General features: G+C 43.8%; 5 protein-coding genes, 2 long non-coding RNA genes and 2 other non-coding genes across 12 annotated transcripts in view; 6 read left to right on the top strand and 3 right to left on the bottom strand.

Moving 5' to 3' along the window:
* The first annotated feature begins 61,271 nt into the window (after nucleotides 1–61,271).
* Nucleotides 61,272–96,088, top strand: TPM4 (tropomyosin 4). 4 transcript variants are annotated; one of them, XM_087729404.1, is made up of 9 exons: nucleotides 61,272–61,591; nucleotides 69,133–69,258; nucleotides 81,515–81,648; nucleotides 86,601–86,718; nucleotides 87,554–87,624; nucleotides 89,605–89,680; nucleotides 92,360–92,422; nucleotides 92,525–92,594; nucleotides 94,878–96,088. In XM_087729404.1, the coding sequence occupies exons 1-9, from the start codon at nucleotides 61,478–61,480 to the stop codon at nucleotides 94,958–94,960; spliced, it is 855 nt and encodes a 284-aa protein (XP_087585530.1). In that variant the 5' UTR covers nucleotides 61,272–61,477; the 3' UTR covers nucleotides 94,961–96,088. The 4 variants fall into 4 exon arrangements, with proteins under 4 accessions (XP_087585530.1, XP_087585521.1, XP_087585514.1 ...); XM_087729395.1 differs by lacking the exon at nucleotides 94,878–96,088 and adding an exon at nucleotides 93,512–93,730; XM_087729388.1 differs by lacking the exons at nucleotides 61,272–61,591; nucleotides 69,133–69,258 and adding an exon at nucleotides 79,842–80,098.
* A 2,973-nt stretch (nucleotides 96,089–99,061) lies between these two features.
* Nucleotides 99,062–103,119, bottom strand: FAM32A (family with sequence similarity 32 member A). The gene is made up of 4 exons (XM_014073384.2): nucleotides 102,951–103,119; nucleotides 102,093–102,237; nucleotides 101,930–101,983; nucleotides 99,062–99,776 (listed from the first exon to the last, which is right to left on the bottom strand). Exons 1-4 carry the CDS (start codon nucleotides 103,025–103,027, stop codon nucleotides 99,708–99,710), a joined length of 345 nt encoding a protein of 114 aa, XP_013928859.1. The 5' UTR covers nucleotides 103,028–103,119; the 3' UTR covers nucleotides 99,062–99,707.
* A 3,513-nt stretch (nucleotides 103,120–106,632) lies between these two features.
* RAB8A (RAB8A, member RAS oncogene family) lies at nucleotides 106,633–116,897 on the bottom strand. Its single transcript, XM_087729351.1, has 8 exons — nucleotides 116,729–116,897; nucleotides 115,641–115,701; nucleotides 113,519–113,579; nucleotides 112,739–112,816; nucleotides 111,277–111,366; nucleotides 110,158–110,223; nucleotides 108,937–108,987; nucleotides 106,633–107,247 (listed from the first exon to the last, which is right to left on the bottom strand). The coding sequence occupies exons 1-8, from the start codon at nucleotides 116,850–116,852 to the stop codon at nucleotides 107,155–107,157; spliced, it is 624 nt and encodes a 207-aa protein (XP_087585477.1). The 5' UTR covers nucleotides 116,853–116,897; the 3' UTR covers nucleotides 106,633–107,154.
* Nucleotides 116,898–117,151: 254 nt separating this feature from the next.
* On the top strand, nucleotides 117,152–128,568 carry AP1M1 (adaptor related protein complex 1 subunit mu 1). Its single transcript, XM_014073386.2, has 12 exons — nucleotides 117,152–117,401; nucleotides 118,147–118,303; nucleotides 119,407–119,474; nucleotides 119,654–119,784; nucleotides 119,959–120,106; nucleotides 121,333–121,459; nucleotides 123,121–123,263; nucleotides 124,041–124,112; nucleotides 124,665–124,823; nucleotides 125,111–125,236; nucleotides 125,402–125,477; nucleotides 126,495–128,568. Exons 1-12 carry the CDS (start codon nucleotides 117,360–117,362, stop codon nucleotides 126,515–126,517), a joined length of 1,272 nt encoding a protein of 423 aa, XP_013928861.1. The 5' UTR covers nucleotides 117,152–117,359; the 3' UTR covers nucleotides 126,518–128,568.
* Nucleotides 128,569–132,674: 4,106 nt separating this feature from the next.
* Nucleotides 132,675–132,794, top strand: LOC148049800 (small nucleolar RNA SNORA26). Its single transcript, XR_015695286.1, has one exon. It is a non-coding gene; the product is annotated as a small nucleolar RNA SNORA26 (small nucleolar RNA).
* A 211-nt stretch (nucleotides 132,795–133,005) lies between these two features.
* LOC148049798 (uncharacterized) lies at nucleotides 133,006–137,221 on the top strand. Its single transcript, XR_015698480.1, has 2 exons — nucleotides 133,006–133,707; nucleotides 135,673–137,221. It is a non-coding gene; the product is annotated as an uncharacterized LOC148049798 (long non-coding RNA).
* On the top strand, nucleotides 134,163–134,281 carry LOC148049799 (small nucleolar RNA SNORA26). Its single transcript, XR_015695285.1, has one exon. It is a non-coding gene; the product is annotated as a small nucleolar RNA SNORA26 (small nucleolar RNA).
* A 1,191-nt stretch (nucleotides 137,222–138,412) lies between the features above and the next one.
* DNAL4 (dynein axonemal light chain 4) overlaps nucleotides 138,413–142,164 on the bottom strand; it is a 3,775-nt gene continuing 23 nt past the window's right edge. Inside the window, exons 1-3 of the mRNA XM_014073389.2 lie at nucleotides 142,048–142,164; nucleotides 140,947–141,030; nucleotides 138,413–139,336 (exon numbers count right to left, since the gene is read on the bottom strand). The exon at nucleotides 142,048–142,164 is cut by the window's right edge and continues 23 nt beyond it. Of these exons, the coding sequence (XP_013928864.1) occupies nucleotides 139,172–139,336; nucleotides 140,947–141,030; nucleotides 142,048–142,119 (321 nt within the window). The 5' untranslated portion in view covers nucleotides 142,120–142,164 and the 3' untranslated portion in view covers nucleotides 138,413–139,171. The remainder of the gene's footprint in view (nucleotides 139,337–140,946; nucleotides 141,031–142,047) is intronic.
* Nucleotides 142,107–142,164, top strand: part of LOC148049797 (uncharacterized) — a 1,817-nt gene continuing 1,759 nt past the window's right edge. The window contains exon 1 of the long non-coding RNA XR_015698482.1: nucleotides 142,107–142,164. This exon is cut by the window's right edge and continues 36 nt beyond it. This is a non-coding gene — a long non-coding RNA (uncharacterized LOC148049797).

Raw genomic sequence — 142,164 nt, 5'->3', positions numbered from 1 at the left:
CCCACCGCCCCTTGTCCGCGGAGGTATTCTCAGCTCTGGGCCAGAAGAACAACGGAATGTTAATTATGGGGCTGGGTTTTTTTTTTCCTCGACTGGATCTGCAAACGCTTGCCCCAAAAAATAAATAAAAAAGAAAGTTTTGTTTTGAGTTTTTTTTCCCCCCTCCCAGGCTCCAAAACAGTTGGAGAGAACGAAAATTAGCGGGCGGCATATAAACAAAACAACGGTGAGGTCGAGATTGTGATTCGGTGGCGACGTCACGGTCGTATCAGGAAGGATGCGAAGGGAGGCGAATTTTGGAGGGGGTGGGCAGTGAAAGTCCCCCTCTTCGCTTCCAGCTCCTCGAACGTGCGGCGGCGGTTGAGCTCCTCGGAGGCTCCCTACGCGGGACGATGCCTCCCACCACCAACTACTAATTCTCCCCCCCCCTCAAGATCCAGTCTACAAATCCAGAAACGATTTATCGGCGCGCCAAGGGGTGCGGGGGGGGGGAGTCGGAAGAGAGGAAAGAAGTGATTGGAGCGGGAAACGCTATCTGTAAAAACTAAAATCTCTGCAGATCTCAATCCAGACCCGAATTCTGTGCCTGGGGAGCTGAAACGGGGATATCCCGTTATCTCCTCTCTCTTTCTTCCCCCCCCCCCCCAGTTCAAGCTTGAGGACTTTTGGAAACGGGGAGACGGCGAGGCTTTTAGTTTTTGTCCTGGAGCAGGTGGTTACATTTTCAAACCAGATATAGTCGGGGGTAGGGTGGGGAAGCGAGCCCTGGGACTTCTCCGATTTGAACCACAGCCGCACGGGGATCAGAGGCTGTCCGAAAGGGCATCTAGTCGAACCCCTCTTGCCGAGGCGGGAGGGAGGGAATTCTGCCACCGATTTTCAAGGCTCTGTCGGCTCTCCGTCTCCCACAGTCCGTGTGGCTTCAGTAACAGAGCTGGAAGGTACCTTGGAGGTCATCTAGTCTAACCCCCCTGCTCACGCAGGAGACCTATACAAGGGATTCGAACCGCCGAACTGCAGGCCTTTCTGATCGACAAACTCAGTGTCTCAGCCACTGAGCCACCTAGGCACCTAGCTTCGTTCAACCGCGCAGAAGGGGGAGGGAGGCTCCTGCGCGTTCCCATTTCGATCACAGCATTGGACACGTGTTTCCCTCCGTCCCCCCCGCCCACATCCATCTCTTTCTACATTAGTGGGGTGAACCTGTATTGGCCCTAACAGAATTGCTCCTCTTGGTTGCTTCTAAGCCCCTCTCCCCGTGTCAAAGACTCTGTGTCGCATTTCCACGATGCTCCTTCTGCAACTTCTCCTCTCGGCCATCCAGGAAAGGGATGGGGGGCTCACTTTTCTCCCCTTCCCTAAACGTACGGGGTGTCCCACCCTCCCTCCGTCCTGGGACGATCTCTCTCTCTCTCTCTCTCTCTCTCTCTCTCTCTCTCTCTCTCTCTCTCTCTCTCTCTCTCTCTCTCTCTCTCTCTCTCTCTCTCTCTCTCTCTCATCTATCTATCTCTCTCTCTCTCTCTTTTTTTCTTTTTACTTTCTCTCTCTGTCGCTCTCTTTCTCTCTGTCTGTCTCTGTCTCACACACACTCTCTTTCTCCCTCTCTCTCTCTCTGTCTTTCTCACTGTCTCACTTTCTCTCTCTCTCTCCCTCTCTCTCCCTCCCTGTCTCTGTCACTCTCTCTGTCTCTCTCTTTCTCTCTGTGTGTGCCTCTCTTTCACTCTGTCTCTCTCTCATTCTGTGTATATGTGTTTGCGTGCGTGCAGCGCCTAGCGCGGATGCGGGGTTTTCTTAGAAGCTTCCGCGAGATTCCTCCAACGTTGCCCTCCGTGGCCACTTTCCCGAACTCCACGTTGCAATCCCCGAGGCTCCTGACTCCGCGGAAAACATTGTCTCCATGGCAACGACCAAAACTCCTCCGCCCGCGCGCGAGTGAACTTGCACCAGGGTGATGTCAGGCTGGCGTGGAAGAAGAGTTCACTGGCGAGCACTGATTGCCTTCGGGCGGAGACGCCCGGTTACCTCGTACACAAAGCGCGGTGAGTCATGCCTTTATAATTTCACACTTGTGTAATTTCTTGCGATGGCTCTCTCGCCTCTCTCAAGCAAACACGGTTTGGGGGCTGTGGGGGGGGGAGAAAGAGTGGGTTGAAGGTTCGTTCTCAGAGCTTGTTGGGTTGGTTTGCGAACGTTTCGTTTACCTGGCCAGGTAACATCTTCAGCGGAGCTTTAGGGCAGGGGTCTCCAACCTTGGCAACTTTAAGACCTGTGGACTTCAACTCCCAGAATTCCTGGGAGTTGAAGTCCACAGGTCTTAAAGTTGCCAAGGTTGAAGACCCCTGTTTTTGGAGATCCACTGAAGATGTTGCCTAGCCTGATAAAGAAAAATTCGCAAACCAACCCAACAAGTTCGGAGAACGAACCTTCACCCCCATCTTACCCCCGAGCTACAGATGTTCACCACAATTGCAAAACACGGTTTTTTAGCTCCTCTGCAAAAGCTGCAAAAACTACAGCTACTAATTGTCAGAAGCAAAGTCTTTCCAATGCAAAAAAATAACTGAAAATAACAACATTTATTTTCATGTTTCCTTCCCCCCCCCCCCCCGCTCTCTCTCGTTGGATGCACAAAGCAGGTAGTGGCATGGTATCCAGGGGCGCACGTCTCCTTATTGTCCTTGTCAACAGGAACCCTGTGAGGTAGGTCGGGCTGCGATTGACTGACCTGGGACCATCTAGAGATGTTCCTGAAGAGATGACTTCAAACTGGATTCCTGCCGATGGAAAAGCCCCTACTAAAGGAATAAATGACACATTTTACAATGACAGGCATCTTGACATCCTTATATTTCAAGGCCATCAGCAAAATCCTTTTATTTTATTTTTTGCAATCCCTAGGAGTTGAGTTGAGTTGAGTTTATTGATCTTGTATGCCGCCCACTCCCGAAGGACTCTGGGCGGCTTACAATAAACAAGGGACGGGGATAAATAAACAAGACAACACCTTAAAATACGCAACATCCACAGTTACCGTGGGGCTGGATATTTCACAAACCCCCCCCCCCCCGGCCTGCTGGAGCAGCCAGGACTTGGTGGCTTTGCGGAAGGCCGGGAGGGTAGTAAGGGTCCGGATCTCCACGGGGAGGTCGTTCCAGAGGGCTGGAGCTGCAACAGAGAAGGCTCTCCCCCGGGGAGTCGCCAGCCGACATTGGCTGGCAGATGGAATCCGGAGGAGACCTAACCTGTGAGATCTAATAGGATTCTCCCTAATTTCCATGTCCTGCCTTTTTAAAACTGTAAACACAGGACTGCTAAAAGATACATCTGAAATAGTTTTATAATCAACTTGCCTTCCAGTCAGTCTTGACTCTTGGCAACTATCAAGACAAGTCCTGCAGTTCTGTTGGCAACATTTTCAAGATCTTAGGGCTGAGAAAGAATGGCCAGCCCAAAGAGAAACAATTGCATTCCATGCCTTGGGCAGGACTAGAACTCAGGTTTCCCCGGCTCCTAGTTCACAACGATTAGACCAATGTCCTCAATCATTGGAGTTGAAGTCTACACATCTCCAAGTTTGGAAAAAACACACCAAATAGGCTCCCTAAAGTGGGGGAAGGGGAAAGAAAGGGGAAAGAAAGGGGAAAGGAGAGCGAAGGGGAGAAGGAGAAGGGGGGAGAGAGGAGAGGAGAAGAAAAGGGAAAGGGAAAGGAAAGGCTTCAAATCAGGGATGAAATGCTACCAGTTCGGACTGTTTCATCAGAATAGGTAGTAAAAAATGCTACCAGTTCGGGGGAACCGGTATTTCCAACAATCAGCTGTGACGCGCAATTTATATTAGCTAGAAAGCAGAATTTCCTGCTTTCTAGCTAATCTAAATCGCATGGCACAGCGGATTCCTCCCCCCCACCCTGCTGTTCTCTTACTTTTGCAAGCGTGCTTGGTAGCAGGCTCCGCCCACCCACCCGGACATCATCACATCCATTTTTGACACTCTGGGAGTTCCTGTGCATGCGTGGAGGTGGCACATTCTCTCACATTCGCGAACTGGTAGCGAAGGTAAGTAGATTTCACCCCTGCTTCAATTACACCATTGTAGCCCTATCTCTTTTGCCTGATCACTCCCCACCATGGCGGCCTCCCCTTTTCCAAACCCATTCCATCCCTGCATTACGCTAACTGGAGCTTGAAAAGGCCAGCAAAGAAACACCAAAGCTACCTTACAGAGTTTCCCCGCAGGATACATTTGGAGGGAAGCAGGAAGATCATGGAAGGAGCTTCACATTTTTTCTCAATTGTTTATTTATGAAAGTTATATATACCAGCTCTTCATTCCAAAGATGGCACAACGAGAAAGACAAAAAGCAAAGCAAAACCTAACAATCTAAATGGAAAGCATGTGGATATTCCTCAACTTACCATCATAATTAATGCCAGTTCATTATGGTCATAAATCATGACAGCCATAAAGCAGGTCAACCTGTGACTGACCCAATTTTATGGTCCTTTTTGTGGCGATCATTAAGCAAATCCATTGCTAATGAAGGAGAATATTTTTGTAGGTTGACATGAGGGGCCCTTGGTGCTCTCTGGGTTTGCTTGTTTTCTGGCAGACGTTTCATCACCCATCTAGGTAACATTATCAGGGCTAGTGCTAGTGCTCAAATATGTTTCAACACTGGAAGTTTTTAAGAAGACATTGGACAATCATTTGTCTGAAATGGTATATAAAGCCATGATGGCGAACCTATGACACGTGTGCTACAGGTGGCACACGGGGTCATATTTGCTGGCACATGAGCTGTCACCTCCGTGTGCATGCGTGAGCAAGGCAGCTGATTTTTGGCTTCCGGAGAGCCGTGGGAAGCCGTTTTCGCCCTCCCCAAGTTTCAGGAAAGCCTCCGGAGCCTGGGGGAGGGCAAAAAATAGGCTCAACGGGTCAACCGTAAGTTTGGAAACGAACTTCTGGTTGTCCTGTTGAGCCTGTTTTTCACCCTCCCCCAGGCTCCGGAGGCTTTCCTGAAACCTGGGGAGGGCAAATATGGCCTCCCTGTCCCGCCCCCCCCCCCCCTCCCGAGGCTCTCCGGAAGCTGGAAATGGATCATTTCCAAACTTCAGGAAAGTTCCAGGTTTCAGGAAAGCCTCCGGAGCCCAGAGCCTGGGGAGGTTGAAAAGTCCCCCCAATTATAATTGAATTGTGGGTGTGGGTGTGGCCACGTACACACATGCAATTGCGCATGCACAATTTTGGCATGCCTTTACAAAAAGGTTAGCCCTCACTGGTATAGAGTTTCCTGCCTGACCAGGTGGGTGGACCAGAGGACTTCCAAGATCCCAACTCTGTTATTCTGAGATAATTCTTTGGGTATTTGCTTCATTGGCTGGCCCCTAAGCCACAACAGCCCTTCACATGGCTCTTATATGTCTATATAGCTATGTCAGCTGCTGTTGGTGTCCTCATGTTGGCAGCCCTGGGAAGATTCCTGATAATCCCTATGCCCCTTGCTTTAAAAGTTTGAAGCCTACTCCCACATTCGTCAAAACCCGTAATTAAGAGCAGATCCCGTGGCTTTAGCATTACTCATTTTTTTCCTTCTCTCTCCTTGTTTTTTTTTCTGCCTTTGTTTACCATCTTTTCCAACGAAGAATGCTGGAGAATTCAGCTGTTTGCACTCTGTCTGTATTTTGAGTTGGCTCAATAGAAGTGTTATGGGTCTTTGCTTTTTCTAACGTTTTCTGTAAACGTTTCCGCCGTCCTGTTTTAAACAACACAGTGGTAGTCAGCAGCCAGATGCCTGAAGAAGCTCTCAAGCCAAGTAATAAAGACTCTTGTCTTTTCTCCCTTCTGTGTCTTCAGCATTTGAAATTCGGAGCCATGTTGTCTATGTATATTTTATTTAGTTATTTCTATATTCTTCCTATATTATTTTTATAAACAATTCAAGGTGGAGAACACACAGAATTCTCCTTGAGCTTCCAATTTTCCCCACAACAAGAACCCTGTGAGGTGGGTTGGGCTAAGAGAAAGTGATTGGTCCAAAGTCACCCAGCTGGCTTTCATATCCGAAGCAAAACTAAAACTCACTGTCGCCTGGTGATTGGTCCAAAGTCACCCAAACAACTTTCATATCTAAGGCAAGACTACAACTCACTGTCACCTGATAATTGGTCCAAAGTCACCCAACCAGTTTTCATATCTAAGCAGGACTATAACTCACTGTCTCCTGGTGATTTGTCCAATGTCACCCAGCCAGCTTTCATATCTAAGGCAGGACTACAACTCACTGTCGCCTGGTGATTGGCCCATAGTCATCCATCCAGCATTCATATCTGAAGCAGAACTAAAACTTACCATTGCCTGGTGATTGGCCCATAGTCATCCATCCGGCGTTCATATCTGAAACAGAACTAAAATTTACCATCGCCTGGTGTTTGGCCCAAAGTTATCCATCCGGCGTTCATACCTAAAGCAGAACTAAAACTTACCGTCGCCTGGTGATTGGTCCAAAGTCACCCCGCCGGCTTTCATGCCTAATGTGGAATTAGAACTCACACTCCTGGGTTTTTGTCTGGTGTCTTAAACACTTGGTCAACTGACAGAACAAACAGTGGAGAGACAGTATGATGTCCCGTACGGCATTAGGATAGTCAATCGTGGCTTGATTCATGCAAAGTACTGGATAGGATAAAACAGAGTTGGGTAGCATTTCCCAGTTCTTGAAGGCAGGGTGAGGTATGGGGTGGTGGGATGGAATTATAATATCTGGGACTTTATATCTGGAATCCGGGCTCTGTGTAGGAATTACAGCCAATTAGTTAAGTTGCCTTATTGTGGCCTCATTGGAATTCTTCTCGTGAGCAATAAAAAAAGGTTGATGCCATGAAAGTGAAAGCACACACTGCACATTGAACACGTGAATCCTGGTTCCTCTGCTGGGTATTTATCTGTGATGTCACTGGTATCCTGTGGTTGAGTTTTGCTCGGTTCTACTCTGTGATGAAAACTTGGTGATTTTCAGCTTTCTCTTCAACAGAAGACCAATGCATTCCACTGGTGCCCGGAGTTAGCGTGAACTTCTGCTGATGTTTTAAGGGACAGAGATGAGATAAGCAAATGGCATAAGTGAATTCTCCCCTTTGAACTGGCTACAATTAGTGTTTCTCAATCACAGCAACTTTAAGATATGTGGATTTCAATTCCCAGAATTCTCCACTCAGCATAACCAGCAATTCTGGTGAGGCCACAATAAGGCATTTGAACTAATTGGCTATAATTTCTATGCTTAGGACCTGGATTCCAGATCTAGCTGGCTGGGGGATTCTGGGAGTTAAAGTCCACACACTGGAAAGGTTGAGAAACTCTTGTCTACATTTTATCTTGAATCTGCACCATATTTAGCCATTTGGAAGCACATTCTGGCAGCGTATTTATTTACTGCATTATATTTCATGTTCTCTCTAGAGGAGACCTGCCATGCTGGTGGAGGATAAATGGCCAGGTTAATGAATTAAAAACCAATACAGGCCACAAAGAAATACCTGGAGTGCCGAACAGCTGTTAGTTAGGCAGCTAGTAGAGCAGTGACATTACAAGTAGTCCTTGACTTACATCCATTTATTTAATGACCGTTCAAAGTTACTACAAAGGCACTGAAAAATGGGATTTATGACCAGTCCTAGTACTTACAATCAGTGGTGGGATTCAAATAATTTAACAACAGGTTCTCTGCCCTAATGACCAGCTGGGTAGGTGTGACTGGGTGGGCGTGGCCAACTCGACACCACCCACTTCACCTGGCCTGGTTTCTCATAACCGTGGGAATGCTGCAACGGTCATACGTATGAAAAGCAATCATTAGTCACTTTTTTCAGTGCCATTGTAACTTTGAATCAGTGGTGGGATTCAGCCAGTTGGCACCTAATCGGGAGAACCGGTTGTTAATTTTCTAAGCACTTCGGAGAACCGGTTGTTGGAAGAAATCTCCTTTTGTTTTTTTCCACTTTACAGGGCTAATCCTGTAAGGAAGGCAGGAAGGAAACATTCTGGTGTTGTTTCTAGCCTAACCTTTATTGCCCTGCTTACAGAAACTGCCTCTCTGGTTAACCCTTATTACAGCTAAGGCGAAGCGCCCATTGACCTGAGTGATAGCAATAGCAATAGCAGTAGACTTATATACCGCTTCATAGGGCTTTCAGCCCTCTCTAAGCGGTTTACAGAGAGTCAGCATATTGCCCCCAACAATCTGGGTCCTCATTTTACCCACCTCGGAAGGATGGAAGGCTGAGTCAACCCTGAGCCGGTGAGATTTGAACCGCTGAACTGCTGATCTAGCAGTAGCCTGCAGTGCTGCATTTAACCACTGCGCCACCTCGGCTCTTATGTTGAGTTGGCCACGCCTACCCAGTCACATGACCACCAAGCCCCACCTACCCAACTCGTCATTAGGGCAGAGAACCAGTTGTTAAATTATTTGAATCCCACCACTGCTTTGAATGGTAACTAAATGAACTGTTGTAAGGCAATCGTGTACAAAAATACAAATAGCTTCTTTGCTTGCAAAAAACCTGCCCTAAATATGAATCATTAGATTAGAAATGAGGGAATACACACGGAAGGTCAATGATAGCCACAGCCATCATGGAAACCTAAATCTTTCTGTCTGAATACCTTCCTGTAAAGTGGGAAAAAAACAAAGACTGTTGGAAGGAAATTTCTTCCAACAACCGGTTCTCTGAACTTCTCAGAAAGTTAATAAACGGTTCTCCCAAATAGGTGCGAACTGGCTGAATCCCAACACTGCTTACAATCATCGCAATAGCTCCACAATCACATGATGGAAACTTGTGTGCTTGGCCACTGGCATGTATGTGTGAATTTGCCCATGTATATATCCATGTATTCCGATTCATGGGATCACCATCCAGGACTTTCCCAACCGGCTTCTGATAATAAGCAAAGTCAATGGGGGAAGCTGGATTCACTTAACAACTGTCATTCGCTTAACAACTATGTGATTCACTTAAAGGCAATGTTTTGCTTAACAAACGTTCCAGAAAACTCCAAAAATTGGATGTGATTCACTGAACAATTGGTTTGCCTAACAATAGATATTCTGGTCTCAGTTGTGATTGTAAGTTGAGAACTAACTATACTGGAACTGGTGGCAGCAACAGGGTTTGGTGGAGTTCAGTAGTAGTGGAGGTCAATTTATTACTTTTTAAAAAACTCCAGCACGCCATAAAAGGTTGCTTGGTGGATCACACACGGTCCATAAGTCATATGTTTTGCAGGCCTGCTCTGGATGCTGAAGATGATATAGCAATAGCAATAGCAGTTAGACTTATATACCGCTTCATAGGCCTTTCAGCCCTCTCTAAGCGGTTTACAGAGTCAGCATATCGCCCCCACAGTCTGGGTCCTCATTTCACCCACCTCGGAAGGATGGAAGGCTGAGTCAACCTTGAGCTGGTGAGATTAGAACCGCTGAACTGCAGATAACAGACAGCTAAAGTGGCCTGCAGTACTGCACCCTAACCACTGCGCCACCTCAGCTCATTATTGAGATTGAGAGAGATGCTTTATTTGTATGCCGCCCTTTTCCCTGGGGGGACTCAGGGCGGCTCACAACTCAAGGGGAGGGAGGACAAACAAGTCAATTATGAAAAGTCTCCTCTAATTTCAACTCTATTAAAACTGTTCTGTGAGATAGGTTGGACTGAGAAAGAATGACACACACACACACCAGTCACTGGCCCATGAGTTCCACCTGCCTTCCCATCACTTGGGACAGAAGAGGAAAATTGGCCAGAACTCTTCTCAGTGTCTCCTGGTTTAAAAAAAAAAAGGAGGAAAGTTCACCATCTCACCTTTCCATTAGTCAACTTGTAAAAAGAAAAACCCAACCTTTAACTCTTCCCAAAAGGGGATTCCAGTAGTTAGTCAGTGGATCTTTAATGAGGATGAAGAAACCCTCAGCATTTCCTGAGCCACGGTGGCACAGTGGTTAGAGTACAGTACTGCAGGCTACTTCTGCTGACTGCCGGCTGCCAGCAGTTTGACAGTTCAAATCTCACCAGGCTCAAGGTTGACTCAGCCTTCCGAGGTGCGTAAAATGAGGAGCCAGATTGTTGGGGGCAATAGGCTGACTCTGTAAACCACTTAGAGAGGGCTGTAAAGCACTGTGAAGCGGTATATAAGTCTATTGCTATTTCAGCAGAATAACAGAATAAAAAAGTTGGAAGGAACCTTGGATGCCTTCTAGTCCAACCCCCTGACTCTATAAGCCATTCCAGACAAATGGCTGTCCAGCCTCTTCTTAAAAGCCTCCAGTGATGGCGTAACCACAATGTCTAAAAGCAAGCCATTCCACTGACTAATTGTTCTGTCAGTCCAAGGAATGCCCAAATCCAGGAAAATTTGAGCATGGACGGCAGTGGCCTGTAACTGGAAGTACAGTTGCCAATTTGAGTGGAAGGTTTGCCTGTAGTGAAATGAAGGACAGCAGGCAAAACAGAGGACATCCAACCCTTGAGTTGAGTTATTGGAAAACATACTTCGGATTTGTAGCAAGAAAAGACGGGGAAGATTGCCTTCGTAGGGCCTGGGGGAGGATGGTGTCTTTCATTCTTTCAAAAACAATTATGACTCCTTCTTGCTCTGTGGCAACCCAGCTGTGTTGACCATCCAGCCTCTTTTCTTCAATACTCTAAACCAGTGGTTCCCAAAATTGGCAACTTTAAGACTTGTGGACTTCAACTCCCAGAATTCTCCAGCCAGCTCTGCTGGGAGAGAATTCTGAGAGTTGAAGTCCACAAGTCTTAAAGTTGCCAAGTTTGGGAACCATTGCTCTAGACCAGGGATGGCTAACCTTTTTGCCATTGTGTGCCAAAAGCGAGGGCAGTGCGGGGTGTGTGTGTACGCGTGCCCACACCCATAATTCTATGTGCCCTCCCCCGTGCATGCACCCATGACACTTCCCCCCCCCCCGTGCTGCCACTTTTGGCACGAAATGGCCCCATGGTCCCGTTTTTCTCCCTCCCCAAGACTCTTCCTAGGAACCTGGGGGCAAAAAAGGCCTCCCCCACCCGCCCGGAGGTCCTCCAGAGGCCGGAAACGGACCATTTTCTGACTTCCTGTGGGCCCGGTAGGTCTGTTTTTTGCTCTGCCCAGGCCCCAGAGGCTTTCTAGGAGCCTGAGGAGGGCGAAAACGCCCTCCCCGCCTCCCGCAGGCCCTCCAGAGGCCAGAAATGGCCCTTTTTCTGATTTTTCTGGTCTGCCCGTAGGGCTGTTTTTCTCCCTCTGGAGCCTTCAGGGAAGTCGCCTGAAGCCTCTGGAGGGAGAAAAACGGCCCAATGAGCAAGCCGGAAGTCCATTTCCAAACTTCCAGTTTGTGTGTTGGGTTGTTTTTCATCGTCCAGAGGTTTCAGGGAAGTCTCCAGAGGGTGAAAATCAGCCGAAAATAAAGGTCAAAATCAGCTGGCGCACACTGGAGCTGACAGGGCAACGCCTCGCGTGCCCTAAGAAATGGCTCCACATGCCACCTGTGGCATGAGTGCCATAGGTTTGCCATCATGGCTCTAGACCAGTGGTGGGCAATTAATTTTCCCAAGGGTCCACATGAAAAACTGGGCCCGTTGTGCCAGACCAAACCAGCAGAAATGAGAAGGTGAGTAGGCATGCACGCACAGACATATGTAAATTTCATATTTATGTAAATTATGTAAAAAGCAATCCATGTGGGGTCTACGACAACTCACCACAACCAACTTGCCACAGCCAACTCACCACGATCAATTCACCATGGCCAACTTGCTGCAGGACAACTCAGCTTGGGACAACAGTTACACTAATATCAAAGAAAGTAATGAAAGAAAGGATGCCAAAGGTGAACAAAATAAAATATGAATGACAAAAATTAAAATAATTTAAAATATTTAAGTTGACTTGTTGAGTTGTCCCACAGCAGGTTGTGCCATGGTGAGTTGGCCATGGTGCGTTGTCCCATAGCAAGTTGACTGTGGCGAATTGGCTGTGATGGATTGATTGTGGAGAGTTGTCCCATTCTGATCCCTGTGGGTCAGACAGAGATAGCCAGAAGGCTGGATGTGGCCTTGGGGAGGGAAGGCCATAAAAGGCCCAAATGTATTTTGGAACAGGGGTCACCAACCTTGGCAACTTTAAACCTGGCAGACTTCAACCCCCACAATTCCCCAGCGAGCAAAGCAAAGGCTTAAAGTTGCCAAGGTTGGAGACTCCTGTTTCTAGAAGGATGGTCAGAGAAAGAATTGGCTGGAGACTCAAGGCTTCTACTTGCTCTGATGGTCAAATACTGCAATGTGCTCTACATGGGGCTGCCCTTGAAGAGCATCCGGCGACTTCAGCTAGTCCAGAACGCGGCCGCGCGAGTGATTGTGGGTGCACCTCGGTTCGCCCACATAACACCTATCCTCCGCGAGCTGCGCTGGCTACCTGTTGATCTCCGGGTGCGCTTCAAGGTGCTACTTGTCACTCATAAAGCCCTCCATGGTAGTGGATCTGCGTACTTGAGAGACCGCCTCCTGCCAATTACGTCCCTGCGACCAATTAGATCGCACAGATTAGGCCTCCTCCGAGTACCATCTGCCAGTCAGTGTCGACTGGCAACCACATGGAGGAGAGCCTTTTCAGTAGTAGCTCCGACCCTTTGGAACGATCTCCCCGTGGAGATTCGTACCCTCACCACCCTCCAGACCTTCCGCACAGCCCTTAAGACCTGGCTAGCCCGTCAGGCCTGGGGATAAAGATAATCTGTCCCCACCCGAATGATGAATGAATGTTGTTTACTATTTTTACTTTTATGTACTGTTTTGTGTCTATTGTCTGTACCCTCCCTTCCCTATTTTATGTAAGCCGCCCTGAGTCCCCTCAGGGAAAAGGGCGGCCTATAAATACTAATAAAATACTAAATACTAAATAAAATACAAATGCTCCAAAGAGGGAAGGTTTGAAGTCTCGGCCCTCCCCGAGATAATCTCTAGTCATGCAGGTCCTGTGTCACACTCAAAGCTGAGTCAGAAAAGAGCAGCTTTTGAATTGCAGCACCTGCTGGGGCTGCCACATTCCTAGGCTGAATTCATGGAAGTGTGAATCAGAGGCCGCTTTGCCTGGAGAAGGAAGATGCCAACGGGTCGCACGAAAAGAGCTCACTCTCCCTTTGGAAACCACGTCTGCCTGATAGTGGATTAATTACATCATATGCAAATGTAAAGGCTATTGTCTTGACCTCCTTCAGAAAAGGATGACAGGTTATCTCGGAAGCCTACTTCATAAATGTTCAAAGGCAGACTTGTATTTCTTAGTTCATTGCAGCAGCAATTAAAAACTAATTCCCGGAAAGCAAGTCTGGTTTGAAAGAGAGATTCCCACATGGAAGACTTCAGGCTTACGTCTTGCCAACACGTTAACGCTCCTGTGTTTTAATTGTGGGGATGGATGAGAGGTGGGTTCCTACCAGCTCGCACTTATTCGGTAGAACCGGTTCGTCAAATCTACCGAACGGTTAGCAGAGGTTCCACCAGTGGACCCGGAAAGCAGGCCACACCTACAGAAGAGGTTCCAAAAATTTTTGAAACCCATCACTTGACAGTAACTTGACAGCTTTAAGACTTGCATGCTTCAATGCCAGAGTTTCTGAATAGCTACTTGGACCGACCTAAGTACTAATTCATAATTTCATATCCAGTCACATGGGCGGCAAGCCACTCCCAGCTGGTCACATGGGTGGCAAGCCACTCCCACAAATGAGGCCACACCCACAGAGTAGGCTCCAACAACTTTTGAAACCCACCACTGGGATAGATGGTCGAATGGTGTAGGTAGCATTTCAATGTGGTGTGTGTGTGTGTGTCACATCCAAGACAAGACAAAATGGAGGCCATACCAAAACTAACATGAAATTCATTTCCCATCCATTTATTTAATTTGTATGTTGCTCGATTCCCCACTGTTAGATCGGGTGAACGGATGAGAGAGGACTCAGGCTTCAGTGACAAACAACAGCTCTTATTAGAAAACTATATACACATCCAGCACTGGCCTGCGTCTGACAGCTAGCCCTTTTATAGGGAGCTGTCAGACGGCTCAGCCAATCGGCTTTGAGTATTTTCCCACCGGAATGAAGGACCCTGGTGGAGCCTATTGCTCCAGACTCAATATACAACACCCACTCTTCTGAGCAGTTCACAAGTTAAAACATCAAAGCGAGAAAGAAATTACAAGGATAAAAGATCAAGGGTGACAAAAATGGAATAGGAATGAAGGCTTGAAATTTTGGGCTTAGACAACTTAGAACTACGCTGCCTACAGTCTGACCTAAGCTTAGTACACAAAATTGTCTGCTACAACATCCTACCTGTCGACTACTTCAGCTTTAACCGCAAAAATACACGGGTAAACAATAGATACAAACTTAAACTGCTCCAAACTCAATTGCAGAAAATACAACTTCAACAACAAAGTGGTCAATGCCTGGAATGCATTACCCGACTCTGTTGTTACATCCTCAAACCCCCAAAACTTTAACCTTAAACTGTCTACCGTGGACCTCCGCCCCATTCCTAAGAGGTCTGTAAGGGGTGTGCATAAGCGCACCAGCACCCCGAGAGCCGAGGTGGTGCAGTGGTTAAATGCAGCACTGCAGGCTACTTCAGCTGACTGCAGTTCTGCAGTTCAGCTGTTCAAATCTCACCGGCTCAGGGTTGACTCAGCCTTCCATCCTTCCGAGGTGGGTAAAATGAGGACCCGGATTGTTGTTGTGGGCAATATGCTGACTCTGTAAACCGCTTAGAGAGGCCTGAAAGCCCTATGAAGCGGTATATAAGTCTAACTGCTATTGCTATTGCTATGCCTATTGTCTCTGTCTTATTGTCCCCATTTATTTGTACTCATTCCCTATGTATATACGTATACCTGCTTATATGTTTACATGTTATATTCATACTTATACTTGTTTTCTCATACATGCTTGACAAACCAAACCAAAATAAAATAATAATAAAATAAAATAAAATAATAATATAATATAGTATAGTATAGTATAGTATAGTATAGTATAGTATAGTATAGTATAGCATAGCATAGCACAGCACAGCACAGCACAGCACAGCACAGCACAGCACAGCACAGCACAGCACAGCACAGCACAGCACAGCACAGCACAACACAACACAACACAACACAACACAACACAACACAACATAACATAATATAATATAATAAATAGCCAGGCCTTTGAAGGGTCTTCAAAATACAGATCTCAAATGGAACCTCGTTCTAGAGGACAAGCATTTCTACAGAAAAAAGTGCACTTCTGGGGTTCCCATAGATGGCATTATCCTGCATTGATAATGTAACTTAGCCCCATTATGGGGCACTGATGTTGTTGCCTAGATCGGTAATGAAACGTCTGAAAGAAAACAACCCACCTCAGAGAGTACCAAGGACCCCACTGTTCAACCTTGAACTACAAATATTATCTTCTGTCAGATGACGTTATTTAATTGAAGGAACCCAGAATATGCCAATCCTACCAGATTGGATTGGCTGGGCAGATGCTATGGGAGTCACTCTTAAGTAACTAGATACCATGTAGGGCTTGATGGGTCATAATTATCCCTTTGAATTTTTCCAGGTGCATTACAGTAATCAAGCTGTGGGTGGCTGTCTGAAGGGTCTCCTTACCTCCCTATGGCCTTCCAACATCACAGCATGTGACTCATCTTCTTGGCTGCTTTTAGAACCTAGGAGGGATCTGGATCCAGTAAACAGGCGGAGAATCTCAGTGCAGAGAGGACTCTGGATCACTTCCATACATTTCAATTCATTCCAGGTCTCACCCTCAGACAATGCGCTGGGCACCTCAGTTTGCCTACCCAGTCTGAATCAGAGCAGATGTGGATGACTTTATCCACCAGGTAGTCTGAATAATCCTCAGAGTAGCCTAGCAGATATTCCAAGGAACCCTCCTTGCCCAATGGGGATTAGGCTGCCTTGTATTGGACAACTGTAAGTGAAGGCAATAGCAGCAGAGAAATATTGGTGTTTCTCCCACGCAAGTTTCCCGCATTGCCACACACAGGAAGGCCAGCTGATCGTCGCACGCGCATGCATGCCAGGAACCCGGAAGACGAATGGGTGATGCCGCATGTGCCAGTTGATATGGCTCCGTGTGCCACTTCAGGCACGCGTTCCATAGATTTGCCATCCTGGAACTAGGGCCTTGGTCAATTCATCCACCAGATCCCAGGAAAAATCCCATGCTCTATATGCAATGCAAGTGGGTCCATCAATCACCTGAGTGGGATGATCAAATGGGCCCTGCAGTCACTCCTCAGTGAAGCAGTTGACGTGATGTGCCAGTGCCTGGAGGATGTGAGGGTCTGGATGGGGGTGAAAAGACTGGCTCTCAATCCTGACAAGACCGAGTGGGTTGTGTTTTTTCCTCCCACAAATTGGCTTAGTATTCCATCTCTCAGGCTGGGGGGTGAAATTATACGCCCCTCAGACAGGGTGCGCAATTTGGGAGTCCTCCTGGACCCACAGCTACTTTAGATCATCAGTTGTTGGCTGTGACCAGGGGGGCATTTGCCCAGGTTCGCCTGGTGCACCAATTGCATCCCTACCTGAACCGGGAGGATCTTACAACAGTCACTCATGCCCTCGGGACCTCAAGACTGGACTACTGCAATGCGCTCTACATGGGGCAGCCCTTGAAGAGTGTTCGGAGACTCCAGCTGGTCCAGAATGCAGCCGCACGAGCGATTGTGGGTGCACCCCAGTACACCCATGTTACACCTATCCTCCGCGAGCTGCACTGGCTACCTATTGATCTCCGGATACGCTTCAGGGTGCTAGTTATTACTTACAAAGCCCTACATGGTATTGGACCTGGGTACTTGAGAGACCGCCTTCTGCCGATTACCTCCCACAGACCCATTCAATCCCACAGATTAGGCCTCCTCCGTATTCCATCTGCCGGCCAATGTCGGCTGGCGACTACTCGGAGGAGGGCCTTCTCTGTGGCTGCCCCGGCCCTTTGAAACGAGCTCCCCGTGGAGATTCGGACCCTCTCCACCCTTCGGGCCTTCCGGACGGCCGTAAAGACCTGGCTGTCCCAGCAAGCCTGGGGTTGAGTTCCCCCCCTACTCGAATTTGCTGTGTCTGTTGTGCTTTTAAATTGTTCGTATTGTCTGATTGTTTTTGTCTTACTTTTTGTAATTTCCCCTCCCTTGGCTTTGTTCAGCCGCCCTGAGTCCCTTCAGGGAATAGGGCGGCCTACAAATTGAATAAACTCCAACTCCAACTCCTTGCAAGGAGGGATGACACCAGAGAGTCAAAAGCCAATCAGAGAGTGAACTGTCTGCAGCAATGGACTGATGTCAACATGTTCCACTGCCAGATGGTATCTCAACAGCCTTGAGACAAAAAACACAACCAACAGTTCTCATTATGTGTTGGGCCATCAGTGACTTGGGACAAATCCATGGATTCCTGAGCCACCCTGGACTCAGGATCACCAGCAAACCGATATCTCAAAGCACCAACCAGCTGGAGACTCCAAGCACCAACCCATCAATGGAATCCAGTACTTCAGGTGGAGATGTTGCCAGGCAGGAGGGAGGGAAGGATCCTAGAAGCAACCTCAACTGTTCCCGTAAGCCCAAATTCACACAGAGCATCCATCTCATATCCATTCTCTCTGGAGCAGAGATATTTGAATAAAATGAAATGAAATGCACCGAAACAAGTGACTTACGACCTGTCCTTGCCCTTATGTCCGTCACGGCCTCCCCAGAATCACATGATCAAAATTCGCACGGTTGGCCACCAGTAAGTTTTTACAACCGTTTGTCCATCCCAGGATCATGTGATTGCCAGTTGCAACTTTCCCAGCCAGATTCCGACAGACAAAAGTCAATGGATTCGTTTATTAACCACGTAATTCACTTAACAAAAAGTCAGTGCCACTCTCCGAACAATCACCTTTTTTAGCAATAGAAATTCTAGTTCCAATTGTGGTCGTACCTCGTGGGCTACCTGTATTCAGCCCACAGCGTGACCCTGGTGGAGAATTTTAAAGTTCATTTTATTATTTATTAAATAGACATGTCACTCACCACACAGAGGTGGTATTCAGCCGATTCTTACCAGTTTGGGCAAAACGGTAGTGGCGGCGGCTATAGGCTTTGTCCACCCACCCCGACGTAATGCACGACCTTCTGTGCATGCGAGCACACTCACATTTGCGAACTGGTAGCGAAGGTAAGTGAATCCACCACTGTCATCACACTACTGGGCAGCTTACAAAATGATATGTGTGTTTGTGTGTGTCCATTTATGACAAGATAATCTGGGGGCGGGTGTTGAGGGAGGAAAAAAAGTGATGTTCCAGAGGGAGCGGAGCTGGGAAAAATGACCCTTTTGACAATTCCCGCCTTGTGGAAGTTTCTGCTAAAGGCAGAATAATTTAGGAGAGGGAAGCGGGGTGGGGTGTCCCTTACTGTCTGGGGTGTGTTAAAGTAGTGGGGGTGTAAGGCAACTGCACCCCTGGCTGGCCTTTTGCTCCTCCGGGCATCCCCAGCCAATTGGCTTGGAGGCACCTGTATCTTGGCGGTTCCTGCCCGGAGCCCGCGCTGCGCATGTAAGTCAAAGGCAGCCACAGCAGCGAATGTGAGGGGAACCTCTGCAACCTTTATATACCCAAGTTATTTTTAACCACAGCCTCCCCTGCTGATGGCAGCGTTTCCTCTCCCAGGCGTTCAGGAAGCCCGCTTGGCTCTGCTTCCTGCTAACACGCGGTCCTGGCGCACAAAATCTGGAGTACTACAACAACACAGCACGGTGGGGGGAGAAAAAAAAAAACCTTGGCAAGTGCTCAAGACTTGACAGAAATCCTTTGAAAGCCTCAGAGGGCAGGCAGCCAGCACGCCGGGTGCCGAGGAGGCCGTGGCTTCTCCAGTGAGGACCCCCCTCTCCAGCAACACCAGAAGCCAAGGCTCCTGCTTCAATAGGCCCTTTGCTGTCCAACCTGGGCCTTGCATTTATGAAGGCTGCCTTTGTGATGGCGGCAAAGGGGGCTTGCTTCCCCCCCACCCACCCTTCACGTTTTTGAAAGGCGGCTTTTGAGGAAATGACAGTGTTTCTCATCCCTTCAGCTTCCGTATTTTGACTCCATTTAAATATATAATATTCAGAGTTCCCCAAATAAGTGACAAGCGTTCTATTCAGTTATTCGTCCCTCTCTTCTTCCATGAGGTCAAGACATGATATGTAATTTCTCTTTCCCCTTTGGAATTTTTCTTTCCTTTAACAAGCCTGGGGGGGAGGTAAATAAGGGTAGGAAATAGTGATCAGCCCAAAGACACCCAGTTAGCTTTGCAACTCGGTGGGAATTTGACCATGAGTCTCTCTTTGTTGAATGTTTGGACCCATAAAGCAGCTTCCTAATGCTTACAATCACTGTACAGAAGAAGCTATTAACATCGCCCCTTCAGTAGAATTCAAACAGCAGTCTCTATTTTGGGGTCGCCATCCCAGTCCTTTGCAATCTTTCAATGTTTATTTTTGTGTACTGAAACTAGTTTCACACTTTGTGCTAAGCTTTTAGTTGCTGAACTGTGGTCTATAAATCATAATTGGATAAATATTAATCCTAAACCAAACAACTGCAAAATAGCACTATACCTGACATCAGTGGTGGGTTTCAAAATTTTTTGGAACCAGTTCTGTAGGTGTGGCCTGCTTTCCAGGTCCACTGGTGGAACCTCTTCTAATCTGTTCGGTAGATTTGACGAACCGGTTCTACCGAATAGGTGCGAACTGGTAGGAACCCACCTCTGCCTGACATGAACAAAATCTGTAAGACCTGTTGTAAGAAACAAAGCATCCACTGTTGATAGAATTAAATCTGGAAACTAGGGAACAGAACACCAAGAATGCTTCATGCAATACACATTTGGCTATTTTGTAAGGCATAATCTATTTTAGACCAAGGGTTACTGACAACGAGTATTTATGTTTTAGAATCATAAAACCAGAGGGAAAACTCTGTAACTAAATCATGGGAATAGAACTGTTTGAAATGTACAGCAGGGAGAGAAGCAAGGCTTGGCAAAGGATTCTGACATGCTACAAACAGGTTCCTTTTTAAATATGTGCAGCGATAAACAGGGCTTAATCAGGGAATTGTCCCAATCAGGGAAGAGAGGACCGTAAAATAATATCTTCTGTGTTCTTGACTGATTAAAATCTTGGATGGTGAAGGTTTCAATTCATTGTTTAGGATCAGCTTTCCTCACCTAACACTTGCACCACCTCGCACTAGAGTTGTTCGGAGACCAACTCTAAAAACAGCAGTTTGATTGATTGATTGATTGATTTGTGATATTAAGTCACCCTTGACTTCTAGCAATAACATAGATAGATTTTCTCTATGATGATCTACTCCCGGCCTGTTCTTTCGCTCATCACCACTGTAATTGACTCTGTCCATCCTTCAACTGGTCATCCTCCTCTTCTCTTTCATAGAATTATAGAGCCAGAAGGGACTTTGGAGGCTTTCTAGTCCAACCCCCTGCTCCAGCATCAGACTTTATACCTTTCCCACAAGTGGGTATCCAATTTCTACTTGAAAACCTCCACAACTTCAGGAGGCAAGCAGTTCCATTGATTAGTTGTTCTCACTGTCAGGAAAGTTCTCCTTAGTTCCAGGTTGGAATTCTCTTTAACGAGCTTGCACCCATTATTTCTTGTCCTGCCTTCAGGTGCTTTAGATAAGCCCCTCTTCTGTGTGACAGCCACTCAAGTACTGGAAGATAGCTATCAAGTTATCCCTAGTCCTTTTTTTGTTAGACTAGCCATACCTAGTTCAGTGGTGAAATTCAATTTTTTTACTACTGGTTCTGTGAGCGTGGTTTGGTGGGCGTGGTAGGGGAAGGATACTGCAAAATCTCCATTCCCACCCCACTCCAGGACAAGGATACTGCAAAATCTCCATTCCCACCCCACTCCAGGACAAGGATACTGCAAAATCTCCATTCCCACCCCACTCCAGGGCAAGGATACTGCAAAATCTCCATTCCCACCCCACTCCAGGGCAAGGATACTACAAAATCTCCATTCCCATCCCACTCCAGGGCAAGGATACTGCAAAATCTCCATTCCCACCCCACTCCAGGGCACGGATACTGCAAAATCCCCGTTCCCTCCCACTCCAGGGCAAGGATACTGCAAAATCTCCATTCCCACCCCAATCCAGGGCATGGATACTGCAAAATCTCCATTCCCACCCCACTCCAGGGCAAGGATACTGCAAAATCTCCATTCCCGTTCCACTCCAGGGCAAGGATACTGCAAAATCCCTGTTCCCTCCCACTCCAGGGCAAGGATACTGCAAAATCCCCATTCCCACCCCACTCAGGGCAAGGATACTGCAAAATCCCCATTCCCTCCCTACTCTGGGGCAGCCAGAGGTGATATTTGCCAGTTCTCCGAACTACCCAAAATCTCCGCTATCGGTTCTCCTGTCAGAACCTGCTGAATTTCACCCCTGACCTAGTTCCCTTAACTGTTCATCAGACAGTTTAGCCTCAAGACGTCTTATCCTTCCTTTCTTCCACCTTTCCCAGCATTACAGCCTTTCCCAGAGAGTTAGGTCTTCACATAGTAGTATCTGAAGGATGATAAGTTGAGCCTATTCATCTGTGGCTCAAGTGAGAACTCGTGAGTTTTATTTGATGACCCAGCTTGTCTGTCCATAGTATTCTCAGGAGCTTTCTCCAATACAAAAGTTCAGAGACATTGATATTCTTCCTATCCTACTTCTTTAAAGTCCAACTTTTGCTTCCATTGAATGCTGCCGAGAATATAAGTAGTCCTTAGTTTACAACAGTTCATTTAGCAATCAGTCAAACTTACAACGGCACTGAAAAAAATGACTTTCAATCAATTTTCACACTTATGACCATTTCAGCATCCCCATGGTCACGTGTTCCAAATTCAGATGCCTGACAACTGACTCGTATTTATGACAGTTGCAGCGTCCGGGGTCATGGGATCATCTTTTCCAACCTTCTGACATGCAAAATCAATGGGGAAGCCAGATCCACGGGTTCCACCACAAAACCGCGAAGCCCTTATCTGCGCTGACATAAGTGCGGAGGGCAAATCCGAGCCATTCGAAGCGCTAAGGAAAAACGCGACCCTACCGTGATGACATAATCGCGGAGGGCAAATCCGCGCCTTCCGAAGCACCCTAAACCTAACCCTAAACCTAACCCTAAACCTAACCCTAAACCTAACCCTAAACCTAACCCTAAAGCAAACCCCTAAACCTAATCCTAACCCTTACCTTAATGTAAATCGGCTTTCTGCCGCCGTGCTGTTTTAAAGCGCCCTTCTGCCGCCGCGCTGTTGTCGCGGCGGTGATGACGTCGCGGCTTTAGCGACATGCTTTTATCACCACTATTTTGACGATCGTGGTTTTGTCGTGCCACGGATCCACGTAACAACCCTGTTACTACCTTAACAACTGCAGTGATTCACTTAACAACTGCGCCAAGAAAGACCATAAAATGAGGCAAAATTCACTTAGCAACAGAAATGTTGGGCTCAATTCTGGTCATAAATCAAGGACTACTTGACAATGGCAAGGTTGCATGGGTTAAAAGGGATTTGAAATCCCATTGAACAAGGTTAGGCTACATAATTTCTTTCTCTCTGCCTCTCTAATATAATCGGATTGGTGATGCTGTCATTTTCTGACTTTTTACAAAGCAGGGATTGTAAATCTGTGACTCTCTCCCAAACAACATGCTAATCCACAGGAAAGAGACCCACTGTCATAGCCCTGTTTTTAACCTGATTCTCTAAAACTGAATTGAATACATTCTTTGATAAGATGAGCTTTTGAGCTCCCCTCCCACCTTTAACACTACAAAATGTTGTTCAAACAAGAGGATTGGGAAGACCGGCATGATGTCGAGTCAAAAACATTCCTCTGGCAAAATTCCTGCAGGAAAGGAGGCCCCCTTGCAAAATGCAAAATGGAAAGTTATATACAGATTAGCTGGTTTTTTTTTTCTTTCAAAGAGCTGCCTTGGAAAAAGCTGGCTAGGTACCAATCCATGTCATGGACAAATACTGGCTGTGTTTTGATGAAAGAAGTGGTTTCCATCCTGCATTTTCCAAATACATCAAAGCACATACCTACAATTTCACAGTCATGCCAGAGAACAGGCCAATTCAAATCGATTTATTTAAGCATCCTACAGACGAGCAGACCTTCAGATTTTTCAACCAACCAACCCATGATTTCCCCCTATGCTGGATGCAGGCGAAGAACAGGGTTCACCAATCCTCTTGCCCCCCAGAAGGAACAGCCCCAAGGGCAGTTCTGAAATTCCAATATTTTTACTAGCGGCTTGGTGGGCATGGCAGGGGAAGGATACTGCAAAATCTCCATTCCCACTCCACTCCTGGGAGAAGAATTCTGCAAAATCCACATTCCCTGCCCACTCCTAGGGGAAGGATACTGCAAAATCTCCATTCCTACCCCACTCTGGGGCCAGCCAGACGTGGTATTTGCCAGTTCTCCGAACTACTCCAAATTTCCGCTACTGGTTCTCCAGAACCTGCTAAATTTCACCCCTGCCCAAGGGCCTTTCTGCAATCAGTGTGGCTTAGTTTCAGGCTCATACAGTAACCAGTTCAGTAAGCCCCTCTACAACTGTAGAACGTTGTACTGGTTTGAGAATGGGGATGGAAGAAGCCAATTTTAGCGTTTCAGAAATTTGCCTCGCTACAACTCAGGAAGCCTCAGAAAACCACCAGAAATAGGTTGCCCTTTTATTTGGAAAGAGAATTACAGAGGGTTCTATTGGAGACAGAGGCACAGGAGCAGGCGGCAGTATTTTTATACACAATGGCGACCGCAAGCACAATTTTGGCATGTATGCGCTGCGCTGAACGGTGCCAGCTGGATAAATACTTGGCCTGGACTTGAAACACAAGGGCTCCTCTTTCATGGATGCTTTGAAGAGCCTGCATTTTCTGCTTTCGGTGCATAGTATTTGAAGCCTCCATGTGGCAATCCTACGAGAAGACTGGAATGGCAAACCTTGAGATGCAAAATGATTCTTTTCTCAACGCTGGGAGAGAGAGGGGGGGAGGAGGGAGGGACATGGCAGGGCATACTTTATCCAGAGTTAATGGACATAATATTTGCTTTTCTGCTTGATGATTATTTTAACATTGCGGAGTGAATTCTGTCTTGCTTTCCTTGGCTTTAGCTTTTACAACTGGAATCTGGCAGGCCTGCCTGTTGTTATGATTCTAATGCTAGTAGTTAACGCCTACAAAGCTGCTTTATATCGTTGGGCTACTGAGCCCTGAGATCTCAACCTAGCTGAAATTTGTCAAGCTTCAGGGGAAGCCAAAGGCTTCACTGTGGGGTCATTGATGCTCACTGAGCTTGATGATTTTCTCGCAGACGTTTCATGGCCAGACTAGATAAGATCACGAAAGGGAGCACCAGGGACCCCACAGTTCAATCCCGAGCTACAAATATTCTCTTCTATCAGATCCTTCCCTGCTCCGTGGAAATTCTTTCAACCGGAGGCTGAACGAAGAGCTTTTGCCGTACTAAGTTCAGGCTTAGGCAATAAACATCTGTCCCCAGCTTGGCCTTATATTTGAGTGACCAGGTCAGAAGACGGGCTGAGAATATACCTTCCCCCCGCCCCCGCTAAATAAAGAGGCGAGGTGGCGCAGTGGTTAGGGTGGAGTACTGCAGGCCACTTCAGCTGACTGCTATCTGCAGTTCAGCGGTTCAAATCTCACCGGCTCAAGGTTGACTCAGCCTTCCATCCTTCCGAGGTGGGTGAAATGAGGACCCAGACTGTGGGGGCGATATGCTGACTCTGTAAACCGCTTAGAGAGGACTGAAAGCCCTATGAAGCAGTATATAAGTCTAACTGCTATTGCTATAATAAGACCTCCCTGCATAATAAGCCCAATCGGCCTTTTGAGCGGATGTGCTAAAATAAGCTCTCCCCCAAAAATAAGCCCTCCCTGAAAATATTTAAATGTATGCGCAGCCAGTCCCCGCCATTTCCTGGGGGAGGACATTCCACACGGGCCCTGTATGAACCTGCCATCCACACGGAACAGTGTTGCAGAGGCTGCTCCCGCAAACCCTAGCTACTCGCCCCTTCTCTTAGTGCCGGCTGTACAAAGAATGGCAGGCCCAGTGACCCTAGGGCTGGCAAGAGTGTGCCAGAAACGGAGACAGAACTTCAAGCCCTCTCTGGATCAGCTGATCCGTGGGCCGAGGGTAAGGGGTCTCCTGCACCTCAAAAATAATGAGACATCCCCGAAAATAAGGCCAAGTGCTTATTTCGGGGGTCAAAAGAAAATAAGACTTTGTCTTATTTTTGGGGAAACACGGTATCTGCAGATCCCTCACACGTTGAACATAAACTATTTCAACTCTTCCCCTCAGGATGGCGCTACCGGGCATTGCAGACCGAAATAAGTAGACACAGGGACAGTTTTTCCCCTCGTGCCGTCACTCTGCTGAACACCTAATTCTCACAGTGAGGTCTAACATCTCTGTGTATTTACCCACGTAGTACGGTTGTAGTCTTATTCTTTATCCTTCTTATTATCTTTCTTATTAGTAGTATAGTCCAGGGGTGGGTTTCAACCGGTTCGCGGTGGTCCCTGTGAACCGGTTGGTCAGCGAACCCGGAAGTAAGTAACTTCCGGGAACGGCAAAGGGTCCACCCGCCCGCCCGCGCTCCTTACCCGGTTTTGACGAGTTCTGCGCTTCCACGCATGCGCAGGACGCATACAGCGCCTGCGCGATCCTCCAGGAGCAGCTGGAGCCTCGCACAGACGCTAGTACGCATGCGTGCACCGTGCGCGTGCATGAGGACGCCGCCGGCCCCGTTCCAACCGAACCGGTTGGAACGGGGCGAGAAACCCACCCCTGGTATAGTTGTAGTATAGCCTTTATTGTCATTGTACATCATGTACCCAACTAAATTGGTTTTAGCCTCACTGGTGCAACCCATTACAACAAATACAAACAACATAAATAGTATAAAGAATAATCCCTATGCAAGTAATTAAGGGGGGGGGAGAAAAACTAGTCATACATTTCCACGTGTGCTTGGAGTGATTGTGGTTGTGTTTAAAAGTCTGACAAGGATAGAAACTATTTTTAAAACCTGTTTGTTCGGCTGGCTATGCTTTGATGTCTTCTGCCCACTGGTTGAGGTATGAAGAGACACTGAACAGTGTGTGAATCATCTCTGAGTAACTTCCTTACTCTGCTAAAGCAGTGAGACCTAGCAATGTCATCCAGTGGTGTTAGAGGGCAACCAATGGTTTCTTGCGCCAAATCGATTACTCTCTGTAGTGCCTTCCTGTCCACAACAGTTAAATGAGCGTACCATTCTGTAATGCAGTATGTCAGGACAATTTCTATCGTGGACCAATCGAAAGAGGTCGTCAGCCGTTGTTCCACCTGATTTGTTCGCAGGACTCTAAGGAAATGAAGTCTCTGTTCATTACTCCCCACTCTTAGTAGTATTACTGTTATGATTATCATTATTCTGTTGCTTTGCATGCGTGACCCGACAAATGCGCGCCCGACAACAGTGCGCCGTCAAAACCGCGGCGATAAAACTGTGATGTCGACAGCACGCCCACAAAGGCACGCTGACAAAAGAGTGTGGACAGAAGTGCAATTAGGGTTAAGGTAAGGGTTAGGGTAAGGGTAAGGGTCAGGTTTAGGGTCAGGTTTAGGGTCAGGTTTAGGGTCAGGTTTAGGGTCAGGTTTAGGGTCAGGTTTAGGGTCAGGTTTAGGGTCAGGTTTAGGGTCAGGTTTAGGGTCAGGTTTAGGGTCAGGTTTAGGGTCAGGGTTAGGGTCAGGGTTAGGGTTAGGTTTAGGGTTAGGTTTAGGGTTAGGTTTAGGGTTAGGTTTAGGGTTAGGTTTAGGGTTAGGTTTAGGGTTAGGTTTAGGGTTAGGTTTAGGGTTAGGTTTAGGGTTAGGTTTAGGGTTAGGTTTAGGGTTAGGTTTAGGGTTAGGTTTAGGGTTAGGTTTAGGGTTAGGTTTAGGGTTAGGTTTAGGGTTAGGCTTAGAGCGTGCTTCTGTCGGCGCACTGTTGTCAGCGCGCTTCTGTGCTCCTTCGTCGGCACCATTTCGAACTCGCGGTTTAATCGCCGCGGTTTCGTCGGCGCGCATTTGTCGAGCGCGCATTTGTCGGTGAACCCTTTGCATGTATACTGAGAGCTTCGGCACCAGAGACAAATTCCTTGTGTGTCTAATCACACTTGGCCAAATAAAGTATTCAATTCAATTTTTTAAAAAAAGAACCTATGTCATGTGCTTGGTTGGAGTTCACCTGATAATGCCAGGAATGTAGCTGGCAGAAGAAAACATGCCATCCAGATCAAAAGGTACACAGTGTATTTTCCTCTTCTGTGAAAAAAAACAACAACACCCCAACCACAACATGTTCAAGGGGATTTGTGATAAGAGCAGAAGGTTGCTCACTCAGCCAAGTTCATAAGATGTCTGGAGACTAATAGCCTACTCTTCTCTGTTCAGCCTGGCTTAGCAAGTGGGAGCCTACTCGCATATTTTGGAAACTGAGCAGTGAGTTGGAATAGATTAGGGATATTTCTGTTGGTTTGTACAAGGGGAGGAACCTGCTGTATAATTTGCAAGAATTTTGGCAGAGTAGAAAAGCAGCTCTAGAAAACGAATGGAAAAGAAAAGGTTGCCAACTGTGGTCTCTGCCAGAAAGCCTCCTCCTGGCCTAGACTTTGCTCCTTAACATTTGTTAAAAACAAATCGTTTTAATGTAAAGAAAAGTGTCTGGAAAATATTTTCTGCTGATCTTTTGAACAGTCAAAATTGTGGCTTGGAAAGCAAAGCCAGGCAGCCAACTCAAATCGAGAACTTATACCATAGTAGGGCAACCTCAATAGGCAATTATTTGCTTATTTAGTGTTGTCCATTTCTTTTTTAGCTTAGAAAACTCCATACAGGGCAATAAAAAATAATATACTTACTGCTATTGCCTGTTACTTTTAGAAGAGCGTCACCTATAACTTACCGGAAGCAGTTGTCTCACTTTTAAGGTCAAATCCTAACCATCCACGGCAGTTCAGAACTGAAGAAGCTGCTTGGATGAGAAGCGAAACGTCTTCAAGGAAAAACAAAGGAAGTCCAGTTGCCTTTTGAAAAAGCACCTTTGGGAAATAAAAGTAGCCAGTTTGAATTCTGTATGTGTGTTCTGATATTTATTCAGCAGATAGTGATTCTGGAGGACTCAGAAAGAGCCTCCCAGGCCTTCTATCTGGTTTTATGAGAAATAATTCAGAATGGGTATTGCAACATATCAGAAGTGATTGATTGTATAATTGGGACATCAAGGTGGCGCAGTGGTTAAATGCAGCACTGCAGGCTACTGCTAGATCAGCAGTTCAGTGGTTCAAATCTCACCGGCTCAGGGTTGACTCAGCCTTCCATCCTACCGAGGTGGGTAAAATGAGGACCCAGATTGTTGGGGGCAATATGCTGACTCTCTGTAAACCGCTTAGAGAGGGCTGAAAGCCCTATGAAGCGGTATATAAGTCTACTGCTATTGCTATTGCTATTTACGAATTAAGGTCTTATATTAATTTGGAGATCATATCCCAATTTATTGGGAATAATGAGAACTTATAAATTGGTACTCTCAAAAAGTATCTAATTATCAAATGACTTCATTCATGCTCAAAATGTTCTCACCTGTGGGAGAAGAGACTTCTTGTGCAAGCTGGGAAGGAAAAAGAGGCCATTTGATTCAGAATTTTCCTTAAAAATCTAAAAGTTATTATTTTAAATAGTCTCTTCAGGGATGAGAGCCTAGAACAGTGATGGTGACCCTTTTTGGCACCAAGAGCCAAAAAGGGAGCACGCATGCGCGCTCGTTGGGTACACACCAGGGGTGGGTTGCTAATCCCATTCCAACCGGTTCAGTTGGAACGGGGCCGGCGGCGTCCTCGTGCACGTGCGCAGTTCACGCATGCGTCTTAGCATCTGCGCGATGCTCCAGCTGCTCACGGAGACTCGCACAGGCGCTGTATGTGCCATCCAGCTGCTCGCAGAGAATCACACAGGCGCTGTATGTGTCATGTGCCTGCATGGAAGCGCAGAAGCCTTCAAAGACCGGTGAGGAGCACGGGCGGGCGGGTGGGCCCTTCACCGTTCCCGGAAGTTACTTACTTCCGGGTTCGCCGATCAACCGGGGACCGCCACGAACTGGTTGAAACCCACCCCTGGTACACACCCCAGAAGAGAAGCTGCCAAGTGGGCATGCACATGCTGGTAAGTGAACTTCTGGTTCCTGGCACGCACATGCACACTGGCTAGCTTCTCTTCTGATTAGTGGCGCATATGTGCCCATGACGATCAACTGGCCAGCACGCATGAACACAACAGAAACCGGAAGAGTTGGTCTTTCGGTTTCTGCACAAAAACCAGCTGATCATTGCGCACCAGATACCTGGAAGAGGAATGGGCCAGCCAACATGGCTCCGTGTGGCACTTCAGGCAGCATGAGCCCAGAAAGATAGCACATATGGCATATTTTTGAGGCATACGCATCAATATTGCTGGATATTACCTGGTGCTTCTCCCCTGCCTTTTTAAAATCTGGAAGTTTACTCTTGTTTTAACTCTTTTTATTTTAATATTTATATGTAGTTTTATGTTTTTATGTGTATACTGAATTGCTTCATGGGGAGATGGGCAGTCTCTAAATACCATGTTTTCCCCAAAATAAGACCTCCCTGCATAATAAGCCCAATCGGGCTTTTGAGTGCATGTGCTAAAATAAGCCTTCCCCCCAAAATAAGCCCTCCCCGGAAATATTGCAACACAGCAGCAGCCTTGAGGTGACCACGCTCACCGCCTCCTGCACCTCAAAAATAATAAGGGCTCCCTGAAAATAAGCCCAAATGCTTATTTCGGGGGGTCAAAAGAAAATAAGACCCTGTCTTATTTTCGGGAAAACACAGCATGATAAATAATATTTTCACTTAGACTGGATATAATACAGTTTAGAGCAGCAAAAGTTAAACTTGAGAAAGAAATTAAGGTTGCAATTACTGTATGCATGTATGAGTTTTCCTGGGAGTCTCACTTAACATATTAATGAATCATCTTGCCCAGAACTTTGCTCTAATTAATAACTATGTCACAGGGTTAATCAGGTCCCTGCCCTGTATTCAGCCCTTCCTGAATGAGGGGAGGATTCTGCAGAAGATGAATTGATTCAACAGATTTGGGGCAAAGGCAAATAAAATAAGAAGAGTTTGTCCTTAGAGCAGGGGAAGGTAACTATGGCAGCCTGAGAACTCCAACTCCCAGAAGCCAGCACCCAGGAATTCTGGGAGTTGAAGTCCACAGATTGTAAAGTTGCCATAGTTACCTGCTCCTGCCTTAGAGAGATTCAAGTGGAGATTTGGTGGGAACAGGAGTTTTATTTTATTTTATTTATTTAGTTTGTCAAACATGTATGAGATAACAGCTATAAGTATAAACATGGACATGAACAAAGGGAATGGATATGAATAAATGGGAATGGTAGGACAGGGACGGAAGGCACGCTGGTGCTTATGCACGCCTCCTTCACAGACCTCTTAGGAATGGGGTGATGTCACCAGCAGACAGTTGAAGGTTGGAGGTGTGGGGGTTAGAGCAGTGTTTCTCAACCTTGGCAACTTGAAGATGTCTGGACTTCAACTCCCAGAATTCCCCAGCCAGCGAATGCTGGCTGGGGAATTCTGGGAGTTGAAGTCCGGACATCTTCAAGTTGCCAAGGTTGAGAAACACTGGGTTAGAGGATGTAACAACAGAGTCAGGTAGAGCATAGCAGGCATTGACCACTCTGTTGCTTTGAAAGCACTTGGATTTCAGCTTAGACATATAACTATAAGAAACTGATGGCTCTTGCTGGCAGAATATAGGAAGTCCTCAATTTATACTTAGCAAATGTTCAAAATTATGAGGGAACCCCACCAACACCCACTCCCAAAAAAAAGCTACTTAAAACTTTCTGGAACATTCTGAGTTCTGACGTCACCCTGCCTGGTCACATGGCCTGTGATGGCATCCTTGGATGTGGGCTTGGACAAGGAGGAAGAGCCGGCTTCGGGGCCATCCGAGAGGGGCAATGTCAAAGACTCAGAACCTGGGATGGCTTTGGTGAGAAACTCAAGGAAGCCAAAGTTGGGAATGGTAGAGTTCAGTGGTGACATTCAAATGTGTTTACTAGCGGTTCTGTGGGCATGGCTTGGTGGGTGTGGCTTGGTGGGCATGGCAGGGGAAGGATTCTGCAAAATCCCCATTCCCACCCCACTCTGGGGCCAGCCAGAGGTGGCATTTGCCAGTTCTCTGAACTACTCAAAATTTCTCCAGAACCTGTTGGATTTCACCCCCAGTAGAGTTCAAGGCGAAGCAGCTCAGGCGGCACTGAAGACAACTGGGTTAGACGAATAGCTGGCTGTGCAGACTGAGGAGGAGACGTAGCTGCAACCAATGTCGACAAGGAGGAATTGCTGCCTCTGCCCGGCACGGGGCCAAGCCGAGAGAGCCGCAGTGGAGATCAGCGAGGCTGCTCGTGAGGAGGCAGCCTTGCCCTTCTCAATGAGGCACACCCAGCGGCACCTATTGAAGCAGGCATTAGAACCTAGTCGGTATAGGAGACAACCATCTGGAATCCAACTTGCTGCGTGTGCCTTGAAGTCTTCGTCCTGCTTTGTCGTGTCTTGACTCCTGTGATGTGGCTGTTGTCTTCGTCATGCCTTTGTCTGGCCATTGTTTTGCCTTTGTCTTGCCCGGCTGTGATGCTGCATTCTACGCTTGCTGTCTTGGCTCCCCTCCCCCTTGCCTTGCAACCCTCGGAGCAGAAGGAACAGCACCTGGCCTTGCTTGGGGGGGTTGAACTTTGCTACGCGTGGCCTGAGAACTTTGAAGGAACTTTGCCTGGCTGCCTTGAAACAGGTCTTGCTCTGAGGATGTTTTACAAGCATGGTGGAGCAGTGGTGAGATTCATTTTTTTTAATACAGGTTCTGTGGGCGTGGCTTGGTGGGTGTGGCTTGGTGGACGTGGCAGGGGAAGGATACTGTAAAATCTTCATTCCCTCCCCACTCCAGGGGAAGGTTACTGCAAAATTCCCTCCTGATCAGCTGGGACTCGGGAGGCAGAGAATAGATGGGGGGGGGGGGGGAAGGACCAGTCTGAGGTGGTATTTACTGGTTCTCCAAACTACTCAAAATTTCCGCTACCAGTTCTCCAGAAGTGGTCAGAACCCGCTGAATACCACCTCTGCGGTGGGGCCAGGGAATGATTGGAATTAGTTGTACTAATAAACACATCTAACTCTGTCTGGCCTGGTATGCTTGTGGACAGGACAGGACCAAATTTTGGGGTGTCGGCAACTGGTTTGCATTTATATTTGAATTTGAATTTGAATTTATTGACATTTGTATGCCGCCCACTCCCTTGGGACTCTGGGCGGCTTACAGGCAAGACAAAAACATGTATAAAAATTAAAATTAAGAATACAAAGGTTAAAATTTCACACCATGCATACTGAGTGGGGCTGGATACAATTAACAGCCCCAGGCCTGCCGGAACAGCCAGGTCTTAGCAGCTTTACGCAAGGCCGGTAGAGTAGTAAGGGTCCGGATCTCTACGGGAAGATCGTTCCATAGGGCCGGAGCAGCTACAGAGAAGGCCCTCTCCCGGGGAGCCGCCAACCGACATTGACCGGCCGACGGTCCTTTGCAGCGCCCCATGGTCACATGACTGTGATTTCCCACAGTTTTGCTAGAAACTGGAATTTCCTGCAAAAAAAACCCCAACCCATAGCAAAAATAGGTTCACTTAATGACTTTAGCATTCAATTAACGACCGCCACAAAAAAGTTTGTTCAAAAAGGTCCAGTCACATGGTGACTTGCTTTACTGAAGGTCTGCTGTGGCGCAATGGTTAGAGTGCAGTACTGCAGGCTACTTCTGCTGACTGCTGATTGCCAGCAGTTTGGCAGTTCAAGTCCCACCGGCTCAAGGTTGACTCAGCCTCCCATCCTTCCAAGGTGGGTAAAATGAGAACCCAGATTGTTGGGGGCAATAGGCTGACTATGTAAACCGTTTAGAGAGGGATGTAAAAGCACTGTGAAGCAGTATATAAGCCTATTTGCTATTTACGACCATCACGACTTATGACCATCATTGCCAGACTGTTACAGTCATAAAACAAGGACTTCCTTTAACAAAGACGCAGGCCTTGATCTTTTGTATCAGTGACTTTTCACGTGTCTTTTGTTTCTCTCTGTATACTAGCATGATTTATCACAGAAACATCTGTTCATCCCCCATGGGATCAGCAGTGCCTATGGGCCATAGAAATGCATCACAGGGCAGTGGAGGAAATTGTTCTGTTGGTACGAGCTAGGGTTTCAGTCATTCTTTAACAAGTACAAGAAAAAGGAGGGGTGCTAAACTAACAGAGCTTCGGGATACAACATGTGCTACACAGGGTGAGTATGGTGTCCTTCCTGTGCTCCCAGCCTTGGCCTTTTTCTCAGGGTTCAGAAACCCGTTGTTGCCTATGGTTTACGATTCAGTTGGGCCACACGCTGGCGGGGCTGGTGCATCACTTTCAGTGGTTTGTCTTTTTAAAAAAAACTTGTTATTAACATAACAGTTGTATCAGTAAACCTCAGATAGTTGGTGGAGAGCCGCAGTTTTCTAGCGAGGCTGTTGAGTGGTTTTGGAACTGAAGCCACGTGCCCAAAGCAAAAATGACTTGGCTTCAGCTTGGGGTTGGGTTTTTTTTTTTTTAATAGTTTTTATTTCCTTTGCTTTCCGAGATCTGGCTCACTGTACAGCAACGGTGCATTGCAGATGACAGATACTGCAGTTTTGCTACACAGAGAGGCAGGAGCACAGATTCCCAAAGCTATGGGCTTGAATCAGGGGTGAAAGTCAGCAGGTTCTGGAGAACCGAGAGTAGAAATTTTGAGTAGTTTGGAGAATCGGCAAAGACCACCCCTGGCTGGCCCCAGAGTGGGGAGGGAATGGGGATTTTGCAGTATTCTTCGCCTGGAGTGGGGTGGGAATGGAGATTTTTGCAATATCCTTCCCCTGCCATGCCCACCAAGCCATACCCACAAACCGGTAGTAAAACATTTTGAATTTCCCCACTGGCTTGAATGTGTGTTTGTTCATATATTTCCCTCTAGATGGGTTTCTTTAAAAAAAAAAACAATGCATCTTATAAACTGAATAAAGCAGTTTTTTCCATCTCAGGGCTCTTCAGATGGGTTGACACTCCAGCTCCCAAAATTCCAAGCCAAGTTAGAATCTGGATTGTGGAAAGTAGAAGAAGGCTCCTTCCCAGTTATTTTCCGCCCCTTGAATGCCTGGGTTGATATACCGTATACTGCATCTATTTTTTAATTGGTGGAATGCAAGCAACATTTGCAAAGTAGTTTCTAGATTAGAGATCTATAGATTATATATTATCCTAGCAAATATTATATAAATGTCTTTATTGACCAAATAAAGCAGCAATCGGCAATAATATCTGCAGGCCCATCTGGTGATGACAAGATGGCATATAGGAGATTCTGACTTGGAATTTAACAACTGTTAATAGCTTAACAACTGGGGCAAGAAAGATCATAAAACGGGGCAACACTCACTTAACAAATGTCTCGCTCAGCGACGTAAATTTTGGGCTCAATTGCGGTTGTAACTGGAAGACTACAGGTATCCCTTCTGCCCATTACAAGTTGAAGGATACATGAAAGAATATGGTACAGGCTTATTTATGAATGAAAAGACCACAGTTACGACAAAAGTACAAATCTGTGTCATCTCAATTGTTGTAGGTGTATGTGAAAGTAGGAAGCCATGGGTTGCTGATAGTTCGTATTAGGTTCCAGTGAATTGTAATAACAGAAGAACCAAGAATGAGTTTTGGGGGAAATCGTGCAACATGCTGAATGACTGTGGTCCGGGGTCGGGGTGTTGAGTCATTGTTTTAAGCTGTAAAAAGATGCTGGGTGCGTTGATGAAGTGTATTAAAAAGAAGTCTGTGCCTGCCAACTCTATTTGCTAGTGAGCGATGGATCAGAAGAAATAAAACTAAACAAGAAGCTAAAACAATAAGAGGTGGAGCCCAGAAGGAAGCATGCTGATTAAATAAAAATATGAATGTACACTGTAGTGATTTGGTTGTCAAAGACAAGAGGAATGAGAATGAAAGGGCAAAAAGAATATGTGAAGGAAGAGGGGATGGATTATGAGGAAGAGAAAAGTGAAAAGTATAAAGAACCATAAATATAATGTAACAACACATGGCGTTGAATGCTTAATTCTTCTGTTGAACACTAATTCTCACATTGCTGTCTAATATCTATGTATTTTATCCCGTGGCACGACATAACCGCGGTAGACTAAAGCGCGCCGACAACACCGCGGCGCTAAAACCGCAATGTCAAAAGCGCACCAACAACAGCATGCCGACAACAGCGTGCCGACAGAAGCGCGATTTAACTTAAGGTAAGGTTTAGGGTTAGGTTTTGGGTTAGGTTTAGGGTTAGGTTTAGGGTAGGTTTAGGGTAGGTTTAGCTTTAGGTTTAGGGTTAGGGTTAGGGTTATTTTTAGGGTTATGTTACAGCGCGTTTCTGTCAGCACGCTGTTGTCGGCGCGCTGTTGTCGCGCGGTTTTGACGGTGTGGTTTTGTCACCGCACTTTAGTCACACGCGCTTTAGTCTACCGTGGTTTTGTGGTGGAACCATTTTATCCATGTAATATGACTGTAGTATCATCACTTATCCTTCCTATTATCTTTTTTTTTTTACTCCCCATCTCTTATTGCTATTATTGCTACGATGGTGATTATTCTGTTGCTTTGGCTGTATTGTACACTGAAAGCCACTGCACCGGAGACAAATTCCTTGCGTGTCTAATGACCCTTGGTCAATAAATAATTTTCTTCTATAAGACAGGACTGCGGGGAAAGGAGGCTGGCCTACAGACGGTTAATATAATACAACATAACAATGTTTCTCAACTATAATGACTTTAACAAGTGTGGACTACAACTTCCAAAATACCCCAGACAGCATGCTGGTTGGGGAATTCTGGGACCTGTAGTCCACAAACCTTAAACTTTTCCCATAACCACACCGACAAAATATCCTAAGACATCTGCAGCATATTAAATATTTTTGTACTGCATGCCTATTTTTAGGATGCATGAAATTAAAACGAAAATCAAGAATGGGTGGAAATCCCACCTCATTTTCCTAGGTGGCATTGCCCTGTCAGTTTAGTTTGGTTGATGGACAATTTAAAACCGAAAGGAGCCAAACCAAAGAAAGGAGATCAGCAACTTCAGAACAGAATTTCTAGAATTCCTGCTGAAGATGAGCAGTATGGTTTAATTCAAAGATGAAACTGAAAAACGGCAAGCTGTGTTTCTCACTGGCTATGTTTTTCCGAAAGCAGCACTACTTTCCACTTAAAAGCTGCTGAATCACACAAACACTCCTGGTGTCTAACCACTTTTCTATTAGCCTCCCATGTAAAAAATGGCTTTAAATAAAACCACCTTAAGAAATCATAACTCTTTCTTCCACGTTGCTCACCGTGATGCTCTTTCCGGATATGGTTAACACAGCTCCAAATGGTGGATTTCCCATTTCTTTCCTTTCCCAGCCATGCCAGGAAAGCAAGAACCAACTGTGTTCCTTCCAGGAGCAGCACTTTGGGGAAATGGTAAAAAAATAAATAACTACAAGTATTCCTGGACTTACAACCAGCAGTGAAATGCTACCAGTTCGGACCAGTTTGCCTGAACCAGTAGTAAAAAAAAAACTATTGGTTCACCTGAACAGGTAGTAAAAAAATGCTACCGGTTTGGGCGAACCGGTATTTTCGACGATCAGATGAGATGCGCAATTTGTATTAGCTAGAAAGCAGGAAATCCTAATCTAAATTGCTAATCTAAATCGCATGGCACAACAGATTCCCCCCCCCACTTCGCTGTTCTACTTACCTTTGCAGGCGGGCTCGGTAGCAGACTCCGCCCACCCGCCTGGACATCATCACGTCCATTTTTGACGCTCCGTTCATGCGCAGAAGGCCCTGCACATATGTGGAAGTGGCACAAGCAAGTGGAGCACATGCACACGTGCTCACATTTGCAAACTGGTAGTGAATGTAAGTAGATTTCACCCCTGCGTACAACCTTTGATTTAGTGACCATTCAAAGTTACAACGGCACTGAAAAAATTGGCTTAGGACTGTTTTTCACACTAATGACTGTTGCAGCATCCCCACAGTCAGGTTATGTCACAGCTCCTTCACTTAATAACCAAGAAAGAAACCACTCAACTCCACGTTTCAGAATTAAGTGTACTTTTATTGATTATAAACGATGAGAAGCAAAGCAAAGCAGGATCTGAGCAAAAGAGCGCAAAAGCAATAGATATCAATACATGTTCATTCCCCTCCCCTTGGTACCCCAGTCCACAGTCCAATCATATATCACCACAACTGTCAGGGGGAAACATCTTCAAACATCATCATCAGGGTGGAATGCTGGACAGTTGGCCTTGGCGGGAAACTCCCCTCCTTCCACATGCGCAAACGGATGTTGAGAACAACTCCCAATTAACAGTCCTCCCGTACAGATTATTTCCCCCACCCAAACACCATGCCCTCCCTTCCCGTTTCAATGGCAGCCGCAAAGCAAGCAGCAAAACAGAGGCTGACAGGTTATCAAAATTCAGACATTGAGCAACTGATTCATATTTACGACGGTTGCAGTGTCCCGGGGTCATGTGATCCTTTTTTGTGACTTTCTGACAAGCAAAGTCAATGGGGAAGCCATTGATTCCAGATTCATTTAATAAACATGTTACTAACTTAACAATTGCAGTGATTCAGCTACCAATTGTGACAAGAAAGGTCCTAAAATGGGGCAAAGCTCTCTCTTAACAACTGTTTCACTTAAGCAACAGACGTTTGGGGCTCAATTGTGGTTGTTAGTCAAAGATTACCTGTACTATTACTTCTTGTCTCTTAGCCTAGAATGAAAAATTGACAAAAGTACCGTATTTTTCAGAGTATAAGACGCACCCTTTTCCCTCAAAAAAGAGGGTGAAAATCTGGGTGCATCTTATAAACTGAATAAAGCATTTTTGGCCTCCTGAAACCCCGCCCCCTTTGCAAAAATGGCCTTGCATAGCCTTTGGCAGGCTTCCAGGATGCTCCTGGGGGCTGGGGAGGGCAAAAATGAGTGAAAAATGGGCTGTTTTTTGCTCGTTTTTGCCCTCCAGCCCCCAGGAGCACTCTGGAAACCTCCCAAAGGCTATGCATGCTCCTTTTTTTTTTTTTTTACAAAAAACAAGCCAGTTTCCGGGGAAAACGGGCTGTTTTGGGGAGTTCTGCAGAGTGCAAAACGTGTTTTTTTTAAATTTGCCTCTTCAAAATCTTGGTGCGTCTTATACTCTGAAAAATACGGTATTTTCCAGCTAAAATTCACCAAGGTTTTTTTTTTTAATGCTGCATTTATTTTTTAAAAACAAAGAAACCAACAGCAATATTGCAACATTTTAGTACAGGTAGTCCTCAACTTACAACAGTTCATTTAGTGATTGTTGATAGTTACAATGGGACTGAATAAAGTGACTTATGACGGTTTTTCACAGTTGGGACCTTTGCAGCATCCCCGTGGTCATGTGATCAAATTTCAGATGCGTGGGTCCAAGTTTTTACAGTAGGCAACCCAACAAAAAAGGGCTGGTAAAGGCACAGAGCAGGGCCTAGCAGTGAGACTGAGCCTGCTACAACACACGCCAGCCAGCTGAATCACTGCACTTTATAGAAGATGGCATGACGCACGGCACAGGCAAAGCGGGCGACCCTGCTTGCAACCATTTCTTCTGATGTAGAGCAAGGAAATCTGGATGGAGGGCACTTTCCCGGCAGCCATGGGGGAGGGGAAGGGCGGTTGGGGACATTATCCTTTCTTCCCCTCCTAAAACGGTTAGGGGCCCCATTCTCAAACGAACGCAAGCAGGAAGTGAAGGTTAGCCCTGGGGTTTCAGAAGCTGATTGATAATAGATGAAAACAATTTTTTTTTTACAAGTGCTACCTAACCAGCTTCATCAAACTCATCCTTGATGTTTAAACCTAATTTGAAAGCAAGAACAAATGTGTTATTTTAAAAATATGGGTGGGGGGGTTGCCTTGATGGTGAATAGCTGTCAGGCTCTTGAATTCTTCTGTAAGCATTGATTGCAGAATTAATGCTTAATTTGAGAAAATATATAAATTTTCTGTTTTCCGAACTAGGTCTATCCATTTGAAGACACCTAACCGTAAAGGTAAAAGTTCTCTTCCCACATATGCGCTAGTTGTTCCCGACTCTAGGGGGCGGTGCTCATCTCCGTTTCAAAGCTGAAGGGCCAGCGCTGTCTGAAGACGTCTCCGTGGTCATGTGGCCGGCATGACTAAATGCCGAAGGTGCACAGAACGCTGTTACCTTCCCATCAAAAGTGGTTCCTATTTTCCTACTTGCAAGAGCTGAGGTGGCGCAGTGGTTAAATGCAGCACTGCAGGCTACTTCAGCTGACTGCAGTTCTGCAGTTCGGCTGTTCAAATCTCACCGGCTCAGGGTTGACTCAGCCTTCCATCCTTCCGAGGTGGGTAAAATGAGGACCCGGATTGTTGTTGGGGGCAATATGCTGACTCCGTAAACCGCTTAGAGAGGGCTGAAAGCCCTATGAAGCGGTATATAAGTCTAATTGTTATTGCTGTTGCTATAATTTTTACATGCTTTTGAACTTTTAGGTTGGCAGAAGCTGGGGCAAGTAATGGGAGCTCACTCTGTTACGCAGCACTAGGGATTCGAACCGCCAAACTGCCGACCTTTCTGATCGACAAGCTCAGCGTCTTAGCCACTGAGCCACCTCATGCCCTCTTGAAGACACATATATTCAACTTAAACCACCATTTAAGTAAAAGGACTGTATTTGTTTTTTTAAATAATAGCTGAAGCTGAAAAATAAACCCCTGGAGGCAGAACCCTAGTATATATAGGAAGTCCTGGGGCAGCACAGCACCATTTACTGTAACTCAACTGACTAAAGCCGTAACATGAAGGATTGTTATCACTCCCATCTTGATAACGGGAGAAGATAAGGGAGACTTTTTAAAAAAAAGAAAAGAAAGAAAATTGAAAAAAACATTTAACCAAAAAAATAAAAAGAGGTGTTTGCATCAATAGGCGTATGAGAGTATTCTCTTCTCAGAATCTAAGGAGCTGCTTCTGAGTTTAACCACATGTGCTAGAGTTCCCACCACTGATATCTAAGATAGCAGCACAAATGGGTACAGTCTCTTCAGACTAAGGCTGTGGCGCAACCCTGCTTGAATGATGTGTGCCAAGGTCAAAAGAAACATGGGCTTGCCTGGTATTCATTTTGTTTTCACCAAAAACTCAAAATCACCCAGAAAATCAAGGCAGGCTCCATAGCAGTATATAGGGGCCTGTTCCAAGCAGAACCACAAATCCAGAAGCAGACATTTTTTTTAAAAAAAAAGGATTACTTATTACATGCCATTAAATGGAAATGGAAATCATTCCTCCAACATACCAGAGGGGCATTAGTAGTTTTGCAATGCACCTATGGTACTTTACATAGACCAACCTAAGAATAGAATAACAGAGTTGGAAGGGACCTTGGAGGTCTTCTAGTCCAACTAGTTTCCTGCTTAGGCAGGAAACCCTAAACCACTTCAGATAAATGGATATCCAACATCTTAAAAACTTCCAGTATTGGAGCATTCACAACTTCTGGAGGCAAGTTATTCCACTGGTTCATTGTTCTAACTGTCAGGAAATTTCTCCTCAGTTCTAAGTTGCTTCTCTCCTTGATTAGTTTCCATCCAGTGCTTCTTGTTCTACCCACAGGTACTTTGGAGAATAGTTTAACTCCCTCTTCTTTGTGGCAGCCTGTGAGATATCAGAACACTGCTATCATGTCTCCCTAGTCCTTCTTTTCATTAAACTAGACATACCTAGTTCCTGCAAGGGTTCTTCATATGTTTTAGCCCCCAGTCCCCTAATCATCTTCTTTTTGCTCTTCTCTGCACTCTTTCTAGAGTCTCCACATCTTTTCTACATCAAAGTGACCAAAACTGGATGCAGTATTCCAAGTGTGGCCTTACCAAGACATTATAAAGTGGTATTAACACTTCACGTGATCTTGATTCTATCCCTCTGTTTATGCAGCCTAGAACTGTGTTGACTTTTTTTTGGCAGCTGCTGCACACTGCTGGCTCATAATTAAACTTCTGAAAGTCCAATTCCTGAGAATTCAGTTTTGAACAGCTAACTTTTTAGAACACTCAAATAGAAAAGGGATTTTTTTTCACAGTGTGAAAAACAACAGCCTTACCATGAGGGAACAGTTCAAACTGTTTTTGAAAGCTTGTCATTTTTCAGATACGGAAACCTGTTGCGCATGATACGCATAATTTATCCCACAGAATTCTGGTTTTTAGTAATGTTCTAAAAACACATGCAAACAAACTGCCAGTGGCTCGTGTGTCTTTTCTTGAGCGTTAGTAGGAAAGTATCTTGATTCAGCAAACCGTGGGTGACATATTGTTGCTGAAAATGAGATATATTTACTCACTGCTGTGGAATACCCTGACTATACCTAACTTGCTTTTCCAAGGCCTGTGGGTGATGGAGAAACTGTGCAACGTTTCATGGCAGTGCTATTTCCCTAAGCATTAGCACAACCCACCAGTCCTCTCTCTTCGTTCTCCATGGGTCTTTTTCCCCTTTATATACAGCTCCTAAAATATCTCTGCCCTGATAGGACGAGTGAATCCCGTCATGTTTTCATTCCTGGCCAATGACAAAAAGCTACTTCCTGCCCTGCTAAAGATGTTTCCTGTTGATAGCGCAAAGGACAGCAGTGAGGGATACTTCAGTTGCCAGCACAAGCATAAGTGAGGTCACTTTCTGTGACCTCTTGGAGCTTGGACAATTGCAATCACACAGTCTATAGGACTCATTGCCACAGGGGGAGGGAAGCGGTTCTCTTGAGCGGAATGCATCAGCTCACAACAATGGAATTCTTGCTCTAAAGCAATATTGCGGCAAACGGGCCCAACATATTTTATGGCTTGAACCAAAGAGTGGTCTCTTCCCCTTCCCAGTTCCTGGACTTTTCTCTTTCTCTTTCTCTCTCCCTCTCTGCAAAGTAGCAAATAGTAGTAATGACATCATATGACTGACAACTTGCTTCCTTTTAATCTTGCTCAACCTTAAGCGGCCTAAGGCAACCATCTTACCAGCTCTATAAGAACAATGCTCAGACTTTAAGAGATGGCATTGGCTTCACTCTACAACAATGTTGTTCAAATTTTTATGTGATTTTTTTTTAATTTTTGAATTCTCCAGAGAGTTTTCTCAACCATAGAATTTGGGGACACCTTATAATTGACTCACTAAAAAACAACAGCTGTTTAGTGAGGACTACTTCTCATCAAATCATTCTTAGCCCTTAAAATCAGGTTAAAACAAAATAATGCTTAGAAGTCAGTCTCCCTTGGAGTTTCCATGTGACCGGATGTAAGATTGCCTGCTATTTTCTTTATCTTTTCTGGAGTTTGTCTTCGAATCCCGTTATGGTTCCAGGTTTGCAAGTGAGAAATCAAGGCCACAAGGGACATAACCAAGATTAGCCAACAGATCTTTTGTTTACAATATACAATAGCAGAATTGGGAGGGACCTTGGAGGTCTTCTAGTCCAACCCCCTGCCTAGGCAGGAAACCCTGTACTGTTTCAGACAAATGGCTATCCAACATCTTCTTAAAGACTTCCAGTATTGGAGCATTCACAACTTCACTGATGGTTGGGGGCAATAGGCTGACTCTGTAAACCGCTTAGAGAGGGCTGCAAAGCACTGTGAAGCGGTGTATAAGTCTAAGTGCTTTTGCTATTTACAGCTTCTGGAGGCAAGTTGTTCCACCGATTAATTGTTCTAACTGACAGGAAATTTCTCCTGAGTTCTAAGTTGCTTCTTTCCTTGATTAGTTTCCAATCATTGCTTCTTGTTCTACCCTCATGTGCCTTGGAGAATAGTTTGACTCCCTCTTCTTTGTGGCAACCCCTGAGATATTGGAACACTGCTATCATGTCTCCCCTAGTCCTTCTTTTCATTAAACTAGACATATTCAGTTCCTGCAATGGTTCTTCATATGTTTTAGCCTCCAGTTCCCTAATCATCTTTGTTGCTCTTCTCTGCACTCTTTCTAGAGTCTCCACATCTTTTCTGCATTGTGGTGACCAAAACTGAATGCAGTATTCCAAGTGTGACTTTACCAAGGCATTATAAAGTGGCATTAACATTTCACGTGATCAGTATGGTCCTTGGACATCAGCTGCTCTTTTGAAATCCTTCCTGGAATATAGGGCAATAAAGCTACAGCAGCCCTTATGTGAATGTAATAATGAATACAGGTGAGAATATTTTGTTTTGTGGTAGCTGAATGCTATGATGGGCAGATTGAGCTTAGGGGTCATAAGTATTTAGTAGCAAACCGTCATGTAGTTGGTAAATAAAAACCAATTTATTGTTGCATAAGTTTTTCTACATTATAATTTACTCCAGCAGATGGGCAACCCATAATCTAATATACACAGAAAAGTGTTTTTGACAGCAGAGGAGAAAGGGGATTGGAGAATAATGCACTATGGTGAGATCCTTGGTGATTGCCGAGCTTGGCTGTTTTCTTGCAGACATTTCATTATTGTTATTAGTTACGAAGTCACGTCCGACCCATTGTGATCCCATGGACAACGTTCCTCCAGGCCTTCCTGTTCTCTACCATCCTCTGGAGTCCATTTAAGCTCACACCTACTGCTTCAGTGACTCCATCCAACCACCTCATTCTCTGTCGTCCCGTTCTTCTTTTGCCCTCAATCTTTCCCAGCATGAGGCTCTTCTCCAGTGAGTCCTTCCTTCTCATTAGGTGGCCAAAGTATTTGAGTTTCATCTTCAGGATCTGGCCTTCTAAAGAGCAGTCAGGGTTGATCTCCTCTAGGACTGACTGGTTTGATTGCCTTGCAGTCCAAGGACTCGCAGGAGTCTTCTCCAGCACCATAGTTCAAATGCCCCAATTCTTTGGTGCTCAGCCTTTCTTATGGTCCAACTTTCACAGCCATACAATGAAACTGAGAAAACCATAGCCTTGACTATACACACTTTTGTTGGCAAGGTGATGTATCTGCTTTTTCGTATGCTGTCTAGATTTGCCATAGCTTTCTTCCCTAGGAGCAAGCATATTTTAACTTCTTGACTGCAGTCTCCATCTGCGGTGATCTTCGAGCCCAGTAAAATAAAATCTGTCACTACCTCCATTTCTTCCACATCTATTTGCCAGGAATTGAGAGGGCAGGATGCCATGATCTTAGTTTTCTTAATGTTGAGTTTCAAGCCAACTTTTGCACTCTCTTTCTTCACCCGCATCAAGAAGCTCTTTAGTTCCTCTTCGCTTTCTGCCATTAGAGTGGTATCATCTGCATATCTGAGGTTGTTGATATTTCTCCCAGCAATCTTAATTCCAATGATTTCATTGTTAGACTAGTAATATCATCAGTGCACTGATGATGTTACCTAGTTGGGTAATGAAATGCCTGCCAGAAACCAACCAGGGAGCACCCAGGATTCCACAGTTCAGGACCCCACAGTTCAACTCTTGAGCTCCAAATATTCTCCTCCATAAATATCCTATGGGCTTCTTTTTACAGAATGTGTTCGTATAACACCTAAATAGAACTCAGCAATGTTTTAACTTGGATTCCTGTACTGAGAACATTGGACAGGGAACACAATGACTCTTTATAAACATCTCTCTCGCATGTAAACATGAAATAAACATATCCCAGCAACACCCCTCTATGATAGTAGGCCCATGAGTGAGATCACTGAATTGTCTTTAACTGTACTGATGCTAAAAGAGTTTTTCCCCACTTATTACAACATCATTCAGCACAACCTCAAGGTATGTAAAATACATCCAGCCAATTGTAGTGGTGGTGGGGGGATAGAGGCAATGGAGACAGGATAGGGATTGGCTGTGGGAATTGCACAGTTTACACCTGCCCATCTTTATGCTGAGTCAAGGATGGAGGGGGAACACTAATTTCAGAAGTGGGGAAAAGCGCTTTGATTCTATATTTGGCATCTGATAGGTTGTGGTTCACTCAGTTGTTGGAACCGTTCCATGAGTCTATGATTAAATTTGCTTTTAATTTTAGCTGCAAAGAATAATACCGCTACTCTTTAAAATAAAAAGGGCTGTGTTGTTGTAGTCATTATTTACTTGACTTTATTAGTTAGAGTTTTGAAGTAGGTTATTTATCATTTTTTTTTACTATAACCTCTTCTCCTCCTCCTCCTCTTGCCTCCTAACCATCATCCCCTGCTTACCTGCCATGGTGCATTGCTGGTCTCACAAAAGATGGTCAGTCATAATGTGGTTTGTGATTTAGCGTTTTGTGTTAACCCAAACATATTTCAGATTTTGTGTGAATCGACTGATTAAACAATAATATTAGCCTACGGTAGGAGTTAGCACAAGTATTGCAATTTGTAAACCATGAATTACATACACTTCAGTGTAATATGTAAAACTTAGTTTTACTAAATTCTATAGGAAGTGTCATATGTGGATACTTAGACCATGTTTAATGTGTATTTAACAGAATACCAGATTTGGAAGACACCTTGGAGCTATTCTAGTCCAAACCACTGCTAAGCTGGGAAACCCTATACCATTTCAGACAAATAGCTGTCCAATCTCTTCTTAAAAGCCTCCAGTGATGGGGCACCCAAAACTTCTGAAGGCAAGTCATTCCTCTGGTTAATTGTTCTCACTCCTAGGAAATTTCGCTTACATTTAGGTAAGAAAAACAAAATGCACAGGTAGAGTATATGAGGTCCCTCGCTCAATAGTAGTTGTGAGAGGGATCTTGGAATCCTAGTGGACAATCATTTAAATATGAGGCAGCAGTATGCTGCAATTGCCAAAAAAGCCAACATAGTTGTAAGCTGCATAAACAGAGGGATGGAATCAAAATCACATGAAGTGTTAATACCACTTTATAATCCCTTGGTAAGGCCACACTTGGAATCCTGCATTCAGTTTTGGTCACCACAATGTAGAAAAGATGTGGAGACTCTAGAAAGAGTGCAGAGAAGAGGAACAAAGATGATTAGGGCAGTGTTTTTCAACCACTGTGCCGCGGCACACTAGTGTGTCGTGACATAGTGTAAGGTGTGCCGTGGGAAAAACACTTTATATATAGTCAATATAGGCACAGAGTTAATTTTTTTTAACATTTTCTAATGGTGGTGTGCCTCGTGACTTTTTTCATGAAAAAAGTGTGCCTTTGCACAAAAAAGGTTGAAAAACACTGGATTAGAGGACTGGAGGCTAAAACATATGAAGAACAGTTGCAGGAACTGGGTATGTCCAGCTTAATGAAAAGAAGGACTAGGGGGAGACATGATAGCAGTGTTCCAATATCTCAGGGGCTGCCACAAAGAAGAGGGAGTCAAGCTATTCTCCAAAGCACCTGAGGGCAGAACAAGAAGCAATAGGTGGAAACTAATCAAGGAGAGAAGCAACTTAGAACTCAGGAGAAATTTCCTGTCAGTTAGAACAATTAATCGGTGGAACAACTTGCCTCCAGAAGCTGTAAATAGCAAAAGCACTTAGACTTATACACCACTTCACAGTGCTTTGCAGCCCTCTCTAAGCGGTTTACAGAGTCAGCCTGTTGCCCCCAACCATCAGTGACCTCATTTTACCGACCTCGGAAGGATGGAAGGCTGAGTCAACCTTGAGCCTGGTGAGATTTGATCTGCCAAACTGCTGGCAGCTGGCAAGCAACAGAAGTAGCCTGCAGTACTGCACTCTTAACCTCTAACCACTGCACCACCGCAGCTCACTAAATGCTCCAATATTGGACGTTTTTAAGAAGAGCTTGGACAACAATTTGTCTGAAATAGTATAGGGTTTCCTGCCTAAGCAGGGGGTTGGACTAGAAGACCTCCAAGGTCCCTTCCAACTCTGTTATTCTATTCTGTTCCTTAGTTCTAGGTTGCTTCTTCCCTTGCTTAGTTTCCATCAACTGTTTCTTGTAGGTATGAAATACATGCAGATTCAATTTCCTGCTCTGCGGTATTGTCAACAACATTCCTTGCAGGGGCAAAGTATTATGAGCAATTTAAAGAATAACATTAGTCTGTGTTTCCTCAACCCACCTCAAACACTTTACTCATCCTCTGAAGATGTGCTTTAGATTTTCCCACTCTTTGAAGAATTACTAAGAAAAAGTAGCTTCTTGGGTGCGGTTCAGTCTTTTGAAAGGAACTTCGAACAATTGCACCAAAACAAGAAAAAGAACTTTTTTTTAGCAAAAGCTTTCTGCTTCACTAATTGCTTATCTCCTGCTTGTACATTTGTATTTGGTTGATGTTCATCCTGTATTTTGCTGCTATAGACTTGGGTTGAATTGTTGCAAATTTAGTTTAATTTGTATTGGAAAATGTCCTGATTTCTTTGTGAAGGAGGACAAAGGGAGAAACAGTTTGGGATGGACCCTGAAGGTGAAATCAAAATTGCTTTTCACTGTCCCCCAAAGTGCCAGACACGCGCTAACTCTCTTTACGTGCAACGCCAAAGTGCAGCTTGATAACAGGGTCCATGCTGGAAAGGATATAGATAACATTTGTAAAATGAAATAGCTGAATCATAAGAGATTAGAAAATAACCCAAAGAAGAAGAATAGGGATCCAAGGAAGAGGTTTTATAACTGATGCTTGCTTAAGGAATAAATTGCAATCCTGACCTGTTGATAAAGCTCCTTTATTTTGTATCAATATTTGGGGCAAATGTCCCTGAGAAGCTGCAAATCTTTTGCCCTCACAATCTGGATTAAATCAGCCAAACAATTCTCTGACCAGGCTTTTATCACAAATTGAACCTGACTGAGGCCATGAAAGCAATCAGGCCTCTAGGATCTTGCAGATTTCAAAGCACTCTGCTCTCCTAATTGTACCAAGCTATATTTGTTTTCTTTTCCACTTTGCAACCTGCTTTTTCAAAAAAAAAAACCAAAACCCACCTCAAATCCTTAAAACAACATGGGTAACTCATGCAAATAGATCGGAACAGCAAATGGCAGGACTTTTGACAGCTCAGGGCTGCAGTAACCTAGCAGTGTAAAATAAATGCATTAAGCCACAATCCAAAATTCATAGCAAAATCCGGTTTTCCAATCTTAAAGCAACTAATCCAGTTTTAGCCTAATGGTAGGGAAGGATTTAGGCCATCTGGTGCCTCAGCAGGTGGCCGATGGGGCTGGGAAGCAAAGTTATCATTGGGGAGCCTGTTTAATACTGTACAGGGAAATCAGCAAAAACATTCCAGGACGAAGGTAGTAATAAACTTACCGTATTTGTCGCTCCATAAGAGGCACCTGACCATAAGACACGCTCCCATTTTTGGCTTCCGCACATCCCGTTTTCAGCATCCGCATGTCCCGTTTTCAGCCTCCCACGCCCCATTTTTGGCCTCAGCGAAAGTCTTGCACGGAGGCTGAAAACGGGGTACACAGAGGCCAAAAACGGGATATGTGGAGGCGGAAAGAGGATCCCGCATAGGCTGAAAACAGGATGCGTGGAAGCCAAAAACGGCTGAAGGGTTGGGGCCAATGGGTGGGCGGGGCTTCGGCGATATTCACTCCATAAGATGCACAGACATTTTTACTACTTTTGGGAGACAAAAAAGTGCGTCGAATGGAGCGAAAAATACAGCATCCCAGCGTCTTTGTCCCGATAATTGCACGGTCGTGGTTGTCCATGAAGTCATTAGAAAGTCACCTGAAAATTTTCATGTGGACAGATAGTTCTCGACTTATGACCAGTCACTTAGTGATCTGTAATTGCGACATGGATTCAAAGTTCCGACGGCTGCCTCACCTGCAGGCATGCGATTGACTTTTGGACTCTTGGCAACCGACCCACATTTACGGCCGTTTGCAGAGAGTCCCACAGTTACATGACAGGATTTATAACTTTTTTTTTTTTTTGCAGGAAAAGGGAAAAGATTTTTTTGTTGTTGTTGCAGGAAAAGATCGCTTTGTTACTTTCTATATATATTTTCTTTTTGATCTTTTTCTCTATGTGTATACTGGATTTATGTAACTACCTGATTTCGTTTGGTAAAACTGTTTTTTTTTAAGTAGGAAGTCATCTGAACTTAAAAGGAGACTTTTTAACTGTACTCCATTTTAAGTGGTTGTCTCTGCTGCCCTCTATTGGCCAAATGGCTATCAAAAATTAAACACAGCCTTAACAACAGCGGCTCTGATTTCTGTGTATTGTCCAGTGGTGGGTTCCGGATCCTGTCGTAACCGGTACGCTGCGACGGGGCCAGGCACCCACCACGTGCATGCATGCTGCACACACATGCTCACCGCCGCCCTGCAGCGCTCCAGCTGCTCGGCGGAGCATTGCACAGGTGCCATACGCTGCGTGCGTATACGCAAATGGCCCAGTTGGGTCAAATACAGTTAAGCAACGCAGACAGGCAGGTGGCATCTCCAAAGCACTGTACCGGAATGGTGTCTGATGCTCCCAGCAGGCACCAGTACACCGGTACCGGAGCGTACCAGCCATAACCCACTACTGGTATTGTCTATATGGTTTTTATTTTTATAGGAGGTGTTATGTATTGAATATAATAGTGGTGTTAAGCCCTGCTAAAGTGAAACTAACCTTTAGACGACCCTAACTGTTACCTCCAACTGTTTTGGAGGGAAACTTTGAACATTCATATTTTGGGTGGGGGTTTTCATGTATTATGATTGGTTAAGGCCCTGCCAGGCAATTTCCCACTGTTCCTCAGTTCCATTTTGAGTCAATAAATGCTGTGGTATCTATGCTGGTCTGCTTCTTGCCTACTAAAGCCCACACACAATAGTGGCGACGAAGGTGAGATGCTGCAGAGGAGTGTGGGGAATGACTCTATCCACTATTTAGTTCTACAAAGGAATTATTGAGTCTGTCATCTGCACCTCCATAATTGTCTGGTTTGGCTCTGCAACCAAACAAGACAGACACAGACTCCAACGGATAATTAGAACTGCAGAAAAAAACAATTGCTACCAACCTGCCTCCCATTGAGGACCTATATAATGCACGAGTCAAAAAGAGGGCTGTGAAAATATCTACAGACCCCTCACATCCTGGACATAAATTGTTTCAACTTCTGCCCTCAAAACGAGGCTATAGGGCACTGCACACCAGAACAACTAGTTAGAAGGATAGTTTTCCCCCAAATGCCATCACTTTGATTAACAATTAATTCCCACAACACTGTCAATAATTTACTAAGACTGTATTACTATTATTCTTCTCTTCCTTCCTAGTATCTATCTCTTCCCACTTATGACTATAATCATGTTGCTTGTATCTTTCAATTTATATTGTTTTATTTGTTTCCTAGTACGATTTGATAGCTTATTAGTAACCTTGTCTATCACTAAGTGTTGTATCTTTTTATTCCTGATCAATGTATTTTATTCTGCTTATGTACACTAAGAGGGTTCACCAACAAATGCGCGCTAGTCAAATGCGCGCTGACAAAACCGCGCCGTCAAAACCGCGCTGACAAAACCACGACATCAAAATCACGCGCCAATCAACAATCAACAATCAACAAACCAGGACGCGAAAACAACCTTATAACCCATCCACCCTAACCCTAATCGCGGTTTTGATGTTGTGGTTTTGTCGGCGCACATTTGACTAATGCGCATTTGTCGGGTCACGCACTAAGAGCATATGCACCAAAGACAAATTCCTTGTGTGTCCAACCACACTTGGCCAATAAAGAATTCTATTCTTTTGATTATGTAACTAGTGAGTAGGATGTGTGAAGGTGTATCAAACTCACAGATTCATAACTGCATTAATAATGAAAATGTTCTCTGGGTTGCATATGAGAGCCAGTTTGGTGTAGTGATTAAGGCACCAAGTCAGAAAGCGGGAGACTGTAAGTTCAAGTCCCACCTTAGCTAAGAAAGCTGGTAGGGTGATTTTGGGCAAGTCCCTCTCTCTCAGTCCAACCCACTTCACAGGGTGGTTGTTGTGGGGAAAACAAGAGGAACAAGGTGTGCTGGATATATTATCCTCCTTGAGTTATTTGTAAAAGTAATAAGGGCAGGACACAAATAACTAAATATAGGAATACAGATGAAATGAAGAGTGATGGAAACGGAAATAATCTGAGTCAGCCTATGAGAGTCAGAGATGGTTCTTCTAACTATTTGAGTTGCTCATCTAATGAAACCTTTTTCCTGTCAACTGAGATATTTATTTTGTTATTATTTAACACATTTACATAAGCCACCAAATTCATGCATAGGGCACTGGATGCCCACATTAAACACACACACACACACACACTGTATAATAAAAAAAACCATTAAAAACACCACACCATCCCTAGGACAGCAACAACACACAAATCAGCCACCTGACCAGTTCCATTCATGATCCCCAGGCCTGCTGGCAAAACCACACTTTAGGACAGGGGTGTCCAAACTTGGGAACTTTTAAGACTTGTGGACTTCAACGCCCAGAATTCTGTCTGGGGCCTTGAGCCTTAAAGTTCCTGAGTTTGGACACCCTTGCTTCAGGACCTTTGGGAAAGCCACAGAAAGAGACCAACTGTACCTTGGGGATAATTATTTTCCATTAAAAGAATGGGGCCACCACCAAGAAGGCCCTTTTTCATGGTCCCACCAGATGTACATTCCTAATTGATGAGACTTGTAATATGCCCCGCCTTTCAGCCCTGGTGGACCAAGTGGATGTAATAGTCCATTTAATTCAAATAGTTTGGCCTCAAAATAAAATGATACATGTAGGCTATGCATGCAATCTAGGTCCATGGTGGAGAACCTGTGGTACGTAGAGCCCTCTCTGCTGGCACGCAAACCGTCGTCCAGCTCAGCTCCACGCACATTCGTGTGCGCCTCTGCTGGACAGCAGATTTTCAGGTTTCTGCTATGTATGTGGGAGATGCGGCGCATGTGTATGAGGTCGTATGCACAGAGTGAGGGGTGAAGAGGGGAGTGCACCGGATGGCCCCGGGCCCAGGAGGCTTCAGGGAGGCCTGTTAGGCCCATAACGGGGCACAGGGTGTGTGTTACGCACATGCACAGGGCGGGGTCTTGGGGGGGTCACACACATGTGCAGGGGCATGAGGGAGTAATGTGCATGCATGGGGGCAGGGCGCATTGCAGTGTGGGTGAGGAACATGCGCAACAATCGAGGGCACATGTGCGATTTCAGCACACGAGGACAAAAAGGTTAACCATCACTGGTATCGGTTTATTTTCTCCCTTGGATTCCAATTTAGGGATAGAATGAAGATGTTATAAGGCAGGGGTCGGCAAACATAAACACTCAAAGAGCCATTTGGACACGTTTCCCACAGAAAATAAAACACCGGGAGCCACAAAGGTCCTAACTGGAAGCCCCCTGTTCAATTCTGGAGCTGACCAGAAGTTCAGTTCCCCCACCGTAGTGTCTCCTCCTACCGTGGCATACTTTTTCCTCTACCTGTCATAACCGAAAGCCCTATCAATTGTGGAGACAACTGGAAAACCCTCCCCTTGCCATAGAGTCTTCTCCTGGAGTGCTGTGCTTCTCTCCTCCTCTCCGCCACCGGAAACTCCTCTCAAAATTGTGGCACCGACCGGTGACGGAGCCACAGCAGAGAGAGGAAAGAGCCACATGCAGCTCCAGAGCCACAGTTTACTGACCCCTGTTATAAGGAAATGAATGAGGATTAAAACATGGTGGATAGAAAAAATATGATGGGCAGAGCCAGAGAAAGATGGAGAGACATGAAAGATATGCTACAATGGCATCAAATGACAATGGTTGAGGCCATCAGAAGTGCAAGAACCAGAAATCTTTGTATCTCCCTGAACACCTGAAGTGAGAGGAGGAGGAGGAGGAGGAGGAGGAGGAGGAAAGAGGGAGGGGCAGGAGGGCAGGTAAATGAAGTACTGTAAACCTCTTTGAGCTGCTTATGCTTGGCATCCTATATGGTACAATAAGACTGGTGTCAACTGTATAAGCTCAGAGTTTTCAGGATTTCCTTAAACCAGGGGTGCCAAATTCAATTTCATTGAAGGCCTCATCAGGGTTGTGTTTAACCTCAGGGGTACAGGGTGGGATGACCAGTTCGGCATCATTCATGTCAGGGGCGCCTGTGGCGGCCTGAGCACTCTGCCAGTAAAAACAGGCTCTGTTTTGAATTGTGACCAGGGATGGGTTCCTGCCAGTTCTAATCTTTTCTATAGAAGAGGTTCCACAAATCTACAGTGCCGTTTAGAACCGGTTCCAGCTCCCTCCCCCCGCCCGTCCGAACATCATCAAGATGAAGAGCGAGAGGAGGAATTCTGGGAGTTGAAGTCCACAAGTCTTAAAGCTGTCAAGTTTGAACACTCCTGGGTTTTTTTTTCTAAAGGGTTAGGGGTGTGAGGGTCTTGTAACTTGACAGCTTTAAGACTTGCATGCTTCAAATGCCAGAGTTTCTGAGCCAACGTTTTGGTTGCTAAGCAAGAGCATTGTTAAGTGAGTTTCACCACATTTTACAAGTTGGCCATGCCCACCCAGTCACATGGCCAGCAAGCCACTTCCACCCAATCACATGGCTGGCAAGCCACTCCCACAAAGCAGGCCACACCTACAAAAGAGGTTCTAAAAAGTTTTGAAACCCACCACTGGCTGCGACGGTCTCCTGCAACCCTCTGCCATCAAAGACGGAGCTTGGGAGTGCTACCTGCGGCCCTCACAAGCTCCATTTTAATTTGCGATGGCCTCCTGCAACCCTCTGCCAGCAAAAATAGAGCTCGAGAGGGCCAAACGCAGCCTTCCCAAGCTCCATTTTCGCTGGCAGAGGCACTGCAGTGGCCTGAGGAAGAACGAGGCGGAAGGCTCCTGAGGTAAGTTAACAGCTCTTTATTAGAACAGACAGAACAGTATACAGGCTAGCAATAGATCGGGACTCCGCCCTGCTTGACAACTATTTATACGGAGCTGTCAAGCAGGGAGGCCAATGGATGTGCGTCTGACAGCCCGCACTCAGCCATGCTGCGCCTTAGCCAATCAGGGGCAGCCTGGCTGTTGCTGGCTGTTAGTCGTAGCCTTGAGGACTAAAACACCTCTTCCCCCCCCAGCGAGGGCGCATGCGTCGATGTGGCACAGGCGTACTTGTGACGGTAGGCGGGACGGTGGTGGACATGCTCAGAACGCCTCAGTTCAAGAGGCGGTGCCGGAGAGGTAAGACGTCCCCGTAGCAGCTCCTCCCCTGAGGGAGTGAAGCTCCGGGTGACATCACGGAGGCCTAGTCCGGATGGCGGAATCCCAGGAGGAGGTAGGCCGGGCGGTAGGGGTGCAGCCTGAACAGGCGGGGAAATACAAACTGGCCGGCAAGCGGCAAGGGGGTTGGGAAGGCCTTGTAGCGGAAGGACTACACTGGAGGAACTGGGAAATGCAGGGACGGCTTGAGATGGTGTAACAGGTTGCTGGGACATGGCAACTGGGTAGGAGAGGCCTGACTCGGGGAAGGCCTCATGTGGAATGGAGGCTGCGAACTGCGATGGGCCTGGGGCTGACTGCAAGGTGACGGTGGCCGGCCACTGCAGGTCGGATGGAGTCGAGGCCTCTTGAGGATGGCAGCGCCTAAGTTGGTCCACATGGCGCCACCACTCAATGCCATCGGGTAGGTGGACCCTGTAGGAACAGGGACCAGTTATTTCAGTGACGGTGGCAGGCACCCACCGAGGGTCCCCGGTATAGCGGCACACGATTTTAGAAGGGTAGGAGCATAATGGTTCTTTAGCCCAGCCATCAGCTCGTCCCAGCGCAGTTTGTAGACGGGTCTCAGAGCCACGAAAGAGCAGGCTGTCCCAAACATCTCGGGACCGCAGGCACTAAGAAAAAAACTGCACTTGCGTGCCTGCGAGTACCCCTGCCTGTTGTTCACTATTAGGAAGCACTCGAAGCGCTCCAGGAACCCGGCCCGTGATTCACCGGCAGTTCCAAAAGGAGCGAACGGGGGAATAGCGGCCATGGTTCTAGCGGCTAACGTCTCTCGGCAGCGCGAAGAAAAAAAATACAAATTCCTGTCTCTGTCTTAGGCTGTTACTCAGGGCCTGTGTATCCCACCCTCGTCGCCAGTGAAGTGGACCGAGGAAGAATGAGGCAGGAGGCTCCTGAGGTAAGTTAACAGCTCTTTATTAGAACAGACAGAACAGTAGACAGGCTAGCGGTAGATCGGGACTCCGCCCTGCTTGACAGCTATTTATACGGAGCTGTCAAGCAGGGAGGCCAATAGGCGCGCGTCTGACAGCCCGCGCTCAGCCATGCCATGCCTTAGCCAATCAGGCGCGGCCTGGCTGTTGCTGGCTGTCAGTCGTAGCCTTGAGGACTAAAACACTGCAGACCGGTTCTTTCCTGTTTCCAGGGCAGCCCCTTCGGCCAGATCTAAGCACCCCATGGGCTGGATCCAGCCCCCAGGGCCTAGAGTTTGACACCCCTGCCTTAAAGGTAGCCTAACAAAGTACTAATAGGAGACTGTCTCTCCAGAGCCTCCAGGTCACGTATTGACTGTTCATTGATATTTATGAGCAGATGACATGTTTTTAACTACAGGGTCAGAGTAAAAGATTTATAAATTTTCATTGGCCTTATGCTGCAAATGGGAAACACGAGGGAAAGAAAAGAAACTCCCTGAATCCTCTCTATAATTGGCGGTCTCCAACTTGAGAAATCCTATAATTTGTCTCTTTGATAATGAAGACTCATTCACCAACTGGCTGTCCTTCATGTATGCCATATTTGCAATTCTATGCCAGACATCATGCTATCAGAGAGGTCCTGAACACTGCAGATTGAACATGCACAGATACCAAATTTGAGCTTTTAAAAAGGCCTCTGTTCCAAGAATTGTGGTTGTTGTTGTTGTTGTTGTTAAATGTTCAATAACTGTCACTGGCAGGATCTACTGTCCTCCAACTTCAAAATTTCCTTGAGCTGGCCTAGACTCATATTCTACATTCTGGGATACTTTACAAAACAGAGTAACAGAATAACAGAGTTGGAAGATAGTACCATTTCAGGCAAACATCTATCCAACATCTTCTTAAAAACCTCCAGTGTTGTAGCACCCACAACTTCTGAGGGAAAGTTGTTCCACTGTTTAATTGTTCTCACTGTCAGGAAATTTCTCCTTATTTCTAAATTGGTTCTCTCCTTGATTAGTTTCCACCCATTGCTTTGCTTTGAATATATAGAAAAAAGTGGGATAGATAGCATCATAGAGCCGAGGTTGCGCAGTACTGCAAGCTACTTAAGCTGACTGCTAGCTGCAGTTCAGAGTTCAAATCTCACTGGCTCAAGGTTGTCGCAGCCTTGCATCCTTCCGAGGTAGGTAAAATGAGGAGCCACATTGTTGGGGGCAATAGGATGACTCTGTAAAACTGCTTAGAGAGGGCTGTAGAAGCACTGTGAAACGGCATATAAGTCCAAGTGCTATTGCTATATTGCTATTGCTTTCACCACCAGATGGATTCATAACTGGCTGACAAACAATACTCAACAAGTAGTCTTTCATGGGTCTACGTCTACATGGAGGGAAGTAAGCAGTGGGGTACCACAAGGTTCTGTCTTAGGCCCAGTACTCTTCAATATCTTCATACACAACTTAGATGAGGGAATAGAAGGGGAACTTACCAAATTTGCAGATGATACTAAGCTGGCAGGAATAGCTACCCCCCCCCCCAGAAGATAGACTCAAGATCCAGATGAATCTTGACAGACTTGAACATTGGGCCCTATTTAACAAAATGAAATCCAATTAGAGAAAAGTAAAGTCTTACACTTAGGCAAGAAAAACCAAAAGTACATACATAGACTTGGTGAAACCAGGCTTAATAGCAGGAACTGTGAGAGGGATTGTGGAGTGATCCAGTGAAATATGAGCCAGCAGTGTGCAGCAGCAGCCAAAAAAAAGCCAACGCAATCCTAAATTGCATTAATAGAAAGATACAATCAAGATCAAGTGAGGTACTAATATCACTCTATAAAGACCCAGTAAGATCACAGCTTGAGTACTGCATCCACTTTTGATCACCACACTATAAAAACAAGATGTGGAGACTCTAGAAAGAGTGCAGAGAAGAGCAACCAGGATGATTAGGGGACTGGAGACTAAAACATATGAAGAACGGTTACGGGAACTGGGCATGGCTAGTCTAGTGAAGAGAAGGACTAGGGGAGACATGATCGCAGTGTTCCAATATTTGAGGGACTGCCGCAGAGAGGAGGGGGTCAAGCTATTTTCCAAAGCACCTGAAGGCCAGACAAGGAATAATGGATGGAAACTGATCAAGGAGAGATTCAACCTGGAAATAAGGAGGAATTTTCTGACAGTGAGAACAATCAACCAATGGAACAGAAGTTGCCTTCAGAAGTTGTGGGAGCTTCATCACTGGAGGCTTTCAAGAAGAGACTGGACTGCCATCGGTCAAAAATGGTTTCGGGTCTTCTGCTTATGCACGGGGTTGGACTAGATGACCTACAAGATCCTTCCCAACTCTTGTTAATCCGAATATTGGGAAGGATTGCCACTCCTAGAAATGGCTTTGGCCATGCAAGCTGGGAATCTTTGAGAGTTGTGGTCCTCATGCATCTGAAAGACATCAAAAGATTCATACCTGGGTTCTAATAACCAACAACTGTTTCTCGCTCACAGGCTGCCAAATTTGTCTCTGGTTCTTGTCTTTGCCTGTCACTTGCCTTATCCTGCAAAGCTTTGTCTTTCACTCTACACCCCTCAATGTTTGCCATACAAGGTTATGGACGAGGGTCTCATCAGTTCCTGTGGGATGGATCTAATTTCCACTGAGTTTCCAAGCAGAATTCCACTTATGTTGTCTGGCCCAGCCGTATCTGTTGTAGACACAATGGACTGGCAAAGGCGGCTTCGGAAATCCCATAATAGCAAGATGGATTTCGGGACAGTAAAGCTATTCGGAGCAACTGGAAATGTAGTCCTTTGTAGGACAATTTCTGATTTATATGCCAGTTTCCTACATCCCCCACCCCCACAAGAATTGGTTTCCTAAAAGTGACATCTTAAAACTTGGCCAGTTTCAGAACCCAAGAAGCATTTGGGCTTCTTGCACTCAAGGGCATTTTTTAAAGTGTTATCTAATTTCTCCTGGATTAATTCTGGTTCACAATTCATGCCAACTATTCTCCATTGATTTGCAGAAATGGTGACGCAAGATGCAATGAAAATTCCCATGATAAAGTCTTATTGTCAGTAGAAAGGACCCTTTTCCCTACATTATTACAGATATAATCAATACATACTTCCTTTTTTGTACAGAGCTTAATACAGAACAGGGAGAGGCAATCCATAGCTTTTAGGTGTGACTTCAGAGGTGTGTGCTATATAGCAGTCCTTAGAATCTGAACCCTCTAATGAAATACCGAGATCAGGGGTGTCACATTCAGGGCCTGCGGACCAGATCTGGCCCGCAAGTTGCTTAGATCTGGCCCACAGGGCTACCCTGGACAGTGAAGGACAGATCTGTGCGGTCCTGCCGAGCTCCATTTTCAATGTCAGAGGCTGCTGCAGCCGAAATTGGAACTCGCACGGGCTGTGCGCAGCCCTCCCAAGATCCACTTTTGCTGGCAGAGGGTTGCAGGAGCTGAAAACGGAGCTCTGGAGCCTGTTTTTGCTGGCAGAGCACTCAGGCCACCACAGGTGCCTCCCGACATGAGTGACATCATGCTGGCCATGCCCGCTCTGACCACCCTCTCCCCAGCCCCCCCCCAAGGTCAAATACAAACCTTAGGCAGCCCTCAATAAAATGAGTTTGACATCCCTGACCTAGACAATCCTCGACTGAAAACAATTCATTTAGCGACCAATCAAAGCTACAATAGCACTGAAAAATATGGCTTATGACCCGGTCCTTGTTAAAGCATCCTCAAAGTCACATGATCAAGATTCAGGCCCTTGGCAATCGACATATTTTTACAACAGTTGCAGTATTCCATGGTCATGTGTTTGTCCTTTGCGACCTTCCCAGCCGGCTTTCGATAAGCAAAAAGAAGCCAGGTTCACTTAATGAGAGTCTAGGTGGCACAGTGGTTAGAGTGCAGTACTGCAGGCTACTTCAGCTGACTGCTAGCTGCAGTTCGGCAGTTCAAATCTCACCAGGCTCAAGGTTGACTCAGCCTTCCATCCTTCTGAGGTGGGTAAAATGAGGACCCAGATTGTTGGGGGGGCAATAGGCTGACTCTGTAAAACCGCTTAGAGAGGGCTGCAAAAGCACTATGAAGTAGTATATGCCCAAGTGCTATAGTGCTAATGCTAATGACTTCATAAATTTAACAACTTCAACAACGGTGGCAAAAGAGCTCACAACATTGGGTCTGACTTTTTTAACAACCACCTTGCTTAGCAATGAAAATTCTAGTACCAATTGCAAGTAAGTTGAGGACTGCCTTAAGGCCAGAAGGTAATATGCAGCAGAATCAGTGCTAAACTTTTTTTTTAAGGGGTGCCTGTGGCAGAAACCATGTGATGCCATCAAGGCTCCAATAGTTTTCTATGAAGAGAACAATAATTCTGATAACATAGATTGAAAACACAGCAGTTGGCTGCTATTGGAATTGAAAACAGCAGTTTTCAATTCCAATAGCAGCCAATGATTTATCATATATCCTATTTAGACCCTTTATCTTAGGACACACATGGAAAACTGCCTGACATACTAAGAGGAATCAACCACTTCCTTTTTTGCTGATTTCGAAAACTGCAGCTGCCATAATTATATGAAACAGATAATTTTAGCAACTCATTTTAGTTGGCAGTAACTGTATTTCTAAAAGGCTGCCAGCAGCACCCCTTGAAATCCCCAGATATAAATACGAGACTGTGGAAAGCCACTATCCATGTGTAATTTTGAATGTGACCCAATTTTTTTTAAAATTATGTGCAGGCCTTTAAAGTAATTGAACCAATTTTATTTGCTTTTACGGGTAGTCCTCGAATTAGAACCATAACCATTGTAAGCCGTGATGATCATAAAGCAGGTGACTGGACCCAATTTTACAATGTTTCTTGTGGCAATTGTTAAGCGAATGCTGCAATTGTTAAGCAAACGCCACAATTGTTAAGTGAATCCACTGTTTGTTGTTACACGGTGGTTATGCCAGAAACCAGAAGTAAACGGCGGTTTCCAGGAAAACCGTTGCAAATTGCAGTCATGTGAATGTGGAGAGTCGCAACAAGTGAGCTGTTTGCCAAAATGTGGTGACGTGATTGGGGGCTGACATTGGAAGTTTGACACCAGGTTGTAAAGTAACTTTGGGGGTGGGGGGTATTGTAACTTTGAAAAGCAGTCGGCCATAAGTTAAGGATTCCCTGTAACTAGATTTAAATGTCAATGAAATAAAATTCAGTTTCATCTTGACCTGCTAATTTGGAACTGGGAGGGTCCCACAAGAAGGGTCTCCCTGGGAGGAAGGAGAATAAGACGTGTCAAAATGGCAACCGCAAGCTTATAATATAAGACCCATCCTTTGCAATGTGTATCATAACACACACATCATTGGTGAATGCTTCAGATGTGTGCCATGCTATGATTCATACAAAACAAGGCATTCTCTGGCTATCAGGAATTTTTAAGAAGAGGCTGAACTGGACTGAACCCCTGAAGGAGCCACCCAATATCATGGAAGAAGCAAAAACCATTATTATTTTTTGGAGCCCTGCTGACTTTTCTTTTAACTGCTTGACAATGGCGGACAAGTTTTCTCTCCAGCCCCTGCATTCTCTTTTGCTCCTCCTGGAAGGTTAAAAATGGAAACAGTGCTTTTCTTTCTTTAAAGAAGCTGAGGCCCAAATAAGGTGATCCCCGAGTGCTAAAGATGCCAGGACTGACTGGGTTCCAACTTATCTCTTAGAAAGGTTGCCTGTGAAAGAAGAGTGGAGCCACCAGGGACACAATCAGAACTGTAGCCGACCACAGCGAGAAGGCTCTCCGAGAACTTTATCTTCACTTGCTGAAGTGCCCATTTCTCTCCACGCAGCCTCCAACTGAAGGCTAGCCTTCACCTTCTCTCTCCTACACAGAAGCACCCCAAGCCACCTTTACTTCAAACTGCAAAGATGGAAGCCATCAAGAAGAAGATGCAGATGCTGAAACTGGACAAGGAGAATGCCATTGACCGAGCAGAACAGGCTGAGGCGGACAAGAAAGCAGCTGAAGACAAGTGCAAGCAGGTGAAGGGTCTGTGTGTGATGTGAACGAGGGTTCATTGTTTGCAAGGGATTTGTGCGTGCTTTTTGAATGTGCTAGGTGTTGCAAGAATTGTATGTATTGGTTGTGGTACGATTGCTGGAATAAGTACTTGGTTTTCCTTATAGAGCTTTTCCATTTGGGTTGTGTAGTTTAATGCAAAGAAGGAGTCAGGGGTGACATGATAGCTGTTTTCCAATATCTCAGGGGCTGCCACAAAGAAGATGGGGTGGGGGGTGTCAACCTATTCTCCACCTCTAAGCAGAACAAGAAGCAATGGATGGGAATTAATCAAGGAGAGAGGCTACCTAGAACTAAGGAGAAATTTCCTGACAGTGGGAACAATTAATCAGTGGAACAACTTGCCTCCAGAAGCTGTGAGTGCTCCAACACTGGAAGTTTTTAAGAAGAGGCTGTAAAACTATTTGTCTGAAATGGTATAGGGCTTCCTGCTTGACTAAGAGTTGGACCAGATTAGAAGAACTCCAAGGTCTCTTCCAACTCTTGTCACTCTGTTATTTTTCAAAGCAGGGCTTGTTCAATTGTGTTATTTCCATGTTAGAGACCAAATCTGAGGGGACGCATTTTTCCCTTTGCAAGTGGGTCTTACTCTCAGAAAAATGTTGGGTGTGTGCTACACATTCCCAGGACGTTTAAGGCAGAGATAAAGTCATCCCTCATGTTCATCCCTCGTTTTCAACACAATTCTTCTTGGTAATTAGACAAACATTTTTAGCTATAACGTATTTCCTCTAGAACAGGGAATTGTTTTGAAACATCCCACTTACTCTACCTACCCTGCCCTCAATTTTGCTAAACAAACTATTTGAAAGGACTAAAGGGAAACTGAACAGCTGTCTCATATTTTCTGTGAGGATGTATGAGGTCATGGCTGATATGATGGAAGGAGGATTAAGAAGTGCTTATTGGTAACTTCTGTAACAAAGGGAGAGTACAGATTGCCCGCTGAGTTTACTGTTGATCTTTGGGGCCAGGATTCTGGCATGGCTGGTGGGGGCTGTGTTACTTTCTCTCTACAATGCAATTAAAATGTTGCTAGGATGAAGCTGCTGCTTCCTTTCCAACTCTTGATGGATGTTTCAACTGTTCCAGCTCTCAGCTCCGTGTAGCTACTTGAGCCAAATGAACTGCTATGAATTTACAGAACTAGATGTGGATTCAGACCCGATATATGTTTTCCTATTGAAATGGATACAGCTGGCCCCAATGGGTTCAGGCCAGGCAAACCACTCCTCACAAAATTATTCCTATGAAGGAGCATACAGATACAGGCTCCACCGGGTAGGAGTTGAACATCTCTAAGTCCAAGAATGGGCTTAAGATGTTCTTCCATCTCCCATTTTCTGATTTTTGGCAATGCGGAAATTCAATCATTGCACAAACAGATAATGTCATTTGTTTTATTCTGGCTTGTGGCCATGATTTGTCACTTAGTGTGTGTCAAGGCTTAAGATACAGAAGGATCTTGATGGACTTGAACACTGGGTGCTTATGCTATCTAACAAAATGAAATTCAATGGTGCAAAAGTAAAGTTCTACATTTAGGCAGGAAAAACGAAATGCACAGGTACAGCATATGTGGTACCTTGCTCAATAGTAGTAACTGTGAGAGGGATCTTGGGGTCCTAGTGGGCAACCATTTAACTATGAGCCAGAAGTGTGCAGCAGCTGCCAAAAAAGCCAACACAGTTCTAGGCTGCATAAACAGAGGGATAGAATCAAGATCACGTGAAGTGTTAATACCACTTTATAATGCCTTGGTAAGGCCACACTTGGAATATGGCATCCAGTTTTAGTTGCCACAATGTAAAAAAGATGTTGAGACTCTAGAAAGACTGCAGAGAAGAGCAAGAAAGATGATTAGGGGACTGGAGGCTAAAACATATGAAGAACAATTGCAGGAACTGGGTATGTCTAGTTTAATGAAAAGAAGGACCAGGGGAGACATGATAGCAGTGTTCCAATATCTCAGGGGATGCCACAAAGAAGAGGGAGTCAAATTATTCTCCAAAACACCTGAGGGCAGGACAAGAAGCAATGGGTGGAAACTAATCAAGGAGAGAAGCAACTTAGAATTGGAGAAACTTCCTGACAGTGAGAACAATTAATCAGTGGAACAGCTTGCCTCCAGAAGTTGTGAATGCTCCAACACTGGAAGTTTTTAAGAAGATGTTGGATAACTATTTGTCTGAAGTGGTATAGGGTTTCCTGCCTAAGCAGGGGTTGGACTAGAAGACCTCCAAGGTCCCTTCCAACTCTGTTATTTTATTCTAAAATCTTAGCCATTCTGACTTACTCACAAACCTATGAACTATGGCTTAGAGCAATGTATGAACCTAGCTAATAATGTGCTTCACTGTTTGAGAACTTTTGAAAAAGTGTGATGTATCTTTAGGGTGCCCAGTGTCCACTTTGCTTTCTTCTAGAGCAGTCTTGGGAAAAGTAGGGACTGGGCAAATTTCTAGAACGGAAGCTGATGAGAAGAAGCTTTTTCACTCTGTTGGAATCTGAAGTCTCCTAAACAAAACTGACTAAAATATAGGTTTAGATTTAGGTTTATTGGATTTATATGCCGCCCTTCCCCAAAGACTCAGGGCGGTGTACAACATTAAAAAAAACACATATTACAAAAGTTAAAAAAAATTAAATAGAATATCCCAAACAAACCCAATTAGGATTAACAATAACATTTTTTTAAAAAATTCAATTAAAATTAACAATGATCAATAATTTATTTTGTTTTGTTCAGGCCAGGCCAGCTTGCTGGAAAACCCAACTTTTTAGGGCACGTCGGAAGGACCGAAGGTCGGGGATTATACGAAGCTCCGGGGGCAGCTCATTCCAGATTTAATGAATTTAAGATTTAATGAATTTGTATGCCGCCCAATCCCAAAGGACTCCGGGCGGCTTACATAACAACAATTTTTAAAATACTAAAAAATTTAAAATACAAAGACAAAGCAAGTTAAAAGAACACAACATACACTCAACCTTAGTGGGGCTGGAACTCAATCAAGGGTCAACAGCCCCAGGCCTACCGGAATAGCCAGGTCTTCGTAGACTTTTGGAAGGCCGAGAGAGTGGGGAGGGTCCGGATCTCAGGGGGTAGATCGTTCCACAGATGAAGGCGCTCCCACAGAGAAGGCTCGCCCCCTAGGGGTCGCTAGCCGACACTGTCTGGCCAATGGCACCCTAAGGAGGCCAACTCTGTGGGATCGCACTGGACAGTGGGAGGCTACCGGTGGCAGTAGGTGGTCTCGCGGGTATCCTGGGCCTAATATAGAGCATTTAAGTAGCATTTTGAGGATGGCATCAGCCCCAAACCAGAACTGGTTCAGTGAGGGGTACTTCTTTGCATCTAGGGTCAAATTTTCCTAACATATCAGAAGACAGAGGACAAAGCATTCTTTCCCAGCACTCAGAAGCCAAGGAACAGCCCGACACATTATCACCAGCCAGCCACTAGATAACAGAAATTCTCTTCTGTAGAGGGACAAACTGACACTCAGAGCATGCTCAACCTGATATAAATAGCTGCTTTCAGGAAGCAATGTGGATTTATATGGGAAAGTGGAAGGAGAGCGAGTGTCATTAAGATAAGAAAGGAGCATATTTTGGCCGCTCATTCTAAAGGAGCGGCTTGGGAAAAAATAACCCTGTAAGTAGCCAAATCAAGTCTCACTTTGAACTAATGAAGCTGTTGTTTGATTAGTTTAGTTTAGTTTAGTTTACTTCAGTTTACTTTAGTTTAGTTGTTTAGTTTAGTTTATTGTCATTCCACATCGTACAATGAAATTAAATGCCATCTTTAGTGTACATTATAACTATGAAAATAAAAACACAAACGCACATCCTTCACATTCTGTACAATTGAAATTGGAAATCCGACATTGCATTAATATTGCACTATACTGTAGAATTCAGTATAATTACTGCCCTGGGATAGAAGCTGCTTTTCAACCTATTTGTCCTTGTTTAAATTATCCTGTACCATCTGCCAGAGGGTAATAGTTCAAAAAAAAAAGGATGCCCAGGATGAGATGGATCTTTAAGAATGTTTTGAACTTTCTTAAGACAGTGGGAGCTATAAAGCTCTTCCAAAGAGGAGAGAGGGCAACCAATGATCCTATGGGCAATGACGTTAACCCTCTGGAGTGTTGCCCTATCTGCCACTGTGCAATTGGCAAACCATACACAGCAGGGGTGGATTCTGGCTGCCGCTACTGCCAGTTCACTCAGGGACACGCCACACAAGCGTACTTCACGTGCATTTGCAGTGCAACAAGAATTGCTCCATGCATGCTCAGAAGGCAAAACCAAGATGGCGGCCCCTATGGCGCCACCGAGAATACCGGTTCGGGGGCATGGCAGGCCTGGATCACTGCCAGTTCCAGCGACCCAGGCCGCCAAGTTACTACCGATTCAGCAAAAACGGTCCGAACTGGTAGGAACCCACCTCTGATACACAGGTGTAATAAATTAAAATACTCTCTATGGTGCAGATTAACTATGGGTAAACCATGCATAAACCATGCTTAAATAGGCTCACCATGGTTTACAGTCCAAAACTAGCTGATTTCATGAAGATCCTGGGGCACAAACAGGTTAGGGGTTAATGCAATGGGTGAACCTAGTCTCAGCCATACAAATCATTTACAGATAGCATAAATACATGGGATTATGCATACAATTTGCTAATCCAAATCAATCTAGCTATGATGTCATTTACTTGGATTTGATTTAGCATGTTGCATTTGTATGAATGTATGTGTCAGCGTTCCAAATATTATGCAGAATTAAATCAGAGTCCAAGGCAGAGCTATCCTTAAAGTTCCAATTTAATAAGACAGACATGTTGTCACAAACTGTGGAATCCCAAATCTAAAAGCTTCCTGGGATTCCACCCAGTTGAAAGTTAATGATCTTATCCCCACATCCATAAATCCATCACATAGTCCAATCTTCTTCAGCCACACTGGCATTTCCACCCATCAAGTTCCGGTCAGATGCTGAAGTGCGGAGACAAAAGATGACCTTGATTGCTAGAAAGGAATAACAACAACACATTCCACAATTCTACTCCTTACTATTCCCCCCTCCCAATTGCCCACTAATGAAACAGCATAGTAAAGAAAGAGAGAGAAAGTCTGGCAGGCCAAAGATACTAAAAGGAATATAACTGCAGGCCTGATAGTATGTGTGCAACTGATAATAATATTAAGCTATAATGTAGTTTGATTTTGTCTTAGTAGAATGTGAATTCATCTGCTGGTTAGCACTGTCTGCAAACCAGGTAATTATGGGTTGTTCAACAAACAATAGTGGCTGGGTTCACACACTATACTAACCCTAAACTGAACTACATTACAATGTAGCTTAATGAATGAACCCGACATCAAAATCATCATCTGTAATATTTCCTCAATTGCCAAAGGGAAGTTGATGGCTATTATAGAAACACAGTTTTCATTTTGCCAGCTCTTTCCAGAAGTCTTCTGTTGAAGGGGCTGAGGAAAAGGGGTACCCTGGGGTTGGAATTGCAAAGAAATTTGTCATTTTAGAAGCAATGACAAGCAAAGGTAAGAAGATACCTTGCAGGTTGTACCTGAAACACATCTTTCTCCCATGTAACTGTGTATTAATTTTCATGGAGGGGCATAATTTGCCCCATACATACAAGGCTTGCAGTTGAAGAGAAATAACATTCACACATGAAAAAATATCACTATCAATAACTGAATGTTAATAGACCCCACAGCAAAAACAAAGCATTGAGATTAGTGACACAATTAGCATATCCAGAAAAGGAGATGAGATAGAAAGATAGAAAGATAGAAAGATAGAAAGATAGAAAGATAGAAAGATAGATAGATAGATAGATAGATAGATAGATAGATAGATAGATAGATAGATAGATAGATAGATAGACAGACAGACAGACAGACAGACAGACAGACAGACACATAGATATAGATATATAGATATAGATCAGTGGTGGGAATTCAACATTTTAGTACCGGTTCTGTGGGCATGGCTTTGTGGGTGGGGCAGCAGAATCCCCATTCCCTCCCCACTCTCAAAATTTCTGCTACCAGTTCTCCAGAACCTGTCAGAACTGGCTGAATACCACCTCTGATATACATATATAGATACAGTATGTAGATGTAGATACACTGGGTATGTCTAGTTTAATGAAAAGAAGGACTAAGGGAGACATGATAGCAGTGTTTCAATATCTCAGGTGTTGCCACAAAGAAGAGGGAGTCAAAACTATTCTCCAAGGCACCTGAGGGTAGAACAAGAAGCAATGGGTGGAAACTAATCCAGAAGAGAAGCAACTTAGAACTAAGGAAAAATTTCCTGGCAGGTAGAACAATTAATCAGTGGAACAGCTTGCCTCCAGAAGTTGTGAATGCTCCAACACTGGAAGTTTTTAAGAAGATGTTGGATAACCATTTGTCTGAAGTGGTATAGGATTTCCTGCCTAAGCAGAGGGTTGGACTAGAAGACCTCCAAGGTCCCTTCCAACTCTGGTATTCTATGATAGATAGATAGCAATAGCAATAGCAATAGCAGTAGACTTATATACCGCTTCATAGGCCTTTCAGGCCTCTCTAAGCGGTTTACAGAGAGTCAGCATATTGCCCCCAACAATCTGGGTCCTCATTTTACCCACCTCGGAAGGATGGAAGGCTGAGTCAACCCTGAGCCGGTGAGATTTGAACCGCTGACCTGCTGATCTAGCAGTAGCCTGCAGTGCTGCATTTAACCACTGCGCCACCTTGGCTCTTCGATAGATAGATAGATAGATAGATAGATAGATAGATAGATAGATAGATAGATAGATAGATAGCACAAATATAACATAGATAGATAGATGATAGGTGATAAATGATAGATAGATAGATAGATAGATAGATAGATAGATAGATAGATAGATAGATAGATAGATAGATGATAGATAGATAGATAGATAGATAGATAGATAGATAGATAGATAGATAGCACAAATATAACAGATAGATAGATAGATAGATAGATAGATAGATAGATAGATAGATAGATAGATAGATAGATAGATAGATAGATAGATAGGGAGAGGGAGAGGGAGAGGGAGAGGGAGATAGAGATAGAGATAGAGATAGAGATAGAGATAGAGATAGAGATAGAGATAGAGATAGCATCTAAAAGAACCTAGGCTCCTGATATGAAATCTGTACAGGAAGATCAGATGTCTCGGCTTTTAAATCTGACATACGGAAAACAGATCTAAGGAAAATCTTCTTTAAAACAGCCACAAAATGATTTGAAAGAGGTGAAGAATTAGTCTTCACTACACACAAAAAAGATATCAAGTAACTACTAAGCCGCTTTTGAAAATGTTGTGTTTCTCATCCTTGGCAACTTGGAAATGTGCAGACTTCAACTCCTAGAATTCTCCAGCCAGCATGATGTTAGAAATTTGAGAAACTTTTCTTAATGGCTAACTTTGATCTCTGGATAGGTGGAGGATGAGCTGTTGGCTTTGCAGAAGAAGTTGAAAGGAACAGAAGACGAGCTGGATAAGTACTCTGAAGCCCTGAGGGATGCCCAGGAGAAATTGGAGCAAGCTGAAAAGAAAGCCACAGATGTACGTATAGACTCTTCATGGGGATTTCTGGGAAGGAATTTTGGGAAAAAGAGAGTTGGGGGATTCAATGAGGTAAAAGACATGGCTAGGTGACAATGGATAAACTCTGAAGCTTTCAAGAACCTGGACCTTATTGTATCAACACCAATTTAGTAATAGGTGGTAATTATTACTATTCCCATAATGCAAACTGTAAGATGTGTGTATAGTGAAGCCAGAACACAGGTAGTCCTCGCTTAACAATGGTAACCTGTCACTAAGTGATATGATTGTAAAGCATGGCTTCACATGACCATGCTGCACACCGGCAGCAATTCTGGTTGCCGTTGTTAAAACAAATCATAAAACCCTTTGCTACCTCCCGCTGGCTTCCCCATTGACTTTCCTTGTCAGATGCTGGCAGTGAAAGTTGCAGATGGTAGACACATAGCTGCGGGATATTTTGATGTCATAATTGTGAGCAAGTCACCAAACATCCAAATCATGATCGTGTGACTGCAGGGATAGTCACAACTATGAGGATCTGTTGTTAATATCCCACATTCAGTGCCATTGTAACTTTGGTTACAGAATAAGTAATGGTTGATGAGTATATAGAGGTAATTCTCCCAAAACCTGAGGCCTACCTAAGGAAGACATTGTTAAGGCTCCAATAAGGCAAAATTTATAGGAAATTGAACCACAACTGCATCAGCCAGAGCAGATTATTGGTACAACATATAAGCGTTAGCTGGAGAAGTATACACATTCCCCCCTTCCAATAAAGGTAAAGGTTTCCCCTTGCACATATGTGCTAGTCGTTCCTGACTCTAGGGGGCAGTGCTCATCTCCGGTTCAAAGCCGAAGAGCCAGCACTGTCCGAAGACGTCTCCGGGGTCATCCGGCATGACTAAATGCCGAAGGCCCATGAAATGCTGTTATCTTCCCACCAAAGGTGGTCTCTATTTTGCTACTGGCATTTTTACATTCTTTCGAACTGCTAGGCTGGCAGAAGCTGGGAAAAGTAATGGGAGCTCACTCCGTTACACGGCACTAGGGATTCGAACCGCTGAACTGCCAACCTTTCTGATCAACAAGCTCAGGATCTTAGCCACTGAGCCATTGCGTCCCTTCCTTCCAATAGAAGAGAGTATAACTCAGGTTTGAGCAGTGGAGTGTTTGGTGCTCTGTGAGCTTGGTTGTTTACCCATACTCAGTCATATTGATAATGTTGCCTAGTCAAATGATTGAAGCACTTCTAAGCTCAGAGTGCACCAAGACCTCCTAATTCTTCCCACGCTGGTGTGCAAGCACTTCACTTCAAAAGCAACGAAACTAATACATTTGCCCATTATCCTTCTAAGATCCACGCCCCCAAAAGGCCTTATTGCCCCAATTTATTTCAAAACACTTATAACTAAACTGTCACTTCCAAGCTTCTTCTTGGGGTGTGTGTGTCTCCTTGGTGCTTTCTGAGTTCTGCACTGATGATGTTACCTAGTTTGGTAATGCAAGAAAACAGCAAAGCTCAGAGATTACTAAGGACACCCACAATTCAACTTTGAGGTACAAATATTCTTTTCTAAGCTGCTTCTTTTTGCAACTCCTTGCAAATGCACTGTTGAAATTTTACAGGAAAAAAAAACCTGAAATCGTGTCCCAGTGGTGAAATTCAATGTTTTTTCCTTATGGGTTCTGTGGGCGTGGCTTGGTGTGCGTGATATGGCTTGGTGGGCGTGGCTTGGTGGGCGTGGCAGGGGAAGGATACTGCAAAATCTCCATTCCCACCTCACTCTGCGGCCGAACGATTCAAAATTTCCACTGCCGGTTCTTTAGAACCTGTCAGAACCTGCTGGATTTCACCTCTGGTGTGACCTCTTATCATTTGAAGCCGAACAATCAAAACTAATGTATGTTTATGTAACTTTCAAATAAGGAAAAAAAAAGAGAGAACCAGGTCATCCCCTGAAGAGGAGAATATGTAAACACAACAACGGATAGAGTGGATGGAGGGAGGAGTAGAAGGAAAGATAGGAAGGGGAGGAGAAAGGAGAGGAATAGGAGAAAGGGAAAGGCAGAGGAAGAATGGGAGGGAATGTAAGAGTAGGAAAGAGGGGAGGAATGGGAAGAAGAGGGGAAGGGTAAAGGGGAGGAAGGGGAAGGAGAGAAGGAAAAGGAGAGGAGGAAGGAAGAAGAAAGAGAAGAAAGGGGGGTAGGAAGGAGGGAAGGAGTGAGGGAAGCAAGGAGGGAAGGAATGAGTGAGGGAAGCAAGGAGGGAAGGATGGCTGCTGAGTTCGCCGCTCTGGCTTTGCACTGAAAGAAAATCTCGTGGAGAGGAGGAATTTGTGCTCTGGAGCTGAGCCGAGGGAGGCTGGGGGTGGTGTGAATTTCTTGCGGTCCGGGAGCTGGCAGTGGACCGGCAAATTTCTACTCTTCCGAGCTGCCAGCTCCGAAAGACGCCGGCATTGCTGAAGCCGCTGACGCCGCCCAACACCGCGGCCCAGCTGGTTTGAGAAGCCCGACCTCCCCCTTCGTGTTTGAGAAGCCCGATCTCCCCCTTCGTGTTTGCTGCCTGACCGCCGCGATTACGACCTCCGCTGTGCCGCTGTGCCGCTAGCCTGCCGTTGCCGGCTTGAAAAAAACGCCGCGGCTCAGCTCAGCTGTTTGGGATTTTTTTTTTTTTTTATGGCCAAGCTGCCTGGGGAATTTTGATCTTCCCCCGACTATTGTAGGCTGCAGCGGAGATTGGAACTAACTTAAACAGCGAACAACGAGAGAGCTGGTGAGAGAGGGGAGTTTGGGACGCAGGGACGCAGAGGGACGCTGCCTGTTGCTGGCCACCGACATTGCCGGCCGTGGTTACCATCTTATGCCGCCTAACATCGCGGCTTGAACGGAAGGAACTGGTGGAGACCGTGGAGATTAAAGGAGAACTAAGAGAGAATTGGTGAGGGGGAAATTGGCCCCTGGGACAGAGTTGAGGGAAGGTGGAGAGTCCTATGATTCATAGCTGGCAGCGGACCGGCAAACTTTAATTTCCGAGCTGCCAGCTTCCATAGACGCCAGCATTGTTGGCTAATAAAATTGACCACCTTGGACTTGTTTTTGATGCGCTGGGCCCCAAGAACGTTGGGCCCGATTATTGAATGGAGCGCCCCCCCCCTTCTACCAGAGATAGGCTTCCCTCCCTCCCTCTTTGGACTCTTTGGACTCCTTTGATCCTGGAAATGTCATCAAAAGAAGCTGCTGAAATGAACACACTTACCAGACTTCTTGCTACTATGGTTAACTCCCCGGTTCATACCATTGCAGCTGATTCCCGAACTCACTTTACCCCCCAGCACCTCCCCCCTCTGGACTACACTGAACTTTTCAGAAGAGCCCCCCCTCAAGGTAGGCCCTCCCTTAGGAGAGGGCAGAAGACACCTTTGGACTACCTTAAACTGAACATTGTGTCTATGAGCCCGTGCAATTTTTAAACTTTTAAATCGTAAATTTTACTTTAATACGGTATGTTGAGTGCATGGGATTGCTTGGGATGATATGAATGATCTCACTTTTATTACTATTACTGTTGTAACTTTGTGTTTTAATTATTTTGTGAGGATTGTTTGAGTGAGAGTTTGGGTATGACTGATTCGGAGGACCTGCCGGGGTATACGGGGGTCATCGGGGTGGTTGGGGGGACCACAACCACGGGTGAGGGTCGGAGCATTGCGGTCATGACAGGGAAAGGCAGATACGGCGGGGACTTTAGGGCAGGCCATCATCGGGGAAGGAGGGCTCGCTGTGTCATAGAGATCCCTCCTTCCGGCCCTAGGAGTCCCACTCCAAGGCCAGATGGCGCGGGTGTTCAGGACCCTGGTCTCAGGCTGCTGTCGCTAAATGCCAGGTCTGTTGTTCATAAGGCCCCCCTCATCCGGGACTTGATGACTGATGAGGGCGCAGACCTGGCATGTATTACTGAAACATGGCTGGGCCCTGAGGGAGGAGTCCCCCTCGTCGAGATGTGCCCAGCCGGATTTCAGGTGCTACACCAGCCGAGAGCCCAGGGAAGGGGTGGCGGTGTGGCTATCGTAGTCCGGGAGTCTTTAGTACCTCGTAGGATCCCTGCTCCGGAGCTTGTCGGGTGTGAGTCCCTGCTAGTGAAGCTGGACCTCAAGGGTCAAGTGGGTCTGCTGCTTACCTACCTGCCTCCCAACTACGTTGCAGCAGCCCTCCCCTCGCTCCTCGAGTCAGTAGCCGAGCTGGCGGTTGAGTTCCCTAGACTTATAGTTCTGGGGGACTTTAACTTGCCTTCGCTCGGTGAACACTCTGATGGAGCGCAGGAGTTCATGGCTTCCATGACAGCCATGGGCTTGACTCAAGTAATTCGAGGCCCAACTCACTCAGCGGGTCACACGCTTGACCTCGTATTCCTCTCGGAGCAGTGGAGTTACGATCTTGGTCTGAGGGGTAATGAGATCATACCCCTGTCGTGGTCAGACCACTACCTACTGAGGCTAGACTTCCGGAGGCCAAACCTCCACCGTAGGGAGGAGGAACCGACCAGCTGGTTCCGCCCCAAGCGACTGATGGATCCTGTTAGGTTCCAGACGGAGCTTGGGGTTATTCCTGATACCCTCGCCCACAGTTCGGCGGAGACCCTCGTCGCTGCCTGGCACTCGGCAGCTTCGGAGTCTCTCGACCGGATTGCGCCGCTACGGCCCCTCCGGGTCAGCGGCCCCCGGAGGCCTCCTTGGTTTACTGAGGAGCTCCGGGAGGTAAAGCGCCGGAGGAGACGCCTAGAGCACTCGTGGAGGTCCGATAGGTCCGAGTCGAAACGGGCACTTTTGACAGCATGCACCAAGGAGTATATTCGGACCCTAAGAACAACAAAAAGAACATACATTGCCTCCTTGGTAGCGTCCGCCGAGTCCCGCCCAGCCGCCCTGTTCAGGATAACCCGCTCCCTCCTAAATAGGAGGGAGACGGGGGACTCCTTACAGGGTAAGGCTGAGGAATATGTCCAGTTCTTGGCGGACAAAGTTGCCCGGTTTCAAGCGGACCTGGACTCCACCCCAGTAGATCCAGCCGAGACACAAGGAGAAAACTTGGCAAACCATCTCTGGGTTGAGTTTCAGGAAGTCGCCTCTGGGGATGTGGACAAGGCTATGCGAGCTGTGAGTGCCTCCACCTGCATACTGGACCCGTGTCCCTCCTGGCTGGTTGCCAACAGCAGTGAGGTGACACGAGGCTGGATCCAGGCGGTTGTTACCGCTTCTCTTCGGGAGGGGTACTTTCCCACCGCGCTTAAGACAGCGGTGGTGAGACCCCTCCTGAAGAAGCCGTCTCTGGATCCAGCTATTCTTAATAACTATCGTCCAGTCTCCAACCTTCCCTTTGTAGGGAAGGTTGTTGAGAAGGTGGTGGCTCTCCAGCTTCAGCGTACCTTGGAGGAAGCTAACTATCTTGACCCCTTCCAGTCTGGCTTCAGACCCGGTTACAGCACAGAAACCGCTTTGGTCGCATTGACTGATGATCTCTGGAGAGCTAGGGATGGAGGCCATGCTTCCATCCTAGTTCTCCTTGACCTCTCAGCGGCTTTCGATACCATCGACCATGGTATCCTTCTGCGACGACTGCGGGAGATAGGGGTGGGCGGCACTGTCTTGCAGTGGTTCTCCTCCTATCTCTCGGACAGGTCGCAGTCGGTGTTAGTGGGGGGGCAGAGATCGTCCCTGAGGCCCCTAACTTATGGGGTGCCGCAGGGGTCGGTCCTATCACCCCTACTATTTAACATTTACATGAAACCGCTGGGCGAGATCATCCGAAGGCACGGGATAAAATATCACCAATATGCGGACGATACACAGTTGTATCTGTCCGCCCCGTGCCAACTCAATGAAGCGGTGGACGTGATGAACCGGGGACTGGAAGCCGTTAAAGACTGGATGAGAGCGAACAAGCTGATACTCAACCCAGACAAGACCGAGTGGCTGTTGTGTTTCCCTCCCAAAAATTTGACCACCATACCATCACTCAGGCTGGGGGGACAAAATTTAAACCCCTCAGAAAGGGCCCGCAACTTGGGGGTCCTCCTGGATTCACAGCTAACTTTTGACCACCATCTCTCAGCTGTGACCAGGGGGGCATTTGCCCAGGTTCGCCTGGTGCGCCAGTTGCGGCCCTACCTGAATCGGGAGGCCCTCACAACAGTCACTCGAGCCCTTGTGATCTCTAGGCTGGAATACTGTAATGTGCTCTACATGGGGCTGCCCTTGAAGAGCATCCGAAGACTTCAGCTAGTCCAGAATGCGGCCGCGCGAGTGATCGTGGGCGCACCACGGTTCGCCCACATAACACCGATCCTCCGTGAGCTGCACTGGCTACCTGTTGGTCTCCGGGTGCACTTCAAGGTCTTACTCACCACCTATAAAGCGCTCCATGGTAGTGGATCTGGCTATTTGAGAGACCGCCTTCTGCCAATTACCTCCCTGCGTCCCATCAGATCGCATAGAGTTGGCCTCCTCCGTATTCCATCCGCCAGTCAGTGCCGACTGGCGACTACTCGGAGGAGAGCCTTCTCTGTTGCGGCTCCGACACTATGGAACAATCTCCCCGTGGAGATTCGTACCCTCACCACCGTCCAGGCCTTCCGTACAGCCCTCAAGAACTGGCTAACCCGTCAGGCCTGGGGATAATCTTATTTTGCCCCTCCCGAATGCTGAGTGAATGTTGAGTTTTATAGTTTACTTTACTTTGTGCACATTTCTTTTTTTGTATTGTCCTACACTCCCCTTCCTCTTTTGATTGTAAGCCGCCCTGAGTCCCCTCAGGGAAAAGGGCGGCCTATAAATAAACTAGGAAAAAAAAAAAAAAAGGAAGGAGGGAAGGAAGGAGAGAAGAAAGGAGGGAAGGAAGGAGGGAAGGAAGGAGGGAAGGAAGGAGAGGAGAGAAGAAAGGAGGGAAGGAAGGAGGGAATGTAGGAGAGAAGGAAGGAAGGAGGAAAGGAATGGGGAAAGGAAGGAGAGAAGGAGAAAAGAAAGGAGGGAAGGAAGGAGGGAAGGAGAGAAGGAGGGAAGGGGAAGGAGGGAGGGAAGGAAGGGGAGTAGGAGAGAAGAAACGAGGGAAGGAAAGAGGGAGGGAGGGAAGAAGAAGTAGGACTGTTGTAAGATAAGATGGATCTATGGGATGTTAAAAAAGCAATCTTCAAGTATATTGTTAACAGTAGGGAAATTGTTATAAATACATATTATTAATAACAGTTATGAGATCATATAATTGTGAATGTATATATGAAATTGACAAAATAAAATAAAATAAAAAAATAAAAACAAAACAAAACAAAAAACTAATGTATGAACTACTATAAAGTTTTGGCATGGAGAGGAAACAAGTTCCAGATTCTCCATTTAAAACCAGCCTGGAAATCTCAGCTCTACCCATTTACAATAGTGTTGCTGCCTTGTCCACTTTGGTCCTTGGCTCCAGAAACCGAAACTGTGATTTGTGAGCTTAACTCTTGCTTTAAAGTATGTGTACTTTCCTCCTCAGTCTAAAGGTTCTTGGAACTGCTTCAAGAGTGGTAGGAGCCAAATGATCCCTGCCTTTGGCACACATTGTAAAGAAAGGACCTGGAAGGAAGAAAAGATAGGGAGGAAAGAGGAAGGGGAGGGGGAGATTTTTCTGATAGCGGGAATTTATGTGTAGAAAAAGCCAGCCAGTTACAGTAATTGGGAAGTGAAAGTTCCTTCCTGCCTTCTCCTAAAACTTACTCAGTCTGAGCTGAAGACTGCCTCTTCATTCCAAGTTTTCCACGAAATATGTACAAGATTTTTTTTTGTATCCTGCCTTTATTAATTTTACAAATAACTCAAGTTGTCAAACTTATCCAACACACCTTCCTCCTCATATTTTCTCTACAATAACAACCCTGGGAGGTGAGTTGGAGAGAGAGAGAGACAGAAAGAGGGGGGTGAGGGAGGGAGAGAGGGAGAGGGAGAGGGAGAAAGAAAGAAAGAAAGAAAGAAAGAAAGAAAGAAAGAAAGAAAGAAATTGGCCCAAAATCGTCCAGCTGGCTTTCATGGCTAAGGAAGGACTAGAACTACTAGTTTCCTACTTTCTAATCTGGTGCCTTAACCACTAGACCAGAGTTTCCCCAACCTTTTCAGCATTGTGGGTTTTACAAATAACTCAAGATGTCAAACGTATCCAACACACCTTCCTCCTTGTATTTTCTCCACAATAACAACCCCACGAGGTGAGTTGGGGGGGGGGAGAGACAGACACAGACATAGACAGACACAGAGAGAGACACAGAGAGAGATAGACAGACAGAGGGAGGGAGGGAGAGAGAGAAAGAAAGGAAAGGAAGGAAGGAAGGAAGGAAGGAAGGAAGGAAGGAAGGAAGGAAGGAAGGAAGGAAGGAAGGAAGGAAGAAAGCTGATCCAAAGTCACCCAGTTGGCTTTCATGGCTAAGGCAGGACTAGAACTCAGTTTCCTACTTTCTAACCTGGTGCCTTAACCCCTAGACCAGAGTTCCCCAACCTTTTCAGCTTTGTGGACTGACGGGGCGAGGGAGGGAGGGGATGGTTCCCGTGTGTGCAGTGGGCAAGCTGCACAGATACCTGGACACCTGCTGCTTGAGCAAGCAGGGATGTGTGCACATTCACACTCATCTGCCACTTCCGTGGCCTGGTTCTGAAAGGATCACATGCTGGTAGTGGGCTGCAGCCAAAGGGTTGGAGACCTCTGTATTAGACCAAAGCGGAAAAATCTGTTTAGCCACATTGAGTCTGTGGGAGGAGATCTGCTCTTCCATGTTTTCTTTCCTACACAAGGATCCCACCCTTTCACTTTTTCTGCTCACACAGAGCAGGCCAGGTAAGCCCCCTTGAAGGCTCTGTATTTGGGGGGGGGGGGAGAGAAAAATCCACAATTGCTTTTTTGATCAGGATATGGCAAACCAACCTTTATGAGTAACCTCAAAGGTGAACACTCCCTCATACAGGAATAGAGAGCCAAGTGAGGGACAAAAGGAAGATGCCACTAGAAGAGAACATTTGTTACTCAGGGTTGAACAGTGGCGTCTTTGGGCTCTCTGGTTATTTGCCTGAAGGTGTTTCTTTACCCAACAAGGTAACCTCATCCATGTAAGAGAGTGTGGCATTACCTGTTTATATGAAGTAGCTTGCCCTAATATTGGTGAGGGTGTGGTTTGCTACTTGGTAGCTTCTTGATTAATGTATTATTTTCTGCTTGATGTTTGCTTGGTGTTAATCCCTGCTTATCCGGGTGTTGGCTGCGGAAGAGAATGTATTCCGGTCTTTTGGTTTCCTTAACTTTTGTATTGTTTATTTTGAACAGTGAGAAAATGTAGCTTATGTGATGGTTAATTAATTTGTCTGAATGCCAAACTTCCTGGGTTTTCCGAACATCTGTGGATTTAGCTTGGTCTAGAGTGCTAAATTTCCCAGTTGAAACTATGGTTGAGTCTTTCCATGTGTTGTGAGATTAAGTAATTTATAGGAAGGTGATCCCAGAGCCAGCTCTACAGCTTCCAATTAGGGCTGTGTTCACATATGCTTAACCAGTTGACATAAAAGCCCTAGTAGGCGTATTTGTGCGCCCACTAAGCTTCCTTTATTTTGCAATTTAACATGTTATTAACATCTAGACTATTTTGTTGATTTATGCTTCAGTATACTGTGTATTCAAAGGAACCAGTTGAAGCAGGTTATGCTAACGCAAGCAAATGGCTGCCTTTCCAGGTGGATTTTGATTCTCCCAAACTGGGTTGATCCTCATTTGCTCCCCAGGAATCGTACCCTGCGTGTTTCTGAGATGGGAGAAACCTTGTTTGGAGTTAGTTCGACCCCCCATGTACCCCCCCCCTTGTCCCTGAAAATAAGACCTCCCTGGATAAGCCCAATCGGGCTTTTGAGCGCTAAAATAAGCCCTCCCCAAAAATAAGCCCTCTCCCAAAATATTGCAACACAGCAGCAGCCATGAGGTGACCACACTGGCTACCTCCTGAACCTCAAAAAAATAAGACCTCCTCAAAAAAATAAGACCTCCCCAAAAATAAGGACAAGTGCTTATATGGGGGGGGGGAATAAGACCCTCTCTTATTTTCAGGGAAACACGGTAGTTCCCTGATCTTAGGTATCCACATCACACATAGAGAGTTGGAAGAATGTATGAACGCGCCCTCGGTTGTTGCAGGAATTCGGTTTTCTTCCGCAGTCGGGCCTTGAATGAAGCACCGGCTCGGCTGAGCGCGGGAACTCTCGCTAGACTTGAGGGCGCGGAGGCAGACAAAGCGCCGTCCGTCCCCAATCTCTCGTATTCCCCAAATCCCCAGCCGGCACGTTCCAGGTGGGGCAGCCTGAGCCGCCTTTATTGCTGCCACTCAGCAGACGTTGTGGAGACAGGAGCCTCGCCGAAGAGACCAGGCCCCAACAAAGGATGCCAAGAAGCCGCCCCGCCGTTCCCGCCCCTCAAAGCCCCACCTCGCTCTCCCGAAAGGGCTGCCGAGCGGCCCCGTTTGGGCTGGGCCAGCGGTGGCCACGTCACGGCCCCGCCCTCCAGCGGTGCTGACGTCAAAACCCCTCCCCAGCTGCTTTCCTCCCGCCAGCACCGGAGCCGCATCCTTGCCGCCGCCGCTGCCACCGCGGCCCCACGTGTGAGCTCTCTCAGCCCTTCTTTTGGCACCGGATCCGACTCGACCAGCCCCGCCGCTAGGATGGCAGGCACTACAGGATCGCTGGAGGCGGTGAAGCGCAAGATCCAGGCGCTACAGCAAGAAGCCGACGACGCCGAGGACCGCGCCCAAGTCTTGCAACGCCAGCGCGATCAGGAGCGGGAGCTGCGCGATAAAGTGAGCATCGACGGCGGAGGGGAAAGCCTCCTTTGCCGGGGCCCCGCTCTCGCCTCTCGCTCTGCCTCTCCTCCGCTTCCTCGCCTGCCTTCCTCCTCTCTTCCCACATCCTAGCCCGGCCAGACCGCCGCCTGCTGTGCCTTTTGCCCGTATAAGGCAAGGCTGGAGGACGGGCGGACGAGGGTGGAGCCAACCCTGCTCCCGCTTTGCCTTCCACGTCTGCCAGGGCGGCACCGCCGTCTCTTTCTTCCCCCCTCTTCCTCCCTGCATCGCCGGGTCTGCCCCAGAGCGCTTTGGCCGCGATGCTCTTCCCTAGGCTCCCTCCGGGGTTCGGCGCCTCCGATCTCGGCCGGCGAGGCGGGGCGGCCTCCCTGGCTTTGCTTTCCCGGCTCCCGCTAAAATGTATTCAAGATTTCGCCTGGCCGGGAAGAAGGAAAGAAAAAAAGGAAGCTCTCGGCTTGCAATGAATGGTCCGAGCGCACCCAGATCTGCCCCCCTCCTCCTGTTTGCCTTCCATCGCCATCTCGGATGGGGTGGGGCGCATAAGTGCAGATGGATATTTGGGGGGGGGGGCTCCGAAGACAAAGAATTGGACATCATGCCTGGAGGGGCTCTCCAATGTGGTCTGTGTCCCTTTTCCTCTCTCATCTTCCCTCTTTCCAAACTTGTAGGAAGCTAATGGAAAACAAGCACAAATCACCAAGCTAAAAAATCTCTATGTGGTTCCCTTTCCGCCCACCTGTCTTTCCTCCTCCTTCACCTTCGTCTGATCCTGGTCTTAAAACTTTTCAGTTCCATAGTGGCTTATGGAGAGGCGGCTCTTCCCAGCCTCTTGCCGGTTCCTTGATCTCCAGTTGGACTTTATTGGGCCAGATCCGATGGACCTTATGTAGACTGAGCTTATACTCCAGGAAAGGGGAAAAAAAAGATCTTCCTCTCCTTCTCTGAAACTGCTGTCCTTCTCCTCTTTCAACGTCCATTAATGATCCTTTCTGTGCCTGCAAGGTAGGACTTGGCTTTTAACCCTCTTGAGTGTTGGAGTCTGCCTGGAAGTTGCTCTCAGGAGGCCTTAAGTGGACTAATGTAACAGTGTTGGAAGGGACCTTGGAGGTCATCTAGTCCAACCCCCTGCTCACGCGGGAGACCTGTACTAGGGGGATTTGAACCGCTGACCTTTCTGATCGACAAGCTCCGTGTCTTAGCCACTGAGCCACCTAGTCAGACTCTTTCAGAAGTTGAATTTCGAGCAGGGTGGGAGGGGAGGGCTGGCAATTATTATTATTTTCCCCCAAAATGGTTTTGTTGTTTTTTTTTTAAAAAAAGTCTCCTTTCCGTGCAGTTTTATGTCACTTCAGTTCCTTTCGCTGAGGTTCTCAATAGCCTTTTAGTCATTGAGGATTTCTCTCTCTTGTCCAGGCCGAAGCAGAGGTGGCTGCTCTCAATCGCCGGATCCAGCTGGTGGAAGAAGAGTTGGATCGCGCCCAGGAGCGCCTGGGCACAGCTGTGCAAAAACTGGAGGAGGCAGAGAAAGCAGCTGACGAGAGTGAGAGGTATCCAAAGGCGGATCTGGCTGAGGAAGTGCTTAGTCTTGATTTTTGGCGGCAGCTCTTCCCAGTCAAGAATACAGCTAATTCTTTGTCAATCCCAGATTCTAAAAATCTTGGTCCTCATTCTGACTCCTTTAGATTTAAGGGCTCTCCAACCTTGGCAGCTTTAAGCCTGGTAGACTTCAACTCCCAGAATTCCCCAGCCAGCTTGTCCTCCAGGCTTAAAGTTGCCACCCTCCTTTAGATAACCAATTGGGATCAGCACTGCCTTATTTCAGTAGATGACCATGAACTTAAAAGTTCACATAATCAAAGGAATATACAGGTAGTCCTTGACTTACAAGAGTTCATTTAGTGACCAAAAAGTTACAACGGCACTGAAAAAAGTCGACTTAGCATCATTTTCCATACTTACGACCATAGCTGCATCCCCACGTTTTCATGATTTACGTTCGGATGCTTAACTCACATTTAGAACGGTTGCAGCGTCCCGGAATCATGCGATCCCCTTTTTTTGCGACTTTCTGACAAGCAAAATCATTCGGGGGGGAAACCAGATTCACTTAGCAACCATGTTGCTAATTTAAGACCTGCGGCGATTCACTTAACAAATGTGGCGAGAAAAGTCGTAAAATGGGGCAAAAGTTGGCTACCAAATTTTCTCACTTAGCAACATAGGTTTTGGGCTCCATCGTGGTCATAAGTTGAGGACTACCTGTATATATTGCCCATGTCTTTGCCTTCCTACAAATATTCTGTAAAAATAAGGGACAGAGAATACTGTGGCAAACAGTGTAAAGTTAGATGTGCCCTGACATGTTCAGAATAAGGTCATTATTCATTTTACAACGTTTCCCCCTTGATTTGGAGTCAGATTGAGAGCCAGTTTGGCGTAGTGGTTAAGGCATAAGGCTTAGAAACCAGGAGACAGTGAATTCTAGTCCTGCCTTAGGCTCAAAGCCAGCTGGATGATCTTGGGCCGGTTAATTCTCTCTGCCCTATGGCGGAAGCAATGGTGAATCCCTTCTGAAGAACCTTGTCAACATTAGTGCACAGGCTTCTCCTTGCAATCTTTGAGAATCAGACATGATTGAATGGAAGAAAAAAGTTACATGGATGAATACAGACCTCGGGTCATTTCCATCCCTGGCTCTGTTAGCCTGTTTTGCTGGGTTCCACCACAAAATCGCGGATGACAAAATCGCGTTCGACGAAAGCGCGCATTTGACGTCATCACAGCGCGACGAAAACATCGCGTTGTGATCGATAAATGTAAAAATAAAGCGAAAACCTTACCCTAACCCCCCCAAACCTAACCCTTAACCTAACTGCTTTAATTTTATTTTTATTTCAATTTTTAATTTTTTTCGTCGCGCTGTGATGACGTCAAATGCGCGCTTTCGTCGAGCGCGATTTTGTCGTCCGCGGTTTTGATAGGACACGGTTTTGCTGTCTCTCTGAGACTTAAACCACAGATTGGCCATCTATGAGTTTAATTTTGCATGTGTCCCCCAATACTCTGTCCTGTTAGAATACAGTGACAAATTGCTAATTATCAGCCATGTAATATCTCCCCAAAATTTAAACATTAGAATGTTCTTTTCCTAAAAGCCTGCAAAAGCATTGATTTTGAGGCTGACCGCTGCCTTCACAGCCATGAGAAAAGCATGTACCATGAAAATTTGGTCTACTTTAGCTTTAAATAGCAAAAAAAATTATGTGGTCTAAGTCAATAAGATATTGCGTTCTTGGAAGTTCAAAGAATCCAAAGTGGCCTAATAAAAGTGACTTTAACAATAAGGCAGCTTAATGAAGCAATCGGAGAATTACTTCCTTGTAAAAGGAAATCAGAGCTAGAGACATTTGTATACTAAGCTGCCTTAATCAGCTACTACACTGTGAGCTTTGCTTCTGGTTTACCAAATCTGTATTCTTGGTCTTAAAGAGAGTCAGTTAAAACATCTTAAAATGTCCTGACAAGTCCTGACAAGACACCAGAGGAATGAACAAGAACAAAGGTTTTTACGCTGTTCAGCTCACATGGCTTTCTTTGTTGGTTACTCTCGGTACTTTCGGATATTGATTGCCGATGGAAGAGGGCCGCAAGCATTTTGCACACATTCAGTGGTACAGGTAGTCTTCAACTTAAGTTCATTTAGTGACCGTTTGAAGTTACAACGGCACCGAAAAAGTGCCTTGTGGACTGTTTTTCACAGTCACAACCATAGCAGGATCCCCATAATCATGTGATCAAAATTCAGATGATTGGCAACTGTCTCGTATTTACGATGGTCGCAGTGTCCTGGGGTCATGTGATTGATCCCTTTTGGGATCTACTGACAATGGGGAGTCCAGTTCCACTCAACAACTGTGCTACTAACTTAACAACTGCAGCGATTCACTTAACATCTGCGGCAAGGAGCTTCGTGAAACAGGGCAAAATTCGCAAGAGCTGCCTCGCTTAGTGACATAAATTTGGGGCTCCGTTGTAGTCATACGTTGAGGACTACCTGTGATGTACCTTGTTTTAAGAATTTTTCAGAAGTTCTCACAAGGCTAGGGAGTTTGTTTATTTAAAACATTCATGCAGCTGACCATATTCTAACCAACTCTGGGAAGCTCCCAATAAATAGATAAAACAATATATAAAATCATATTAAAACTATAAAACTAAATGGATAAAAACATTTGAAAACCTGGCACCAAGTCAACCTTTTACTGTGCCATTATTCAATCATCTCCCAGCGTTTGGGGGGGCAAAGCCAGGTCTTCAAAGCTTTACAAAAGTTTAGGAGGGTATGTATACTTTTTTTTTAAAAAAGGAAGATATCTGTTGAAATTATTAATATGAAAGGTGTTTATTGAAATGAAATTACTAATACTATCAACATTAAATGGAGTCTGCTCAGACACTGAAATACACCATGCAAGCGAGATGAAGAGGAGGAGGAGAGAAAGAATGGAAAGAGGAGAAGAAGAGAGGAAGGGGAAGTAGAGAAGGATGATAGAGGGAAGAAAGGAGGTAGGGAAGAGGAGAGAGGGAGAGGAGGTTGAATAACCATCTATATAATATATAATGTGTATGGAAAGCAGAAGAGCAAATGATAGTCTTTGGGGGTTGATGGTAAGAGGAACAAAATAGTATTGGTTATGATGCAATGGTATATATATATATGGTTATTTGTATGAAAATAAAAAAAACTTTAAAAAAAAGTCTAGGAGGGCAGAGGTTTCCCGAATTTCAGGGAGAAAGGTGTTCCATAGGGCAGGACTTCCACTGAAAAGCACACTTCCTAACTCCCATCAGAAATCAATATTGAGGGGAAGGGGCTAGGAGCCTGCCCACCTTAACTGCCCTGGTGGAATAGGTAGATGTCTTTAGGGAAAGGTGGTCCCTAGATATGGCCCTCTACTGTATAGATTGCAGGAGATTAGCCACTGATATCTTCTACTAAACTATTTCTCAACTCCAGCGCCTTTAATATGGCTGGACTTCAACTCCCAGAATTCTCCAGCAAGCAGGAGTTAAAGTTCCAAGATTTTAAAGTTGCTGAGGTTGTAAAACGGTGCTCTAATAATACAGCTACAAGAATTAATGACGTAAGGAAAGCATGCTGACTATGGCTCTTTGAAGCCTTTCTTTCTGTTCTGTGGTGTATCTGTTAATTTGTATGAGTGCATTGGGAAACACAATGCGGTTTGTATACATTCTCTTCTGGGCAATGTGATAAGAAGGGTTTACAATCCTAAACTTTATCCCCTTGCCTTCCTCATTGAGAAGCATTGGGAAAAAATATTGACTTATCTAGTTTTCAGATTCAGCTTTCCATTTGCCAGCTTCTTTTCCCAACTCCAAATTTAGTCCTGTTCTGCTCAGTTTTCAGACAGATAACTTGCTAGCAGGAAGATAGATAAACAAAGTTTTGGTCCCTTTTCATTTTGTTTTTGGAAAAAATAAAAATAAATAAATCTAGAGATTATATCACAATGGTGACTATATATTAACAGTCACTAGAATTGTAATAATCATGTTTTGAAATGTATTTAAATATTAGTAGCTCGGGTTGGAAGTTAGCCTGTTGGTTTGAGCTCTGAGCTTGGCAATTTGGTTGCAAACATTTCATCACCATTCAAGGAGACATCGACAGTATGTTTGAGTTGTGCTTGTCTAAAGACCTGTGTTCTGACAGAAGAGCACTACTCAAAACACACAATGTCTCCTCAAATGGTGACAAAATGTTTGCAATCAAATTGCCAAGCTAGTTGAGCAAATACTTTACTGTCAGTTGGTGAGTGAAAAAAACTATGAAATATAATCCAGTAAATAATATTACTACTATAAATTGCTTTGCGCTTAAAAGGATGCTAAGGAAAAGAACTAAGCTGCTCTTAGTGATTATTGTACCATTTATTGATCTACTATACTTTTCCTGATGTTGTGTTGTCCTGATATGTAAGAGAATAACAAGAGTTGGAAGGGACGTTGGAGGTCTTCTAGTCCAACCACCTGCTCAAGCGGGAAATGTGAACTTCAACTCCTAGAATTCAAAGTAAACATTAAGTTGATTTATACAGAGCCATAAAAAGTACTGTATAAATATAAAGACAAATGAGTACAATAGTAGATGGTAGAAGCATTATGCGCATGAGTGCTTATTTAAGTAGAAAAGTCTAAAAAAATACCCACAACGTATAATAATAAAACATAGAGGGATACAGAGATTCAGGAACCCATTCCTAGAAGGTTTGTAGTGTGGACAGACTAGCCAGGATTAAGTTCTATTATACACATAAGATCGGTCACATTTTTCCAGTTGTTGAACAGACATGAAAGTTGCTGCCCGTGCATTGGTCTTGATAAACACTCCAAATATGGATTCCCACCAAGACACACATAACATCTGTAGACAACTTTCCCAGAGGGTTTAAAACACTACTTTCCGCTCCTTCCACAGAGGTATGAAGGTCATTGAAAACAGAGCTATGAAGGATGAGGAGAAAATGGAGATTCAAGAGATGCAGCTGAAGGAAGCCAAGCACATTGCTGAAGAAGCTGACCGCAAGTATGAGGAGGTAAAGCAGCTCTCCCGAGAGAGGGGAACACCTGGGAACAGTTTGGGGCAGGGAGACATTCTTAGGCACCTGTCGTGCTGCGGGGCATTCCAGCAGTTTGAACTTATTTGGAAGCTGGCAAGCACAGTTGCCCTAAAGAAATGAGGAAAAGGCTGCAAACTTCAAAATGTCATTTGTCACCCCGTCTCCCAGCCTATTTTGGTGGAATAACAGCCCAAAAGGTGAAGCTCCTGGGTTTTTTTTTCCCCTGTAGGAGGCCTTGGGCTCAGTTCCTCCAGTTTAAAACTGCCTCTGGCAGCATGTCTGGGAAATCCTTGCTCCGCTGGAAAGATCTGGAGTAAGACATAAAACTTGGCTAGACAAGCCACAAAGTGGGCGGGGACTAGGTAGTTTCCCAAGAGCCCGAGTTGCGGTTTCAAAGGTAGTTATAATGAACAAGGCGAGTTTCTATGATGCCCCGAATCTTAATTTTATTTTGATTGAATTCCTGTGCTTCTCGTGAGCCTGGTTTGCGTGTTCCCTTTGGAATGTGCTCCAGTCTATGTTGCAAATTTAGGACTTAACATTTCAAGTTAAAGCCTTGAGAATAACCCTGGCAGAAGCATTATTTGCCACTCGGTAACCAAACAGAATCGCTGAGAAAATATCAGGGTGATCAGCGTTTCACCACCTCAGCTGGACTCCGTAATTTTCCAAGGACGTGCCAATTTTATTTAAGTGCCAGTTCGCTATTTTTGGAATGTAGAGGAGTGCAGATGTTGACCGTAATAGATGCTTTATGTTGGAACTGTATTGTTTGGTTTTTAATGATGTTTTTTTTTAAAACTTTCTCCAGGTTGCCCGTAAGCTTGTCATTCTGGAGGGAGAACTGGAAAGAGCTGAAGAACGAGCTGAGGTGTCTGAACTGTGAGTTGATAGTTGCTTGTCAGAAATCTGATTAAGGCAAGAAACTCATTAGTTACCTTCAGAGTAACTTCTAAAAAGTGCTCGAGGGCATCCAGAATCATCTTTCCCAACCTGTGTTCTCTAAGCACTTTGCACTTGCTATAATTTCTGGGCCACTTTTCAAGGGAAATTCCATGTGGGGCATTGCAGCTAATAATTAAAGCTCTTGGACACAAGCTGATTGTGCCTCTTGGCTGTCCGTACGCCTGTTTGAGCTCTACTCAGAAGATTGACACTTGAGAGTCATCTCTCTGAGGAACTATAGGTTTACTTGGTTGTTTTTCAGCTTGTTTGCCCTCATCTAACCTCCTATGGTATGTGAGGATGGTCTTGGATATGTGTAACTACCGGTATACCAGGGAACCTTGAGTTGTATGTTATCCGCATCTCTCTCTTTCTCTCTGCACTTCTAACCAATCCATTCCTGAAGAACTCTGGCGGCATGCAGCAGTGGGGAAAAATTATAATAATCTCCCAAATTACCGTATTTTTCAGATTATAAAATGCACCTTTCCACCCCTAAAAGAGTGTGGAAATGTTGGTGCTTCATATACACCAAATACAGCCATTTTTGGCCTCCCAAAGCCCTGCCCTCACAACCAATTTTTGCAAAAAATGGGTGAAAAACAGGTTGTTTTTTGCAAAAATGGAGGCATTTTCCCCTTCCTCCAGCCCCCAGAAGCACTCTGCAGGCTTCAGCAGGGCTGGGGGAAGGGAAAAACACCCAAACTTTTCACAAAAATTGGGGTGTCTTTGCCTTCCCCCAGTCCTGAAGTCTACAGAGTGTTCCTGGGACCCAGGGAGGACAAAAATTGTTTTTCTTACTTACTTCTTCAAAATCCTGGTGCGTCTTATATACCAGTGCGTCTTATAGTCCAAAAATATGATAATTATAGAAAAGGAACACCTCCATACAAGGCCAGGATTCTTGAAACAATGCAGCCTTGACTTCCTTAAGGAGTACTCACAAGATGAGAGCTGGATGTAGTGACTTTTGTAAAGATGGGCAGTCGTAATTCCCACCCTGTGAAGATCACAAGAGAAGAACTTTCAACAGGCGATGTGTCAATCACCAGATGGGCAGATTACATCCCAGTGTCTTGTGGCTTCAAATTCCCTAATAATGTACCGGCTGTTTTATATAGATGTGAAAAAGTACTGCAGAGAGAGTACTTTACAGAATAATTACTAAATGCTCAAGACACCAAACACAGTTCCCCCCACTTTTTAGAGCAAAATCACTATCACAATGTCGCTCATTACAACCTTATAGGCCCAATCCAGGAGGTCCTCGTGTTTAATGGTGTGAATTATTTCATCAGAATGACGGGGGTTGATTCCATCCCTAAAAAAATCCAATTGGACTGGGTTCAGATAATAGCAATAACATTTAGACTTATATACTGCTTCATAGGGCTTTACAGACCTGTCTAAGCAGTTTACAGAGTCAGCCTATTGCCCCCAACAATCTGGGTCCTCATTTTAGCAAACTTGGAAGGATGGAAGGCCGAGTCAACCTTGAGCCTCATTAGGATCGAACTCCTGCCTGTGGGAAGAGTCAGCCTGCAATATTGCATCCTAACCACTGTACCCCCATGGCTCTTATATTTAGGATGATTCCTAACATCTGAGAGCAGGTCATCTTTTAATGCATGCTGAAATAGCATCTTTTCCCTCAGGACTTGGGGAGGGTGTTCCTGTTACATGGGAAGGATTTTAATTTTCCCCACACCTCATATTTTGAAAATATTTTATGTTTTCATTATGGGCTGTCTTCTTGAGAGGTTTACATGTAAGGATGCTGGATAAATATAAATTACAAAATAGGTGAAACAATATGTCAGTAAAGAGGTTCTTAAGACTTCTGAGGGCAATGATGTTTTCCTTTAAGTAGTAGAAGACCAAGAGATGACTGTGGATGATTTCTTTTGCTTTGTGTAGGAAATGCAGTGACCTGGAGGAAGAACTCAAGAATGTCACCAACAACCTGAAGTCCCTTGAGGCTCAGTCAGAGAAGGTTGGTGGTTCCTAATCTTTTAAGAGACAGGAATTGGGTTTCCGTGTTGTTGTTTTTTTGAAGGTTCAAGAATAGATGGGATGGATAGGCCTCTGCTCTTATAATGAACCCCTGATATGATTTCCTTTCCTTTTATATTCTTCTTTAGTAGCCTGGGGTTTTATCTTCTCTGCTGATACCTATTAAGAAGGTGAAGCAAGGTGGATGGACTCAGTTACTATGGTGAGGGATTCACCATTGAAGAATGAAAGTTAGGTTAGGGATAGATAGTCAAGGAGAAAATCCAGCTACGTGGTCGATATAATAGAATAACAGAGTTGGAAGGGACATTGGAGGTCTTTTAGTCCAACCCCTCTGCTCAGGCAGGAAACCCTACACCATTTCAGACAAATGGTTGTCCAATCTCTTCTTTAAAACCTCCAGTGATGGAGCACTTACAACTTCTGGAGGCAAGTCGTTCCACTGATTAATTGTTTTAGCCATCAGGAAAATTCTAGGTTGTTCTCTCCGTGATTAGTTTCCATCCATTGCTTCTTGTCTGCCTTCAGGAGCTTTGGAGAATAGGTTGACCCCACTTCTTTGTGACAGCCACTTAGATATTGATGTTTAATTGGTGTCACTAAAGGTTGACACCAACTTGATGGCACATACTCAATTGATCTAGTGAGGTCTAATTTTTTTTGAAGGGAGCTCCATATGCCAGTAGATGAATAGATATAAAAATACTAAATAATATCTATTGGATATTCATCTATTGCAAAATACACTATATTGCCAAAAGTATTCGCTCACAACTGATTCTGATTATGTGGATGGGTGAGCGAATACTTTTGGCAATATAGTGTATATCAACAGGCGATTGATTTGAAGCTCATCACTTCAGGGTAAGAAAATAGCAGGGATAAGTATTTTCCTTGCCCTCCGTGCATCCTTAGCACCATTCCACACAAGTCTATTTTGAAACCAAGCAATCCATCATTTGGAGGATGAGTTGGCAGGTTTCTATGCATGGAGAGGTTTGAATGCTGAACCAGATTGAAATCAAGGGTCAGCCATGGAAGCTCACTAGGTCACTGCCTCTTGTCCCCATGGACTGATGGAGATACAGTTGGAGAAGAGAGTATTGTATGCATTAGGAACTCTTCTTAGAGCTAGGTAGCATTTCAAAAATCAGGGGAATGCACTTTAACAAAAAATCTCACCTGCTATAGCTATGTCAGTCTTGTCCCAGGAAGTAACAGGACTGTATTATAGGACACTGATTATGCTGTATCGTTAGTGTTTGCTTTCAGGAATCATGTAAAGGAAGTCCTCAACTAAAATTTAGCCTGAAATTTATATTTCTAAGAGAGATATTTGTTAAATGAATTTTGCCTCGTTTTATGATCTTTCTTGCCACAGTTGTTAAGTGAATCACTGCATTTGTTAAGTTAGTAACCTGGTTGTTAAGTGAATCTGGCTTCCCCATTGATACTGCTTGTCTGACATTCGCAAAAGGGATCACATGACCATGGGCATGCTGCAATGACAATAAGTGAGGAAATGGTCATAAGTCATTTTTTCCAGTGCTGTTGTAACTTTGAACTATCCGTAAATGAACTGTTGTAACTTGAGGACTACCTGTAGATGTTCTCCGGGGTGATCAAGGTCCATCAGATCTTGCCATTATACAGGTAGTCCTCAACCTACAACCACAGCTGAGCCCAAAATTTCCATTGTTGAGCAAGGCAGTTGTTAAGTGAATTTTGCCCCCTCTTACGACCTTTATTGCCACAGTGGTTAACTGGATCAGTGCAGTTGTTAAGTTAGGACCACGATTGTTCAGTGAATCCAAATTCCTCATTGACTTTGCTTGTCAGAAGGTCACAAAAGGTGATCACATGACTTCCGAGACACTGCAACCATCATAAATACGTGTTGTGTTTTTAGTAATGGTTTATTTCTTCTGTTTTGCTTCTTCATCTTTAAACAATGTTGCTGACATTTAGTGAGCCAATATGTGTGGTTCAAGAGTATCAATAAAAAAGGGAGTTGGTGAGCCTAGATTTCAGGCTAGAGCTGGGGTGTCAAACTCAAGGCCCAGGAGCTGGATCCGGCCTGCGGGGTGCTTAGATCTGGCCCATGGGGCCGCCCTGCAAACAGTGAAGGACTGGCCCATGGTGAGCTACTTGCCAACTCCGTTTTGGCCAAGACAGCCTCCTGCAGCCCTCTACCAGAGAAAACAGAGCTCCATGTTGCACAGCCCCCCCCTCTGAGCTTTATTTTTGCTGGCAGAGGACTGCAGGATGCCATTGCAGCCAAAAACTGGGCTCACAATGGTTGCGCACCCCCCCTCCTCCCCAAGATCCATTTTCGCTGTCAGAAGGTTGCAGGAGGCCATCGCAGCCATAAATGGAGCTTGGGAACCCATTTTCACTGGCAGAGTGCTGGGGCCATCCCAGGCACCCCCGACATGAGTGACATCAAGTTGGCCGTGCCCTCCATGGCTACACACCCCTTCCTGAGGTCAAACACAACCCTACTGCAGCCCTCAATGAAATTGAGTTTGACACCCCTGTCTTGGAGGAAGTCCAGTGTATACGTAATTAAGAAATGAAATGGTTTCAGGTGCTTGTTTTCTACAATTCTCTCTCCCTCCTCTTACAAACAAAATGATTAATGTTAACCTTGTTTTCATAGTATTCTGAAAAAGAGGACAAGTATGAAGAGGAAATCAAACTTCTGACTGACAAGCTGAAGGAGGTGAGTGAGGCCAGTGATCATGTTGGCTTAGAGGTCAGAGAAGGAAAAGTGATGTCCGATCCGTAGTACAACCTTTTCATTGCTTTAATTGTCTGTTCTTAGGCTGAAACACGAGCTGAGTTTGCGGAGAGAACAGTTGCTAAACTGGAAAAGAGCATTGATGATTTGGAAGGTATGGGCTAAAGCTTTTGAAGCTTGGGATGGAAAACTTTTTCCACTGATGACACTGTTTGCATCATTACATGTCCGTGAATTGGCCTCTAGAACAGGGGTTTCCAATCTTAGCAACTTTAAGACTAATGGACTTCAATTCCCAGAATTCCTCAGCCAGCTTTGCTCTGGAAGTTGAACTCTGGAAGTTGAAGTCCACAAGTCTTAAAGTTGCCAAGTTTGGAGATTCCTGTTCTAGAAGGCTTTTTCCTTCCCTGAAGTATTTTATGGCAGTCTCGCTCATTATCTTGGTGCAATTTAAAACAGCACCTGAGGATAAGAATAGCTAAGATTAAACATTTCTCTTTTTTGTTGTGGATTTGATTGGTTGGTGTTCAGGTGAGCAAAGCTCATTCTTTGCAATTTGCCTAGCTTTTGGATTTCTTTTTTAAAAAATTGTAATAATTTAATGAAAAATCTAAGAGCTGAAAGTAGGATATATAATACTGAATAGGGGAGTGCAAAATGTTTTGAATTACAATTGTTTTGAAGGCATAATATCTTCCGAGCTCAAAACGGCTGTCCCAAATTTGAAATATCCTAGTTTGATTTCTTGGAAATGTTTTATGCTGGAAACAACCTTCTTTGGGGTCCAGAAAAATCCAAGGTGATTATGACAGGCCAGTGTAAGCAGCTCAAATTTAAAATGTTCTTCACGCTCTGAAAATTGAATGCTTAATCTTTCCAACATTCTCAACTTTCTGTTGCTGAAATTTTCATTTTCATGTTCCTCTTGCATTTCTGTGTTTTAACATTCATTTCTTTCCCTTTCTCTTTCTCTTCCACCTCGCCTTGCTTGTGGCAACATCTCTGAACTTCCCTATGCGCCTGTTGCTTCATCATTTCATCCTGCCTCTCTCGCCACCCTTTGCTCTGCAGATGAGCTGTATGCTCAAAAGTTGAAGTACAAGGCCATCAGCGAGGAATTGGACCACGCGCTCAATGATATGACTTCCTTGTAGTAGATCAATAACAGGGCTTTCTGTCCTGCTGGGTGTTTCTGCTTAAGCAGCTTCTGCTTTCCCTTTCCTCTGTGTGCTTTCACAATTCTTTTCCTGTAAAAATTGCACTTTGATTAAATATATATAGATATATTTATATATATTTCCGGAATCTTTTCTCATTTGTAGTTTATGAACTACAAACCATTTCTTCCTTGTTTCCTGTATAAAATAATAGTCTCTTTAACTTGAACACTGATTTAGCTTGAACACTGATTTAACAGAACATTACAGAGTTGGAAATTATTTATATAATTCTCCCGAAAATAAAAAATAAATAAATTTCCATTTGGATCTGGAAATCACCCTAACCCAGTGATGGCAAACCTTTTGGAGACCGAGTGCCCAAACTGCAACCCAAAACCCACTTATTTATCACAAAGTGCCAACATGGCAATTTAACCTGAATAATGAGGTTTTGCTACCTAAAATAATGATAACCAAGGCAGAGTTCAGCTAATTGGTCTAAGAAAAACATGACAAATGCACTTTTATGCCCCTTCATTTTTGTTTTGCTTTTGAAATGTTACGTTTAGCAACAATAAAAAAGAAGAACATTTGTAATATCATTTCTCTTTCCCATCCTCTCTCTCCTTCTCTCTCTCTCTCTCTCTCTCTCCCTCTCCCTCCCTCCCTCTCCCCCTCCCTCCCTCTCTGTCTCCCCCCTGTGGGAGAAACACGATGGAGCTGGGTTGGGACAACGGCATATGTGCCTACAGAGGAGGCTCTAAGTGCCATCTCGCACCTGTGCCACAGGTTCCCCACCACTGCCCTAACCCAATAAAATCAGGCCATTTTTGTGGGAAACTCAATCTGAAGTTTTCCTTTTTGGGGTATAAAATCTATCTCCAGCTAATTCCTCCTTTGAGCAGTGGGTTGGGGTTTGATGACCTTTGACCACAGTTAGAACTGTGACTCTTGCTGAACTCTTAAATCTTTCACTAATTCCCTGTCATAAAGGGTTGTGTCACCTTTGCTCCTCCGGATGTCAGACTTCCTGGGTGTTTCTTACTTAAATCTCACCATCCCGGAACAGGTTTCGCTCCTTCTGCTGGCCCTTTGGAATGTGTATCAGGCACAAGAATAACATTAAGATTGAGGGGAAAGATGTAATGGAAGGAATAATGCTGTTTTAAACAGAGACAACCAAAATTGGAACATGAATTGCAGTGTGAATTCAGAACCAGAATTCCTATTCTTTCGAATTTTTTTTCCTTAATATTTTTTCCCCCCATTCTCACCAGAAAAAGTTGCCGTAGCGAAAGAAGAGAATTTGACTCTGCACAGAACGCTGGAACAAACCCTCTGTGAACTGGGCAGCATATAAAATCTGTGGGGAAAGCACCCAAACTTTGAAGGTCAAGAAAACCTCTGACAAGTCATCATGTTTGGATTGGCGGCAGCTTTTTCTAAACCCACTTTTCTTTTCTTCCTTTCACATTCTGCAAAGAGCAAATATGGGACCAAATCTTTTTCTTCCCCACTTTGAAATATTAAGGCTTTAGGCGCACACTTGAACGTAGGCTTCTGTACTTACCCTGTCCTATATGACAAGCACATTTTGAAACTGGAAAAGTTGTCTTTTTAACCTTTTAAAAAAATATATATATGTGGATCCTTCTAAGGTGCTAGGCCCATCCAGTACTGGAAAGACACAATCCGTATGTGTTCTGCAGAAAGCTGCTCTCTTTTTTTGCCAGTAAGTTGCTTTTCGTGGCGGTTTGCAGCCCAAAACACATTTTGCCCAGTGTGTGCGTGCATGCGTGCGTGTGTGTGTGTGTGTATCTGGATGAATCCTCTGTGATAATGTCCTTGGTTTGTTTGAAGCAGTGCCAGAGAATCTTTTTCTGCCTGAGATTCCTGGGTGTTACTGTGAACAAGGGAAATTTCCTTGCAAAACTGTAACAAAAGATAATAAAAGTAGCCTGCACATTCCTTAGGCAGTTCAAGGCTGGAAACACATTTCTATCAGTACAACTGGAATAGAGGGGAGTTCTCTCCCCCACCCTACCTCCAATTCTTGCAAAGGCCCTCCAAATCTCCCCCAGACAGTTAGGGAACAGGGGCACAGTAAGGGGAAGGGCAGGGCTGTTTTCTTGGGCAAATGGTTAATTAGCATAGCACTGGATTCCACAGTGGGTGCCTTAATGATAAAAGGCTGCAACTGTTCTAGTTTAGACCAATGCTCCAAATAATGTCCTTTTTTGGTTCATCTCCTTTTAAGATTTCAGATGCAAGGGGAGGGGGGAGCCTACATTTTCCTGTTGGTCTTCTTTCTTGTGCTCTGATAGGAAAAGAGTTGCTTGTGTTTTTTTTTTTTTTTTACTTCTGTATTTATTCAATTTTACAAGGTGGGAAAAAATTGCCCAAACCAATCTGTATTAAAACTTTCTGGCTCCTGTAAGAGAATCCTGTAACATGATTTTTGATCTAATAATAATTTTTTTTTAAAGTACATATTCCTTGATGTGGCATTCTTAAATAAATACCAAAACGACAGCTGATGATGAAAGCTGTGTTGATAAAACGGAAACAAAAGAGAAAAATGATCTCTGGTGGGAGGTTTCAGCTGCTGAACAGAATATGAGTTGGGAGGGGAAGAGCATGAAATGGTGTGTTCAGTAACTGGTTTTTGAGCTATATGACTATTGAAGCTGAAAAGGCCTATTTAAAATGTGTATGGCTCCAGGTGTTTCTCTGAAAATAAGACTGGGTCTTATATTAATTTTTGCTCCAAGACACATTAGGCTTATTTTCCGGTTAGATCTTATTTTCAGAGAAATATGGTACTAATGGTGTCCATCTGGCTAACATTCTTAACTGGGACCTATTTGGGGGGTAGGATTTACAGGTGAAAGTCAAAAAATTAGAATATTGTGCCAAAGTTCATTTATTTCAATAATGCAACTTAAAAGTTGAAACTAATATATGAGATAAGACTCATTACATGCAAAGCAAGATAGTTCAAGCCGTGATTTGTCATAATTGTGATGATTATGGCATACAGCTCATGGAAACCCCAAATCCACCATCTCAGAAAATTAGAATATTACATGCAATCAATAAAACAAGTCCTGTTGCTCAGTGGTCCAAAGTCCTCTTTTCTGATGAGAGCAACTTTTGCCAAAAGCACCAAAAACTGGTTCAATGACCATGGGATTGCTGTGCTTGATTGGCCTCTCCATTCTTCCTCCATATTCTGGGTCCTCGGTTTCCAAATGAGATGCAAAAGTTGCTCTCATCAGAAAAGAGGATTTTGGACCACTGTGCTTCATTAAGACCAGGGTCAATGCAGCCGTCTACCAGGAGATTTTGGAGCACTTCATGCTTCCTTCTGCAGATGAGATTTATGGGGATGCTGACTTCATTTTCCAGCTGCCCACACTGCGAAAAGCACCAAAACTTGCTTCAATGACTGTTGGATTGCTGTGCTTGATTGGCCAGCAAACTCGCCTGACTTGAACCCCATAGAGAATCTATAGGGCGTTGCCAAGAGAAAGATGAGAGACACGAGACCAAACAATGCAGAAGAGTTGAAGGCCGCTATTGAAGCATCCTGGTCTTCCATAACACCTCAGCAGTGCCACAGGCTGATAGCTTCCATGCCATGCTGCATTGAGGCAGTAATTGCTGCAAAAGGGGCCCAAACCAAGTACTGAGTACATATGCATGCTTATACTTTTCAGAGGTTCTATATTGTTCTATGTACAATCCTTGTTTTATTGATTGCATGTAGTATTCTAATTTTCTGAGATGGTGGATTTGGGGTTTTCATGAGCTGTACGCCATAATCATCACAATTATGACAAATCACGGCTTGAACTATCTTGCTTTGCATGTAAATGAGTCTTATATATTAGTTTCACCTATTTTAATTTTTCGAGTTTCACCTGTATATTACAAATCATGCGAGGTCTTTTTTCCAGTTGAGTCTTATTTTCAGGGAAACACAATAGTAGCTGGCAGAACCATTTCGTAGCAATTAGCATAATCTTTGCTTTGCAATACAACTATGGAGAATGTGTGAAAGTACTGAAGACACTACAGGTAGTTCTCAACATAAAACTGAGCACAAACTTTCCATTGCTAAGCATGATGGTTTAAATGAATTTTGCCCCGTTTTACAAACTTTCTTGCCACACCTGTTTAGTAACGTGGCTGTTAAATTAATCTGGCTTCCCCACTGACTTTGCTGTGAGAAGCTCACAAAAGGTGATCAACATGACACACACGGACGGACACCGCAACCATCATAAATACGAACCACTTGCCAAGCATCTGAATTTTAATCACGTGACCATGGAGAGGCCGCAACGCTTGTGTGAAAAACAGCCATTTCAGTGCCATTGTAACTTTGAACAGTCATTACATGAATGATTGTAAGTTGAAGACTAAAATGAAAGAGTGTTATGTTTTAGAGACGGCGTCCATGTTTACAAGAGGTGCCTGGTAACTCAAACAGCAAACAGGCCGTTCCCATTGCAATAACAACTCTGGGCCACTCCCAAGTCCCACCTTTTAGAATATTGAACCTTGCCAGTGGCAACCACTTACACACGGACATGTCAATTGCAACATCTATTATCGCCTGTTTTAATTTGTCCTGTCCCATTTCCTCACAGTAGATAACCCAACAATCCAGGACCACCATCAGATAATTGGAAATGTGCAACTGTAACCCATCTCAAACTACTGAAAGGATTAGACTTTAACTAAAATGCCCAAAATTAGAACCTTCCTTTTTTCAGCACAAGACACTGAGTGGGGGACAAGGGAGTAGACAAGTCCTAGTTGACTTGGAAGTCAGGCTGAAAACTTTCAGTTTCTTCCAAAGTTTTTTCACACTGCGTTTTGATGCACGGTTGAAGACAGCAGCACTTGGACACTGCAGAAGTGAGAATGCAACACACAAAGAAAGTGTGTCTTTTCTTAGAAGGAATTGCTGCTTTAAAATATTACAGGTATAACTTTCATATGCTTGACCCTAAATGGTGCACCACCCTAACACACTTCTACACATTATACTAAGAGGAAAACCCAATATGGGATCAACGTAGACTTTAGTCTACAACTAGTCCGAGGCTTGAGTCTAAAACCAACTGAAGGAAGATAAACATTTACAAGATCGCAACAGTTCATAAAAACTACAAAACCAAAAGCAGCACATTTGCTGAGATATAATCTGGGTTTACATTACATTTCATTTTTGTCCCTTTCTGGAGCTTAGGGTTTAAAATTAAACATTGGTGCTACAAAACCAAAACGATTATCCTATCATCACCGTACATGGGAGCAGGCTTCAAGTGGGTAAGAATTCAAACAATATTGCTGGTTTTAGTCAACTCATTTAGTTTCAATATAACTTTTGCAGTGACATCTAACTCTCGATATGCTCTTTCGCTTGCTCTTTACTAATAATCAAGATATGTGTTTTTCATTAATTTATTTAAACAAATTTTCATCATTGCAAGTAAATCACAATGTGGAGAATATGCAGTGGTCCTTCCAGTAGATGAAGCTGCGAGTCATTAGAATTGTCCTTTACAAATAATATTTCTTAGGAAATGTTGAGATTGTATACCAAAACAATGGTAGAGCCGTTGGACTGGAGCATTCAGGAATGATGGAAATATGCTGGATGAATGCTTTGACAGATGCAATTATTCTTTTTGTATGCATTTATTGTATACTTTTACAATGCAGCAATCAAGTTAGAAAGCCTGTACACAGAGTAATTCTCCCACCCCAAGGATTTAAATTGTCCTTCTTGAGTTGCTTTTTAGCAACAGACTCCGCATAAATCCTAAATTTTGTATGTATCTGATCTCTATAACTAGCCAAGGATTAATTTGTACTTATGTGTGCAACAATAAAGCAGAAATAATTTAAACTGCTAACTGCCAGTTACTCGAAGTAATAGGTGCTATGTGTCTCTTTAAAAGCAAGTTTGCTCAAGAAAAGGAAGTTACAAGAAAATAGCAATTCTGCCAAATGAGCTATAGCTCAATACTGCCGTCTGTGCTCATGTTAGAAACAAAGATTGTATAAGAAGAAAATGTTGATGGAAAAGATGCTCATTTAGTCCAGCTGACTTTGGGAATGTCATAATGCTCAGTCAGAGTATCCAAGTGTCTATTAAAATCCTAGGAAAAAAGAATATTAGTCAGAAGCAAGAACTCTATTACTTTACAAATGCAGAGTATAAATATTCAGATTTGGCAAAGATCTATTTGAATAAATTTCATTGTGAGTATGTAAAAACCCTGATTTCGGTTAATCTAGTTTGTATGTACTCAATAGAAGTTAATCCAAAATAAGAAACTTTAAATAGACACACTTTTTCCTAATCACAAGGATACACATTTGGAAGTAATGAAGAGAAAAGAGCTCAGAAAAATAGTGCTGAATCTATGTGTACCGTATTTTTCGGAGTATAAGACGTACCTTTTTCCCTCAAAAAAGAGGCTGAAAATCTGGGTGTATCTTATACACCGAATACAGCATTTGTTTTTCCTCCCAAAACCCCCAGGAGCAGTCTACAAGCCTCCTAAAGGCTATTCATGCCTTTAAAAAAAACCAGGCCCATTTATGCAAAAAACGGGCTGTTTTGGGGAGGTCTACGGAATGCAAAACTTTTTTTTTTAATTTGCCTCTTCAAAACCTTGGAGCGTCTTATAGTCCGGTGCCTCTTATACTCTGTAAAATACGGTAAATTGGCACTGGGAAAGATCCAACAGGCACCCAATGATAAGCATGTAATTACAGGAAGGAAGTTACATGTCTTACTTAACTACATTGAGGATTCCACTTTACTTGGCATGAAATGAAGTGATTGAGAATTGATGTTTGTCCCAACTCTACTGAACAGTTTGTCTTTGCCTCCTGTTGCAAAATTAGGTTGGGCCTTTCTTAAATATTTGGCAGGTGATTGAGGATTGCTCTTCTACTGAGAGTTCAAGAAGGAAAAATAGATAGAGGTCGTTCTCAACTATCACAATTGGGACTGGAATTTCAGTTAAAGGAGTCATGTTACCAAACCAAATTTAATTAACCTTTTACCAATGTTTCTAAACAAATTGGTCGTTATGGCTTCCCCAGCTGACTGTCAGAAGCCAGATGGGAAGATCCCACTGCAACACATTACAACCATTGTAAATGTGAGACGGTTGCCAAATGCCTGAATTGCAATTATGTGATTGCTTGATGGTGTCATAACTGTATCTTTGAGGATGGGACATAAATTACTCACCCAAGCTGTCATAACTTTGAACCATTGTTAAACATTTGCAAGTTGAGGACTACCTCTACAATGGGACTATTGTATCATATGCCAGTTTTTAATAGTGTGATTTTTATTGCTTGTTTTCAATTGTTTTAATGATTGTGGATTTGGATTACGAAACTATGAGTCCTTTGACTGGAGCCACATACAAATTTTAGTAAATAAATATATATATTTAAAAATAGACAAAATGGATGTAGGAGCAATGGTATTAAATGAAAGTGCGCATCTGTTTAGAGATGCAGCTACCAGAGCAGAAGGCTCCAGACAATAGCACTGGGTAAAAAATGCAAGGAAAACTACAACAATATTTTTATGGTTGTGTGTTATAGGCAACAGAAAATTTAAATAATACCTTTGTCAATCAGATTAGTTTTTCATGGAAGAAAAACATGGGGGGATTCAACCTGTCCACTCCATATAACCAAAACTGCAAAGTGCCCAAGATTATTCAGTAGTTTGTATGTATAAAAGCTGTTCAATATATTGTACACAACCCAGAGCTCCTCTCTGAGACAGGTGGATGGTTAAAAATATAAATATAAAAATAAAATAATGAGGCAGATTGCCTAAGGTAGATTCTCTTTATCTAGAGATGTTTAAATAAAGATTGAATAGCCATCTTTTTAGGAATGCTGTAGTAATATAATCCTGCACTGGATTGTAGGTTGGATTGGATGATCTCAAAGGTCTTTCTTATGTTCTGTGTTTTCTCTAATGACTAATGGCCAAGAAAGGACGGGCTACCAGAGAAATAACTCAGGCTGTTCTATAATACAAAAGGATGCGAGGAGAGATTGAGGGGGGAAGTTGGTTAACCTTCTTTTGCAAACAGCTTAGGTTTAATAGCGATTTGCAATATAAAAGTCAACATTTTAAGTCTAAATCGATCCAGAGGGAAATTCTCATCCATATTTTCTCCTCCTTAAAAGCATCTTAGGTTGGGTGATACAGCATGCTGTGCCCATAACAAGAGTTTGCAATTATGATGAAGCTTCCAAGGCAAGAACTTACCTCTACTCTCTGCTTGTGGGTTTTGGACGCTTTTTTCAAGATTCGTTCTATTTGCTATAAAATAAAAAGAGAGTTATTGGTTATGGTCTTTTTGTCAAGGAACATTTTTGTTCCCCTCAACTCAAACTCTCCACGGTGGCCTCTTTCTCTCTTAGATACCAACCCTTTTCTCCTGCATTTTTTCATAGGCTAACTGTGCTGGAGTACGTTTGTCCAGAGCCCGCTTCTTCTCCTCTTCTTCCTCCTGGTTCTTGCTGCTGACAATCTGGTCTACAATCTTGCTTCTTTCTTTATCTTTCTTCTTCTTTCTAAAAAGAGATAAAGTAAAATTCTTTCACAAAGCACGGTGGGGGAAAAGAATACAATTTATCTACATCTTCACCCGTACTCTTTGATTTGGATTTTCTTGTTAAGGAAAAAAAGGCAAATTGGAAACTGGCACAAAGAAGCCTCGTTCAAGCCTGAGGATAACCTGGTCTTTATAGCAGAAATAAGGAATTTAAAACACTTTGATAATTATGAATTATATCCTCCACTTAACTTTGAGGAGTGGAGTTAAAGCATTTTCAGCTTATAAACTCCACAGTTTTCAAATGAATGGCCTCTGCCCTTTTATAGTGTGGGTGACTATGCAAGACCAAGACATTTCAAAAGTGGGCTTTAAGTGCAGTTTCCTTTTGAGGCAGCCCCGCCTTGCTTTCCAGTTGCTGATGAAGAGCTTTTACAACCACAACAGTCATATTATTTCCTTTTGACTGTGGCTCAGTGGCTACGACACTAAGTTTGTCGACCAGAAAGGTCGGCAGAACGGCGGTTCGAATCCCTAGTACAGGTCTCCTGCGTGAACAGGGTGTTGGACTAGATGACCTCTAAGGTCCCTTTCAACGGTTACTTTTTACTGTTTAAGGGCAAAAGAAGACGCGCCTGCCCCAAAAAGTGGGGCGAGCGTAGGATTATGAAAAACAAAACGAGCGTCTCCCCGGCCGCCTATGCAATTTCCGCCTTTGGAGGCCCCCCTCACCGTTTCCCCGCAGATAAGCAGTCGGTGCCCCCTTTCAAACGTAGAGTGCCTCGCTGGACAGCTTCGTACTCCGACATCCCCCTTTTCTTTCAGCGGATCGACGTTTCCCTTCCTTCTCTCTCTCTCTCTCTCTCTCTCTCGGGGGCTGTGTGGACAAGACTGCGAAAGTATTTCCGGATTAAAGGAACCAAAACACAAGAAACTTCGGGATGCGTACACGGGCGGATCGCTAAAGCCGGCGAACTGCTGCCTTTATCCATAGAGTGTTAAATGCTAGAGCGGCTCCAGGAACGAATCGCCAGCGTAGACTTTGCTATTTGGAACGTTAAAGGAAGCAAAAGGGAAACGCAGGAGATCCGCGAGTAACTTCGGAGAGGGCGTGTTTTACCTGCGATACTGAGTTAGATGGATTAACAGAGTTGGAAGGGACCTCGTAAATCTTCTAATTTAGACTAGTCTTTGATGCCTTTCAGAATTCAGAAGCCTGAGGACTACAACTCACAAGATTCCCAGCTTGCATGGCCAAAGCCATTTCTGGGAGTGGGAATCCTTCCCAATATTTTTTATTTTATTTAGTTCACTTAGTTTGTCCCTCATGTACAAGATAACAGGAATAAGAATAAACATGAATAAGAACACAGGAAATGGGTACAAATAAATGGGGGTCGTAGGATAAGGACGTTAGGTATGCTGGTGCACTTATGCACCAGTATGATTAACAGAGTTATTCCGATCAGTCTCCGGATACGCTTCAAAGTGCTAGTCGTAACTTATAAAGCCCTTCATGGTATTGGACCTGGGTACTTGAGAGACCGCCTGCTGCCAATTACCTCCCATAGACCCGTTAGATCGCACAGGGTCGGCCTCCTCCGGGTTCCGTCTACCAGCCAATGCCATCTGGCTACCACCCGGGGGAGGGCCTTCTCTGTAGCAGCTCCGGCCCTTTGGAATGAACTCCCCGCGGAGATTCGGACCCTCACCTCTCTCCAGGCCTTCCGGAAAGCCGTCAAAACCTGGCTTTGCCGGCAGGCCTGGGGTTGATGAGTTCCCCTCCCCTCTCGACTTGTATGGTTGTATGACTCTTGTGTATTTTAATTACGTGTATTGTGTTTGTATCCCCTTTTCCCCTTTTGAGTTGTTCGCCGCCCTGAGTCCCTCCCGGAGAAGGGCGGCATACAAATAAACTAAATCTTAATCTTAAATCTTAAGGGACCTTATAGGTGATGTAGTCCAACCCCCACCCCGCCCAAGCAGGAGACCACACACCATTTTCTAACAGATGGCAGTCCAGCCTTTATTGAAAACTTCCAGTGATGAAGCTCCCACACCTTCTGAAGACAAGCTGTTCCATTGGTTGATTACTCTGTCAGAAAAGTTCTCCTTATTTCCAGGTTGAATCTCTCCTTGATCAGTTTCCATCTATTATTCCTTGTCTGGCCTTTGGGTGCCTTGGAAAATAGCTTGATCCCTTCCTCTTTATGGCAGCCCCTCAAAAATTGGAACACTGCTATCCTATCTCCCCTGATCCTTCTCTTCACTAGACTAGCCATGCCCAATTCCTGCAACTGTTCATCCTGTTTTAGCCTCCAGTCCCCTAATCATTTTAGTTGCTCTTCTCTGCACTCTTTCTAGAGTCTCAACGTATTTTTTAGAGTGTGGAGTTAGACACTATAGCTTTGAAAGTGGACTACACTGCAGGGTTGTTAAAAGATGCTTGCCGCCTTCGGGATAACACTAGTTTGGGGAGTGGTGTTCTGCCTGGCCAGAGGGGGGAGTTGCCGGGCAGCTGCTCTCTTGCGAGCGGGCTCCCGAAGAGCTGGACACAGCCTCAGGGGTGAAGCAGCCATGAGATGACCACGCTCACGAGCAGCCGCCTGGCAAACTCCCTCTCCAGCCAGGCAGAGCGCCATTCACTGACCTAGGGGGTATCCCTAAGGCACCAAGCCACGTGGTGCCCTGCCCGCCCCGCAGCTCCCGCAGCTTGGCACATTCAGGATACCCCCTAGGTCAGTCTATGGAGCTCTGCCCGGCCGAAGAGGGTGGTTGTGCGAGCACCTGTTCCGCCCCCTGCTTGCATGCCTCCCAGCCTCACCATGCCCTGGCCCAGCTCTCCCTGCAGGGCCAGGATGTCAGCGCTGCTTTTGCTGCCGTCGCTGCGCTCTGACCATAACTTCTTCTCCAGCTTCCAAACTCCGGAACTCGGCTTCCGGTTCTTCCAGCAGTGGCTGCTCTAGGAGTGCGCTCTATGATTGTGGACCCTATGGCAAGCCGCGGGAGCTAGGGAGCGGGCAGAGCGCCACATGGCTTGGCGCGTTAAGGATACCCCCTAAGTCAGTGAATGGCACTCTGCCCGGCTGGAGGGGGTTTGCCGGGCGGCTGCTCGTGAGTGTGGTCATCTCATGGCTGCTTCACCCCTGAGGCTGTGCCCAGCTCTTTGGGAGCCCGCTCGCAAGGGAGCAGCTGCCCGGCAACCCCAAAACAATAAGCCCTCCCCTGATAATAAGGCCCAAGCCATATTTCGTGGGCCAAAAGAAAATAAGACCCTGTCTTATTTTCAGAGAAACACAGTAGCTACATTGGTGGCTTTAAGTATTGTACAATACTCTCCCCTCATTGATGAATGATCAAATGATATATGCTATATGACTATATTAAATAAATGAAAAATGGAGCATAAGACTGGTGTGATCTACCCAAAAACAGGTGTGAAAACCTCTCCTCTTAATCAGCACACAACCCATATTATTATTTTAAGGATTGTAACTGGAAATACTCCTAGGTAATGTAGATCATTTTATTTGATATTTTTTAATCAGAAGTATTGGGAGGGAATGCTGAATATTTAGTATAATTCGTATCTTGTCCTTCACAGAAGGAAATTGATTGGCGCATTCTTGGCTGTATCTCTCAAAAACAGTCCAGATTATCTTTGGCTCAGTTTCCCCCACTTTGGGCATTGTCAGAAATCAAGATCGTATTTTCTTTGATAACATACTATTCATTTAATGGATGGATTAAAAAATGTTTGGAAATCTATTCCAGTATTTTTGAAAAAGGGAGTACAAGTTTATTAAGTAACTTCCATATCCACTACTTTGATAGTCACACAGAGCTGCATGGGGGGAAAAAAACATAGGAAGCAGCTCTGGCCCCGATAAAATAGTTTTAGTGATGGAGCTTAAATTGCCGTTTAATAATAAACTCTTGTAAAATAGATAGATTCCAACATATAAGTGAGTCTTCCAGAGATACAGAAGTTATACTGGAATCCCGAGTACCCTGAAGAAAAGTTACAAGATCAGGTTTCTATTGTGGCAATATGTGTTCACAGGGTCAATACTAAGTTTGATTTTTTGCTTGGGAATTTCAAAAAATCCTATAGAAATGGCTGAACCGAAGTAACTTTCTCAAAAGAGAAAGCAGCTATTTGTAAGTCAGACAAGAGTCTAATGCCAAAGAAGAACTGCAAGATTAGCACAGTCAGGCCAAGGCACAGTAAGCAAAGTGAATTGCTGTTGTCTAACCTGCTGGGAACCTTTATATGATTACAAGGACTTGTACTTGTAAAATCAAACATTTCTCTAACCAATCAAATAATACTCTCCCTGCACCAATCTCCTACACCGAGAAGGAAGCACAAGAGGAAAGGAATTTGACCTGTATATACAAGAATACACACTGATTTCTCTAAAAAAATAATTTACTTTTATTTTGAGACATTGTGCAATTTCTATTATGGGAGTGTCTAGAATGAGTGCCAAGAACAGACTAATTTGTTTTTCCTGATTCCAAGAGGGAGGGTGAGTAATCCGCTACAAATGTCAGTGCTTCATTCTGTCTTACAGGCTACACCCTATACTCCTTCATAGATTGGGAAGGCAGAGGAAAATCATTTAGAATTATGCTGATCATCACTTTTTCTACTAGCCATGATAACAGTTAATAGTTAACATCTCCCGAGAGAAAAAGAAAAGCCTGTTTCAAAATGTCCGGTATCTGATTTCTTGATCTACACGCCCCCACATTTATCAGGAGCAGTGATGGAATTAATGCTTCTCTATCACAGAAGGGTCGATTATGAAAAGGAGCCACTTTGTCCCGTTGCATTAGACTGGTGTGGAATCAAATCCAGAGAGGAAAAAAGCCTGTGCAAATGGGCAAGTCCAGAAAGGTTGAACAGCACCTCATATTAAGGCCGCACCCCTCAAAGAAGGGCACATCGGAAAAAACTGCTTTTCTTTGGCTGATCTGGGCTGATCTTCATTCCTGGGCTATTGCCCTGAGGGCTATTGCCTTCCTAGAAAGGTAAAGAATGGCAAGAGTCAGTTAGTAGGAAATTGAAAAGTCATTCTTAAACTTAAAATCCACTAGCAGAGTCGAAGCTCTATTATATTACTGCTATACCAGTTATGCCAGCAGAACTAGCCAAAACTGATGAAGTAATGCTGGAATACTGTTGGAACATGTAAGTAATATTAAGCTGCCAGCAATGCTATGCAACAGAATATCCAAAAGAGCAAAATCACATATGGCATGTAATTATGAAATTAGTTGAATAAAGAAAAAAAAGTGAAAGACACAGTTTCTGTACCCTCCCTTGGAATCGGAGTCTCAGAACTCTCAATTATGAGCTCTTGTTTTATATGATCACTGTGTTGTCTGATAGTAAAGTCCCCCCTCCCTCGAAGTAATAGGGTTTACCCTGGATAGGCCATTACAAGAGAGGGGAAAGCTGTACGTTGGTGTATATTGCTGAGATGTGGTTGGGCATTAACAGGGATGTGATCCTATTGATTGGCCTTCCTGGATTTTCGGTTTTAAAGTAGTTGTAAGGTGAAGGACAGGGAAGAGAGCTTGAGGATCTGATTGTTTCAAAGCATATTTGGGGGTTATTCTTACAATTAGATTGGCAATTGCCATGCAATATGACTTGGAATTTCTATTGAGTTTGTGGAACTCTAGAAATGGGTGTGGTACTTTTACAATGAGCCTTATTACCCATAGGCTTGATCTGTTCTGTTCCTTGCTCTCTTGGGCTAATGGCCAGGTATGTCCAGCTGCAGCTAAGCAGTGGTCAATGCCTCATTGAGAGAGCGCTGAATGCCACTTGCCTTGAAAGAGGTGATAATGTGCCCTCTCTTGGAAGTGGCCAACTCTCACCTCCTCTTCTTGGGAAAAGTTAGCTATAATAGATTCTAGAAGAAGCAGATTATCTGCATTGCCTTGATTCTGGCCCTATTGTGGGGGGCACAAAGAATATTGGTTGCACAGATGGATGAAACTTTGTCATGGCCTGGGTGTAGGAACTCCACCCTTCCTCTTCAATGGTGGTAGCTGTTGACCCTGCAGTGCAGAAACACATTGACCCAGAAGGTATACATGGTCCCTCTTCTTCTGATGTTCCAGAAGGCACTTAAGAGCTTTCTTTTTTAATGGTTCGGGTTGAAAATTCTCAGCATTTTACTGTGTAATGCAATCCTATATTAATTTTAATTATTCCTTTTTTTCTACACTATCCAGAACTTGTATGATTTAAGTGGTCAATAAATATTGCAAAAACCAACAATAAATTAATTATACTTATAATAATCTTTCTGCCTACAGTACTAGAAAACCATATTGCTTGCACAAAATATACACTCCCATGTGCATGTAAACTTTTTGCTGTTTAACGCCAAAGAATTCACTCACAGCTTCTGTTCAATGCTCAAGAGAACCTTTGCTTTCTAAGAACAAGATGGAGTGGGCAACATCGAACACTGATCTTGTTGTAAATATCATATGATGTTATGGTTAAGCATCATTTACAAAATCACAATGACTGGGTTCCCATAGTATGCTAAATCTAAACAAAACCACTTAGTGATGTGTGAATCCAATCAATGAGTTGGACAATCAGGGAACATCTTCCTTTCCATGAAAAAGAATATTTGCCACAATTCATAGTCTTTTCCCAAGGGAACTCTATTATAGTAAAGGTGCTTACCAGTTTCTTGTCAATTTTTGCTTTGATGTCTCTGGCAAGTGTAAAAAATGCCTAAAATGAAAATAAGAGATACAAAAGTGTATGACTGAAAAATACTTCACTGCTGTTGAACTCTCCATTTTCTTTATATAAAGAACACCAAAATTAAATACAAATTATTTCAAATGAGGAAGGACACAGAAAAAATTTGGCCATTCATTCATACGCCAACAGCTAGCAGAATATGGCGTAACCTGGGATGTGTGGCAGCTACAACTGCCAAAATTCCCAATTGGCATAGTCAAAGCCCATTATGCTGGCTCCTATCTGGATAAGATTAGCTATATACTGCTTTTGTTAGGTGACCATAGAATGTGCAGTAAGATTGCTAGATATTTCAGATTGCGTTTACAGAACGCATAAATGGGGTCAAGCATTAGGCTTTGTAAAAGGCTGGTGTAGTGAACAAGAATTGTAGTCTAATGTTCAAAAACTAAAACTGTTTCAGGCATAAATTTGGCATTTGAATGCCTGATGGCTATGCTCTAGAATAGGGGTGTCAAATTCACGGCCTGCAGGCTGAATCCCGCCTGTGGAATCCTTAAATCTGGCCCACAGGGCCAGCCTGGAAATAAAGGATTGGCCAGTAGTGCCTCTGCTGGCCAAAATGGGCTGTGTGGGGCCTCTGCATGGCCTGTTTCTGGCCGACAGAGTGCTGCAGGAGGACTGGATTACAATTACGTGGCCTCAAGTAAGTGCCTGATCTGGATAGAAAATAAGCAATATCCTATGTTAATACTACAGTTTGATTCCAGATTTTGCATTCTGTTGGTCCATTTAATCAACAATCTATAATTGACAGCCATTTCTGTTTACTATCCTTGAAATTTGCCTCTGTTGTTAGATCTTGTATTATCATGTTATTTATGCTATTGTATTTTTATTATTAGTTTTATAATTAAAAATACAATTGTAGAAATAGCTTTATAGTATGGCTATGGTAAAGAGGTCAGTGGGTTTTAAAAAAATAATACCAAATTTAATATGAATTAAATATATTGATGAATTATTCCAAATGACTCCCCTCTTTCTATATTAATATGATAGTTTGACACCAACCATTGAAAGCCATTAAGACATTTCTTAGCACTGGAAACCAAATCCCCACAGAATCTCATTTGAGATATCACCATTTGACATTTGGATAAGAGTGGTTTTGCACGATGAAGAGCCAATACTTACATTCTCTATATTAATGTTTGCTTTTGCACTGGTCTCCATGAATTTAATTCCAAAGCTAACAGCCAGCTGAAGAAAAAGAGACCCCAAATTAATAGCATGAAACAGAATTTTAACATGAAAGTCTCTTTCTCTATTGCTATCAAAAAACAAAACATTTAATACGATGGGAATACAAAGGCTAGACACACAATCTGACATGGGCATAGTAGCTACCGTCAAACAGGTGAGTTTCTGTTTTTTAAAAAAATTTAAAACTGCCTTTCAGAACAGTTTCCGTATTTGTAGCAATGACTACATTTCTAACAACATAGAAAGGCCAAAGGCCTTTCAGGGCTCAAAGGTTAAGAAAGAAAAACAGTCATCCAAGTTGGTTAACTGCATTAACCTAATGCTCTTTTCTGCCTTACAACATGCTATATTTGGCAAAATGCCAAAGTGCTCCAATTAGATCACCCATATGCCATGTTCAGTTCAAAGTCCCAACTAAGAACAAAGGATATCAGAGAAAAGAGCTTTCTCTTTTCACTTTGGTTTGCAGAACAAAAATAGATTAGGATTTTTAACTCAAATACTGTATTTTTCAGACTATAAGACACACTGGAATATAAGATGCACCAAGATTTTGAAGAAGTAAATTTAAAAAAAAAAAATGTTTTGCCCTCCCTGGTCGCCAGGAGCACTCTGCGAGCCTTCCAAACCCTCTGTACGCCCTGTTTTTTTGTGAAAAATGGGCATGCAGAGAGTTTGAGAGGCCTGCAAAGTGCTCCTGGGAGCCAGGGAGGGCAAAAATGCGACATGTGGGGGAGTCCTTCGGGAGTGGGCGGCATACAAGCTCAATAAAACATTTGGGAGGCAAAAAATGGGCCCGTTTTTTGCAAAAACAAGCGAAGTCAATAGGGAAATCAGATTCACTTAACAACATGTTACTAACTGAATAACTGCAGTGATTCATTTAACTATGGCAAGAAAGGTTGCAAAATAGGACGAAAATTACTTGTCTTGCTTAGCAATGGAATTTTTGGGATCAATTGTGGTTGTAAGTTGAGGATTACAGTAACTATACAAGAGTTGGATGATAATTTACTTCTTTTTATGTGATCCTCTGAATTTCAACCTTACCTTTTCACCTTGCTCTCGGGAAACCTGCCGTTTGTTGGTTATATCACACTTATTTCCAAGGATCATTTTTTCTACATCTGGAGATGCGTGCTAGGAGAAAGAAAATATCTTCAGCCCATTTATGAGATCATCACAACATAGTTGACATTTATGTAATATTCCTCTCTCATTGCTTAAGGAAGAATTGCCAGTATACACCACTTCTTTGTCATCAAATTTTATATAACCCTAAAGTTATTAGACAGTGATGGCTAACCTTTTTTGGATTGTGTACCAAAAGCGGGGGGAGCGCAGGAGGGTCGGGAACGGATGTGCCCACACCCATAATGCTATGGGCGTGACCAGCCCTCCCCCCTCCCCGCTTTTGCACGCTTTTTTCATCCTCCCCAGGCTCCAGCAGCTTTCTAGGAGTGTGGAGGGGGCCAAAATGGCCTCCCCCTCCCTGGGGAGGCCCTCTGGATGCTTCAGGAACTTTCCTGAAGCCTCGGGAGGGCGAAAAATGGCCCTACGGGCAACCCAAAAGTTCGGGAAAGGTGACTTTCAGTTTGCTCATAGGACTGTTTTTTGCCCTCCCTTCAGGGAAGCCTCCTGAAGCCTCTGAAGGGCGAAAAACAGCCTTAAAAGAAAGCTAAAGTCAGCACATGCATGCACGTTGGAGCTGACTGGGCAATGCCTCACCTGCCCTAACAAATGGCTCCACGTGCCACCTGTGGCACGAGTGCCATAGGTTCGCCATCATGGTTATAAGAGATTTTAAAGGCCAACTAGCTCATCTCTTTATTTCATGTATCCATTTCATCCATGCTATTAATTTACAAACGGAATCCAGTTACAGAGAATGTTGTCACAATCAGATCTAGAGGTCTCACAGACTATGCTAAATAAGAATTGAATTTTATTTAGACTGCAAAGTATTAATAATGTTCCATTGTGCAATTTTCTGCAGCAATCAAAACATTATTAGATAGAAAGTGCTTCAACCAGTTTAAGAACAAATAGGAAGCTGCCCTAAGCAAAGAAAGATTATATGTCAATCTAGCTTTCAACAACCTGGCAATATCCAGATGTCTTAGGATCACATCTCCAAAATTCGAAATCAAGTATTGGTTCTACTGGTTAATTTTTAGACATTGTTATCTCAACCCCCTTGAAAGTCATCAGGTCACCAAAATCTATTTAGGAGGATTGTCTACCCAGAACTATGACAGTTCTTGGTAGGGTGGGGTCTTAGAAAGACAAAGAATTTTCCCATTAACTTTAATCAATTCTCTTATCTGTCAATGAAAGAAGTAGAGCCTTGGACAATATGCTGTCAAGTATAAACTTTACTACTTTAAGTTTTAATATCTCCCAAATATCAGGAGACAAAATACAGGATTTCCCCCCTGCATTATGAGTACTTGTGAGAAATAACACAAAATCTGACCAAGAGGTTTTATACGTTTTAATGGAGAAAACATACCTCTTCAATGTTTCTGACCCAGTTCTGAATATTTTCAAAAGATTTCTCATTAGTAATATCATACACCAGCATGATACCCTAAAGAATGAGAAAGAAAAGTAGACTAATGCTTCTTTAATTTTTCAAGGGCTTGATAATGTAAATGTAAATGAGATAACTGATACAACTTAGCTGATAGCATTGAGAAAGGTTTTCCAAGGAAGAGTTTTGGTGGAAAGAAGCAGGAGACTTATCTGACTAGTGATGATGGGGGTGAGGGAGGGTAGGCAGATGAGAATTGTGTGAGAAGCATTCAACTCTGAGATTTAAATCTGATGCAAAAGAGATTAGGGAATCAGTGCTGAAACATAAAAAAGGAAAGAAATGATTCTATGGTAAGGAAAGAAAAAAGTTGCATTCTAAGCATTTAGAAAAGATGGAGGGAAAGCAATAAGCAACAAAAAACAGCAAGCATAGATACAAAGGCTTTAACATTAACTACAGCCACGTTCCTACTGAAGGAACATCTTAACTGAGTGGTTCTCAACCTGTGGTCTGCGGAGCGCTGGGAGGGGCAGGATGTCATCACAGGGAGTCTGTGAATGCTTGAAGAAATATTATGATTTAAATCTTGAGTGAAGTCTTGGGGGTCCATGGCATGATCTGTGGCCACAAAAGGTATTTAAAGGGGGTCTGTGGTGAAGAAAAGGTTGAGAATCACTGTCTTAACCGATTGGAGGAGACTTTGAAGGAGCCTATCCGGTGTTAACACACATCAGTACTGTAGAGAATTGAACTTACCATTGCTCCTCTATAATAAGCAGTTGTGATTGTCCGGAATCGTTCTTGCCCAGCTGTGTCCCTAGAATAGGACAAAATGTTGTTTCAAGGGCTTTATAAATACTAGTACTTTTAAATGACATCACTATTTGATAAATCTTTAATAGAAATAGACTTATATACCACTTTACTCTTTACAGACCTCTCTAAGGATTTAGCCAACATATTGCCCCCAACAATTTGAATCCTCATTTTACCAACTTCGGAAGGATGGAAAACTGAGTCAACCTTAACGTCAGAAAGTGTGAGACAGATTTCTGCTCCATCCTTATTCAGCTCCAGTGTTCTTAGGATGAAGCTCAGGGTGGAAGAGTGATAGCGTTTGGGCCATTGGATTTTCTGCTGACTTGATTCCTGTACTATGAAGAGGCAAGCCTCTTTAGGCATAGAAGTGGGATAAGTACAAGGGAACCAGCAAATTAATGGTCAATAGGGCCTATAGGAATAGCGCACAAGTAGATTATGTACAAATACCGTACAGTGGACTTATGACATTTGTTTAGTGGCTATTCAAAACTGTTACTTATGACTGTTCTTTGCACTTATGACTACTGCAGTGTCCCTGGATGCTTGGCAGCTGGTATGTATTTATGACTGTTGCACCATCTCAAAGTCGCATGTTTGCCATTTGCAAGCTTCCCAACCAGCTTCTGCCAAGTGAAGTCAATGGGAGCACCTAGATTCACATATCATCCAAGTGATTCATGTAACAACCATGGTGATTCGTTTAACCACCATGGCATAGAGGTAATTAAATCAGGCATAACTCACTTAACAACCAGCCTGCTTAGCAATGCAAATTCTGGTCCCAATTGTGGTGGTTAAGTGGAGGACAACCTGTTATGTAAAACAGTAGATTGGCTCATTCAGGATTCTTTCTAATTGTTCAATTCTGTATAGACCCATGGTCTTAAAAGATGGTACACAGTAAAATATTGATGATAGAGATGAGACAATTTTGAAACAATGTCTGGCCAGATAACAATTAGTCAGAAGAATCAGATTGCTCCAATTCTATGAGATTCCTACTATTTTTATTCGCCTTCTTCTTTTTCTTGGCAGGTTCAGGCCAGTCTGCAACCAACTACCTCTTTTTTACTTTCTAATAATATATATTGAACTTATATGACATCAAAGGTATATGTAAAATAGTAATATTTGGCATTTGGTTTGAAGCATATATATGTCATAAGAAGTCCATCACTGCTTTAAAGCAAACTTCCCCAATGTGGGTCTCTTCAACTGTGTTGTGGGCTCATCACATCTACAGGTGAAACTCGAAAAATTAGAATATTGTGCAAAAGTTCATTTATTTCAGTAATGCAACTTAAAAGGTGAAACTAATACTCAGTACTTGGTTTGGGCCCCTTTTGCCATCTAACAGGAGATTTTGGAGCACTTCATGCTTCCTTTTGTAGTCGAGCTTTATGGGGATGCTGACTTCATTTTCCAGCTGGCCACATTGCCAAAAGCACCAAAACCTGGATCAATGACTGTGGGATTACTGTGCTTGATTGGCCAGCAAACTCGTCTGACCTGAACCCCATAGAGAATTTATGGGGCATTGCCAAGAGAAAGATGAGAGAAATGAGACCGAACAATGCAAAAGAGCTGAAGGCCGCTATTGAAGCATCCTGGTCTTCCATAACACCTCAGCAGTGCCACAGGCTGATAGCTTCCATGCCATGCCGCATTGAGGCAGTAATTGCTGCAAAAGGGGCCCAAACCAAGTACTGAGTACATATGCATGCTTATACTTTTCAGAGGTCCGATATTGTTCTATGTACAATCCTTGTTTTATTGCTTGCATGTAATATTCTAATTTTCTGAAATGGTGGATTTGGGGTTTTCATGAGCTGTACGCCATAATCATCACAGTTATGACAAATCAAGGCTTGAACTATCTTGCTTTGCATGTAATGAGTCTTATCTCATATATTAGTTTCACCTTTTAAGTTGCATTACTGAAATAAATGAACTTTTGCACAATATTCTGATTTTTCGAGTTTCACCAGTATAAGCTGAGGTTGGCTATATAAGGTTTTGATACAGCAAAATTGCTAATCCCTGAGGTGCCCCCTACCATATTTGCAGCTTAATTTTCTTGCCATCCAGTTCAATCGTCCTGATTTTGAAATCAATACCTACAAAAGATTTAGAAATATAACATTTGTTAGTTTTTAAGGAATCAGAGCATCCTATTGTGCTTTGCAGATGAGCATGATGGACAATGCAGTTTGTTTAGATTTTTAGTTATTTGTATACTTTTGTATATTACCTTTTCTCAGAATGACTCCTTTACCCACTTGTCCTCAAATTAATCACAGAAAATGTAAGAGAAACCCTGGTGTTGCAATATCCCAACTGCAAAAAATTAAAATCAGGGACTCCACTACTGCTGCTTAACCAGTTAAGGGATGCTGCCAAGTCATCAAAAGAAGTACCACTTGACGGCCTTCACATAAATTTCTTCTCTCATCTCATAAAGCCAGTCTCATCTGGCAGCAGCAAATCCCAATTTAACTATGCTGTCACCTATTCTGAGATAGGTTTGGAAGAGTGACTATTTAGTGAACAATGATTTGAAAGCAGGATTTCTCTGATCTGATCTAGCATTGCATCTATCATAATCCCATTGTTCTTTTGCTTTTTATTATATTGTTTTTCATCATTATTCCTTTCTCTCCTTCCTCTAAAACCAGCAAAGGTACAGTTTTTCACTCATTTTCTACCTGGAAAAGTGGCTTCGACTTTTATCCATGTCTTAGTACAATTTTTTAGTTCCCTTCGCCAAATTACCAGGGCGGAAGGCCTTTCTCCTATCTGAGACCCCCTCACAATCCCCCTGAGAAAGCCGAACTCAAGAGAATTTGGGCCGTTGGTGCCGTGGACGTGGATCCGAATCAGTCTGCTGGTTCAGTCCACACGAGACCCAATTCCCTCCTTCACCTCCCCGTAAGGTCTCTGAGGGGACGCTGCTTCTCACCGCGCCCACCTCAGAACGGCGGCCCACTTCGCGCCCTCGCCCCTCTCTTGAGCTGTGGGAGAGGGGAGGGGGCGGTTTCCATGGTAACGCCGACCGGAAGGGGTTGAGGTCGCGAGGCAGCGAGGAGTTGCCATAGCGACAGTGGCGGTAGGCGGAATGGCTCCTGTCGCCAGGCGGTGACGCACCGATTGTGGAGATGAAAGTGGCGTTGAAGGCGTCCTCGCTGAAGCGGAAGAGCGCGCACGTTTTGCCCACGCCGGAATCGCCGATCAGCAGCAGCTTGAAGAGGTAGTCGTAGGTCTTCGCCATGTTCTTCGACCCGGCGGCTCTATGGGATTTGCTACCGGCCACCAAAGCTGTCCATCTTCACAACGGTGGGATTTCATTGGCCACTGCGACTGAAACGTCATCAGGTGGCCTCCCTCCTGTAGATTATAGCCGGAAAAATTAGACTGAAAATCCCATTGGTCAATAGACGGTCTTGACTACAGCGGCAGCCTGCCATTGGCTAATATGACCTCATGAGCTGGCAGCCTCTAGTATTGGCTGCGGCGGGTGAACGTTCGTTATCATAGAGTTATATCTTTTAGGTAGGGAATTTGGGCGGTGTAAGCATTCTGGGTCAAGTATAGCATTCTTGTTGGCTAGATGCCGCTCTAGGCACTACCCGTTCTCTATCTGCAGGCGGTGTAATTTTATACAACGGAAGTGCAAGTCAAGCGGATGTGAGCTCGCGAGGCTTTTGGGCGTACCGAGAAGCGCTGGGTCCGGGGGTGCCGGGGCTTCTCGCGTGCGGGCTGGTGGAGGACCGCCGTCATGTCGGCCAGCGCCGTCTATGTATTGGATCTCAAGGGCAAGGTGTGTGGAGAGGGATGGGCCTTCCGCGAAACTTCCAGCTGCAGGGGCAGTCTACCAGCTGCAAAGTGTAAATAAATAAATGCTTTCAAGAGAGGCAGCTGCTTTATTCTGCGATTTTAAAAAACACAATTAAGGATATTATATATAGGAAAGGTTAAGTATGGTGTTAAGTTTGTGCTTTGCTAGAAACGTGAAAAAGTAATTCGGATTTTAAATTGAATATTCAGGGAGGGACTTAAAAACATGGAGCGATGCCAGAAAATCACCATATGTCCACATTTCTTTGTTGTTCTGTTCTCTCCCTCACTAAGTCCCTTAATGCACTCCAGCATTGAATGTCAGGAACCATTGATCTGTACTATTGAGAGAAGGAAGAAAGGCGAAATAAGCCCCAAGTTGAATCTGTTTAATATTATTTTTGTTTATGTAATTATATTTTGCTCTTCTGTAAAAGAGAATTGTTGGGAGGGACAATATCTGTTTCTCCTTTCTTGGGATGAAATTTACATTCATATCACTAGTGGCCCAATTAAATGAGCTTCTAGCTGTTACACTTGAAACCAATTGCAAGAAAACAGTTGCTATTTAAAGCTAGAGGGTTGTTTAGTATTGAGAATCCATGAGGGTATGGTACTACTATAGCTTGTTAATTGAAAAGTGATTTCTTTTGTAGAACATACAAACTTGTCTGAGACAATGTTCATAAATTTTTCAAAAACTGCTAATAATGTCCCTACTGTTTTAGGTTCTTATCTGTAGAAATTACCGTGGAGATGTGGATATGTCAGAAGTAGAGCATTTTATGCCTATACTTATGGAGAAGGAAGAAGAAGGGATGCTCTCACCTATTCTGGCTCATGGAGGTGTTCGCTTCATGTGGATTAAACACAACAATTTATATTGTATCTTTTGCCAAAATAAGGGTTAATGTGCTGACTCTTTAGCCAAACTTTCCACTTCAGGTTTAATTTTTTAAAAAGGCTCAAGTTAATAATTAAATTAGTCAAAAGAAAGGCAATCCGTTTCCCTCATTATTCACATGCTAATCTATACTTTGTTTTCATAAACTTTTCACTTTATTTATTATTTATCTCTATAAAATATTTTCAGGCTTAAAAAAACATTGTGGAGGTCTAGATGATATTAGAGAGCAGCTGATCAGGTCTGAATTCACTAAATCTGGTCAGGGAAAAAAGAAAAATAATAACATCAACCTTTAAATTTCAGCATTGAAAGAGATTTCAAAAATGATCTACTCTAAACCCTGCACAGGCAGAAAATTCCCTATTGCTGCATCTTGGTAGATTCTCATCCATTTACTTCTGGTCTAGTGAAACAAAGTTGACTGCCTTCTATTGTTGAACATTTCATGCTATGAAGAGAATATAAAAAGCAGTTCTGAAGATCTGCCTTCAATAAGCTCTGACTTTTCAATGACCAGTCAAATATAAATGAGAAGCGTAGAAGCAGGAAATTCATATTAATGTCAAATTTTCTCTTACTTGAATTCATTAGTACTGACCCTCTTTTAAAAACACATTTTCCTATGTGAGATAATCTTGCTTTCAAATCATTTCAATTGTCAATAAACATATACGGTTCCATATGTTTAGCCTGGCATCCATCTGGTATCGAGCCTCCTAATTTTTTGTTGTTGTTGCCTTTCTTTAGACATTTTAATGTATTAATATCTTTCTTAAAATACAGAGCCTGGAATTGGGCATAGTATTAATCTGTCAAAAAGAATAACCTGTTTCCCATAATCTAGATTCAGTGCTTTAGTTGATTTTGCCTCGGAAGACATTATCTTAGTGAAGTTTTGAATAATTGCATTTCTGTTTTTTTAAAGTTGGAATATGTATTATAAAATGTTTTGCTACAAGTTCATAGTTTGCAGGAAATTAAGTAGGATATTCATTGAAAAAGAACCCAGTAAAATCTAAAATATAAAGAGAAATAGTTTGGAAATACGAATATCTATAAACTCCTGAATATGCTATCTCAGTGGTTGCCACTTCAAAGAAGAATGCCTGTGTATCTCTCGTGTTCTCATTTCTATACAAGGTAGTTCAGGTGAGTGCAGTATTGATTCTATTATGATTCAAATTCTGAGATTTTGTTTGGCATTTATTCTCTAGAGTGAGAAGTAATTGTGATTATATCAACAACTTTTATTTAAAAAATAATTGGATAATGAAATTGGAGTTTTACCATATAGGCATATTGCATTTGTTTTTAACTTTTTATTTCAGGTCTTTTCTGAATATTTCAAGGAACTGGAAGAAGAGAGCATTCGGGATAATTTTGTGATTATTTATGAACTGCTAGATGAGTTGATGGACTTTGGATATCCTCAAACCACAGATAGTAAAATTTTACAAGAGTAAGGATGTGGCTTGGAGCTAAAAGACTCACATTTTCTGTATATTTAATAATACCAATTCAGGATGGCTAAAACTGTCCTTTATTTAGTTGGTGTAATCCTAATTTAAATAAATCTCTAGGGCTAAAATACGCAGATACTCGCATTTTGAACATCTTGCCTGTGTTGATATAGATACATAACACAAGAAGGCCACAAGCTGGAAACTGGAGCTCCACGTCCTCCTGCCACTGTTACAAACGCTGTGTCTTGGCGTTCTGAAGGAATCAAGTACCGAAAGAATGAAGTCTTCCTGGATGTCATAGAATCTGTTAATCTTTTGGTATGTCTATGATTACAAATCATAAAGTGGATTGTGTGTGTGTGTGAGAGAGAGAGAGAGAGAGAGAGGAGCGGGGAGAGGGAGAGAGAGAAAATGAACTGTCTGAAAGTGGAAGCATCTTCAAAAGAGCCACTCTAGACCTTAGGGTCCAGATATATGTATTATTCTACTATTTTGGCCTTGTCAGCAGCTTTTCAAGATCTTTGGAATTTCTTTTCCCAGCCCAGGACCACTCAGTGTTTAAAGAAGAGCTGGTTTCTAATCACTGTACTGGAGTTCAAGTTTCAGAAAGGTCCAGCAAAATTATTTGAGTCTCTTTAATTTTAATAATTATGTATTTAGTGGGGTGAACGCTGAAAAGATATAAGAGAATGACAGAGAGAATCTCAGGTATATAGAGACTCAAAAGTTGATTCAAGTTGCTTTTTAACAGATCTTAATAAATAAAATCCATGTGAATCGTTTTTTTGAGTCTCTAAACTGAGATAGCATTCACAGCAGATAATCCACCAGGTCTTGCTTAGGTACTGCCAGTAAAAACGATTCTACTCCATCCATGCAATTTGTTCCTTTATCTAAAACCTTACTGTCTAAGAGCACAGTGGCTCAGGTAGTTAGGACGCTGGTTTGGAAGTAAGTGAGCTCACGTGTGAGACCTGTTCAAAACCTGCATGCTGCCATGGGGCGCGGTGAGCTCCCCTCCTTCATTCCAGCTCCTGCTGGGACATGAATGGAGCCCTTAATTGGACGTCCTTTGGACAACAGTGATGTCACTGGCTAATCCTTTCAACCCAGAAGCACCTCAGTGTTTTTTACACATGTGATGCAAACGTTTACTGCAAAGTATCTACTTTTTGTATTTTTGCATGGGGATGTAGAAAACAAACCCACTATATCATTGGAGTGAGAGTGCTACTGATTCTGATCACTTTTACCAGAAGGAGCTGTTTGAAGAAAACTATAGCATCTCCAGCAGTGCTGGACTTTTCCTTTGCTAGAAGTATTTTGTATGAAAACTCGTCACTCATGATCAACTGAGGCCATTAGATCCATTTCATATGTACTATTGCAAAACCCAGATGTCCTGCATTCTTCACTTACGTTAACATTTATGACAACATATTACTTTATGTTGATCACCACAGAATTTCATCTTGTTAGTTTTGCCTTTGAGTTTCTCGGTATTTTGAAATGTGGACACGCCCCTCCCCGCCCTTCAATTTCAGGTTAGTGCCAACGGCAATGTTCTGCGCAGTGAAATTGTTGGATCCATCAAAATGAGGGTTTTCTTGTCTGGAATGCCAGAGCTTCGCCTTGGCCTGAATGACAAAGTCCTCTTTGATAATACTGGCCGTGAGTATGTCTGCTTCTTCTGGGTTACCTAGCTTGCCTCTGTTCTTCCCTGTCCTTGCAGCCTAATTTTAAAGAATTGTACATGTGGGGAGGACTTGGAGGACATAAACGCTTGAAGATGTTGCAGGGCTTAAGGCATCGATCAGGCCCTTTAAACCTTTTTAAAAAAAGTGCTGAATTGTGACTGTACTTATTTATTTATTTATTTATTTATTTATTTATTTTATTTATTTGTCTTGTATGCTGCCCACTCCCGGAGGACTCCGGGCGGCTCACAAAAGACAAGGGAAAGGGGTGAAACGAGACAAAGACAACATATTAAAAACAAAACCAACATTCACAATTTCTGTGGAGGTAGATGCTTCTCAGCTCCCCCCAGCCTGCTGGAACAGCCAAGACTTGGTGGCTTTGCAGAAGGCCGAGAGGGTAGTAAGGGTCTTTGTATCTCAACAGGAAGCTCGTTCCAGAGGGCCGGAGCAGCAACAGAGAAGGCTCTCCCCCGGGGAGTCGCCAGCCGACATTGGCTGGCAGATGGAATCCGGAGGAGACCTAACTTGTGCCATGGATTGATGGGAGGGTGACTGGAAGCTGCAAATAGGGTGCTACTGCTAACCCATCATATTAAAAAGCAATGTCATTACTAGAGTCATTGTACTAGAAAGGACCTTATGAAATCATCCCTTTGAACTCCCCTGTACTAATTGGAATTGTCCCAGAAACATTTTGTATTAACCAATTTAATTCTGTCCTCCTGTCAGTTTCTTCATTATGAAACTTAGAGGTTTTCAAAATCTGCAGTATCATGACCTCTTAAACTGGTAAATTAATTTGTGGGTGAAATAAAATTAAGCTGATGTGGTTTTGGTTTCGACATACTACTAAATGAGCCATCCCACCAAACCAGCCTGGGGCTTTTTCTCTGCTTTGCCTGGTGAAATCCCCTGAGGATATTTGCCAAGCACAACAAGAGTGAGTTTTCACACCACTCCTGCTTTGCTTGTTCAACAAAACTGCCACCATCCTCTAATAGCAATAGCACGTAGACTTATACACTACTTCACAGTGGTTTACAGCCTTCCCTAAGCAGTTTACAGAGTAGGCACATTGCCCCCAACAGTACAGTCTGGGTCCTCATTTTACCAACCTTGGAAGGATGGAAGGTGAGCCTGGGAGAATCGAACTGCTGGCAGGTGGCAGTTAGCAGAAGTAGCCTGCAGTACCGCCTTCCACCATGGCTCCCAAGTTGGTCATGACTAACCAGTGGCTCATCAGTCTCAGTATGAGAACCCCTGGCTTAGAGGGGCAGACTTAGGAGCAGTGAGTATCAATCCTGTCCTTTACTGGGATGTATCGGTATTCTGCATGTGGCTTGTACAGGGTTACTTCCCTGCACCTGGTTTAAGCAATGCCTTTCCTTTCTCTTTTTATAGTGGGGGTTGATTGCTTTCTTTAGGAGAGAGGAAGGTCTCCAAACTTGGCTTGGCTCCAAGTACAGCTGGCTGAGGAATTCTGGGAGTTGAAGCCCACGTGTCTTAAAGCTGCCAGACCCCTGGTTTAGGAAATTAGCCTAGGTTAACCTCAGCACAGACCTACTTCTATAGCTTCCCTTTGTTGCAGTTACACTTTCCAAGACTGGGCTTTCTCTTCTATCTCCCTGACAGGCGGCAAGAGCAAATCTGTGGAACTGGAAGATGTGAAATTCCACCAGTGTGTTCGTCTGTCTCGTTTTGAAAATGATAGGACTATTTCATTTATCCCACCCGATGGGGAATTTGAGCTCATGTCTTACCGCCTTAATACCCATGTACGTGTGTTTCAAATCTTGGGTTACAAACAGAATTGTTACACACACACACTCACACACACACACTCTTACACTTTTTTGGGTGGGTGGGTTTCTTTTGAAGAGTTTGTGGCAGGGTGGATTTGATTTAAAACAACTCAATTTAAATCATAATTTTTAAAGAGCAACTGTCATCTCTGTCCTGCAACGGCTCCTCCTCTTACCCGCTGAGACTCACCAACAGTCCCAATGTTGCAGAATATACAGCCTCATGCTACACAACTAAGCTCCACTTCATTTCAAATAAACTAAATTATTAATGTATCTTAACTAGAAAACTATCTTTAGATAGATTTTTTACTCCAAAAGCATTTCATTAAAATAAATTTGATAAAAAAATTTTAAAAACCGTTTGAAATAAACAAAATCCAATTTTGGTTTTAAACCATCAATTTTTATTCACCCTGGTTTGTGGCCTTTAACTTTCTACTTAGGCTAGGGCTGATGATATCTGTGACATACCTGGTGGGTGAAATGGGTGGAATCAAGCTGCATGTTGGATTGCTGCTGTATATGCTAGTAAGGAAGGTGAAGTTATCCTGGAAAGAAAGTGCTGCAGCATTGGGGGGCTTTGTAGACCAGTCAAGAGCCCAGTCGCACTGTAGGTTCAGTATCCAGGGTGTCTTGGGGTCCCCTATAGGAGGATTCCCTTTTCTCTAGAAATAAAGGAGAAACTGATGGATCCTCTGGCACTTGGGGAGCCAGTGATGCGATAGCAGTTTATCTTGTCATCTGCAGGTAAAGCCTCTAATCTGGATTGAGTCAGTTATAGAGAAGCATTCCCACAGCCGCATAGAGTACATGATCAAGGTGAGTGGAATCCAGAAAATTTTTGTCCCTTTGTGGTCCATTGTGCAAAGCAATTCTGTTCCCAAAGGTTCCAGAGAAAAGGTAGCAGGCTGTTAAAGCACCCTGGAGGCCAGATCTCCAACCGCAGTGACATCTCAAACAGTTTCAAAAGGCTCCAATGTCCATTCCTTGCTATCTTTCCCTACTGAGCATACAATAAATGTTGAAAAGACAAGGTTTAGGAAAGGTTGAGCAAGCACGGGCTGCGTGTGGCCTTGGAGCACACTTTGCACCATTAAATTACGATGGCGCATTAAAATAAATTCTAGTTGAATGGTAGAAGAGGCACAACATTTCTAACCCTGCTTTTCTTCTTTCTGAAAAAGAAGCCAGGAAAAGATTGGTTCTTAGCCAATAAAAAAAATGACCATTTTATTCAAACTAAGTACAACTTCTCCTAAGCTAGGCCTTTTGGAACAGTACTTGTAGAAAGAAAGGCACTAGGAAAAAAAATAGAAATTATACTTTATTTTGGGCTTGTACTTTCTATAGCAATTTTGAAATCTTTTTTAGGCCAAGAGTCAGTTCAAGCGCAGATCTACAGCCAATAACGTGGAAATTCACATTCCTGTTCCCAATGATGCCGATTCACCGAAGTTCAAAACCACAGTTGGGAATGTCAAGTGGGTTCCTGAGAACAGTGCCATTGTGTGGTCCATCAAGTCTTTTCCAGTAAGCTCATTGATTGTGAACGTCTCTGGGAGGAAGGCCAACTATATATATAAAAAAAAAGCTGTATGCATTTATTGATCTGAGCAAGTTTCATTAGCTCATTTCAAAAGAACTTTTCCCTGCCCGGCAAGGTTTAGTTCACTTCCATTGATCCCATGGAATTCTGTCTACCGCACTGGATAGAATTGCACAGATTTTGTGGAACGGATGGCTTTTTTTCAGCTCTTTGGCGCGAGAAGCCCTGAGAGGTGGGATAAAATGAAATTCGACTCTCTGCTAACTTACAGGGAGGGAAGGAGTACTTGATGAGGGCCCATTTTGGGCTCCCAAGTGTGGAAGCTGAGGACAAAGAAGGGAAACCTCCCATCAGTGTGAAGTTTGAAATCCCATATTTCACCACATCTGGAATTCAGGTAAGAAAGCTATCCTTGTGGCTCCTTTGCCAGCCTATATGGGATTTCAGTGATCTTGTCCACTATGCTCCATGCTTCTCCTTTATCTGCCCCGCCCTTGTGAATGTGGGAAGCAAACGGGCGTCTTCAGGCAGAGGCTGAAATTTTACTTGTGTTCCATTCCAGGTTCGTTATTTAAAAATAATTGAGAAGAGTGGCTACCAGGCATTGCCTTGGGTCCGCTACATTACCCAGAACGGAGGTATGTGAAAAGACACTTTGCTTATTAGATACCTTCAAGTGGCCTTGCAGCCACAAAATGAGGCTGGGATATCAAGTGCTTTATCTGGTGGGTGTCACATGGATGTGCGTGGATGGTTTCCAGGTGCTTGCAGTAAGAATGAGGTCTAGGTGGGGCTGAATTTGGTTAAGTAACCAAGAGCTCTTTGTCATGTGTTTCTCCCGGGATAAGGAATGAGATTATTATTTTTTTGTCAGAAATTTTGCCATTAAAATAAGGCATACTTTGTAATGTAAAATTTAAAGTAGAAAACAGAAGATTAAAATATATGTGTCAGACCAGGGGTGTCAAACTCAAGGCCTGCGGGCCGTATCTGGCCCACAGGTGTTTAGACCTGGTCCACAGGGCTGTCCTGGGAACAGCGAAGGACCAGTCCGCGGTGCCTCTGTCAGCAAAAAGGGAGCTCAGGTAACCATAGGCATCCCAAACACAAATAATGTTGAGCTGGCCACACCCACCCTGACCATGCCCCCCCCCCCCATGTCAGATACAACCCTGATGTGGCCCTCAATGAAATCAAGTTTGACACCCCTCTGTTAGACAGATCTTGTCACAAAACCAGCAATTGCACAGTCAATTAAGGGATGAGATGGTTAGTATATGGTTGAGCATAGTTTTTAGAATTAGATGATCCTATGTAAAAACCATGGGGGAATAGTAAGGTCACGGGTGGAATGGTGATTAGAAACTTGGAGTAGCAATGAGGAGACTCTTTTCAATTTCTTGAACAGGGAATTCAGCGGGGGGCTTTGGAGTAGCCACTTTTTCCCAGTCTAGCATAATAATTGCTGTTGTAAAGATAAAACGAGAGGCAATTTTTCACATGCCTCTTTCATTTCCATAGAAAAAAGCCTGGATGCTTTTTTTGGTAAGTGGTAAGGAATGAACAAGTTTTTAAAAAATGGAATAGAAGGGCCCTCTATGTATAGCTTCATAACTCCTCATCACCAAGTTCATTAAATTTTCTTTTCATCCTAGATTATCAGCTTCGAACACAATAACGTCAACTCAGCTACTGCGGCCAAGAAAGTAATCAATAGCCCTGGTCAGAAACATGTTTGGTGCTTGAAAGTGTGGGCCAAAGTTGTCTTGCTGGCTGGAAGTGAATCAGGCTGTGTCCCATATCCAGCTGTACTTGGACCAGTGTTTAGTGCAGACCTCATGAATGTTTTTTTTTTCTTGTACGCCCCATTCAGTGTTGTTTATTGTTAGGAGTAGCTGTTGCCTTGAAACAAGGCCAAGAGCCAATCTTGGGAAAACTTGGCTGGTCTTATTTCTTTGCTTCAGAAATTGGGGACTATTCGTCCTTGTTTCTGAAGTTTTCTGAGTATTAGCTGAGCTCCTTTTGCCAACCATTTGCCTGCTCATGCGTCTTAATGCTAGTTAAATGTTGACATCTTGAAATCAGTTTTGTTTCCATTGCTGGGTTGTTTTTGCAAATTAATTATCTGCAACAGAGTCCCGAGATGCAGAGTTTACAACAGGCAAAGTCATTTGCTTGATGGCGCTCGGTTTAAGAAAAAACATGAAGTTGGTGTCACGAGGTGTTCTTAACGTGGGGCGAGGGGCTCAAAATGAATGTCTGAACCCCCCCTCCCCCGTCCACTTCTGAATCATCTAGCCGAGAAGAACATCCTATCCATGGATCTTTTTCAAGCAGCAACTGAGATGACCAACATACAACTGAAGTCTCTGTGTGGAATTTGTAAGCTGATCTGCTTCTCCATAAAGGAAAATCAACCTGTATATAGAAAAATTTTACTTTGTCACTGAGAAAGGTTCTAGGGTTTTTTTTTTTTTTTTTGGTCTTCATTTCTTGGATGGTTTCTGTGCATAGAGAATCATGCGTGGAAAGCATTCTGCCGGCCCTTGCTTAGCTTTCAAATGGCAGAGTTATCTTAGGTGCTGCAGTATCTGGTGATTGTGAGAATGAGGCCATAATCACGGTAGTTCCTGTAAGAACTCCCAAGATGGTAAAACAGACGCACAGACGTCTTGTGAGTGCCTCCTCCAGTCTAGCCCCCTTGGGGTGTGTGGAGACTGGAATTCCCAGAACTGCCACTTACCTATCTTGCCCCTTGCGGTTCCAACGCAGCCTTTCTCAATTGGCTTCAACCACATATCAGGAAAGGCTGCTCTAGCAGAACAAGCAATTCCCCCCCCCCCTCTTCCTGTTGGCTTTAGGTCAAAGATTTTGCTGGCTCCTCACAGCTTCCTTTAGAGCAATCCATCTTTGAGGTCTGCTCAGTGGCAGTTGGTCATTTCTGATAGAACACAAATCACTACATGTGCTCTTTAGCAACATATCTCTGCTCCAATTCGGCTCTTTTCTTTTTCTCTCTTCTTCTAAAGAGTTGTGGGGTTCAAGTTCATGATATACTTGCAAAGATTACATTTAAGTGCTTGGGAACATGTCCTAGGTAACTTTGCAGCAAGACCCATCAGTTCCTGGAAAAACAGCCCTAGCATGTTACTTGTAAAAATCACTTGGTAATTGAACAAACACAACAGTAATGGATTGATGGTACACTTTAACCATTCACAGGTATATTTTCGCCCATAGTTACGCTTAAAAGGGCCATGTTTGTGGTGAGGCTCTCACCGCTGCTAAACTACAATTTCTAGCAGTCTTAGTGGTGGAAATCATGAATTGTGGCACTGTAGCTTGCAGTTTTTGTTAGAATGATGAAAGCGATATCCCACTGCAGGATTACAAGTGCCACCCCTTGGGGACATTGTGCGTGATATCATGAAGTTCACAGAAAAGGGATACAGCTTGCATTGTGATGCCCCAGCTTTCATTAGTCTGACCCATCTGCAAATGCTACTGCCAAGAAAGTTGGAAACTAGTTCAGGACTCAGAAGGCCACAAAATCCCTGAGAAATACACAAGATAACAATTGATCAGGGGCAGATAGGTTCACTTGTCAAAAACCACTGCTGTTATTTAACCGGTTCCCTCCAGCTGCCAGAAATGTCAACATCATGCCTTTAACCAGGGCATTGTATTTGTTGTCTAAAAGTCTGTTTAAAATAAATGAAATGACCAGAATTTTAGAGAGTCTTGATTTTTTTTTTTTTTTTTTTTTTTTTTTTTTTTTGCACGGATCTAGGTTTGGTATTTTCCGGTGGGAATGAGAAATTAAGATGAGAAGGTGCATATTTATTCCACTCTTGCTCCAAGGAACTGAGCAACATGCATTATTTTTTGCACTTTTAACAATTTTGTGTGGTAAAACAAGCCAGGAAGAAGATAGTGGAAAACCACCTGTATTGTCCACAGGAAAACAGAAGAAATGCTCATGTCACCGGAGGTGAAGTAGTGATTGCTCTTGTCACCTAGAGGTTGTTTCATAGCTGGGTATAGAGTTTTGTTCTTGATTTCAGTCTTAATTCTAGCCACCTTCACTAGTTTAGTTTATTGTCATTGCACATGGTACAATGAAATTAAATGCCATCTTCAGTGTACATTACAGTTATAAAAATAAAAAAACAAACATACATCCTTTACATTCTATATAATTGAAATTGAAAACCTGATTTCACACTATACCGTAGAATTCAATATAGTTATTGCCCTGGGATAGAAGCTGTTTTTCACCCTGTTTGTCCTTGTTTTTAATTATCCTGTACCATCTGCCGGATGGTAATAGTTCAAAAAAAGGGTGCCCAAGATGAGATGGATCTTTGAGAATGTTTTGAACTTTCTTAAGGCAGTGGGAACTATAAAGCTCTTCCAAAGAGGGGAGAGGGCAACCAATGATCCTCTAGGCAATGATGTTGATCCTCTGGAGTGCTGTCCTATCTGCCTCTGTGCAATTGGCAAACCATACACTGGTGCAGTAAGTTAAAATATACTCTATGGTGCAGCGGTAGGTCACCAGCAGTTTTTCATTCAGTTGTTTCCTGAGAAGTCTCAGGTAGTATATTCTCTTCTGGGCCCTTTTGATCAGTGCTGCAATGTGAGTGCCCCAGGTCAGGTCCTCTTTTAAGATAACACCCAGAAACTTAAAACTGCCCACTTGCTCCACTTGGTCTCCATTGATAAGCAAAGGCTGGATGTCTAATCTATTCCTTCTATGGTCCACTATAAGTTCCTTGTTCTTATTTGTGTTAAGGATTAAGTTATTGTTTCCACACCACGAAAGCAACCGTTCCACCTCATCTCGATAGGCAAACTCCTCCCCACCTCCACCCCGAGATTAGTCCCACCACAGTTGTATCATCTGCAAATTTAGTAATAGTATTACTAGTGTGAGTGGAAATGCAGTCATGCACATAAAGACTATAGAGCAAGGGACTCAACACGCAACCCTGTGGTGTACCAGTGTTAAGAATAAGGGTTGAAGAGAGATGATTATTAATCTGACCCTCTGAGAGCAGCCAACAATAAAAGTGCCTATTGAGAGTTATAATCATCCAGGTATGGTTGTCCCAAAGGTGCTTCTTAAAAAGCAACTCAATTTTCCTAGGTTTTTTTTCTTTGAAAATGTTTTCCTTCTCCTCCAAGAAGCTTCTTCAGTTCTTCAAAACTGAAAACTTGGATGAGAAGTGAAACGTTTTTCAATGGGAAAAAAGGCCAGTTGCCTTTTAAAAAGCACCTTTGGGTTCAATACAAGTGATGACCTCCCTTAGACCAATAAGATCGCACAGGATGGGCCTTCTCCAGGTGCCTTCAGCGGGACAATGCCAGCTGGCGGCGCCTAGGAGTAGGGCCTTCTCTGTTGCCACTCCGGCCCTATGGAATGAGCTGCCCCCCAGAGATCCGGGCCCTACCCACTCTCATGGCCTTCCGCAAAGCTATTAAAACCTGGCTTTTCCAGCAGGCCTGGGGCTGTTGACCTCTTGACTGAGGTCCAGCCCCCCTCTGATTGGGTGTGCTTCTTCTTAACTTTGTTGTGTCCTATCGTTTTTAAATTCTTTTTTAATATTTTCATTTCTGTAAGCCGCCCGGAGTCCTTCGGGATTGGGCGGCCTAGAAATTCAATAAATGAATGAATGAAATGAATGTTATGACAGTTTAATGATTGATGAGTATCTGCTTAGAAAATGGTCTGGTTTTCTTTGAAGCATTTTTGATGCACACACTTCAAACAATTATTGAAAACAAACACACAAAAAAGAGACAAAGGGTATGATGGTTTATGACGGAAGTGATAAAACTGATGAAGGATATAAGAATTATGAAAGGTTCTTAGTGCGGGACAGGCCATTGTTCAATGGTGCCATGTGAGGGCCTTGGCAAAAAAAAAATGGATGTGGAAGAAGTGAAAGATGAGTAGAAATAAAATTATTGAAGAAATGGTTGTTACAAAAATGAGAGCAATATTGTTTAATGTGGTAAAAACAATGATAAACTAGCAAGGAATAGTTACATTTGGAACAAGGAGAGAAAATATAAAGTAATTTTGATGGGAAGCATGATCCTATGACTGCTGATCTGAAAACTATATCAAATGTGCCTGTTGAGGAAAATGGAATCAATGATTGCAAATTAAGGTAAAGGTTCCCATTGCATGTATGTGCTACTCGTTCCTGACTCTAAGGGGCGGTGCTCATCTCCATGGTCATGTGGCTGTCATGACTAAATGCTGAAGGCGCAAGGCGCCTGGAACATTGTTATCTTCCCACCAAAAGTGGTTCCTATTTTTCTCCTTGCATTTTTTTACATGCTTTTGAACTGCTAGGTTGGCAGAAGCTGGGACAAATAACAGGAGCTCACTCAGTTATGCGGCGCTAGGGATTCGAACCACCGAACTGCTGACCTTTCTGTTCGACATGCTCAGTGTCTTAGCCACTGAGCCACCACATCCCCAGATTGCAAATTACACTTAAATTACAATTAAATTTAAAAAAAATCAGTAATGTGTGTGATTGCAAATTACACATTACTACTAAAAAAAAAGTGCAAACAGTACAGTTAGCCAAATGAAACAAATTGTCTTGTATTCAGATGAATGCTTCCTTGTTAGAGAAGGTGCGGCTAATCAAATACAATTTTTAAAAAGGAAAACAAAACTGCATACTGTACAGGTTATACCACCAAATTCTCTTCAATCTTATTTCTTTTGCAAAAACTACTGTAATGTTCAGACACAAAGCAGATATTTCATCTTTAGCCAGATCGCTTTACGATATAGTATTATTATGAACCCTAGTAAGGCTTTTAACTTAAATAACGAAGCACTTATACAACTGGTGGAAGCCATTACAGTTTGGCAGCAGTTGCAACTGTAACTTACCAAAGCTACATGCAAGTTACAAAGTAATTTGTAAGAGTCAGGATACATGTTGCACATACACAAACACAAAATGTATCGAGATCTTGCAGATCCAATTGGACTTTCTTCGTTTGTTTTTCCTTGAGAACGTTTTGCTTCTCGTCCAAGAAGCTTCTTCAGAAGCCAAAACTGAGGAAGCTTCTCGGATGAAAAGCGAGATGTTTTCAAGGAGAAACCACACACACCCCCACACAAGAAAGTCTAGTTGTCTTTTGAAAAGCTTTGGGACAACCATGACGTGGGTAATTGAGAATCTCCACAGACGTGATCCTGGAGAGTTCCCCCTTCTCTCTTGGAGCAAAAAACCATTCAAAGATTAATATGTTGAAGAAAATTACACCCGTTCCTCCTCAAAACCGGAGTTGAAGAACGTTTATGCGCTTGCTTCCAATCATATATTTATTCTTTATAAGATATTCTCCTTTGCGTAGACCAGGGGTCCCGAAACTTCGCCACTTTAAGACTTGTGGACTGCAACTCCCAGAATTCTCCAGCCAGCAGAGCTAGTTATTCTCCTTTGCGTAAACCAGAGGTCCCCAAACCTGGCTTTGCTGGCTGGAGAATTCTGGGAGTTGAAGTCCCCAAGTCTTAAAGCGGCCAGGTTTGGGGACCTCTGGCGTAGGCGGTGCCCGCTTGCTGAATCAATGAAGCCCAGGCTCCTTTGGACAGCAGGCCGCGACGGGAGACGGGAAGATGGCGGGGCGCAACAAGAAGCAGCAGCAGCAGCTGGCGGGCGAAGGGAACGAAAGCCTGGCCCTCCAGCAGGAAGCCCAGCAGCGAAGAGCGGGCGGAGGCCCTCGCCGTGAAGGGTATATATATATATATTCAGGGTGAAGGGTGGAAACTGCCGCGTCTTTTTTCCCGGCCCCTTCAAACTTCGCGCCTCCGAAGCGGTCTGTGCTTTAGGATGGTCAACACAGGGGGGCAGAGCGCGTTCTCACAAAAACCTGAGGCGGAGTGGGGTCTCCGCCTTCGGATCCTGTCGTGAGAAACAAACGTTTTGGGCACGCGGGATATATTATTAGGGTTCCCTGCCTAGGCAGGGGGTTGGACTAGAAGACCTCCAAGGTCCCTTCCCACTCTGTTATTCCATTCTATTCTATAAGAGGTAAATCCCGGGCTTGGTTACTGGATTAGCAAGGGCAGGCGGGAAGGATACCTCGTTAAATCTCCACCTATGCTGTATTCCTTATGTAGGAACTGCGATTCGATGTGCGACTATTAATTGAGTTGTTATGATAAATTGTGTATAAACGACCAAGGAAGGAGGTTAAAATGACCAAATTTATTATAGCTTACCTAGGGATGTCGTGGCTAAGATGCTGAGCTTGTGGATCAGAAATGTGGGCAATTCGGCGGTTCAAATCCCTAGAGTGAGCTCCCGTTACTTGTCCCAGCTTCTGCCAACCTAGCAGTTTGAAAGCATGTAAAAATGCAAGTAGAAAACCAGGAACCACCTTTGGTGGGAAGGTAACAGCGTTCAGTGTGTTTAGTCATTGCCGGCCACATGACCATGGAGACGTCTTCCCACAGCTCTGGCTCTTCGGGTTTGAAATTGAGATGAGCAGCACCCCCTAGAGTCAGGAACGACTAGCACATGTGCGAGAACATTTACCTTTAACTTGCTCTTTATAATCAACCGGCACACACACACACACAGTACCCACCCCAAAAAGGTTCAGGTAGGTCTGGTTAAGGTCTGTGACTATATCAGACTGTTTTGAACTCTACATCAACATTTGTTGGTTCTTTTTTATTCTGTTCCAGGCAGAGACCCAAGGGATAGTTTGTCTGCTTACAAAAATGGCCCCCTGCGATGAAATGGTTGGTGCTTTGCAGAAGTGATTCTGCTGAATGAGAGGAATGTAATGTCTGAAGCAGTAGCTGTTCCTTCTGTTAAAAAAACAATGGTATGTTTTACTTCACTCTACCATGTGGATAAATTGCCTCTTAAATTAGTTTATATTCCTAATTAACCTCTGGGTCACATTCTGGCTATCAGGCAAGAAGAGACTGGGCAACCACATGTCTGGAATGGTATATAAGGTCTCCTGCTTGAGCAGGGGATTGGACTAGAAGATGTCCGTGATCCCTTCCAACTCTTATTCTGTTTATTTCCTTTAGATTTTCTCATTCTTGTTGACTTGATTGAGAAGCTGGTGAATGTGTTCCTCCACTAGATCTCAAAGCATATCTGGAAAGGATGCTTTTAAAAATCCCCACAATCTCCGTTTTGAGAAGAAAAAAAACCCTACAATTTATCTATTGCCACATTATTTCTGAAAAATTATCACTTGCAGAGTTACCAACTTCAGTCATAATTAGAAATGGACCTATGTCTGGAATTCATCTCCCCCTTTTAGCTTTGCCCTCTTAAGGCTGATGGTGCTTTAAGTGGCCAATACAGAGGGGTAAAATAAATTCTCTCTTAAACCCAGAGGTGAGGGTGAAACTTTTCTCTGGATCCTGTCGGGAGAAACAAAGATAAACAATTCTTCCTAAATATGTGTTGTGGTAGAAGACAATGTTATTGAAGAATGTGGCCAGAGCTGTTATGAAACACAACTAACTTTATTACATGTCATAGTTGGGCTTTTAGAGTAATTCACTTCATGGTTCATATTTGCTTTTTTTAGTGCAAATTAGCCTTTTACTGGCAGGTTATTTTTTTTAAGCCAGATACTTGGATATTTCATCCAGTATCACTATCAAATTCTATCTGAAAAGTATTATACTTCCCTTGTTTATATTCTGCTAAAGTCGAAAGATTCCTGAGTACTATGCATTTCTATAGATTAAGAGCCTGTTTGGTGTGAGTTTGGGCAGTCATTCTCTCTTAGCTGAACCAACCTCACAGACTGGGCATTATGGGGAAAATAGGCATTATTTCTACAGCAATAAATTTTACAAAATAAGTTTAAAATATGCTTACTAGCTGATATTATATATCTTCAACCCTAATTTGATTTATTTGTGAAATTTATGCAGCTGTCCATGTCACAAAAAGTGCCACTGGCTGGCGTACAAGACTTGTAAAACAATAAATACATAAAACTTATTAAAATGTAAAACAATCATTATTAGAATATAAAAAGGTTGGTTGCCACAGTCTAAAAAGATGTTGGGACTCTAGAAATAGTGTAAAGAGCAGTAAAGATGGTTAGGGGACTGCTGAAGGAACTGGGTATGTCTAGTTTAATGAAGGACTCATTAATGAAGGGGTGACATGATAGCAGTGTTCTGATATCTCAGGGACTGCCACAAAGAAGAGGGAGTCAAGCTATTCTCCAAAGCACTGAGAGTAGGACAAGAAGCAATAGATGGAAACTAATCAAGGAGAGAAGCAATTTAGAACTAAGGAGAAATTTCCTGACAGTTAAAACAATCAGTGCTTGCCTTCATTTGGGGGCGCTCCAACACTGGAGGTTTTTAAAAAGAGATTGGACAACCATTTGTCTGAAATAGTATAGGATTTCCTGCCTGAGCAGGGACTAGAACATCTCTCAGGGCCCTTCCAACTCTGTTATTCTGTTATCACAGAGAGAGGGGAGAATGAATATAAACCACAATAACTATCATTTTAAAATATTAGTAGTTCCTTGCAGTCTCCAGGCTCGGGGATATAAACAGGTCTGGTGAGATTTCCAGAACATTAACAGGGATGGAATTAAACTCGAGGAACAGAAAATATTTTTTTGAAATTATTGCTTAATGTTTGGCTTCTGGGTTTTGGATGGCTTTCTCTCTATTTTAAACGGTTCTAGTAAATAAGGTACCTACATTGGGCAATGTCAATGGGTTATGAGGTTTATCTCAGATGTAGCATGCATTTGCTGGCACCATGAATAATCTTTTCCCCCCTCAATTTTTCATAGAAAGAAAAGACATCGGTAAAATGACTTGTGGCTGACTTCCCGGAAGAGTAATCGTGTGATGTCTAATTTAGCCTGAAAAGACCTGGCTTCAAATTCTTACTTGTCCATAAATTCTTCTGAGCATATCCCTTGTGCTCTAGAGCTCTGAGGAAAAAATAATGGCCTTTGATCCATTGTTGAGGCAAATCATACAGGTATATTGACAATCTGCTTGTCCTGGTTTTTTCCCCCCCTCCATCTTGTAGAACTCAGAAATGTAGATGTAAAATAGAAGTTCACCAGCTGTTTCCTTTCCCCTTTGACTGATAAAATTGGTCTGGGAATTGATTGCACCTATGAAAATGGATAAATCTTTCTCCTTCAAAAGAAATTGTAAGATTCTTGTTGAAAATATCCTCTGTTAACTTTAAAATATAAGTATCTGCCCTTTGAAACATCTTTCCCTTGGAAAACCTGGCTCTTTCCTGAGATGATAGGGTCAGGACTTCAGTGGACTACCAATAGATTAATTGTATGGATACTTTTAAAGGAACCGTTGGTTACAATATGATTATTAACTCTATTCTGTATGATGAATGGATATCCACAACATTTATGACAAGATTCCTGTGCAACATGCAAGGGTGAGAGGGGAAGAAAGAAGGCACAAGACCAACTATATGACACAGTCTCCCATACTTCGCAAGCAGTTAGAATGCAACTTCTGAGATCTGCAAGTGGGCATCACACACTGCTCACAGACTACCATATGAGGACAGATCATGCATTGCAAAGATCATTTGAAGGTGGCAGATGCTTCCAGTGTAATCTACTAGATCCCCTGCATAGACTGTCCCTCTGTAGGGCAGACAAGTGAGGAAGCTAACCATTAGATTGCAAGAACATAATTAAGTAGTCAGACATGGAGATCCAAGCTAACTGGAACTCACATTGCAATGGAGGAGGACATACATTGAATTTTATACCATTAAGATTGTTGGCTGAGCAGGTACAAAACTAATGAAATTAGTGAAGCCTGGGAAATGGATCCCTTGTCAGTCAAAAGGAGTGCCGATTTATCAGCTACCTAGGAGATGAGGAACGAAGACTTGGTCATCGGCTATACAATGTTAGCTGGCGGGCCCTCGGAGGAGAGCCTTCTCGGTGGCTGCTTTGACTCTTTGGAACCAGCTCCCCCCTCCCCCCCGGAAATCCGGACCATACCCACTCTCATGGCCTTCAGGAAAGCCGTAAAAGTTTGGCTGTTCCGGCAGTCCTGGGGCTGTTGACCTCACTATTGAGGTCCGGCCCGACTAGAATGAATTTCTGATGGATGATTGCTGTTTTAAATTGTATTTTTATGTTTTTTATATTCTGTAAGCCGCCCGGAGTCCTTTGGGATTGATCACTATTGAGGTCCGGCCCCGACTAGAATGAATTTCTGATGGATGATTGCTGTTTTAAATTGTATTGTTTTTATGTTTTTTATATTCTGTAAGCCGCCCGGAGTCCTTTGGAATTGATCACTATTGAGGTCCGGCCCCGACTAGAATGAATTTCTGATGGATGATTGCTGTTTTAAATTGTATTGTTTTTTATGTTTTTTATATTCTGTAAGCCGCCCGGAGTCCTTTGGGATTGGGCGGCATATAAAAGTTTTAAATAAATAAATAACACAAGGAAACAAAACCAACAACTTCTCTACTATCAACGCCCTAATTAACAATGAATCAATACCACACACAACTAGGCACCACATAAATACTACACATAGAATAGCCCAAAGCGCACAGTCTGGTGAGAAGGAAATTCCCTGAGGATGGGCTCCATCAGGAGTCCGTAAACTTAGAAGACTTAACTTCTGGTCTCCATGACCAACCCAGCTTGGACCATGTATTCTGTATAGTTTTACACTTTTTTATTAATATTGTAGTTTCTCGGCTGCCCAAAGTTAAAGTTGGGCAGCTGTATAATTTTCTTAAATAATAAACCTCTAGTAGTTCTACTTTTAAACATTCTATTTTGGGGCAATGATAGCAATGACCTCTTAACTTTATTTGGAAGATGATTATCTGGACCAATTTTAATCAGGCCATGATATAATAGTAAGGGTGCTTCAATAACTTTGATGGATGGTTTAAATGCAGCTATCTGTTTGAATTACTTGATACATTCTGATACCATTAATGTGTATTTTAAACTGGTAGGATTTGGCCATGGAGGATATCCTTGTGTGGTGGTTGCAATTCAGCTGTGCGCAAAATTTGTGCTGGGAAACAGTTTGTGCTGCTACATTGTAGTATGCAATTTGCTGGCCAGATACTATGGTAAAAGAAGGAAAGGTATGCAAGTTTTTTCCCCCTGAAGGGATAAATCATTTGTGTGATAAATCAAATTTTAGTGGAATAATTCTATAATAGTTAAGCACCATTTTATGGTATTATGCAATAAGACCTAAAGGCTAACCAGAGGTTTGAAGATGATGAGTGCATTTTGCACCTTTGGGACACAATAACCAAAGCACATCTTGGGATTGCCCATCAACTAAGAATTAAGAAATACGATCCGGCTCATTGTTCTCAAGATGAAAGCCAGAGGTGAACCACAATGTGGTGGCATAAGCATTAACTGAAAGATAACATTGCATTCAGTCCTATTGTAAGTAGGATCTCTGCATCCTATTGGAAATCTGGTACATACAGGTCTCCCACCATTTCTGGGCATGCCCAAAATTCTAGGAAAATATCTCGGATAGGAGCCATGCATTTAAAAAAGTTTTTATTGCAAAAAGTAAATCCCCTTTCCATTCCAAATTCTAATAAGGGATATAGAAAATACAATTAGGATCATTCCATTAATCAAACACCTCTGTGATGGCATCAGCCTACAAAATGGAAGTACAATTGTACTTAATAGTATAAGAAACTGGCAGGTCAGGTCCATTCTTTCCATTACCAGTTTCTGAACATACTGTGGTATAATACTCCCACCCCGTCCCCATGCTAGGCAAAATATCTCTATTTCTGCACCATATGCTCCACAAATTATATCAGTGCTCTTTAGGTGTAGTGAGGTGGCGAGGCAAAATCATTTCAGCAACCATCCACTGATTTAGGTTTCCCAACCATGCAGCTGCCATCCAGGCAAAACAAAGCTGCCTTTTTGGGTCTGCTCTCAGAAAGCGGGAAGGATAGCGAGAAGTAGCAGCAAACTTAGGTTAAAATTCTCACACTACCTCCAATGTATGGCTTCATAACCCCAATCGTTCTTGCACAATCCCACCTCTAAGCAAGAAGACACATTGGTAAAATCAGAATAAAAACACTTGTGAGCTGGATTAGGTAGCTCAAACAGATTTACAGATACACACTAAATATATTTCATAAACCTTGCATATAAATAAGAAAAAGCCCAATATTTGTTATTAAAAATAAAGCTGCCCTTTAAATTGTACAAAAACCAATTAAAGTCTGGCGGGGAAAGTATCCTGTTTGGATGAGTTTCAGTAGCGAAAAATGTGTCAGGAGCATTTCCAAACACAAACTGCTAGACTGCCTCCAAAGAACATGTAGAGCAAATTCTTCACTTCATGGGTGATTTCGAAGCCGAACCCTTCCCCAATCACTACATGCCACGAAGATCCAAATTTCTTGTCCATTGTCTCTTTGATCATCTTGGCAGCGCTCTGAAGGAAAAGTTTGACATGGAAGGGAACAGAAACCAAAAGAAAAAAAGTAACAAGTTACTAAAATAGAATGTCTTTTTTAATCTCACCAAAAAATTACCAGAACAAAAGGTGTGGACTGTTCCAGCAGGTAGCAACATATGGGCAATGTTGGGCTGCAAAGCTAAGCAGCCCAGGGCCTGTTTAATACCTCCAGGAAGGACAGGCCTGTAATCTAGATGAAAAAGTTCCAAAAACATTCCTGAAAAAGGTAATAGGAAGCTACATCTGTACTGTTGCCATGAAAACCACATGTCCATATTAAAAAAGGAGCTAAATCTGACTTGATTCTTTTGGGGGGGGAGGGGGGAGAATGCACAAAGGAATAGCCTGAGCTGTAGGTAAACATGTTGACACCTGATCACTAACAAAACTGTTGATAGGAGTACATGATTAGCATGCAGGTTGTCCTTGACTTAACAACCATTCATTCAAAGTTAAAACGGCACTGAAAAAATTGCCAGCTTCACTATTGCAACGTCCCCATGGTCACATCATCAACATTCAAATGCTTGTCAACTGGCATGCATTTATGATAATTACAGCATCCTGGTGTCACGTGACCATCATTTCTTGACCCTCCCAGCCTGCTTCTGACAAGCCCATGGGGGAAGCCCAGCCCACTTAACAAAGACATGATTCACTTAACTGCAGTGATTGACTTAACAACTCTGGCAAAAAGGTTGTAAAATAGGGCATGACTGACTTAAGAATTGACTTAATAGGAAGAGAAATTCTGGTTCCAATTGTGACCATATATTGAGGACTATCTGTACTTACTGCCAGAATACTTAACACAGTAACAAAAGGTTTTTGCCCCATTAGCTCCATCAGTTGAAATATTAGGAACACAAACTCCCACTTTCTTCCTGACCTTGCTTAAATGACATCTCCTTGCACAAATGTCAGCAGGGGGAAAGCTTCACATGTCCTGCTTTGTCCTGATTACTGAAGAAACTACCCTGACTTCTCTCCTGCAACCATATGTGCTAAACCGGTGGCTGCAGGAGACGATGTCATCTGAGTGACATAAGTATGGAACACAGCTTATCTATCTCTGAGGGAGATGGTAGGTTTAGAAAGCGGAAATATAAATAAATAAAATCTAAAACGCAAGCATGATGAACACTCTTTCCTGGATGCTTGAACGGAACTTAGCAGGCATTTTTCTGACCTAAATAAGAACTGAATCCAATTCCTCCAACGGAAACAACGATGTGCAAACTGAGGGGGCTAAATGCATGCGACACTTCTTACACTGAGCTACAAAAAAAAATCACCACTGTTAATGTATTATGCAATGCTAGGTTTTAAGCATAAAGGGATCACGTTGGGGAAATGCTTTATTATCATTTTGGTATAGAAAGGGATTTAGCATCAAAAGCAGGGGTAAAGAAGGCATTCATACAAACTATGGTTACTGCTTTTTAATATATACAAATGGCACCAGAGTTTATAAGAACATAGATTTATTGCTCCTTCTATTACCTTTCCTTTTAGGAAAAGGTGATTAAAAATTAACTGAAGCATATCTAGTATCTCACCAAATACAGACATTTTAGTGTCAGTACCTCATTGTTGGTGGCATATTTTTCACATGCAGTAACACACAATTCCATGGCCTCAACTCGCATTTCTTCCGGCATGTCTGAGTGCTGGAGAAAAATTACAAGCATAGAGGACCTTCGTCAGTATTAAGCCAGGATTGGTTATTGCATAACATTAACTCATAATCAGATGGTGAGACACAAAGAATGGAAGGATTCAAATCTCTTCCACTAAATTTGCCTTTATTCATTACAGACAATTAAGCACCAAGAATACAAGTCTACAGACTTTCTCTCCAATACACGCTAGTTTCAGATAAAATCCTCCTTTCTCACACAAATGTCACACAAAGGCGGAAAGCTTCACATGTGCCATTTTAACATGACTAATGAAGAAACTACCAGACTTTTCTCCTGCAGCCATTTGTGGTAAACCAGTGCCTGCAAGAATCATTTTTGTCTTCTTTAATGCAAACAGTCCATAGAGGGTTTCTAGTTACCAATATTGTCTTCTCTCTAATCAAACGAGTCAATTTAGCCATTTCAGCATATTGATCATGTTCACCAACCATTCCTCCATTGTAGTTACCACCATTTTTTTTTCATCTTTGTGCATACAAAAATCTTAAGCCTGATTTTTGACCTTACTTCAGGCCTTGGAATGAACCTCTTACGCCAGCTTTAGAATGAGCCACGTTTCATCATTAAAACATGGAGGGGAGAATAGACTCTCCTTGATTAGAAAACTTCGCAAGCATTATGTAACACAAACAAAGAAGTATTAGCTTGCTTGGGCCCATAGCAAAGATTTCTTCATCATAGATACGCTATAAAAACATGGTTAGATATCATACAAAACAGCCATGAAAGATGTTGATGCTTACTAAGCTATGAGGGACAGAAATGCACATTTTGATCAAGGGTGTTCTGTATACCTTGGGTAATCAGATTTTTGCAGATAAACTAATAATTCTTCAGTCACTATGGCAACTACCGGTACTTCTCTCCATCCTTCCTCTCACTCTTCTGGTTAGATATTGTGGCAAATTTAAGATATAAAAAGTAAATTAAATTTCAGTATTTTCTGACTCAGAATATATCATTTTTCTTCACTTCCATTCTTACCCTAATCAGTGGGAAGCTGTGAAGTCTCTTATAATCTGCTTCTTCTTTTTTCCCCTCCCCAGTGTCTGCCATTGTTTGTCCACTGTGACTTCAAGTGAGGGCAGAATATCTTGAAAG

The sequence above is a fragment of the Thamnophis sirtalis genome, unplaced genomic scaffold (assembly GCF_051295495.1).
Source record: "Thamnophis sirtalis isolate CommonGarterSnake01/CBP01778 unplaced genomic scaffold, rThaSir2_p1.2 scaffold_1, whole genome shotgun sequence".
NCBI lineage: Eukaryota > Metazoa > Chordata > Lepidosauria > Squamata > Natricidae > Thamnophis > Thamnophis sirtalis.
Note: the sequence above shows the minus strand (reverse complement) of the source record. Positions and strands in the feature narration are given on the sequence as shown.

Coding starts and splice junctions, on each gene's coding strand:
- AP1M1 (XM_014073386.2), top strand. CDS start 117,360: ATGTCGGCCAGCGCCGTCTATGTATTGGATCTCAAGGGCAAG. Junction 119,475..119,653: donor TTCTATACAAGGTAGTTCAG/GTGAGTGCAGTA, acceptor TTTTTATTTCAG/GTCTTTTCTGAATATTTCAA. Junction 119,785..119,958: donor GATAGTAAAATTTTACAAGA/GTAAGGATGTGG, acceptor GTGTTGATATAG/ATACATAACACAAGAAGGCC.
- FAM32A (XM_014073384.2), bottom strand. CDS start 103,027: ATGTCGGAGTACGAAGCTGTCCAGCGAGGCACTCTACGTTTGAAAGGG. Junction 102,238..102,950: donor TGCTTATCTGCGGGGAAACG/GTGAGGGGGGCC, acceptor ATCTCTTTTTAG/AAAGAAGAAGAAAGATAAAG. Junction 101,984..102,092: donor AAAAAATGCAGGAGAAAAGG/GTTGGTATCTAA, acceptor TTTATTTTATAG/CAAATAGAACGAATCTTGAA.
- TPM4 (XM_087729404.1), top strand. CDS start 61,478: ATGGAAGCCATCAAGAAGAAGATGCAGATGCTGAAACTGGACAAGGAG. Junction 86,719..87,553: donor CTGACCGCAAGTATGAGGAG/GTAAAGCAGCTC, acceptor AACTTTCTCCAG/GTTGCCCGTAAGCTTGTCAT. Junction 92,423..92,524: donor TGACTGACAAGCTGAAGGAG/GTGAGTGAGGCC, acceptor GTCTGTTCTTAG/GCTGAAACACGAGCTGAGTT.
- RAB8A (XM_087729351.1), bottom strand. CDS start 116,852: ATGGCGAAGACCTACGACTACCTCTTCAAGCTGCTGCTGATCGGCGAT. Junction 115,702..116,728: donor CACTTTCATCTCCACAATCG/GTGCGTCACCGC, acceptor AATCTTTTGTAG/GTATTGATTTCAAAATCAGG. Junction 112,817..113,518: donor CTTATTATAGAGGAGCAATG/GTAAGTTCAATT, acceptor CTCATTCTTTAG/GGTATCATGCTGGTGTATGA.